A 122,098-nucleotide genomic window follows, 5' to 3' on the forward strand; every position below is an offset into this window, starting at 1 on the left:
GGCGGCTTAGTCATCAACATTGTGAAAATTGATATTTCCTCTACATTTTATTTGCACTTCTGTCGTTTGTGTCTCATTGAATCAATTGTCCACATAGTACTGTTGACATGTTGTTGTAGTGTTTGTATGCAGATAATACTACTAATATTACTAACAGGGGCTAACAAAACAATAAAGGGTTTCCTGAAGACGTCCATTTTGGTTTTCCAACTTGTACTGGTACGTCGACTTGAGTGTGATGTCATTCCCAACTCTGACTTCCGAGGTAAAGGGAACCCAGCATGATGTTAAGCTGCCCTAGAGGTCTGACCCCACTTTTGCCATATTAGATGATGTCATTATGTTAGTTTGACAGCATTGTGCTCATGCGATGACAATTTGTTCAGCAAGAAGCTGTGCACCATGACAGAAATGATCTGCTTCCCTTTACCTTTGTTAGGCAGTAGTTCCCTGTCAGGCTGGTTGTCACAGTATCTATTAACAAAGGTCAGGGGTCAAGAGAGTGAGGGAGTTGGCATCTACCATTGTTGCCTCCACCATGGACATCAGACATTCACAGAGGGCTCATAGTTTATGAGCAAGATTATTAATAAAAAAAGAATTTTGTGAAGCTTGTAGGGAATTTATGTCCTGATTTGTTGATACATAATACACCTACATTTCTTAATTGTCAATATGCCATTTGGTATCTTCTCATTACATCATACATAAAGACAAATGACATCACACCTGTTTAAGGAGCTGAAACTTAACATGCAATGTAAATTCACCATCTTGGAAATGTGTTGGGAGTATGAAAAGTTTATTAGTGAACAATAAAGAAAGTACATATATTTCTTCCACTGACACAATGCAATAACATAATATAAGTTACCAATCACCTCTTCCATCTCTGTCAGTTTATCTCATAACACCAGCTGCTCTTTGTAGTCTATATTCTCCTCCTCCAATCACTTTCTTCCTCTTTAGGCGCATTACCGCCACCTCCTGATTTATATAGGTAGTTCAACCTTTATTTGTCCAAATTCGGGTGTTATTCAGTGTAGTGTTATTTCTTACCATTCTTCCTAATTAAAAACATATATTTCCATTTCAATATATTCTCTTGTGTTCTGTTTCTGCTGATATTTTTAATACTAACTATTTTATAGGATTTGTTTAACATTTCTATTAAACCCTTCTGGATTTTGTAATATTAAAACATGGTATTATTATCTCCTAAATTCCAATTTTACAATGTTTCCCGTTTCTGATTCACTTGTTGTGTTCTCCATATGTATGTCTGCTCAACCTGCTGCAGTTTTAGTGTCCACTTCTGCCAGGTAATTTCCCCATAACTGCAGCGTGTCCTGGTTTCCAGATACACATGGTAACAGTCTCCATCTGTATTTACCCTGGCTAGTTATCAAAATATGCACTTAACAAAACTAAGAAGAGAAACACAGATTTTCCAGGTTGGGATGCACAGTATTTTGGGAACTATTACAACAGATCTGGATCTTAATAATTGCCTTCAATTCTTTTGCAGAGAAAAGACTGAGGAAAAATATCGGGTTAGAATTCTCAACAGTCAGACAGCACAGCAGGTTTGGTGAAAAAAATTTAAATATATTCTTCAGTTTGCACTTTTACTTGCAGCATCTTAATAAATAATAATAATCAAATAATCAGAGGAAACTGTCAGGAAGTCTACAAAGTCATTTGCATCTGATATAACAAAAGACACTTCTACTCTGTTATCAATCAAATATGAATTACATGACTTGACTTGACAGGACAACGTATGCAACATACATGTCCAAGAATTCCAGGGTAAAGAAACTGCTCATGCAACAGTAGAGAAGATTTAATACTTCAATAAACCAGAAAAACCGCAAGCGCTTCTAGCAATGACACTTCTACATTACATTACATTACGATCATTTGGCAGACGCTTTTATCCAAAGCGACTTACATTACATTACATTACCACCCTTCGCAGAGGGGGGAGCAATTGAGGGTTCCGTGCCTTGCTCAGGGGCACCTCGGCAGGGGCTTAAACCGGCGACCCTCCGGTTCCGAGGCGGAAGCAAGCACTACCCACTGAGCCACTGCCTCCTCCACTTCTACCACACAATGTTGAAGGAGAAAGAAAGTGACACAACTTGAACTTGAACTGATTAATGATTCATCAGCAGCAGTACACAGGCTAAAAGAGATGGAGGGGGAGTTCGAATAATCACCTCTGCTGAGTCATGCAAAAGTTGAAACAAATGAAGAACATTGCAGAGCCACAACTCCTCTGCCACCAACTGCCAGCCTGCGTTTCAGCTTGCAACTTTGGATAACGGGACCATTGCAGATGGACACCCGGAATCCAAGTGGCTGTGATGTGGATGAGATGATGATGACGCTTACTGATCAGAGTCGCCTGAGGGCCACAGAGCTGCAGGCAAAGAAGGTGCCACAGAAACAGACTAAACAGAAATCATGGATGAAGACGTTCTTCAGTTACTTGACAGCAGTATTTCCTATGTCCCTATTTATTTATATGTATTATAGTTTTCTATCTGTAGAGACTTGATGGTGTTGATATCTGGAATGTTGGAGACTTAACCTTCCCGCTATGTTGGGTTCTGGAAGTATTAGTTTGATGTCATCTCTTTAAAAACAGTTTGTTCTAAGTTGTACTGGAATTATGAGCAAATGTACTAACCTAAGGAGACTTTAAGGGGAAATGTTCCAATGGCTTTTCTGTGGCTCACTCTGCTCCCTTAGGGCCTTTTCACAAAAATGCAATATAGGAAATAACCACATGGTGTCAGTGTTGTCTGCTGTAGAGGAATCCTCTTGGCTTCTTATAGCTACAGAATGATTGTGGTGTGGGAAACAGTACCAACTTGGACCTCAGGAGTGGCGGTCAGAGGAGGTGAGGAGTCGTTTACAGGAATTCTGTGGCCTCTGTGTTCTGTGCAATCTCCAGATTATAAACAGGGACTTAAACTGGTCTCACTGTGCTCACTTTCAGTTCTGTTATCAGTGTGGACAGAGTTGGAACGAAAACAGAACTGAGAGAGAAGTTCCTCCTTACCTGACTTTCATAGCAGTAGTTCATAGTAGAAGAAGTACTGGTGGTAGTATTTTAGGATTATAGATGGTAGTAGTAGCAGTAGTGATAGAAGTAATGCAGAGGTATTTTATGTAATTAGGTAGAGGTAATACTTTGTTTACTATAGTTTATTCTATATATTGGACTCTATTAGAATAAAACTTGATATCAATTACACACACAATCCCACTCGTGAAAATGTCTTTCATTTTCTATTCCTTTTAATTTTTCCTCTACCTCTCAGAGAGAAATTGTATTCTTTTGCTTCACTAAATGTATCCAACAGCTTCCCTTTTCCTTTCATTCTTTTTTAGCTCAATCTTTCCTAACTTCTTGCTTTTCACTTCTCTTCCCCTTTCCTCCCCATTCCCTAACAACCACCACATTATTCCCCGCCCTATATACAGTGACTCTACACTAGATGTCAGTATCACCTTTGTAACACTCCAGTCTGGTCTTTGTCTAATCTACAACAAGTAAATTGGGAAAACATGGCAAAATGGCAAATTCTATGTGCTGACATTAATGTGTTCATTAGATTCTTGAATAGAAGCTCTGAGTTTACCTTAGAGGTCAGAGGGTGGAGGCGGCTATCAAGCGGCCGCCTCACGAGCAGGTAGGACAGAGGCAGAGGCATCATGGCCATCTCTGCTCATACAAAACATACAAAATCATTCATGATTTTGGTTAAACACGGCTCAGCATTGTGTCTGAATAATCATATACAGTGTCTGTAGTGGAAGAATGAAATTTTATTTAGTTTAAATCTTGACTTGGCCGCAAAAGCCTGCTAACCCTTCCAAAGTACGGTGAAGTAATAATTAGCAATGAAATTTCTTTTTAATGCATCTTGTAATTAGAAACTACATCTTTATTTATTCTCCAGTTTTTGGACTGGAAATACAGCTTTTGTGCTAGAACCTCAGCCAAATGATTAGGATGTTTGTTTATGTTAGAGGTAGAATAATTTTATCACAAAAAGATGGTAGAAATGGAACAACTGTGTTAGGATTAAGTCTTTGGATAAACCTGCCTGATCAACACATAAGCATCCATTAACTTGTTTAACTCCCCCCCCAAAAAAAATCAAACATAAACAATGACGAAATACATATAAAAATACATAAATATACAATATATTTCTTCAATTGCCGTTCAATTATTAAATGTAAGACTTTTGACTAGACTATCATTGTGACAGTCAGTTCAGGGCAATTGTTATTCTTGAAAATTGAAATAGAACTGAAAACCCTGATTTATTACGTAGTTTAACAAGTAATCAGCCAACACTGCAGCTTGAGTTGTGTGGGTGAACTGAAAGAACCTCCAGTTAAAAGTAAAACTTGCAATTCCTATTTTAAAAGCAGACTATTACTCAACACTGTGGCATAATGACTAGCTGATGTAAACAGGATTCAATATTTTAAAAACACATAGACTGTAATGCAATAATAACAACACAATATCAGCAGGAACTCATCACTTAGTAACACACATCCCTATGGTGATAATAAGGATATAACGACAGGCTATGTAATTATATTTTTTTGTAGAGGTTAGTTTTTGTTAGTTATGGGACATATTCTTTGAAAGCAACTAATGTTTGCACCAGCTTTTATCAAAATCTTATTAAATATTTATATATTATTTATTTATCTACTGCTTTTTGTGTGATGCTGTTTGAGTCTTTTCAGTTATGTCTTGCGCCGAGAAGTACTTTCAGTTACATTCGCTTGAGGCGCCGAATAAATAAAGCCGGCTTATTGATCAAGTGATTGATATGCATTTCTGTGTGTATGTGTGTGTTCGTGGGATCACACGCGTCGCTGTGGGCTCGCGAGTTCGACCGCGCGCTAGTTTCTGTGGCGGCAGGGTGGTGAGATAATCTGACGGTGAGTCGTCGTATCTGAAAGTAGTTCCGGGCACTTAACCCAAACTGGGGAGAGGCCCGGATGTTGGCTCGGCTACCAAGAGAAAGGCAAACGGGAGAAGGCGGAGAGAAGCCGAGGAGGGACGCCACGGCACCGCAGGCGTACCGGCGAAGATACGGCTGCTCTTTGCACAGGACGATAACGCCAAGAGCACGGGGGCACCCCTGGGGAACGACTCGCTGAAGAAGAGGAAGTGGAAGGAGGGAAAGGGGGCACTTGCTCAGAAACTACCGTGAGGATTAAAGAGACCCACCGTCACGGCAGCTTTTTACCCAGAGTAAGTGAGCTACACGGGCATGGAAGTTGAACTAAGGCCCACGAAATGGACGACTTTAACGGGGAAGTGAGCTTCACTGAAGTTGTGGGGATTGAGACCGGTGAACAGGCCCTGCCGCACAGCTTTCCTCTCGCCGTGGCGGGCGTGCGGGGACACGGTTTCGCAGAGAGAGCAGTGGTCGGTGTGAACGCGGCGGTGTGTTGTAACTCTCCCAAGTTGACAGCTCTTGCGTTAGCCCGCTAGCACCGCCGTGCAACCGGTGACAACTGACAGGGCAACTTTGACAGCTAGCTAGCCAGTTGTGGGAGCCAGCTAACTTTACCTGAACGGTGCCATTGCTTTAGACCAGACGTGTGCCCCCTTTCCCTCGGCGTTATGCGGGTTAGTGTGGCGTCTGTCTCAGCCACAACAGCTATGGTTAGCTAGCTCCGGTTGGTACGTGAGAGGTTGTGTGTGTGTGTGTCCTGCATGAACTATGTGTGCGTGTGTAAGCATAGTGTGATTTGGGCTTTCCTATGCTGCTCCGATGGTATTCAGTCTCTGCTACTCACAGCTGTTGGAATGTGTTTCCTCGTCTGTCAGTCGTTTGTTTGTCAGACAGATGAGATGATGCATTTCTAGCCCCAGAAAACGATCGCTCCTCTTAAAGTAAAACTAGTCGTCCCTCTGCATCGGAGGGCTGGGATTGATTGCGTGTCTCGATACTCAACAAGTGCATAGAATGTTTCAGCCGAATATGAAGCTGCTGAGTCTGAATTTGATCTCCGGGGGTATCGCGGTGTGTCTGTTTTTGTATTTTGCTATGCCTTTGCTATGCCTTCTATGAAGTGCCCCGAGATGGCAGAGACGCTGTTGCATGTGTGTGTGTTTTTTGTGTGTGTGTGGACTGTGTGCAAGCCAGCGAGTCTCATCAAAAGCACATTGATGATTTAATCGTACCACTTTAGATTAAACAGCTATTGCATGTATCTATAGCTGTTAACAAACCGGTTGCCTTATTGTAACCCGTCAGCAGTTTAATTGTGTCACTCGCCTTTTTAATTTCCTTGTTGTCAACAACTCCAGTCATGGTGGTGTAGAAGCCGAGCCGAATTCAGAGCTGATAAAGAACAAAAACCGATGTAATTTCTCTCATATATTCTGCATAAAGGTCTTGACGTTATGATTAAACCACCACAGTTCCATATTTAATAGAAAATCTATTCTCCCGTGAAGTTACAGTTGACTTTATGACCAAAAGAAAATATTTTGAATTCCCCTCCTGATCATTCCGTTCCCTGCTCGAGCTCATACTTTAACTAACCAAATGCCCATAGTGTTAGTCAGCACCCACAATCAAAGGTCAGACCTGGTTTGCTTCTTAATCACCCATCCTTTAAATAGCTGTCTGGATTGAGGCTACAGGATCTGTGCATGCAGCTGTAGAAGACGGATACTGTTGGCCTAATTTGAAAGTTTTGACGTTTCCCCGCCGGCAGATTTTCCAGCCAGGTTCAGAGGAGTTTAATCCAGCACGTTCTCCAGAAATGTATATGAACTGTTGTCGTACCCTTTCAATCCTATCCTATCCTTAATTCTACTGTCTTTGTTGAATCGTCTGAAAAACGGTGCTGGCGACGCTCATGTGAAATTGATGCTAATTGTTGTTTCACTGCAGAACCCCAACCTCCTAACTCTTTCCTTGTTCGATGTCATTCGACGAGCTTAATATTTGATATCGACAAGTTCTGTCAGCTACAACACTCAGCCAAATATGATGCAGAGTTTTGCCATGTACCGCCAAAGCAATATCTGCTGGATGGCGGTTGAAGAATAGATGTAGTGTTCAGTAGATGCATGCTTTTTGTAGATTGCATAGAATAGAGGTATCACCGCTTAGTTACACAATATCAAATGTGTTCATCAGAGCACTGCTAATGCATCCATCAGATACTGTTGGTTTGAAGAACAGTGTGGGTATTCTGTTCTGTTCTCCTTTCAAATTTGAAGATGCGGTCTTGGGTGCTCTCTTGCATCAAGTAGCTGCTGACACGCGCTGTAATATGTATTCTGTTCGTTTTGCTATTACATCCGAGATCACATTGAGCGTGGCTTTAAACAGCATCAAGGTGCCGATGAATGAAATAAACAGTTGTGAAGAAAGTATAAAGAAGATGGCACATCTGTTTGTCCTCATCCTACCAGTAACCATTTACAAGTGTGAATGAGAGGATGTGATACAGCTTCTCTTTAATGACGCCTTAGCCTGCAGTGGTCTTTGAAATGTCTAATGCCTAATGGTTTAGAAACACGACACTTACTTCTCCAAGGTGTTTTTGTGTTGTGTTCTTGTGCGTGGCTGGTGGCGCAAACATCTATCATGTCTGCAGAACACAAAGAATAGAATAAATACATATATTTCAACAAATACTGGCATTTTCTCATTGTGTCGGGGTTCTAATGTTCATCTTGGCATGGTAGCAGAGTGTAATTTCATAGACGAAATGGAATAATGACATGATATAAGTCTAATTTGGATAGGTGTCTAGGGTCAGTAACACGGCACAGTGTAGTGAATTCAGAGTCCCAGCCCCTCATTTGGAATTCAGCGTGTGGCCCTGTGCCGAGCCCCGTCTCACTGAGAGGCTTTTTAATTTCTCCCCTTGTTGAAGTGATTATTCAAATGGCTATCCGTGAGATGCAGTTATCAGACTCCTGGTGGTAGTTGAGCCTGTGGCAACACGAATGCCTATCACCATTACCACCAACTCCCAACCCCCACCCAGTTGGACAGCGCCCAACAGGTACCCTATGTAGCAGCCCCTATTAGACCGCCTCGGCTCATCCCTCCGGCTGCAAAGCTATTGTGTTATGCGACTCGCAGATGGTAGTTTATTCCCGAGTACACTGATGTATTTTTGGCATGTAGTGGTGATTCTGGTGCTTGAAGGCCACTATTTAGTATTTTTACGATGACTTATTTTTGGCTGGAGTCCAAAATGAGCTTGTTTCAATTCATCCGTGCGCTGGAATGTGAAGTCATTTTCGGCCGGAGTTTCTATTGTTTCATCACATCATCCATCATCTTGTCTTTCAGTGGCTTTTTCACCTTGGATGGTCAAATCACAGCGTCTTCCCTTTCTCTTCAAAATCATTTTTGCTCTGTGCGCACGGCAGGGCTGTCTTCTCGTGAGGCAAAATGACGGTTTGGTTAGAAACTTCTCCCCGCGCTCTGCTTAATCCAGTTGGAAGTTTGTTCTCGTGGAAGCCATGTTGGTGAGAAGAGACTGGCTCAGTCTTCATTTGCAATTCTGTGCATCACTAGAATGTTGATGAGCTATGAAGCTATTCATCTGCAGGAAATGCCTCCCTGATTCAAATTTGAATCTTGTTTGCAGTCGCATTGTGTGAGCCTGCTTCTCCATGTTAAAGAAGTCTCTTTATGTGGGAGATCAGAGGGGAATAATTGCACTTAAGTGAACCTCATTTAGTGCTGGCCAGAGCAATTACTGTAACTGCAGTTCGAGGCATTTTTGGGGGCCTGGAGCAGCTGTCATTGAATCTCTGTAGCTGACATATCAAATGGTGAATAGAATGACATTGGCAAGGCATCAGGGGAAATGACAGATCCTTGGATGGATTTTAATTAGTTTTTGCAGGTTTTGCCCAGCTCTGTTTTGAATCCAACTGAAAGTATAATTAAAAATGACAATTAGTAATTCATTATTTTAGTAATGATTGAAAATAAATTATTCTCAAGGTGCTGCAAGGTGAAAAAAAAAAAGCCAGCACTCTTTCTCCAGGCAAACCCCCCCTGGGTGTGAAGGAGATGTTTTATCATTAATGTTATTCAGGAGCCAAATTTTGAGTTTTGCTCAGCTGGGTGCTTTAATCTATTTTTGCTGTAAATTAATGAATTTTGAAAGAGCCCCTCGCTGGATATGGGTGGATGTGGGAATGCAGCAGCAGCAGCACTGGTTCAGTTTTCAAAACGAGCCTCCACTCACCGTCACTCCGACTTCTTCACAATCTGCCCTCCTTACGGGTCGGAGAGAGTGAATCTACGCGAGCACTACACTTTCATTTTTTATTCATCCAGCAATACACTGCTAGTTTTCCTCAGAGCCCCCATCTCACCTCCTCCTCCCAGTCTATTGCGAAGAAGTCTATCAATAACCCGAGTCCAATATGTTCCAATTCATATCCTAGGTTGGAATTGAATGAATCAGCGAGGAAAGCTTGTGATGTTTAATTCAACTAGTTTGTTGCCAATACTATCAGATTTGTGTTTACCCATTTCTTCCCCCAGCCTTGCTAATCAGGGCCCTTCTATCAACAATAGGCCTCACCTGCTCAAACTATGCCAATTTGCCAGAAGATTGATTGCGTAAAAGAGAATACAATGATAAAATCAACGTAAGAAGTACTGCTGTCTTGCCCGAGCAGCTCAAAAGTATTGTGCCTAATAGTGGCGTTGCAATGGTAATGTTTTGAGTGGCACCGGCGGGAAATAAAACCACGTCACCGTCAGACACCGTGTCGGAAGGAAAACAATGAGCTGTAAGGATCAATGTCTCGCCCCACCCAACTCCCACGCCTTGCCACACGCGGCCAGTCACTGCACGAAGTGGGCGTGACTGGCAGAGTTGGAGAGTTGCACGTTTTCTCAGACATGGACACCCCCAATTTTTTTAACTACTTCCCTACCAGTGTGTTAGATGGAACGTTCGCCATAAATTTAGAACTTGATGAAGACAAAAATGTGGCGGACGAGGGGAAACGGGAATTGTTGTCTCTTTATAGGAATAACACTAATAATTGGGTAATAAGTCCATTGTGATAATTCAGTTAGATTTGTATCTGTGCATTTAGTTCACAGCTATTTGTATTGGTACAGTATGAGCTCCAAGATCGGAAATGTTGTATCTTAGAGATAGCGTACATGTTGTGGTACTTGGGTAGTTGTAGCACAATTGCATCAAGTGTGGAGAGGAACTTGTGACCTACAAATTAACTCCAGTAAAAGGTAATTAAAGTGGCGCTTCATGACGGGTAGAACAAAACAGATTTCAAGCTAAATGCTACATACACAGTACACAGCTGTGTCGTTAGAGGAAGAGTAAGACTTGCCCTGTAGCTCTTCACTGCTTTAAGCAGTTTAATAATTGATCTTAATGTATGTTGTGTCCTTGAGTTTTGATAGCACCAATGTGTCCGTGAATTTCTCTTAAGCCTTTTTATTCTGTACAGTAAAGCAATTGATAGGCCTATAGGTTCTTTCACATTCTTTGGAGACCCGTGAGGTGTGTGTGGCACATCTCAAGTAACAGGAATGGAGAATTCTGCTATCTATTTTAAGCATAGTCTTTTTTAATCATTACAGTGGTTGTTGCAGCGAAGTGAAAGGCAGAGAGTGGCAGTGTAGAGTGAGGTACAACATTTTGACATAACACACCACTCTAAACAGAATGGCTTTGTATGTACTGTATCATCAGAAATTACTGAGCTGTTATCTTTAACAGATCTTACAAAGGGGGAGGGCAGCAACAGTTAATGTAGCAAATTCTCCTGAAAATGACATCTTAGGAACACAATTTTCCCAGATGTTTCTGTCAACTACCCACTGTGTACTATGGCATGTAAGACACAACCGTTTACAGTCGCTACCACAGCAGTGAGCAGAGAGTCTGCCGTAAACCAGATTGAATGTCTTAATCACAAGTATTCTGTGAGGCAGGTGCACGTTTACAAGCGTAGGTACAGTAAGCGCAAAAACAGGGAGATACTGTGTCTCTGGCACTTTTCTACAATTACCATCGTGAATGACAATGTGTCACAAACGTGCTGGCCCGAGGTGGCACCAACACCGTGCCAAAGAAAACCAACTTGTGACTTTGAATCACTGACTGAAGACGGTCACTGACACTCCTCTGCAGAATGCAGTTGCACATTTGCTGCACCGGTATTCCTCTAGAATTTTCTATGCATTGGTTTGTTTGCATTTCACAATCATCATCCCAGGTTGCACCGGCTTCAGATTCAATCACATACGAGGAGTGTCCTTAAAAGTTTTTCCTCTCAACATTTCACATTATTTCGCTGTGTAGTTCACTGACCAGGAGGAGTTCAAGTCATTAGGGGAGCGGTGATTTTAAAAGACCGCTGAGTAGCATGGGTAGATGCCGCTAGTTGGTATAATTAAAGGAAGTGTATGATGAAGGTTGCAATTACGTTGACCTACAGTACGTAGGTTTATGGCTTTATTTTGTTACAGTATGCAGAGTACTATATTTGTTTTACTGCACAGCAACAATAAAGAATTTGTGATGTGTGTAAATATCAACCCGCTGCAGAGTCAGATAGGAAAGTCAGGCAGGGTCAGGTTTAATTAAGGCCACTGTCCTAAGCCTGCTCAGTAAGGTTAAATAGATTAGCGGAGTCTGAGTATGTGCTTTATTGCCACATCACTCACGTCCATCCTATGCTGACAGTAAAGTGGCGGAGATTGATTGTTAACAATGAAATCAGAGGGGCAGCAACTATTTCAGCCTTGCATCGGGTGGTTAGACCTAATGTAACGTGTAGCCTCTCCAGTTGTTTTGACGTTGCAATTTTAGACAGTGATGAGGCGTGGGGCTCGTGATCGGTCGGTGCGATTGCCAAGGTTTGCAGATGCAGTGTTATTTGAAGAGAGGCGAGGGTTAGATCTGGCAGACCCGCTTTTGCAACGCCTCGGCGTCGTCTGCGTTGCTCAGCAAAATAACTCGTCAAAACCTTCTCTCTGTTGTCGGCATTGTCAGTTGCTCCGTGTGAAACCTGATGGATTAGTCTTAGACGTAGTACTTGGAGTCTCCATCTGTGATTCAGAAAACCCCTAATAGAAGCCAAGGATTCTCTCTGTGGAGTTGGAGGAAATGTTGATCTGTGTAGACCAGGAAACCCACACAAGTGATGCCTCTTTCTAGCTCCATCATTCTCACCCAATCTCTTTTTCTCACTCATGCCTTCATGCCCTCTGTCCGTTTTCTTAATTTTTGTTTCATTTTGTCCCCACTTCATTTTCTTCACCCTTTCTTCCCATATACTCTCTTGTGCTCCTCACTTAGCAAACAAGTCTGCAGAGAATTGTGAAGAATGCATCTTGTTACTCAGATGAGTCATACTTCCTCTGGCCTGCGTGCCTCTCCCTCAGGGTGGATGAATGAGAGGGCGGTGAGGTTAGCTGGAGGAGGGGCTGAATGGTTGAAGCAACGTGGTCTATGCCAGTGGCCCATAATGCAATTAAGGAAGTGTCTCTGTGTCGGCGATGGCACGCGAGCTTTACGCGCCCATGCGGTTTTCAGACTGTGGTCGTCCCCAGGTGACTTTTGTGACTGACGGGTTTGACCAGAGTGAAAATCTCGTGCTCGGCTCTGACACCACAAGTCAGCTATTCTGCCAAGGTACCATGGTCCTGGGAGGGAAGCCCGGGGCCTTGGCTCTGGAGACAAACAGGGCAATCTGCAATCTGAGAAATCACTCTCTGCCTTTCTGAAGGGATTGGGCATGGTGGTTGAATGAAAAGACTTTAAATGAGTTTGCATATGCAGTTGCTAACGTTCCTCGGGAGGCTTGACTAATATAATTTCTGGGTGTGTAAATTTATTAGACTTGCATAACATTTACTGTAAAGCATTCCACTCTTTTGGCTCTAATTCCCTAACCTTTGCAACCAATTTTGCTTTATATCATTTTGTATCGGAAATGTGTTCAGCGTTGTACTTAAACCTAATTATTGTTACAATACTGTCGAAAACAGAATACAATCAGTATACCATTATGCCCCTCTTAGCTCTGGCTCTGGATCTCCCATACCTGCTCTGCTTGGTCCCCTGCCAAAATCTATGACTCACAGGAGACTGAGTGACCTACTTTCTAAGTCTTCTCGGAGTGCCAAGAAGTTTTTTTTTTTTTATATTTGCAAGAGAATACAGTGGGTAAATATAAGTCAATTAAAATTCACTTAAACCCGTTTTTGGATTTTAGCACCAAAAGGCTGTGTCAGCAAGGCAACCACCTCTGAGGATTCCTTTTATTGTCTCGAGGAAAGGAGAGATGTAGTAAACAGCTGAGTTGATATCTCATTAGATGCAAAGTGAGTTTAAGGTCAAACTGACTCTGGTGGACTCAGTTTGACGTACAGCTCATGCAAGTCATAAATCATGTAGTACTTGCATGCTTTTTGTACTTCATATTGCCAGTGGTTTGAGATTAGTGTTTCTATGTATGGACAAAGCATTTGTCTACATAAATCAGTGGCGGGAGCTTTACCGCATAGCATTTCTTTTAGTAATGATAGGGTTTGGCTGTACGGTTGCGGTGAAGTTTGAACAGTTGCTCTTAAATATTGTGCGGATTAGGAGAGAAGATAAAAAGTTAGGGTTCATCAGCAGTCTCCCAAACACCCAGGCTGCAGTTTGCCTACCTCTCAAAAAGAAAACAAGATCAAAAGCCATGTGATCGGACTCAAATGGCTTGATGGTTTGAGCTGGTTTTTGATTGGAAAATGATTCCGCTTTGCAGCAGATGGAATTTCCACTTTAATCGCTAATTGCCTTTTTTTTTTTTTTTGGTCATGTTGTCTCTCATTGAAGCAGAACAAGCTGTGCAGTTGAATGCAGTTCCTTGGCTGCTCTTTTTCGTCTTACCAGGCATGACCGCTTTGATATGTCAGTTTTGTTTGAGTCTTGACATGATTGGCCCCGCTTGCTCCGACCTCCTGGAAACCCCCCAGCATGCCCGCCCCAGGGTGTGTGTTCAGTCATTTACTCAGCTTCCTCTAAAAGACTGAGCCATGCCTTCACTTCCCTTCTAGTTTCCCTCCTCTTATTAAGATGCAGAAGGCAGGGGAGCGTCTGTTCTGGTGTGTTCAGTGAGGGGTTAGGGAGGGACTTTGAGCATGGGGACTTTAATGGCTTAATGAACACTGTACAGCCCGGTCAGCCAACTTCTGAAAGGAGCTCCTACTGCTCAGATATCCGCCTTTACTGTGTCAGCCCAGTCACAGATAGTTAGAATGATGCACCAGCAAAAATGAGTATAATTGAAGAGGAACAACTTGTCATGTCTAATGTTGATTGCTGCATGGGTTCAAAGTCTAACAATGAGCCTCTGTTCTCTCACAGTTATTGTGATGTTGTAGAGTATACAGCCAAGTTCTGGACTTTGATAAACTCAACACCATTGCTGACTTCTTTTATGCATTCAGTTCCCTACGTTGCATAACCATGTGCTGTACATTTGGAACAATCTCAGTTTTTAATGCAGCCGGATCCAAGACTACTTAATTAAAAGTGATGAACACATTTTCTGTATAAATTCTGTTTTATTCCTGTCATTGGCTTAGTGTTTTCATGAGTCAGAGCAGAGTGAGGTTGGCGTCGCCTTCCTTTCCTGCTATGCAAAACCCACAACTGCAAGACCAGACTGTACACAGCGCAACATCTTTGTTTTTTTTGTTTTGGATTCTCATGAAGCACTACCGTGATTGACCTTCCCTCCTGATTTGAGTTGAGGTCAGTCGGGGTAGCACTTCTTTACCAATGTAAGGGCTTTGGTCAGCGGAGTACAATGCAGGTCAGGAGCGGGCACAGTACACACAGAGCCTTCCGCCTTTGCTCTTCTCTTACAGTGAGTCATGTTGCATGCCACATGATGTGCCACTTTCACCAAGTGAGTCATCCTGAACAAAAGCACCTCTTTGGAAGGGGACCAAGAACAAAACATTGGACTACTGTTTTGTCCCTTTTTTTGGCTTTGCTCCTTTTGACTATAGTCTGTGGCATTTATTCATAACTGACATACCATGTGTTCTGATGGTTCATTTTGTGGTGATGAGTTTTCTTCATTTGTGTCTATTTCCAATTGTAGAGCTGTTCACATTCTTCTAACTTCTAATGAAGTTGTACTCGACATGCTGGATGAGAACGGTGCACAATGCTGTCATCCACACAATTAGACAGATGCGTAGAGAAATTGAACCTTGCGCCATTGTGGATTTCATATTTCTGGTGGCGTCTCTCCTTCTCTCCGCTCTTCAAGGTCCAGGAGAAAGCTTCTGGACCTGTACTACACTCCGTACATAACCACAGTAATGCTTCAACTGTAGCATGACTCAGGCAGTAACATTTAATTTTTTTCCAACATCATGTTAACACCATAATTATAAGTGGCACAAACAGTATCAATGTCTACTTGTTCCAAATTACAGACCTAGATTATGCATTATATGATTGTAAATCTGTTTATTGAAGCTTGTAATGTTAAAAAGGGAGAATGCCGCCTCTGCATGCATTTCCTCATAGACTCTTCCTCATTCTCTGATTAAGCAGCATTTCATGTATATTTAGGATTTGGTGGAACTCTGTTGTAACATCCATACTCATCTTTTTACCCTAACCACTGTATAGTTAAGAGTGTACTGTGTATTTAAATGTAGTCAAGTATAAACTTAAACACACTACTTCTGATTCAGTTAGATTTATTGTTTTGCTAAAATGTCATGTTGCATATTCTGCTATGACACTCGGTGCAGAATTTTCATGTTATATCCGTGCTTATTTTTCTGGGTTTGGGGATAAAGCGATTCACATTATATTTGTAATTCTTGTCTTCCTCGTTTCAGAATTGGTTCACATTTTCAGAATAGAGATTTTTTCAATTTATGGTTACGATTGAAATTTTTTTTTAATAAATACTTTTAGCCACCACAACGGTACGGAGCTACAGGCCAGGAAAAGGGCTCCCTTTTTGAAAGACAGAGTCCAGGAAAGGCGTGTGTTGTTATCTGCTACCGCTGCTCGCGAGGCTAGCCCACACCAGAGAGGTAGTCTGTCACTACGACTGCCAAGCAAAACACTGTTCTGGCAGAGAAGAGTTTAATTCATTCAGCGCCTTCTTCACTAAAGGTGTTTGGATTCACTATGGATTTGATTGTCTCCTGGGAAAGAAGGAGGTTTACACTCTGTGCTGTCCGCAGGCTCTGCTTAGCTAATGTGGTTGTGTTTCTGAATAGTCTTATTCAGAAAATACGTAGATTTTGGAAATAGCGACAGGGGAAACGGACCACTTTTCAGCTTGTATACATTTGTGCTGCCGGCTTTGACTAATTTGTGTATGGGAAAAGCTTAATGTGACTAATCAGCTGTGCACAGTATGGGCAGTTGGGGCTAAGTGTAGCACAGCACAGCTCTCTAACTAGTGAACATGTTGAGCAGCTTGGAATCAGACTTGGCAAAATATACTACCACTGATAATAGCAGTACCTTTGAAATTAGATGTTGTGTAAACGTTCTTTATACATGTGTGATATATAATACACATTATCATATGAAATTATTTAATGCAGATGCAACAATATTCTTTATAATTAAGCAATTTCATGTTGAGGGTTCAGTGCTGCTACTTTTTGATATTTGTTCCAAAAGGATTGTATTTAAATTGTATTTAAGTTTATCGATGACTCAGGTCCTCTCATTATTATTAAGCTAATTATTTCCATATTGCGATAGACAACTACAGACTCAAGTAAATTCTTTATATCTTAGAATAACAGAGGAAACGGTGTCAAAATGATGAATGGGATTGTGTCCTCCTGAATCGGAATTGTATCGGAACACTCCCGAATATTCCCAGCCCTGCTATTGCATTATATGGTGACCATATAAAAGTGATACAGAATCGTCACGCAACCCCAGCTGGCTCACAGATTGTAACTTGTCAGGATAGGGAGAGACCAAGATATGCAAATAGTGTGAGGTGTGTGCTTCTCAGCGGCAATAGACAATCATTATCATGGTTGTATCAATTGTGTCGAGCTGGATGTCCGACCAGTGTAAGCTCGATTGGTTATGCACAGGGAACCAAGATAGAATTCTGTTTTTCAATTTATTCCCTGCATAGGGATATATTTAAACTGAATATTGTGGAGCGTAAATTCTTTCTGGGGGAGCATCTTTTTGTTTGTTTGTGTGTGCCTGTGTATGGCCCCTTTAAGAAGCCTGCATATGTTTGCTGGCTGTGTCTGGGGCCCAAAGTTAGGCTCTCTCTGTCAGATGAGTGAAGCTCTGCAGAGGCAGCCACTGGGAGTTCTGTTTCATCTCCTCTCATACTGCTCTGGAGCAGACATGCAAATCCGCTGTAATGAGCGCAGCCCGTGAGGTGGTGGTGGTGGGGCAGGAAGGGGTGGGGGTATGTTGGTGGGGGTGAACTCAGGAATTTAAAGTGGAGAGAGGCAAGGTGGAAGAAAAAGGTGAGACGCCGACAGCCGTGCCAGATAACGGTGCGGGAGACGTGAAGGGGTTTAGGAGAGAGTTATGTCAGGAGTGGAGGTGACAGGAAGTCTTGGCTCTCAAATCAAACATTCATTAGCCTGCTGTGGCTCCACTCTCTCTCCCTCACTGTTGAAACACTAAGCTGAAGATGCAAATGGTGCCGTGTTAATTAGCCTTATCTTTTACACCAGCAAGACATGGTGTGAAAAAAAAAACCCAGCACATCATCATCAGTGTTAGCAACTGTAATGAGGCTTTTGTATGGATTCAGATGAAAGTTTAGCATCTTAAAACACTTGTTATAATCCCTGGGTTCGCAAGTGCTTTTCCTGTTTAGTACACAGAGATAACATAATAAAAGAGCAGTGTTAAAAAAAAAAAGAATGATGATATCACGAGGTAAGAGGAATCACACCACTAGTAGGATAGAATTACGTTTAAAGGAGAATGTTCCAATTGGTTGATTCACAGTGGAAACAAGTGAATTGAATCTCACCACAATAGTTAAATACAAAAGCCTCATTAGGAGGATACATGGAGTGTTGGGGCCCTTTTTGGGTTGACTGACTGAAGAAGATGAAGATGCAGAAGGAATGTTTCCCCTGCCATCTGTGAAGTGCGTGATAAAACCCCATCAGTCTGTGCTGGGCTGTCCCATCGCCGTACAAATGTGATTTTATTCACTCATAAAGAATTAAATCCCCAATCAATATAGGAATGCACTTGCCTTTGTCTCCATCTAATAATATAAAGCACTCAAGACTTTGATGAGCTCTGCAAATCGATCGTAGGTTAACAGCCACTTCACATAAGCTGAGATGTACAATACGTCTTGGGGTCGTTAGCTCTATAGACCTATTCAGGAAACTCAGTAGGTTAATATCTGAGCGGCCGCCCGATGCTTTACTGTGCCACACATGGCTCATAACGTAGCGACAGACAGATTTGATAATAAACTGATCAGTGTTGCTGGGGAACTCTGATCCTGACACATTTAAGATGTTAACTCTCATTCAGCGACGTCACAGATAAGCCATTTCACAAGATGTCTGCAGCACGATGACCCATCAGTGTCGATAAGAGGCCAGAACCAAAGTATTAACGTCAGCCACCCATTCAGCTCCCTCGCCTTCCTCCTCTCTGAAAGGAGAGTTCCCCATGGGAATCTACACAGCCGTTTCACAACAGTTGTAGTCCTTCCCTCCTCTGTGTGTGTGTGTGTGTGTGTGTGTGTGTGTGTGTGTGTGTGTGTGTGTGTGTGTGTGTGTGTGTGTGTGTGTGTGTGTGTGTGTGTGTGTGTGTGTGTGTGTGTGTGTGTGTGTGTGTGTGTGTGTGTGTGTGTGTGTGTGTGTGTGTGTGTGTGTGTGTGTGTGTGTGTGTGTGTGTGTGTGTGTACATTGTTTTAAAATTAAATCAATGTAATCAAACCTTATGCTGTCTTGCGACTCCTATTTTTAAAAAAGCTACCGTACTTCATTGTCATTCTGTTTTGCACTCAGGGGAACCAGCCATTCACTCTTTTTGTTCCACTTTTGCATCTTTTATAACGATGTTCAGGGATCATTCCGGCATTGTTGCATGTTTTTTGCCCAATTACTGCGTTTGATTTTGAAAAGTCTGACAGGACTGATGGGAAGCACCAACATCCAGCTACTAATTAAATCCACATTACCTTATTCACAGTGTCAATGTTAGCGTATTGTTTGTCTTGGTTTGGCTCTGACAGGTGCTAAATATTTTTTTTAAAGCAATCGTTTAGGCAATGTGAAAGATAAAGTAAGCACTCTTTTTCTGTGGTGTTATTGGCTTTCGCACCAAGCAGTATTCTTTGAGGATGTTTTTTATTCCCTTTGAATATATAACAGTCAATGTTTTCCTCGCTACCTTGTGTGTTTTTGGCCGCTGAGAAAAGGAATCGGAACCAAAACTTAATTTCCAAAATCGAACCAAGCCTTGAAAGACACAGATGGAGGTGTAATCCATGGCCGTAGTCGGTGCTGGGTGTAGTTGGACATGTAGCTACAGTATCAAGAAATTAATCACGTTTTGCCTTATCTTAGTCATTCCATTGTTTTTGGATGTGCCACGTGTTATTTCCTAATTTTCGACCTGCCCAAATAATGCAATAAGGAAATCCATCATTTGCCTTGAGATACCTTTCAGAGTCCCTCTCTCTGTGTGGGTCTTAATGTTTTTGTAGGCCTAAAACCCTTTGACTGCTAAATCACGTTTCTGCTGTCATTATGGTAAATCCTCTGGTTTTGTGATGACCTGCTGTGGCTCTTGTAAGGCGAAAACCTCATCATGATGAATCCACTTTTGCCAGGAGGTATTTTGACAGCAAAGCTTAAACTAACAATGACTGGTGCCTCTACCTTCCCCCACCCACACCCGGATAAATAGCAACATTGTCTCCAGGAAACCAAATTAATTGAAATGATCTGGAACATAGTAGGAGGGGTGAAGAGAACAGGTATAGACACAGATAGCTGTCCATTACCAGCCTCAGTCCGATATTAAACTGCACTCCACTGTTCAACATCAACAGAAGAAAAAAGCTACCCCTCAAATTAGCATGGCAGTCATCTGGAGAATGCCCAAGGTATTTATTAGCTTGTATAAACACAGACGGTTCCTGGTGACGCAAGGCAACGCTGGTTTAACTCAACAGCTGATTGTAGGGCATTCAAACGGTGTTCTGTAACGTTACTCGGACTGTTTCTGTCTCACTTTTGCTCGCAGATTTGTGATGCATTTTGATAGCGAGTGAACGTGTAAATCTTAAGTCCCGATCACGGTTTGCATGTGAGTTAGCCGTAGCCTTGGCCTTTTTTGCAGAGTCACAGAGAAACTTGATAGACATTTTCCAAATTGTAGCCAAGAACTTTGAACTTCATGTGCGAACACAGCTTTAATCCCTTTAATTTGTTCTGTGCTGTGCTGTTGTGCAAGTTCACAGGTCTTGAATGCATTATCATTCAATGGAAAAGCATTGGTTTATGATGGGTGTCCGCCCATCAGCACTGTGCCCTGAAGACCTTGAACATGTATTGCTGCTATGTTGTGCATTTGCAAGACTTCGGAAAAAAAGCCTTAGAAGTTAAATGCACATTCCTGCATGTGTTTCTAAGTGCTTTTGTGAGTCTTACTCTTTTAAAGCTATGGCTGTGGGAGTTACATCCACCGTGCATGTTATTAGTGACCATTGGGTTTGTGTTATTATCTGCAAGTACAATAGTCCGTATGAAACACAGTGAACCAGTGAAATGGGACATCAGGAGTCAGAGAGAAGTTGCTTCAGCAGCTTAATGATGTGGCAGCATCCAGCTCTGCCAGGCAGTAAACTCTTAAATATGTTGCTAATTATTTCTGAGAGATTGAATATTGATTAAAAAGCAAAATGGTTTTTAATTATAACTCCAGCTCTAGGGCCATCCGAACTGAAGACAATTTGAGGCTTTGCGCAAGAGGAACATTCGACACATTCACCAACCTGGAGCCATTTTCTACTCTACTTGAATTTTCATTGACAGAATGCGTAAATGTAAGCGTTGTTGTTGTTGTTGTTGCTGCTGCACCACGCTCCTCTCACTACCGGCTACAGAGCCGCTAATGCTGATCCACTGTCTAAATTTGAAATTCATGACCTGATTCCTGCACCGTGCAGCAGTCGCAGAACGTGCATTGCCCACCCAGGTAATTCCTTTCAAACACGCTTGGGTAATTCCAACACGGCTTCTTCCAAACACATCTCTGTTGTACTTGAAAGCGAGGCTCAAGCAGGTACTTGTGAAAGCTTTGACACATACGTTTAACTCACAGTTTAGTTAGAGGACAATGCCGTGTTATCTGAATGAATTTGTATCTTTCTAATATTAGTAATATTCCCTCATTATTTTAATTATAGCCACATTGCTAATATTTCAACATCCTTTGGATTCGGGGCTCCGGCTACATTTTCTTCTCTCCATTTAACTGCTAAAGAGCTTAATTGTACTGCTTGGTGGCCCGAGCCTTTCTGGCAGGGTTGTTGCTATGAGCAATGGAGGAATGGCTTGTTGACAGACGCAAGCTCAACTTACATCGCTGCTTCCCTCAGTGCCTGGATCAGGATTTAATACTGGCCTTGGACAGGATCTGGGGAATGCAGATGAGGATAGGTACTCAAGATTGCCACCAAAACGCCTGCCCTGCCAGTGCCTTAAGTGGTCTATTTGTGATTCAGCTGCACGATCTTGCTTGGCTGCCAGGCTGGCATGCAGTCAAGCTCTCAGGGGGGGGTTGTGTTAACGTGGGCCCCTCAGGCCGTGGGACCAGGGTAATTGGGTTCGCATGGTCTGTGTCGGGGCGCTCCTGCCACTTCCAAAACAAAGGCTACCTCCCAGCCAAGCTGCGAGGAACAGAGAGACAAACCCCTCCTGATCACTGCTGTGATTCACTGGAAAGGCTTATTCAATTTCTGGAATGTTGTATGTGGTTTTTTCATATAGACCTGCAAATGAACCGAATGCCTCATGCGCAGATCCATCTCACGTGCGCGCACAGTCCACCCCGGCTGAGTGCGAAGATGGAAAAGGCTGCAGAGAATATGAAATATCTTCAAATGACATGATTACTACAGTACTGTGTCCAATAAGATTCCCGCTTTGGTTCGACTGTCTGCATTAAGGGGTCATAAAGGCTTTTGTTCACTCCAGGGCCTCCCAATGCAGCCTGGAGCGACGTGTCTGATCCACGGCCAACTCACAGACCCTCCACTACTTCCAGCCTCTGTCTCTGCCTGATGTGCCTCCCTCTCTGCAGCAGTTAGGGTCTTCTTTTCTTTGTCTTCTATTTTGAAGTCTTCCCTTTGTTTGGCACCAACTAATAATACCAAGGTGTCTCTCTGGCCTTTTTAAAGTTTAGTGGGTGTAAAGGAGCTCTTGTTTAGCTTTGCTTTGTTGACAACTCTGTCTTCTCTGCATTTAACTTCCCCACAGCCACTGTTGCTCTCCTGATTGATTGGCAGAATAATTATGGACTTGGTTTGTTCAACCATGGGCGAATTGGGATTGAGGGAGTAGGGGAACAGAGAGAGTATGTCGTGCTTTTGTTTTTTAAGAGCACAGCAGAAAGGTCTGCCTGCGTGCATCTTAAAACCCAAATGCAACACAACGTACCCCGCTAATAACATTGACACACACCGCATGCTCTCACACACTCGGTTAGCAGTGAGAAGGCCCCGGTTGGCACCCAGCTTTGCTTTAGGCTGCTATAAGCTGAACAATGTGCTCAGCCGTGTGAGCAGTGAAGCGATAATTGACACATCCTAAAAATGCAAGTAAGGACTGGGTTATTAATGCTTTCTTCCTGGGGGTGGTTTCAGCGGAACCATTAAGCCTTTAATTGAGAAGGAAGACTGACATTAAAAGCTGTTGCCTCGCCGTTGCTGTTACCTTCTTTTTGTTTTTTAATGAAGATGAGGCTTAGAGTCGTTCGCTGCACGATTATAGTGCTCACGTGCCGTCACAATACTCTGCCACGTAGCTATTTTAGTTTGTGGTATCTCAAAAATAACCCCTTAAGTCCTGTGCCTCCAGGGCTGGAAAAAATGAGGTGTCTCCTTTTGATTGAAGGGCAGGTGAGCAGAGTTCCCACCCTTCCCTGTTTATCCTCTTTGCAATCGCTAGGAAAAACAAGGGCTTCTCCCACGCTGGATATAAAGCTGTTGATATGGAAGGTATGACCTGGGTTTCGGTCGAGAGTAAAGATGCCAAAGGCTTGTTACCAGGTTACATCACTGTTGTTGTTGTGAGTCCATGTGCCAGATCTTCAGGCATAACAGAGGGGGCACGCTTAACGGTTCCCCTCCCTTTTCCAAGTCACCATCACACTACAGGGAGATTCTTGTTATAATACCCCCCCCCCCTTCCCCCCTCCCCCTTGCTCCGTCTCTCGCTCTGTCTCTCGCGCCGTCTCTCGCTCTGTCTCTCCCCGCCTTTGCAATGCACAACAACGCAATGCATCGTTTCATCACGTCTCCAGTCCTGAGGTAGAGAAAAAAACAAACATGACGGCGTAGCCATCGCAGGAATTAATGCTTATGTTTGTGTCTGTGCTGCCGAGCAGACGTATGATATTGGAGTGTTAACCGTGACACAAGCATGACTGCAGTTAAGGGGGATTAATTGCGGAAATTGCAGATAAGTGCAGGAGAGCACTGGTCTGGTACCTATCAACAGTCTGTGAGCTGAATAACCTCCAGCTTCTCTCTCACAGAGGAAATGACAGTAATGTACAGGTATTTATGGGGAAGTTGAGTAGGTGCTCTGTGTAGAAAGAATAAGGTCACTGTGGTGGGATATTTTATAATAACACAAGAAATGTCACAGTAGTTTTAGATGGTACAGTTATAATGAGAAATATAACGACATTGTCAGGGTTTTCTATTATGTAACTCACAAAAAAAAACAAATAAGGTTTGGGAAATTGATTTAACTGTCTTCGGTATGTATTGTATTCTTTTGGTTGGAGGATTTCAGATTGAATGATTTCAATCTGATTTCGATCAATGATAGATATTGGAAGACCTTTTAGTATAATGACGACACCAACTGGGACTTCATAATGAGGCACAGTCTCAATAAAAACAAATGTATTAGTTTCACAAAGGTACAAACTGTTTTAGCTTGAATTTGGCAGATGTTTCTCTCATAAATAGTAAAGCATGTTAGATGTGTTGCACATCAAACAAGCTGCGCCTTTTCATCAGCACTTTTTACAAATTGGATATCCATCTTCCTTAACTTCCCCTTGATAATTTTTAAGGCGGGTGAAATGCTCCCGTACTGATGATTTTAGGGTTTTTTTTCGGCGGATATGAGACATGGGTGTCAAAAACCTCTGTCATAGTTGTCAGGGCTAAACTGAAAGTAGGTTGTATCTGGGAGAATCTAAGGACATGAGGGGTGATGGGTAGGGCCGGGTCAAGGGGGGGAAATATCAGGGGGAAGATGTTATCGGAGGATAGCTAAGAAAAGGTGGAATTGCTCAAATGGTGCTTTGTTATATTTGAAATAAATGAAGATGCATCACTTGCAAATCTCACAGCCATGTTGTGAGCACTTGGCCATCCTGCTTTTGTTGCTGTTGTGAAACCTTTTTACAAACCGTTTGTGCACTATATACAGCCAGATTGAGGTCTGTGCGTTGGATGACCGTGGAACTGTCGGTGCTCCTCAATTTATCCTCTAGGAACCCAGTAGACAGCCTCCTGACTAGGGCGTGTCTTTCGTGGGTGATATTCTCACCAAGACGTCTATGGAGAGCGCTACGAACAGTTATGAACGCGGTCCAAAATAAAACCCAAGCGCCCAGAAAATAATTGCGGGTGTAAAATGGGAACTGGGGAGCTCAAAACTATGTTTAAGCACATCTAACATCTACAGTGTGCACAGAAAAGAGAACGCGCTCATAACTGCTTGTAGCGTTCTTCATAGAGGTCTTGGTCTTATTCCATCCATCTTTTTAGAATGTTTTTAGAATCTTGTTTTGTTTGGCTCGGGTGCTGCTCAGACCGTATGATGGGAGGGAAAACCCTGGTTGTATCACTGCGAACCAACGCAATATTGGTGCACCAGAGATTCACCATAGTGACTGGTGAAGACTGTCTGCTGTTTGATCAGGCGATCCTTCATAGAGTAGGCTTTCTTTTTCAGGCTTTGACACCTTTGTATAAGGTTAATGGAACAAGTTACACTCCACAGCGAGGCTTAAGCATCTTTTCACTCGAGAAGGAGTTTTATGGCTGAGAGTGCTAAAAGTACAAACTTTCAATGGAGGAGGAAAAACGTGTGTTGTCCTCAGTGGTTGCTATAGTGAAAAATACCCGTCTTCACTCGTGTTAACTCTTCGATACTCAGGCTAAGCCATGCTGGACCTTTGTAAAACACGAGCATCAGGGACTTGGGCCAAATCAGACACGTTGACTCATTCACTCCGACAACACGCATAGTTCTTTTCCCTAATACTGCTTAACACTGAAGTAAGCACTACCTCTAATTATGTCCTTTCTGCCATTGCTAGCGATTGTTTACACTGCTTCAACCCTGCGTTTGGTCCTGAACTCCATCAGCTAATATGGAATTCTTTTCTTAAACACGGTACAAGCTTATTTAATTAAATTTCTTGAACTTGCTTGTGATAATATATAGAATACATTTGTAGTAAATTGTAAAAGTGTAGATACTTTCTATTTAGGTCAAGTCATTTAAGTTTGACCAACATTTTCCTGTGGAAAACTGGTGTGTTTTCCTCTTCACTGTGACGATATCGTTTACATTAAATGCAGGAAATGGCTGAATCTACCTATAGTATACTAGCGACTTTCCTACTATATGCGTTTTTGCTTCAGTCAGTGGTTTCCTACAATGTCTTTTGCTGAAACCATTTATGCATTAAAGAATGGATGATTCGTCTAAACGTGGCAACCCATTCATTTCAGAGAAAGCTACTCACCCATCACATACTATGAACACACTCTCCCACTTCCTCATTTAGTTTCTGCCGCGTGTGGCTGTAACCTTTCTGCGCCTTTGCTCGACGCTGCAGCTGAATTCCTGCAATGCATGCAGTTGCATGCAAAGCAATACCGTAGACTAATTGTGGGACACAGCCATTGGTGACATTTAGATTATACTATCATTGGTTTAGATTTTTTGTCTTTGTTTTAAATGTCTTTTGCTATGGATCACTAATTTGAAAACTCTTTCTGGCTCACAGGCTATCATGTGAGGCTGGAATCTGGCCACTATGTTCGAGTAGCTGGGTTTGGCTTAAACCCAGGGAGGCAATGTATATTCATTATGGTGGCCAAATGTTGAAAAGATGGATTGAAAGAGTTGTGTGTCCTTCACTAATCACAGATTATTTTTTTTTAATAATTATTTTCAGTTTTCTAATATCAAAGGGAGGTACACCAGGATATGTCAGAAGTATGCTAATGTGTGTGTGGGTGTGTTTGTGTGATCTTTCTAACGGTAAAATTCAAGCAAGTTCAATAAGCACAAATACATCTTTATACTGTCATTGATAATGGAGGAGGTTGTTTTCCATCAAAGTGATAAAATATAAATTAAACTGTGCAGCAACTTACAGTTTACACAGTTGATACAGTATATGCAGTAACGGTTAATGTACTCTCCCTAATTGCAGATCGTGCAAAAATATGCCACCTCCGAATTAACATCATGTTGTGCGTGGGCGGAGGGAGCAATGCAGTAACGGCAGCCGTCATTGCAAGAAAAAAATGTGAGTCACCTCGCTTGACACAAAATAAACCATGACGCATAGATGCATTGCATTATGGTCTATTGATGGGACTGACATTGTTTCCTCTGCAGTGGAGTTTCACCCTTTTATTTCTTTGATAATGTGAAAATCAATGAGATGCCAATAAAGTTTGCGCATTCTCAGTCATGCATTTTTTTCAATGCGGAACAGAGGCTTGCTTGAACATCAACACAGGCAACAATGGTTGTCCTTTATAGTCTGCAAAGATCTGTATTCTGTCCAGCTCTGGTCATGTCAGACTGTTGATGAAGCACACATTTTGTCAGTAGCTCCAGTCTCCTTAGGTCATACAGTCCTGTCACCAATTAGTGTTTGCCTTATCAAAATGTGCTGGGGTTCTTATTCATTTTGCACTCACATTTGAAATGACTGCAAATCTGCGGTGCTAAGTATAGACATCAATTACGCAATAGTGAAAATAGAAAATTACACATTTTAATGACGCAGTTGCTCACTTGCGTCTGGTCTTTATTTGCGTATCATAATGAAATTGACATAACCTACTTGGATAATATGTTGAGTATTCCCTGTTTGTTACTCAGCTTGTTGCCTCATGGAGACTCCTTGAGTAAAAGGTCTGGCACATGTATCATAATCATGCTGCCAGTTTAATTGAGCCACTTAAGACTTGGTAGATTAGGAACACAAAACACAACCACTGATCTGCTGTCAGAGTTCTATTGGCAGCAGAAATGTCCTGTCAAGAACTTGTTGAAGTTAGATATTTGAAAAATGCTTTCAGTTTTTCCATTCAGAACTAAATCTACCATTAATCCCTGGAGCACAAAGAAAGTTTGAGTGTTGAATAGAGAATGAATTTGACTGTCCGTTTCTTACTCTCAGCCTTTGAAAATGCTCTCAGTGCTTCACTCCAAAAACAAATTAAAGTCAAGAGAGAAAGAAGATTTTTTGTTGAGGTGATGACAGTGAGGGAACCCCATTTTCCTCGAGCCAGCCAGATCAAAGCAGCTTCATTTGCATAGGATTTCAGTCTGCCCCTTTACCATAATAACCTGAACTCGATGACCCCTTCTATGCAGACACTGTTGCCCCTTATGCTCTCTGCCAAGGCTGACGCCAGAATCGTCGCGCTCTTGTAGCTTTCACACTCCTCCATACCGCTCTAGCTTCCTCAGCTTTTCTTCCCTCCCTTTTTGTCTCCTCAGTACTAATCTGCCTACCCCCAGACACGCTGGTGAAAATACTCAGACAGTCTTTGCCTGACGAGGCAGCAGGCTGGGGCTTGTCTCAGCTCTGAATGTCCCACAGCCTGGCAGTGTAATGAAGGCAGCAGGGGGGCTGCCTTACTGCCTGGCTGTGTTGCGCTTCATCATTCCTGCCACAGCCCAAGGTTCTCTAATTAAGACACTGACTTGGCCCTGCAGATCATGAAGCAGCTGGATCATTAGCATGGAGGGTCAAATGGCATTCGTCTCTGTGTTACGGGGTTGTGCGCCTTTCATCAGCCTCTGCTTCTGTCGGCTCACCTCTGTTAGCCACCAGAAAGCTCGGCTCGCTTTTTCCTGTCCCTTCCCATATTCATACCAAGCATGTGATGTCAGCTGAAATGTTGACACCGAGCTCATCAAGAGTTAACTTCCACATTCTCTGTAAACTAAAATGTACCTTTTGTAAAATGTAATTTGTATTTATCCTGTTTGCGTCTCTGGATAAGTATTTTGTAGCTTACAGTTATATCCTGTACCTGTACACAAGGGCGGATAAGATGGACAGAGCAGGACTGTAAATGTAACGGGGTGGGACGTCTTCAATGTGAAGTAGAACACACTGGCACACTAGATGTTATTCAAAATCAAATGTCTATTCATATATCTGAATAGGTTACCAATTATAATGCAAACCTACACTCATTAAAAGTCAGTGACTCACTTTTATTTCAGTTAGAGGGTGGAGTTTGGGTTTGTTTGTCTTCCCGGGGATGAGGAACTACCCTCCTCAGTGAGGTTGACTCACCCGATCACCGCCAGCCAGTCAGTTAATGTTTTGTTGTGAAAGATATTGGGGATAAGCTGAAAACACTCCTGCGAGTCTGGCTGAAGAGGTTAACCCCATGCTTTACATGTTTTCATCAACTCACTGACTTTTAAAGTAAAATGTGCAACTTGCATCAACATCAGCTATGTGCAGCATTAAAGAAAAGAAAGTAGATTTTTAAAAAAGTGTGTGCATTTGAAAAATATGTGATATTGAATAGTGCCTTTTAAACTTGAGTGTAAAGAAAAGAGATATATTTTAACAGGCCCTTAATGATCTCTTTAAACTATTTTACGCTTTGCCTTTCTCAGAATTCTTTTTATGTATATGAAAAACAGAATCATATATTAAAAACAGCATCATATATGGAAATATCAGCATCATAAGAGGAAAAGCGGCTATGGAAAATGAATGAATGAATATGAAAAACACCTTCATCGTCTGGCTCTGCTCATTTGCACTATTTGTTTGTGTATGTATGAAATGACTGCTAGTCTCCCCTACTGAGAGAGATCATTGGAAAGGGACACCCACACGCTGCGTCTGACCAACAGCTGCTAAAGCTGTTTAGTTTAGCATTTAGACATTTTTCACTATTTCTCCTGTACACACGACATGCCAGTGAATTCTGACATATGGGACATATATTTATCAGAATTTCCTTATTAGGTCATACAGATATGCATTTTTTCCAAAATTCACAATCCAATGCATCCATTCAAATTTAAACAATGATGTATCTTAATTTTAAACTTGGCAATAGGCAATGATTATTTTATTATTATTATTATTATTATTACAATATTTCCTGAAATGCTTCCTATTTCAACTACTTTAAACTAGATTTAACTATCTAATAATTTTTTCTAAAACGTTCAGAAATGTCTTTAATTTTTGTAAAAATATGAAATGATTTAAAAAAATTATAAATAACTTTGGTTTCATTGGACCTTTTAATTAAACAATTATTGAGAAATATTTGAGAAATAAGAAACAATATTTGTGTGCCATCTTTCCGTGCTTTCAAGACACACACACACGGGCACATTGTCTTTGTGTGCTTAGCTCAATAGCAGAATCCCACATTCTGCTGGAGTCCTTATTCATTTTTTGCCCCCCTCAGTCTCATCCCAGCACTGTGTTTTAATAGAGAGGCCCATGATCACCTATGATTGTAACTTTAGTCCTTCCTACTCTGGCAGCCTATTTTAAGACGGGGCAGGCAATGTGCCAATAGACGAGCTGTTGGGGGCAGTACACCGCTCAGCAAGGCAGACAGGCACAGGTCCGAGGACAGGACAGTTGGCAAGACGACACTGGCTGGCTTGTTTACGGCAGAGGCTCCATTTGGGGGAGGAAGGGAAAGAGGCAGGCGAGCTGGCAAAGCAGCGAGTGAAGGAGAGAGGGGGGGTTTACTAGCCTCAAGAGAGTCGGAATTCCTCCTGAGCCATTCCCCCATTTGGCTGGCAGTTGTGAAAACAATTCCCTTGCTTTTACTCTTTCTCTGTGCAGATCCCAGCTATGAGTCAGCTCTGTGAGCAGTGAGCGCTGGAGAAAGTGGTGGGTTTATGACCTTCTGCACAGCGAATATAGCTGCACCTTGTTGAGAGACTTTTTTGATGTTGCACAATCTCTTCGGAGAGGTGCCATTACTTTCCTTCACAGTTAGTTGCGTTGTTGCCAATAAATGTTTTGTGTTTAATCCGTTTAGCTCCTTCTTGTACCAAAGAGTAGCTGACTAATGAAAGCCTGTTTGTCTCATATCTCCTCAGAGTTGACCAAGAGAAGACTGCTGGGCTGATGTCTTGAACTGTGGGAACCCTGTCTTCATCCACAACTCGTCAGTCGCCTCTGTTATTCAACACCTGGTCGACTTTCCACCAGTCACCGAGTGACAACAACAATAACCGCAACCTCCACCTTTTCCCCATCCCCCCCCATCCGGCCTGTCGTCACCATGACGTCGGAGCTGGAGAGTAGTCTAACCTCCATGGATTGGCTTCCTCAGCTTACCATGCAGGCGGCCATCCGAAAGGCAGACTCCCAGAATGCCCATGGGCCAGGCATGGGCAAGAAGAGTACCCTACTAGACCCCAACACCACATTGGACCAGGAGGAGGTGCAGCAGCACAAGGATGGCAAACCGCCCTACAGCTACGCCAGCCTGATCACCTTTGCCATCAACAGCTCGCCAAAGAAGAAGATGACACTGAGTGAGATCTACCAGTGGATCTGTGATAACTTCCCATACTACAGGGAGGCGGGCAGTGGCTGGAAGGTGAGAAAAAGAGAGTTGAGCTGCAGACATGATCATAAAATGTAATGAATAATGAATGGCATTCTGCTACTACTTCTACTTTTTGTCTTCATTAGGGATTTTAGAGTTTTCGTCAGTCCTTTTAGAAAGCAATGTAGTTTCTCCTTCTCCAATAGCAAGTACGTCTCAAATATCAGTTTGTTTTACTCTTTTATTCTGACGTGAGGCTCGATGTAAGATCTTGTTCGACCTTGTTTGTAGACGAGAACAGAGATTGATATTCTTTGACTTAAACAGGCGTTTCCTGGGCATTGTCTTATACCGCTCGAGATGCCGTTGGTAATCAACGTTGTCACTTCTGGAAAAGATTAGAAAGTGTGAGTGTGCCAAATCACAATAAGTGCCTTACTTCTCCAAATGAAAAATGGTGCAGCCCTGAGAGAACCATATGAAGTGTAAAACCCTGGATTAATATTCAGAGAAGTGGCCCCTATCTGTGCGAACACAGACTAAATAGCCCATTCATGGGTGGTATTATTCATTGCAGATGCCTTGATAGTAGAAGGCCATTATGCAGAAGGAGAGAGTCGGTGCTGTGTCATCATCTCAAGGAGCCCATGATATACTGAGATGAAGCAATGCTGATTGCCTTTTTAAAGGGCCCAGATGGAAATTGATATTAGAATGAGTTTTCCAATCAGTCAACGTTTATTGGGAATAGAATCTTAGGCACTGCTTTATTGCAGTCAGACAAGATGTATGAAGCCCATTTCCTGGGGCGACCATATCTGGCATGTGTTCAGACTGTATGAAGCGGTGTGTGTGTGTGTCTGTGTCTGTGTGTGTTCTGAGTGTGTGTGTGTTTGTGTCTGTATTATTATAAATGGATTGATTTTAGATTTTGTGGCACAGCCATTTGGAAGGAAATTAATTGTTTTATTTTGCCACCTTTGTCTCTCCCGCTCTCGTTTTCTTTTGTCATTCTGTATTTAGTTGTTGGCAAGATATCCAACAACTAAATATTGCTACTTAGCTATGCGTCTTCCAATACGGCTTTCTTCTCTCAGTAATGGCATTAGCCTTGTATTTTGTGCCACCATTCTTTTATGCAAGGTATTTTCTTTCTCTTGACTATTGCGGTTGCCGCATATAGCAGTGGTAATAACACAGATAACATTTCTAGCACAGCGTTCAGAGCCAAGCTACCAGTCATTTAAAACTGACGGGGGTTGAAGTGGACTCGGTGAACTATTGTACACATTCCCAGACTTTATTGCTCGGAAGTATGAGGGTGTGACGGAGGAGCTAAATGAAATAACTGCAGATAAGACGCAACATTTGGTCAACACTTTTATCTAAAGTCGTGTTAATGCTTAATGTACGTTTGAATACAGCTTAGAGTTACACTGTTAAGTAGGAACCAAACCAGTCCAGCTTCCAGGTAGAACCTTGCTCCAGCCACTGAACTACAGCACCACTCTATACTCCAGAAAGGACAACCTATTACAAATTCACCAAAGCTTTGGCTTGATGTCGTTATACTTTGTTCTTTTGTTGTCAAAAAAGGACTTCATCATGAGTTGGATATTTCAGGCGCTGATGAAAATACTAGCTATGTTATTACTGGCTTAACTATTGTTTTAGAGGCCTGCACATGTTAAATGTCTTTGAATAGTTGGAAAAGCCACAAATTGTTCCATTGTTTTAAATTTTACTAACACAAATAATAAAATGACAGGATTTAGGGTAGGTAATAGGGGGAAAGGATTTAGGGTAGGCAATACGGGGAAATGATAACACTACGTCTTCCACCACTTTGATGATGGATATTTAACTATATTTCTGGCCCCCTTAAACAATTGAATCTTTGGCTTTAATTTAATATTGATGTAATGACTTGGATCCTCAAACCAAAAAATATACAGTATATTTTAGGCTTAACAACAGTCATTGATTAGCCCCCCCCCCCCCCCAAAGAAAACAGTGAACGGCAATAATAATTTCAATCTTTAGCCTATTCAGGGTCATTATTCCAGTTGACAATGGGCACTAATAACCTGAAGAATCACTGTCCATGTTACCTAGCCAACCTCAAGTGATCCTCACCCTTCCAGTAACAACACAGCAGGGTTCAGCACTTAAGCTCCACAGTTGAATGTTCATCATGAACCCAGACTTTATCCATTTATACGCCTCCAGACGGCCGTAAGCCTTGAAAGAATCCCCGGAGAATGATGAGAGAAAGTTTATCAAGTAATTATGGATTCTGGAGGTCCAGAACAGTTTCCTTTTTCACCCATTTCAATCACTTTAAAAACCACCCCAGGCACATTATAGTGGTCAGTGATATTTAACCTATTGATTCTTGTTTCTGTGTACCATTCAATGCCCCTCCTAGTGAGGAATGCAGTGACCTGAAGCAGCTTTTAAGTCAGTACAGGCTCCATCCATTTTCAGTCACTGCTGTGAGCGAGCCGCACACAATGTCACATCGGCCAAACCTAGACAGGAGTCATTTGCAAAAATTAAACAATTTGGCTGTGACTTCTCTGACACTTAAATCAATACATTTTTGGCACATTTTCGAACTATACATATGTACCCCACTATATTACTGAGAGCTAAACAGTCATTTGGCTGAGTTTAGTTTGAGATTAAGTGATTTGGGCAAATTGTCAACACTGGCAGTAAACATCCATTTAAAAAGATGATCTCATCAATATTTCACTAGAGTCACTGTATAATATAATGATGTATTGTTTAGGTACAACACAATTTTATGATACAAGTAGGATAGATGGTTTGTCTTTGGTTCGAGGAATAATGAACTACAGAGAATTACAGTGTCGAGTGAAACTGACATTGAAGTGGTGATGACGTAGTGCAAGTACTTTCAAATTTAGTAATGCTTGCCTAGATCAACAGATTGTGACCAAAATGTGGGCTGCAACCTTAGAAAAAAAACCCCTCACATTAAAAAGTGTCAAAAACCACATCAGTCTGACCAGGCTGCCGTGTAGCACAGGAAACGCTGAAGAAGTGGTTTGAAGATGCGTTCATAGCTTCAACCTGCGTCACCATTTTTTTTTCTTCTTCTCAGTTCTTACTAATATGGGGTTTTCCTTGCCTTTGTGTTTTCTTAGAATCAAAACAAATGAAATGGTGTACGCTTTAAATCTTTTCATTGGATAAGACATTAGATTGAATTCCAATAATGCTGATTCCATGCCCAGAGCCTTTGAATGGGCTCCAGTAACCTTAGATTTGTTGGTAATGTTTTTGTGCTCCCAGTATTTTCACAACCCATCACACATGATATTTCCACAAAAACCTCTGCTAAAGCCTGGGAAATGTTTTTTTCTCTCGCAATTGTCAAGCGGTCAACATGAGCTTGCACAGTTGTGGATTGTGTGTTGAAGATCGTTAGACATGCATATGCGTCTGCGGTGTGTTCACATAATTTCAATATGTGCAACCGTACGCACACGGGAGTAAGAATCGCCCTCGCGTTGTGACTAGTCCTGTGACGCGAATCCACTCATAGCGCGTGTGTGTCTGTATGAGCAGTTGGAACCGAGCGTGCCTGGGTGGGGTGAATGTAGGTCGTATGTAGTCATCGCGCCTCTGTTCCCCTGGAGATGTCAGTCACAAGAATTTGGGACTCAACGCACGCATGTGTCTGCTCTGTATGATAATGCAAGCTCCGGCGGCGAGGCGAGCCGAGACAGAGATACTCCAGGCACCGGCGGCTCATCTAATTATTCCAGGGTACCTACATTATCCTGTGCTTTTAAGAAATCCCAGTAAGTGGTGTCAGTAAAAACAGATGATTCATCGAGGTCAAAAAATGTGAACGCCACCTTCAAGAGTGCAGAATGCGTGCCTTGGACCTCTGAGCAAGCAATTAGATGGTGCTCTCTTAACAACCTCCCCAGATCTCTGAAGCACTTTGATTCAGATTTGGCAGATTTGTCTCAATATGCAGTTTTGCGGACCTGTACGGTTAAGTAGTCCATAGAGCAGTGGTGTCCTTCTGTTCTCTGTTTGGCATTTTGACACTCAGCCAAATTATCTGAGGGTATTTCATCTTCCAAATACTAGGTTTTGTTACCACGTCTTTCCAAAAATGCCACACAGACGAGGCTAATGTACAGTTACCTTTGCTCGTCTTGTCTCTCTTACTTTCTGTCTCTAATTCATATCGGCTGCCCAGTCCCTTCCATTTAAGTCAAAGCCCTTTCAGGCAACGCAAGCTACCCTAGATGACTCTCCTGAGGATGAAAGGTACATGGACGGTTACCTCTTTTTCCTCAAGGTGAAAAAGAAACATCTTTTCTGCCTGTCACGAGCACTTAGCAGAGATGAGACCTCTAAAGCTATCAGGACTTTTTTGCGGTGGACTTTGACACCGACCAGCGGGTTATCGAGTAATTGTCGCAAATCACACGTAACCCGAAAGATTTTTGATTTTGAGAATGCTCACTGATTCCTATTTGCGTGTCTTGGCTCTGCAATTCAGCATTCTTTCAGTTTCGCTACAACAGCTTGTGGGTTATTGGTTGCAGAAGTGCTTTACATATGTAGAGTAGAGAGTAAGTAGAGAGACGGCATGGAGGGGGTATTCCCTTACCTCCACCAACTTGCGTGGTGGACAGAAAAGTTTCTTCTTATTGGTCACCGTAACCGTAGCTTTCTTAGTTACGTATATGCAAACGTGGGCCCACTATCAAGTTTTGTTTCATGAAATCTGTTTGAATATCTTGACATAACTGCTTCAAGTTAATAAAGTAGTAAGTTGTTTCCCCAAAAGTGAGACTACAGGTTTAAACTTCTTGACCGTACGTATTGATGTTTGACCTCTGCTTCCGCGAACAGGAATTTTAGACGACATGCAAAGTTTCCAGGCGATCGACATTAGGCCTCATCCACGATTATGAACCTCCCTATTAAACACAGATATAAGAGGATTACTGATCACCTGTATCGAATCGTAATTTGTGCACTGTGGTTTTTAAATATGTGTTTACAAAACAGGTTTATAATCCTGCAGTGAATGTTGGTCTGATCTGATAAGCTCCCACGAAGATGTGGGCTGTGGCAGATGTGAGCGCTCCCGGGTGGTGACAGTGAAAATGATGTCGGCTCAGCTCAGCCAGAGTCAGAGCTGCAAAGTGCACCATTTTATTATTTTCTATAGGGTTGGTCAAGCATTCAGTTGAGAGACTAAACACAGACACATTCATGCTCCAATGTTGACCCTCCTTGCACATTTCAAACCTTCTCTCAGCTCCTCGTAGGCTGACTTCAGGCAAAGTGTGTAAATTCCCTTCTGCATTGCTTCCAGGTGAAGAATGCCAAAGAAAATCTAGAGCAATTCTCAACCAGTTTAAAAATGCTTGAAATGTTTGCTCTTGAACTTTAACTGTTTAGGAGATTGTTGCCACTGGCATGGTTTTATTTTTTCCCCCCCTTTTCCACACCTGAGTACAGAAGGGAAAATTAACAGGGGGAAAAAAGTGGGCTGCTGTTGCCTCTGAATCTCCCCCTGCATTTTCACTGAGATCCATAGCTGCCACATGATCTTGTTAACAGGGAAGTGTAGCTTTGGTCTGTAAATCATCCAGTGTGTAGAGATGGGGCACAGAGCTTCCTACTGCAGGGGCCCTGGACCTCGCTTTGATCTCATTATAAAATGCAAATACACAGTACCCTAAACAGATCAAAGGTTCAACTTCCCATTGGATTGGAGGTTTAATAATAGCAGCCTGGAGCAGTTTTCTATTTTTTAAGCAGCGATTTGGGTAGCTACTGGTCCTCCAGGACATTATTTACGCTGGAGATAATGTTCCTGCCTTTTACTAGTGACTGGTCACAGCCCAGAAAATCTCAGCTCCTGTTGCTTATTTAAATATGATCGGTCAGGTATGAGCATTTGTGCTGCTGCCCTATCTCCCACTGCAAGCTTAGGTTTACAGGGCCTGGAATCTGAAAGTGTAAAATTGCTTCGTTGCTAGTCCGTCTGATACCTTCATCTACTTTCCTCCCCTGTATCATCATTACGCTGTAAAGCGAGCGTTTAAATTTTAAACGCTTTGCTGATACTGAAGTTTTCAGCAACACAGATACATATATAAAGAGACACTCGGCTCCTCTTGTAACCTCTTCCAAGTTCAGAACTTTCTCCTCTGATGTCAGCCCAGTGTGAGGTGAACCTTGGTTGAGATGTGATTTGGTGCATTACCGACAGAACGTGATACTGCAGTATTGGTAGCATTTTGTCTTCCTTGTTAATTGTAGAGACCACAACAGTGTCTGTGTGCTGGCCCTGTGCTGACTGTGTCAGGTGGTGGGAGGGGTAGTGATTCACTCGGCAGCCAGTTTGATCCTGCTGTGAGGCGGGTTCTTGTGTCAGGAAGCTCCAGCCTGGCCACCCGCCCACCAGCCTCACCTTGCACCCGCCTACTGGCACCCCACCACTCACGCTCTGCCCCTTAGAGTGGGCGAGAGGAGGCTTGCGGCCTTGGCACGGATACATTTTGGCAGGAACCGGTGTCCCCACACTCTGCTGAGTGAAGTGCTGACTGCAGTGGAGAACATAAAAGGCCTCGGGGCTTTGCTGCTGCCTCTTGTGGCCTGCAGGCTTGTGTGGAGATATTGTCTCCAATTTTAAGAGAAGCTGCTCTCTTTAACATTCATGGCCACGGCATCATAGTTCATCCTGTTTCCCTATGGGTTGTGTTATTATTTTTAATGGTCAGTAACCCTTAACAGCTCCCTCCCATTTGCTGTCTCGGTCACCAACTGAGATGTGACAGCTCACTGTAAAAGCTGTTGGCATTTTAATCAGTCGATTCAGTCTTCTTTCTCCGCTATGCTAATGAGATCTGCTGAAGTCAATACGTGACACATTGGGCTGAGACACGCCACTTGTCCTGGCACATTTCGCCTCCTCTGAAGATGAAATTACAACACAGACCATCCTGGACAAGAATGGCTTTTTGAAGCGGAGTGTGCACACATGCCTTATCATCATCATCAGCATATCAGTCATAGCTTCCGGCCTCGAAAGCATTTGATCAGTTACTCTTCAAGCATGTGTTTCATTTAGTAGTTAGTTTTGAAAAATGAGAGGATGCTGGGTATGACGCAGTTTACACAACGGGTGTGGAATAGCTGGGAGTTGTTTTATTGTTAGTGTCGCCCTGTGTCTGATCTGGAAGGGGGGGTGGATACGAGCATCTCCATATAGGTGGAGACGGCATTGTTTAGTAAGACGTTTATGAGCAGGGAATGGTTGGGGTCTGGATTTCTTTCAGTTTTCCACAACTGTCCAAGTATGTAGTGAGTGTGGTCATCACCCTCAGGAGGCCCCACGCTCATATCCAAGTCTTTACATGCAGAAGCACGCAGGCAAGAGAATCACCTTTGTGTCACAGCGATGAGTTTAAGTGCATCTGAAGTACTTTAAAAAAAAACTAAGCCTCGTAACCGGAGAAATCATTAGCCCTCAGATATTTCTAAGCGGAAGATGACTTATCACAGGGAGCTGCTCACACGTTTAGTCACCGTCCTATGGCTAGAAAGATTTAAGATTAAAGTAACACTTTGCTTTCACTGTGTTTTAACTCGGTTTTGTCATCCTCGTCCGTAGATGCGGTTTAATCTGGTATCGGTAAGGAGGATATGAGTGAAATGTTTCCACAGTGTCGTAGAAATTGCGGGAAATTCAATTGTGACAAGCGGTGTGATTGTCCCATTTCATATATACACCGTCTGCGCTCGCCTGTGGGGTGAGGTGCCCCGACGAAGAGGGGGAGACGAGGGTGTATGCCGATGAACTCCGCACGCTTAAAATAGAGCACAGTCCTCGGAATCTTGTCTTTAACACCGAATCGGCCCTGTTAAATTCGGTTAAGATGGCTAAGACTGCTGCTGCAGAAACGCTGCCACTCGCTCTGTTTCATATTGCAACCAACACATTCAACTCAAATTGGACTGTGATTTCTTGTTTTTTTTCTTCTTCTTCTTCTTCCTCTTGCCCCTTTTTTAAGTAATTAATAATATTCATAATTAAGGTACCCCTGCTCTCCCTGAAGAACCAGTTTCCTCCTGTGAAGCTTGCAGCTAATTTATCTGCCAGCATTGTAGCATTTCCCTTTTTTGAAAATGAAAGAGAAAAAGGCTAGAGGACTAATTAGCAGTAGCTGGGAAAAAAAAAATCTTTTAAGAAGAGTGGAGCAACCTGAGACTCCCGACATGGCCGCATGTTTGTAGGCTGCCTGTGGAAATAGATGCACTGAGTATCCTGTTAAGGTAAATGGGAGCTACAGTAGGTCAAGCCAGTCTAGTCTCAAGTCATTCACATTTTATAGGAATTTAAAAAGGAGGAGAGAGCCCATATTGATTGGCATGTTGAGGATGTAATCATTCTGCTATTAGTTCTGCTCCGTGTTGTTCTTTCATCTTTGTTTTAATCCACCATCTCTCCACTCTGATAACTATTTAACCTCTTTCACCTTTCGTGTCGCTTTGCCACAGCTAATTGCTCGGCGTCACTCTGCCGTGGTTTGAAAGGAAAGCAGTGCAGCCACGTGTCTTCATGTGACTCTGCCACTGCCGGCCCGCTAAATGGCGCTTATTGATAAAGATGTCACCGCGGCTGAGGAAATGTAGGAAAAGGGGGTTTCATCATTCGGCCCCGTCGGGGAAGCAGGATGGCCGTCTCCTCTGTGATATTTGATCATCCTGCCCGGTACGTCTCCTCAGTGGGGTCAGTGTCTGCGAGAGGAGGACAGTGACACAGCTGTGGCAGCCGAGCGGAACCAGTGATGGATGATATGCCAGAGCGGGCCATGCGGCCTTCCCATACGCTTATATTGACGGGCGGCGCTCTCGCATCGCACATTCGGCATCAGCGGGGCTAATCGCAGGTCGCGGCGGCCACAGATGCGACATGTGAATAGCGCTCCTGTAATTGCTCATTTGTCAATGTCACATTCTCAAAGTGCGGCTCTGTGCAGTCACGTTATTGGATCAAACTTGCTCTCTAACGGACAAACCTCAAAAAGAAAGCGGCGGAATGAAATCTCTGCGGGGGTTTTGTGCAAGCACGACTTTGATGCAGATCTTGGTTACAGGCAAGGTCCTCAGGATTACACCACTGCTAGTGTTGATTGACGGTATACATTTGAAGTTGCCTAGAGACACTTCTAACCAATATTCCTATGGATAAGATTATGGCGCTGATACCAAAAACTACATTTCACTGTAGTACAAAAAGCATCTGCTAGTAGAATGTAAATTGTGCTTTGTGAGTGTGTGTGTGTGTGTTCATGTGTGTGCTCATTCTGATTGCAATTCTAGCCCTGGCTGTAAGCCCTACAGCCGCTGCTCCACCAGCCGCAAGGCCACAGCCTCTCCTCACCACTTAATTGCATCTGAATTAATCCATTAATGCGGCTGTGTTGTGGGATGAAGGGGTGTAAGGAGGTGTCTGGCCTCTTTTGACCACTGCAATGTATTATTTATGGGTCAGCAAGTCTGGCAGCTCTGCATTAACTTGGCTAATGGACTGTAGGGTGGTCTGTGATTCTCTTTCAGAGGGAAATCAAATCTAATGCATATTACAGGAGAAAGGAGCTCTTCTTAGGCTACAGTCAGTCTGCGAGCCGTAGCCCTCAAACCCGATCCATTGCTCATATCTGATTTGTTTTGTCAGGCTGTTCACATTGATCTTTGAATGAAGCCTGCATGCGATATCAGTCTGAACAGATCACACTCCTGAAGGTACGCGCCTGAGTAAAAGAATAACCGTACTTCACTTACTACATGCTTGCCCAGACAACAACGCCGTCGTATTTGACAGCATCATGGGTGCTCTGGAGCAGCTCCAGTGGCGGACAGCTAGGATTGTCACCGAGGAGATCATCTTGTGTCTAGTTCATCACACATAGGGCACGTGGTACGGCCCCGGCCACTTCTTCTGCTAGACTTTCTTTGTATTTTGTTTTGATTGCAGCCACGTTCTCCTGTAGCCGCGTTTATTCATTTAACAAATCAAACACATGCCGGTCCCTTCAAGTTATGCTGGGGTGGATTCATCGCTCTAAATACTTATTACATCTCTAACTTCATTGTTCCTCCACTGGAATGCTTTTTTAACCGCTGTCCTCCTTTTTTTTTTTTGCCAGTGCGAAACGACGACAAATGTCAAGTCACAACGATGTAATGCATTGCTTCTTTGTGGATTTGGTTTGTGCAGACGAGGTAATTCAGGGAAGCACACGGTTGCCTTGTGTCTGTTGTGTTTACATGCATCCCTCTGAATTGTTTTGTCTTTCTGCAATACTCGATGAGCTACACATCCAGTAATGAGAGCATAACTGATAAAAAGAGACACGGTTAACACTGCTAGGTTTATTTTCTGGAGAATATACGGAGAATATACTTAACTAGGTTTCTACTGCTGTTTATCATACATATGCACCAAAAAGGCCATGGCCAGGAAATGAGATTCTGTGGTTGTAGTGTAGCAGCTTCAACAGAAAGGATATCATTCTTTCATTCATTCAGAGTTGAATCCATATCAAACAAAATGACATCCAGAAAAGTATGAATGGGTTTCCCAGAACTGAAGAACGGGCTGTTAGACAAATACTGAGCTGAAGAACTGTGCCCTCCAGTGATTGAGCCAGTCGGTGCTAATGCCTGTAGCATCATATAGCGCTAACCAGATTTCTTATATAACATTTGCTTTTTAATACACTTAAAAACTGTGCTAGCCTTTTATTCCAAAATGTGGTAGGGGGCAGGAGCAAATCGGATTACTGACCAACTGTATGAAATCACAGGTTTTATTTTAATCAGATTATTGTAGTCCGTATAAATGTGTTCTCCGATTTCCCGCCTTAATCTGATTAGAACCCAAAACCTGGATTGCATGTAAACATGGTAATTGACATGAAATAAAAGGCAGAGTTTGTGATCTTATCAAGTGTGATGAGATCTGTTCAGATTAATACAGAAGGGTTTTTTTCTCTCTCTCTCTCCCCTTCTGTAGCCTTCAGGCCTTTTACATTATCAGCCTTGGAAGTGAATGTACTAAACGTACGAGTTTGTGTGAGCAGAACGCTAATGAATAAGAAAATGAATCGTGTTATAGATGTGATAATCCCCCACCGAACATCCAGAATCCAGTCTCGTTGCCTTGTTGAGGGATATTGAGTCTCTGCTTCTTGGGAGTCGACTCCACAACGCCGGCCAAGTCAAGCACGGCTGTGGTGAGATCGGACCCAATTGCAAAAAAAACCCAAGCGATGCTGAGTCATGATAGACATGTTGCTTCCTTCACTGTGACAAGGGATTTGAAGTCGGATTACTTTCTCCTGCTTGAATGTATGCATTTCTGTGTGTGGAAGTAATATAGTGGTATAAAGCTGTAGTCATTATTGTTGTTTTACAGTAAAAGGAATATTCCAGTGCCAAGATGTCAGGATCAGGAGTACAGCTTTTGTTTATGTGCACGCAGATGGTAACACGCATATGGAGCAGGAACATAAGTGCTGTAATGTTTGTGTAGACATTAAATCGAAAATAAAAGGTCAAAACTGCTCATTTTCCCCTCCGACTGATCAAATATGTTTTCAGTCAGATGTGTTCTGTCTTGAATTGAATTTTACAGTTTCAGTCTTTGGATCCTTCGACTTGCTACTCAAGCCAACAAAGCAAAAAAAGATGGACATTTGAATACAGCAGGAAAGGCTTACCGTGCCGTTTGTTAATTTGTCTCACGCTTAAGTGGCCAGTTGGCACTACCCCGTCACCATTAGACACCGCCGTCAGTTCTTCATTGTTAGTGGGCACTGTAGTCGGCAGGCTGCTGTGAGCCATTGTCAGAGGGTAGCATCAGAGGCTCTTCTTCTGGCTGATAATTAAGTGGCGTACTGACAAACAGCTTTCATCAGATCCCTCATGTGGAACTGAGAGCATGCGAAGGCTTTCAGGGAGGATAAACTGGAGGACGTCACTTTGCCTCCTATCTTTCATGGCCTTGTGCTGCCTCTGCAGTGCAGGAGAGAGGGAGAGGAGAAAGTGCCCTGTGTAGCGCTGTAGGAAAGTGCTTGTCCGCGTCACTCAGAGGACCAGACTCTATATACAGCAATGTGCAAGGCAACTCTCTTTGCCTGTATTGTCATATTTACTGGCGCAGGTTCCATTGTTTGCCTCATGTGGCCACACCTATACAATGTGATATACCTTTGAATTATAGCCTAATCTAGTGCGTTCTATTGGGCCAGATTACTGCTATCATCTGTCACTCAGTCTTGTGTTTCCTCTAAATTCCTCTAGATTTATTACCAGTGATAACAGCCGTATCAAAGGTCCGAGATATTCCAAACTAATTCACACAATGGAATCGGTCGGTGAGATGTCTGTTTTGTAGCACACTAATTTAATCTTTTCTGTGGGCTGTAGCTGTCTCTCTCTCTCTCTCTCTCTCTCTCTCTCTCTCTCTCTCTCTCTCTCTCTCTCTCTCTCTCTCTCTCTCTCTCTCTCTTCCTTCTCTGGACTGTACAGTTGTGTAGCGAGTAGAGCAACACCAGAGGTTGGTCGAAAAGCCCTTTGACTGCGTGCAGTTAAGACTCTGGCTGGGAGCGAGAGAGCGACGGAGTGGTAGATGAGTGAATATCTGCAAAAAGGGAAAGAGAGACAAAGAAAGGTAGCTCTCTAAAGGCCTGTGATCAAACAGGCTTCGTATGAGAGGCTAAGGGCTTTATACTGTGACCTGCCATTCACTGATGCATTAAGTGATTCCCCCCCCCCCCCCCCTCCCCATAGCCTTTCAAATCTGCCGCCCCCCAATTTATAACAGGAATTTTTCAACATGCCATTGAGTCGACGGCTGTAACCTCAAACGTACCGAAGAAAATAATGCAGAAGGTTTCTTTTTTTTCTCTTAGACTTTTCTGCAGATCTTTTCCAAGGTTGGTCTCAGAGCAACAATGCAGGTGTAGAGGGGAATGTGGGTGCATCTGCGTGTGAGTTCAGAACATTTATATTGGAGCTTTTTGGTTTCTAACCTCACTGCTTCCATTGAAAAGGGAAGTTCCTCGGTGCAGTATTCATAAACTTCTTATATGCCACGAGAGAACTGTTGGGTTTTGTGTTGGCTCAGCTTTTTTGTCTGAGCCGTATTCTATAGGATGCAGTATTCTTGGATGGCCCTCAGCAAAACGACTTTACACATCGGAGAAGTTGGATTGCTATATTTACTGTGTTGCTGTATAGGATTTGGAACGGCAACGGGGAAAGGGAAGAGTTAACGGGTACCTGATAACAGCTAATGTGTTGTGGGCCCATTTCCCATACGGCCTATTGAAGTCGTCAGGAATAGTGCAGCGGTGTAATAGACATCTGTTGGCTCTGATGCAACTGGTCCAAAAATAAATGGCTCCCCTTGCACATCTGTCTGTCTGGAGTGCCTGCCATGTGCTGATGAGGCATATTCTTAACGAGTAACCTCCTCTACCCAATCTCTTAAAATCTCCTCCTGTTTAGAGGTAGGAAGCTTCGTCTCTGCAACAGAAATGGAAGCAAAGACGCTGCTGCAAACCACGGAGCTGGTTGTCAATTTTATTTAATTTTTTGTTGTTGCCATCTTTGTTTTTTTTCCTTCTCTTGATAACATGCTGTTCTCCCGCCTTAACATGTAAACGCTTATCAAGCTAATTTCTTTATGCGCGTATTACCTTTATTGTATGAGCTCACCAGTGAAAAATGGCTTTAATTTAACCAAATGGTCACTGCTGCGGGAAAAAATACAATTTCCCCATAGTGTCATCTCCTTTTGCAGAAGTGGCTCTTGAGTTTTAATTACTGTAATACCTCAAAACGCAACACTGGATGACCTTGTTCTAAATAGGAAGAGTTTGGCTTTGTTCATTTCTCTTTTGTCTGCGCATCACTGACAAAGTTTGGTTATTATATTTCTATGAAAGATTCCACGTTGGCAGACAAAGCAGACTATTCATGTTGTTTAAACTATACGCAACTGAGTAAAGATCAGAGAGCCGAGCATGCCAACACATTACTATGAGATGCAGAGGGAGACGTGTCTTCTTCTGCCTTTTTTTTTTTTTTTTTTTTTTAAATCAAGGTACGATTGACTTTTACTGTTTTTTAATGTGTCGTCATATCTGAGTTTGAAGTAAGGGAGTGCTGAGGTGAGTTGGTCACTTTAGACAGAGCAAAATAGCTCCATTTTATTTTATTGATGTAGTTATTGTCTTTTCAATACTGGCCAATATCATAATCAATTGCTGGTATTCATCAGTGGTATGACAAAAATGGGAATTGGCAGGTTTGTGTGCAGAATTGTCTGTGTCACCCACACCCGTCAGCCAAGGGTATATAAAAGCTCACGGAAACCTATTTCACAGTTTCCACTCTTACATTTGTCCTCCATGGAAGCTCTTTAAAGGCTCCTTTTTCCAAAAATTTGGCGGTATACATTTTGTGAATACTTGTGCTTAAATGGGCTGACAGTGGTTTGAAATGCTTGTAAAGTGAATTACCAATGTCCTGGCACTCCCATATCACTCAATGGAATTTGCAATGCAGCCGGTCATGCAGCTAACGGGATTAGATCATCTGGTGATGTCACCTGGACAACACCTTTTTGTACCTGTATTCGTGTGGGCGTTTGCGTGTGTGCGCGTGTGCGTGCGTATGTGTGTGCGTGTGCATGCGTGTTTGTGTGTGCAACATGCGTTTTTTAAAAAGAGGTGCCGGAGTGAATACTGTGGCATCCCACACGCCTTCCCACACCCACTACAAATAGACAGTGAAGGTGATACATTCCATGGCTTTGGTACAGATCCTTGAGGCTGAGGAGTGTGTTCTGTGTTGGTGGGCATGTCACAGGGTCCGTATGAAATAACAAGGCCTAAAAATACAGTCATCTATCTGTGTGTTCTCCCTCCTGATTCATTTCCACTTTCCTTTGTTGCGGGCCTGCTTACTGCACTCCGCTTTTTTTTCTCCTTACACCTTTCTACGTATGATTACTGTTTCTTTCATTCCGTTTGTCTTCCTGGCTTTGAGTCCACCAGAAATTAAGACACATGGAGGGAAGATGGGAGGAAAGTCTGTCTTGCTTACAATCTGCCGTTGGTCTTTCACACACTCACTCTGATATGTTCTCTCCCCTCATTCATTCATTCATTCATTCATTCATTCATTCATTCATTCAAGTGATAGCTGTTTAGGGGTTTTGACCAAAATGGTCACTGCACTGGGCCAACTCTTGTAGGCCTCCATTAGTCAGACTCCCTGACAGGCCAATTAGAGGCTGAGGTTGCTATCATGCTTACACCAATGTTTACTTCAATCCTTTTGGTTTGTCTCTCTCCTCTCTTCTGCACAGACACGACATACAAAATATGCTATGGCAACAGGGGCCTGCAGGAGTGTTTTTACACAGCAACACCCTGTGTTACAGTCTCTTTTGAATGATTTATCTTTCATTCATAATTGTCTTTTCTGTGATCAAGGCAGAAGAAGGAAGTAATACACTCGGCATTCATGTGCTCGCACTGGGTTCCACCATTCACCAAATAAGGATGACTCGTTGCATAAATGACATGAGAGGAAGTAGACCAGATGAGGAAATGCGTACAGAGATGGCTTACTCTGATTATAAAACAATATACTTCAGCTAACTGAATTACAATTCATAATCTAGGTCTGGTAGTAGGGGTAAGATTTATGATGATTTCTATATGACTTTGGTGTTTCACGTTATGAAAAAACAAATCCATTAATCTCCTGAAACTGAGAATGATCAAAAATGTTGGTTTGGGCCGGTCTCTGTGAATTGCCACAATGTCACTTAAACAGTGCCTTACCCGTCTTTAACTGTGATATGGACAAGTATCTGCTTGAAATGTTTGACATTTTAGTAGCTCCTGTTTAGGAGGTTGTTGTGATGTTTAGTTGCTAGGTCCTACTGTTCACCACTGCCTCTTTTCCCACACATTACTCCTTTGAACAGAAAAGCTGAAAATCCAGCAGCATTGACGTTTCATATGGAGTTTTATCTAAACACTCTAAGAGGACCTCAAGGTGATCCCAGGCTTTCACTTCACTTTGGGACTGTTTCAAGTACAACATACAACTCTTTGTTAATCGTGAGAGGTTTTCAGTAAGTGTGTGACACCCGCACACATGCCTTTTTCAGGCACAAAGTTGTTTGAAGATGCTCTGAATGTGGGAAGGCCAGAATCCTTTGGGCGCTTCAATTTATTCATGTCGGATCTCAGTGTGACCCTTCCTCTCCCTTGGTCCCTGGTGTTCATCCCCATGTCATAACTTGTATATGTGTGTGTGTGTGTGTATTTGTGGCTGTCCCAGCATGTAGAGTTAATTCCCTAGGGTCCCTGAATGTGTGCGGAGGGTGCCGTCTCCCCAGCTGTGAGGAGCAGGGCTCTGACATGGCCTGTCCCTTTAGCTCACTCTGAATGTTTGACATGCTGAACGCAGAGGTCAGCCTGACCTACTTTCCCCTGGCGGCCCTTCTGATGAGCTGCAACACTCCTCAGCGTGGGGAGGTGGGGGGGTGGGGGGGGCAGTGAGGGCGGAGCTGCTCATGCCTCCACTGTTGTCCTGGTGTGTTAAATCACTGCCATTTGTTAGGAGACGTGCGCGTGTGGTTGTGTGCGTGCGTGCGTGCGTGCGTGCGTGCGTGCGTGCGTGCGTGCGTGCGTGCGTGCGTGCGTGCGTGCGTGCGTGCGTGCGTGCGTGTGTGTGTGTGTAGGTGGCATCCCACATACACAGACATGTACTCGCACATAAGTGAGTGCTGAGGCTGGATTTGAAGTGAGCTCAGTGGGGGTTGCAGGTAGATGCTGGGCAGCACTTGGGCAGGACCCCTGCAGTGAGCTCTGTCTGACTCACTTTGTATATCACCGTTCACACCTCCCGACCTCTTCCACCCACATCACTTCCATCTGTAGTGTAGATCCACTTACAGCCTAATATCATTTATAATCCTACAGTCTTCAAGCATATTTACACAGGTTTAAGACCCATTCAAATGGGATTAATATTCCAGGGGGTGGCCGGTAATAAATAATTTGTCCTGCTCCTTTGTAAGCTCATTGTTCCTGATGGCATTTCAGCCGTTTTCAAATTCCAGATGGTGTGTTTGTTTATGGGTGAGGATATTCTGCTTGACAAATGTCAGGGAGGTGATGGTATTAAATATGTGCTGCACATGTAAAATCGGTTATAGTTGGGCAGATTGGCCAAGACGTGATGTTGTGCATTCTTACTCTCCTAAATGACTTCAGATTCTTACCTTTATTGCATCGGTTTCCAGATATCAACGTATTTGGAACTGGGAGGGGAGCAAAAACCATTCTTTGTCTACCAGCATCAGAATTCAACCTGCGCTAAGCCTATGACATTCTGCTCAACTTCAGCTCATAGGGTAATTAATATGTGCAGGGGACTAAAATGCCACACATTAATTGCAGGATTAAAACAACTGATCAGTGTGTGTGTGTGTGTGTGTGTGTGTGTGTGTGTGGTATATCACCAGCTCTCCCCAAAAGAAATAGATCCTGTCAGATAGTGGAGCCACTGCTGAGTTACAGACGTACAAAATACGAAATGGCTCAAAGCTGCAGTTTATATCATTAATTTGTAAATGTATTTCTCTCTTGTTCAGCAAATTTGTTATAATAAATACAGCAGCTATCATCGTGCTTCCTTTCACCTGTTCTGCTGCCGTTGATGTTGTGACCTCCCCTTTGTTCTTGTTCATTTCTCCTTGTCATCCATGAATGATCCTCATCCTGTTACTTTAACACAGGCAGTGTATTCCTGACTCACCTCAGATTGTGTCAGACACAGGCTCTGTCAGGCAGAGTGGAGAGCATGCACAAAGAGTTCATTAAAAAGTAAACTTCTAATGTAGCAGCAAGCGTGGGCTTGCTTGACTGTATCAATGATTTAGGTCCAGCAAAAGGCCCTTAATGGATACACTCACCAAGTTCTGCTTCTTCTGGCTATGGTAGACGCACACAAATGCATTCTCACAAGCATGTGCTCGCGCGTGCACGCACACACACACACACACACACACACACACACACACACACACACACACACACACACACACACACACACACACACACACACACACACACACACACTGAACATGGTTTTATTCATGTTTAAAGGCTATGTGGCATTGTACAGCTTACATCACACAGCCTCCCCATCAGACCCTCCCCTGTTGGTCATGTGGCAGGTTTTGTCATTGTACAGGCTCACTAAGTTAAGAGTCTTGTATCTGTTTTCCACCATCAACTATGCATGGTCATGATTTGTATTCAAATTGTTTTATTCAGTCGCTCTAATGTCTCACTGTGTAGAGGAGAGTGGCTGACAGGAAGAGGCTCACTCCTGGAATCGTGCTATCACTTCAGCTTGTGCAAGGAGCCATGCTGGGCTTTGGCCAAGGATGGGCGCATACATGTGCCACAGGGGGCTGCCACTATGCAGTATTTCCAAGTACATTCCTCTGCCTTGAACTTTGTAGTCTATCACAGCACCCTAGTGCCTTACTACCAATATTGTGCTTGTCGACTAGTTTCAGTGTTAATTTGTCAAGTTTATGTGACTTTTGAGATGATTCTTCAGATTACCTCCTCCATCCTAGGAAGAACATAAAACACTGATACTGAATTGCGGCTGCCATGTGTCTCCTGTGTGCGTTACTTTCCCCACTCCACCTTTCTGTGTCTCTACATTTCATGCGTTGTGCATTCGTAGCACCGCTGTTGGTCAGGGTTCTCCAACCCAGTCCTACATGGCCCCCAATCCTGCTATGTAATAAATGCTTTCTTTTGTACTCTGTGCTCTAATCTAAATGAGCAGGGTACAAAAATACTTACTGCCATGTACTAACTGGAAATGGCAAAAATAAATCTAAAACAGACCAATTACAGTACACGTAAGGGCATTATATACTGCTCTTAACTTTTACAAAGTTGACAACACTATTAACCATTTAGTAAAAAAGCCATTATAATTACTATTTAGTGCACATTTGGGACACAGCTCTGCTATCCCAGATTCCTGAGAACAACTTGGAATGCCAGGTGAAAGCAATTAATTGCATGGCAGGGTAGGAAAGCTGCTGGATCTGAGCCGATGTAGGACGGGGTTGGAAACCCCAAACGTAGATGTAGCACGGCTGTGCAGGACCTTCCAATGTTTGAGTGTAGCTAGAATTCTTAGAAAACTGGAGTGTAAAGCCCTGATTGAATATCTGAAGTCAAACTGTATTCAGCCTTCAGCATTATTAAATCAGAGCTTCAGACGTGTCCAAGAAATCATACAGGTCTGATCTCTTTTGTTCTAAATAAAATCTTGGCATTTTCTACTAAGATGACTAACCGTTTATTCCAAATGATAACTGAATTGTTGGTATCAGATATTCCAGTATGCTGTTAATGGTTAGAGCAGTGGTTCCCAAACATTTTCTTTCGCGCCCCCCTTATATAAATCAGAAGTTTTTCGCACCCCCCCCATACGTCTGTGGGTTCTGCGTGTTGTTGTGATTGTCTCTAAACAAGGTGAATATTGTTGATGCTTTGTTTTCAGGTGCCTGTACAGGCACATTTATAAGATTCCATGATTTTCTGCTTGGGAAAGGAGTTTAAATAACATATTCCTGTGCCATATTACAATAAGGTAGTAGAACGGCCTGTCATTTTGTAATGTTTATGATTTTGGTGTTTCTGTTAGCACCATTAAACTGTATTGTGCCCATGGATTCAGTTTGATCTGGCCAGGTCCTCTGGTATTAAGACAATATTTCCTCCCAGCTCGAATACAGAATCACCTTGACAATTATGCCGCATTTCAGCATTCCCTGCTTTTTATTTTTCGATTGGAAAACAGTGCAAAGACTTTTGCCAGCTCCCATTGGCATTTCAGAGTTCAGAGTTTTTTTCTGCGAGATTGACAGCATTACAGCAAGGCTGTCATTATCGTCCCTCCTGAGGCATAATTGCCTATAGTGTTGAACAAGCAGCCTCCATTTTATGTGCTTTGGGGGTTCTCTCTCTCTCTCGCGCTCTCTGTCTCGCTGTCTCTCTCTCTTGCTCTCTCTCTGTCTCTCCCTCTGTCTCTGTCACACATACTCACACCCCTGCTCGCTGTTTATCTCCCACATCCATCACACTCATCAGAGAATACAGCTTTGCTTTTTAGCGTGACCCTCTGTCAATACCACTCCATAAAGTGGAGTGAAGAAACGTGTGTCCGACGGCTCCTCTAGGCCTCCAGTTGGCCTGCACCAAGCCGGTTGTGAGGGCCTTGTCGTGGCTGGTTAACCCAGACTAGGAGCATTACTCTCCAACCCTTGTGGCTACTTCAACCCACCGTGCCTCCGTGATCAGGCAGCTGGATGAACCTCACTCTCTGCCCGTGTGGAGTGGCTTGAAACACTCTAATGAGTTAACTTCCAGATTGATCTACATAATTTATTTCCTGTCCCCTCAGGAGCTCGCTGAAGCATTAATTAATATCAGACTGTAGTATCAGCAACCATCCCAGTGTGGGAGTCTTGCTGGCTCCTATATTTGGAACCCATGGTACGCGATATGTTGTGCAAGTAAAATGCAGCTTTTTGGACACTGATGAAAGATGTTGCTTTCTGAATTTCTGCAGAGTCTCAAATCCGGACACAGTTGTAGGTAACAAGCGAACGTGCAGCAGTGAGCTATTGAATCAAGATGACGGAGACGACAGACTGTGACTAAAGCTAAATGATATGTACACAGCATCAGGTCACCTTCCATTGTTATTGCTGTCTCTGTAGCTGCTGGCGCTGATGCTGTGAGCACTTGAGTACAACCAATTGTTTCTCTATTCAGTGTATTAATGTGTTCACACTCACCTCACCACATCTTTGTCTCCGTTTTTCCCTCCCTCCCTTCCTCTCTCCACAGAACTCAATACGGCACAATCTGTCTTTGAACAAATGTTTTCTCAAAGTGCCTCGCTCCAAAGATGACCCAGGGAAGGTGAGTGTGTTGCATTTCATTTCAACATAAATTGTATTATGAATACAGCAATCACATTGGATAGTTAGGAAAGAGTAGCAATAGGACATTGTGTTTAGTTAGTAATGTTTGCCCACAGGTTTGCACTCATGCATTCTGTGGTAGATAAATGTTAGCTTTGAATAGCTGCCCGGCTCTGGCAGTCTGGAAATGCACGGCATGCTAGTCATTTGTTATGTTTTTTTAAAATATAAGAAGAGGCTGGTTTTTGCTTACAAAGCTTAGTAATGATGGAGCTATAACAGGGCAAAATGGAATATGCCATATCCAACATCTTGCGATCCTAAAGTATTTAGTCAAGGGTGGGGTGAACTTCCTCATAGAAAATAGACTTGTGTTACCCTCATCCTTTGTTTCCCTCTCTAAAAGGAAGGATAGACCAACATGCTAATTTGACATTTTAATCTTGATAAGACCACCTACAGTTTTCCCCCTGATTTACTTAACGATCTCTAGTGACGTCGACCTGATGAGTAGAATTCCATGATCCATTTTGTGGGTTTGTGTATTTAATAGAGTAGTTATGAGCCTATATTTAGCATGACAGTGTGTGTGTATAGGTCTAACCATACGCCGCCTAACCCAGATTTCATCCCAGCACTGTCAGATAGGCTACATATGCTTCGGGAATCGCACAAATAATTGCATACACGTGCACGCATACACCGGCACACGCATGAAGAGCTGCGCGTAGCTGTGTAGAGGATGGGGACTGAATGCTAATTTCATGTTTTGCTGTAATCCTCTGATATTGACACTCTTGGGAGCTGCTCCACTAAATACAAAATAATCTGTTGCTGTATGGATCCCATTCCAAATGCATGGCCAACATGCTCACATCCTTAATGTTTAATTTGGAATTTTCCTCACTCCCTTCCCCCCTGAAGACAACTTCAAAGAGGAGCTAGCCGCTCTTGATATGTTGCATCAATATTGTAATGTGGCAGGAATATGAGAGCTGCTGGTTGGGTGAGATAGGAGAGGCATGTCACGAGCTCTCTCTCTCTTCCTCTTACCGAGATGGTGTAAAAGATGACAGTTAGTTTTGTACATACACACACTCTGTTTACCTCTGAGGTAAAAAAAAAAAAAAAAAAAAACTAAAATGCAGCCAGTGATGCCTACCATTAATCATGTTTTAATTGGTGCTATGTTTTGGCCGTAGGTTACCAGGATGGACGGTGTACTTGTAATGTTTGTCCTTATTATATTTACTCACAAAACACGGAACTTCCTGACAAAAGTGAAGTTGTATAGGAAAATGAGCGGTGTTATTTATGGTAAGAGGGCAGAGTACATCTGTTATCAGGATCTGCTTTAAATAATCTTTACAGCAGCCTTTTGTTTTATGACAACAGAGAGTATTGTGGTTTGCTCTGTTTCTTCCCTGCCTGGACACACTTCACTTGGCATGGCCACAGTATAATGCAGTATATTTGTGAATAATTTAAAGACTCTATATGTATATGTCTCTGGGGGTGGGTGTAGGAGATTGCAGAAACTTCCCTCCCAACGGGGTCAACTTAGCATTTCTTCCCCCTAATTAAAACAAATGTCACCCAGCTCCGACCTGTATGCGTGTGTGTGTATATCGTTTAACCCCCGCGTCTGCACACTGAGGTGGATTTTTTTTTTTAATCAACTGTGAAGCAACCACATCCTTTACACATCCTTGATCGGCAAAATCTGTGGTAAAGAACAAGTATAATGATGTTTCACTCTATTTTACTCCAGCCGCCATCATTATGAGATATCTCTTCATCTTCAGTTGATTGTGCTGTGAATTATTCTCGTCTCTGAGGACGGTGTTAATTGACCCCAAAGCTGTGCACATATTACAAGTTTTCTTTGCCCCCTGAAGAATATAGGCCAACAAAGAAATTCTTTTTAACAATCGCAGCTCTGTTCTATCCGGGCTGTTAAGGAAATTGTCATATTAAACAAGAACAGGCTTTTGTGTATGCGGTTGTTGTTGTGTAGATACTTGAGACGCAGCTTGTTGTATGACCTCTCCTGCTCAGAGAATTTTATATGGAAATATCAATTTTTCTGTCTGCTAAGAAAGTAATTTTAAAGGTCCTGATCTCACTTTCTCCTGACAATTGAGATTTTATCAGGGGTCATGTGAAATATTAAAAAAATCAAATTCACATCGTGTTTAGCCTCAGGGTAAAAAATCTCATTTTTAACAACTGTAAGCTGTGTTGCTGTTGGCTTTGAGGAGGAACGGCATTGAAAAATAAATTAAATGGGGCCCGAATATACAGAGATAAATAATGCAGTCTGGGTGTGGAATTGCTCGCTGAGCCAGCCCCAGCTGTTCTCTCCTTGATTAGCCCCGTTCAGACCTAAGAAGAAAGCAACACAGCAGGGCTAGTGCTGCCTACATTTGTGGGCTGAGGCTGAGGAGCCTTCATCCTTGGCAACAGCACACTGCCTCAGCACCTGAGGCTGAGGAAGTACAGCTTCAGGAAAGGCTTAGCATTTCACCACCACCACCACCTGCCCTCAGCAGCCTCTCATTGAGGAGCAGCCGCAGAGGAGGAAAAGCCAAGCCATCCTCACTGACGGAGCCCACCCACTCACTGTACACACTTTCAACTCGCAGCTCTCAACTCACAGGCTTCAGTTGAGAGGATAGACTGCATTAACATTAGCCGGAGAGCAGTTGAGGCCTCTAACGTCTGATTTAGTTGCATTAAAACAGTTCATTACAGGTAGGAGACCTCTCGGTCCGGTGCTCTGCATCTCAGGGATATCACATATTTCCCCTCTGGAGTCATTATAGCAACACACACCTCTCTTTTTCTCTGCAGGGCTCCTACTGGGCCATCGACACAAACCCAAAGGAGGACGCCTTGCCTACGAGGCCGAAGAAGAGGCCGCGGTCTGGAGAACGGGTTAGTCTAACGAGAGACTCTTCCCGACACATTTCTCTGCATACGCTGTCTCTGCTGTTCTTCCGCCTCACTTCTAGTCTGCTATTTTTTTCACTCACTCTTTTAATTTTTTACCCCATGCATACACATGCTCAGTAAGAGTTCATATCCACACTTAATGTTACTGCGTCTCCATGCTGCTCCACTGGCCTGTCATGAAGTGGGCTCCTTATTAATAAACTATGCCCCAGGCAGCCATTACATACATTGCATTCTGCACTCATTTTTTAACAAACATCAATTAATGCAGAGCTATGCACGGCGGTTATTCTGAGTGGGAGCTTTTGTCTTTAATTATGGATGAGCCTCATCCAGTGTTACGTACAGCTGTGCAGGTTTAGCGAGCTGCTTAGATTGACCTCTCCCTGGGGCATCCCAACACAGCGGGGCTGTTGTCTCCTTCTTTCCTACAATGTGGCTGACCAGAGGCTAAGAGACAGACAGCATTCTGTTACACTGGCTAGGCAGACTGGCGAATGCATACTTAGACAAAGCATCGCCTCTACCACACATAAATGTTGTTATACTAGCCCACCAATGTCAAAATTCTGTCGCATTTGTTCACCAATCTGTTCCTGTTTTTTAGGTAAGAGATTTTATAAACAATAGGTGGGAGAAAAGCATATGTCACACTGCTAACAATTGTAACTGCAGCTGTTGATGCAGTCTATTAATTTGGAACACGGAAAAAGGAAAACACATCAAGTAATAAACAGTCTGGAGTACTGAGCTCTGTGTATTCTATAGGACCGTGCAAAGATGCTGTCTGCCTCAAGACATGCCATAAGACACTGGAAGGGAGAGTTTGTTAAATCTCTTTTTTATTTATTATTAATTAAAAATGGCATTATTGGCAGTCAATCCTCTTACAGTAAGCGGTAGTTTTAGCTCTTTTTATCTCTCCCATCTGTGTGTGTGATGCAATGTGATGCGTGTGGGTGTGTGTATATATACATACATATATACACACCACAGTTAAGATGTGACCTAAATAAAGATGTTACTCTGAAAGACACAGATATGTCACAAAGGAGCATGTAATTGTAAAAAATCCCAACCAAAACCTCATCCACTTCCCTCCAAACCCACAGTGGGACCTCTTGTCCTTGATAATTTGATAATGGTGAACATTTTTTTTTTTTTTGTCTGCTTCGACTCCCCACCCCCAACCCCCACAGGCTTCTACGCCGTACAGCCTGGAGACCGAGTCTTTGGGGATGGAGTGTATGATCTCTGGAAGTGCCTCTCCAACGCTGGCAATCAACACTGTGACTAACAAGGTACTACAGCCAGCCATCCAGCCTCCAGCTCCAACATACACCTGGCTACACAACTGCACCCTGACCCCACCCACTTCTCCAACCACCTACAGCACATCCCCATAGAGAGACGAGCACTCTAGTGGAAGGGAGATACACACACACACACACACACACACAGACACTCACACACGCACACACACACACACACACACAAAGGCACACACACACCTGCATACATATACACACACAAAAACCAGCACAAGCACATATGCCTAAAGCTTCTCTGCAATGCAACCCACACCAAAAAACATAACTACTGTAGCTGCACTGCAGCACCTTTTTCTTCTCCAACAGCAGGCAGTGGGCTTTTGTTATATTCACTATAGCAATACGATGCTTCCACAGATACTTTTGAAACCTGATAGACCTTACACAGTTCTGTGCACACTTGCAATAGGATACTACACACACTCCATGGGGTTTTTCTATTCACACCTGTATTGGAGGTTGACGCCCGGAATCGTGTTGCTTGTTTCTCTTCAGTGCTGTGACCACATTACACTGTCACACTACAGTTGACCACCCCTGCTGTTAGTTCTGTCTGCTCGCAGTAGCTTTGTTTAAAGTGCAAAAGCTTGGAAATACTTTGCCGACGAAAGCTACAGGCATTGCTAGTTGTTAGTTATGAGTGTGCTGCTCACTCGGAAATTTAAATAGGTTTTTTAACCTTAAGCCCTCATCCTCTGGGCCCAGTGGGGGCCGCTCTCAGGAGTACCTTTAGAAAGCCTGCAAGAGTTGCTTATTGGTTTGCTGCGAGCATTACAACAAATATGGTTTGATGTGAACAAAGTTGTTCACAGGGAACATTAGATTGTCTGAGGAGAGCTCTGTTTTAACCTATGTGCACATGTATGTAGTGTGTACTGCAGTGTACAGCTCCCACTCTATGCATAATATATAGAGCTGTGTCCATATCTTTAAAAAGGGATGACAAATATAAAGACCAAAGCTTGTGGAGAGCAGACCATTTTTCCTCCCTGATAGGTACAAAGAATTCTCACCGTAGAATCAGTCTCCGCCAGCAGGGAATGCATAATTAAACCCTAATGTAAAGAGCTGATACTGGAGAGCCTGGACTCCTGCCGTCAGATAACTCAGGAGAGGAACAAAATGAAATCGTTAAATACGGGAAAAAAATAAATAAATGAAGCTGCGTGTGTGATTCTCAGATGTGATGAAGGGAAGTGTGGATTTATCTCATTTGTAAGTGAACTGTGAAAAAAAGCTGTTGCTGTGGCAAAGTGAACAGAAGTGGAATAGCAACAGATCTTCGCCCTGACTCCTCAGAGAGAGCTTGTTTCTCACTGTATTACACTGTAAACATACGACAGGCCACGCCTCTTTCGGAGCAACGTGCCAAGCCACAGGAATTCCCTCACTCCGTTTTTCTCTCTCCCAGTCTTCCTCCCCTATTCCCGCCTTTTACGATAGACCAATGGGAGACACTGGCAGGGGGACCAGCAGGAATCTTTAAAAAAAAAGAATTCTGCTCTCTCCTGTTGGACATTCCTTACAAGATTGTCCTACCTCCCTCCCTCCATTTCTCTTCTGCCTTTCTCACATAGACTCGCATTCTTTCACTTCTTTCCCCCTGAAAGTTGTTTTACTGAGGCAGCCCCCAACGCTGGTGTGAATATGATGAAACTCTGGCACTGAAGTGTGATGATGAAGGGAAAAGGGGGATTGTTAGAAGTATGTTTGCCGAAGACTAGTCTGGACGTTTTTCCCTCTCTTGTACCCCTTCCCTTTCTTTCTCCCGTCTGTCTGCTCGGTCCTTTAAGAAGGGATTCTGCTGAACACTGGCTGACTTTATTGGAGACACCTGGGCCAATCTAGCTTTGATTTCATAATCCATGTCTCATGCTCCAGATTAGGGCGCCATGTAAAAGACACCTCAGGCTTTTTACTTAATTCACTTCTAAGAATAGAACTCTGACTCGCCGCCTGTTAGCCACCACTGCACACAGTATTTACTGTCGAGCTGATCCTGCCTGTATGAGCACGCTCGCCCTGCTCTGTGTGTTCTGGTGCATGTGTGTGCATTTCTGTCTGACCTACCTTTGTGCACATCTGTAGCTGTAGAAGTAGGTGCACAGGTCATGTGTTTATACTTGCTTCTACATATGAGGGTGAGTTAAAACTGGGTGTTCATCTGTGACTGTGAGCGCTTGAGTGGGCGTCTCTATCCAGGGGACTCTGGGGCCGGCGTGAACCACAGAGCACTGAGGTTTTGAAATCATCACACTACGGGTGAGAAGAATAAAAATAGATTGTGCTGAGAGGCCGTTTTATGACTTCATTACACATAACATTTATATTTCTTTTGTGCGCTGTTTTTGATTAGCATTGCAGGGCTGATTTTTCAGGCATTCTCAAGTTCTCAGTTTTAGCTGTTGAAGTTCCCCTTTATCCTAATGAACACTGGAGCCAAGCGCACACAGAGTGGTACGCCAGAGTTGCCTAATGAGCTTCTCGTAGTACTCAGCATTCTCCCTCAGTCATACCCCTCTCCCTCTCTCTCGCACTGTGTTGCCTAGATTTAGCATTTGTGTTGTTGGCTTTTTGAAGCACAACATTTCTATCTCACTCTTCCAGAACAGGAGCCAAGCTCCTTATTAGAAGCTCAATATGAAGGGACCCTCTCACTCCGCTTGTGTGCATCCTAGTTCTGAGCCAGCCTTTTAGTCGGGTGACCAATCGGTCAGTCGGGGGCTGCCTGGCTCTCCGTGCCTCTGCAGTAGCTGTAGATTAACGGAAAAACAAGAGGCTTCAGTCTGTTGCTCCAGCTACTGAGGCTGGGTGCCGGACAGGGCCGAGCCATTCTGCCTGCCTGAAGGCTTCTGCCACTGCTGCCTCATTGTGCTGAACACAGAGCCCACTCTGTTCCACTCACAGTGATGAGCAGCAGCCACCATGCTGTTGCACTCATGGATAGACACACACACACACACACACACACACACACACACACACACACACACACACACACACACACACACACACACACACTAATCTAAGAATGTAAGGACTGCTTCCACCACAACACTGTCAGTGCATTACTGCCATTCCTCTCTCACAATTCAAACTCCACACTTGGTTGGGCTATTCTCTGTGGGTATCATTATATTCATTATCTCTATTGCTTTTCTTACTCCCGTTTTAATTGCCTGACACTGCACTTTATTGGGGAGGGTGGGACATCCAAACCTTGTTAGATGATAATTAAGATTGTCGTCCTGAAGTGGCTGGACTAGTTTCAGTGTTGTATTGAAAGGTCAATGTCTCAGTTGCATTGAAATCCTTTGTTGGATGTCCCAAATGGATTTGCGCGTGCTGAGCAGATGTGGCTGACATCGCCAGTAGTGTGACCTTTCTCCACTGTCTCCACACTCCTCGCCACATCAGCTAGAACCCCTTGGTGGGCGTTCAGCAGCGCCGTGTCTCGCACATACTCACTGAAGTGAAAACAAGCTACACCACTATTATGACAAGTCAATGCATGCAGTGAACATATATGCACACGTGTAAAACTTTCCAAACCAAATGACATCGTTCAACAATAGACCAACGTTACCTTCCCTACCAATTATCCCAGAAGAATGCTGACGTGCCCTGATATCAACATGATAAAGATCAGTGGTGACACAATGGACAGATGGTATGTGCGTTCTCAGTGATCAACGTATTTGTTGTGTGTGTTTCAGGTGGCGTTGTACAACACAGACCAGGAAGGGAGTGATAGTCCAAGAAGCAGCCTTAACAACAGCCTGTCTGATCAGAGTTTGGCCTCGGTCAATCTCAATAGTGTGGGCAGTGTACACAGCTACACACCGGTAAGACCAAGTAACATTCCACACTGTTCATAACTCTACAGCCATGAGGTTTCTAGCAGCTCGTCTGCTGTTTTCCCCAGCCTGTACCAGAGGATTATGCAAAGATGCTGCTAGGTTTCATTAATCAACATCATTAAATTTCCCCACCACCTAATTCCTAAAAACAGACTTGCATACATAAAGGCATTTATGGACAGTTTCTACCATTCATAAGAAAATATGAAGACAAAGGAAATGTTTTTAATTGACATTGAATCCACATTTTGCTCGCTGTAGGGGAGCCATAATCACTAAATGGCTGAAAATGAAACACCAGTAGGCTTAGATACTATGATAGTGCACCGTATCCCATATTTCATCTGACCGGGAAGCCTCAGGGGGCTCTGTTCAGAGAATCCACCCATAGACGGCAGCAGATCAGGGTTCAGTGCAGACATGAATTGAAGTAAAACATCAGGAAGGGGGTTAAGGGAAACAGAGAAAGATGTGCACGCTTCTGGAAGCCAGACAGAGAGAAGCGTTTCCTCTGATGTCCTCCCACCAGAGATGCCCCCTCTTTGGTGTGGTCCTCCTGCATTCTATAGTGCTGGCTGCTCCAGGCGCTGGGCATCGATCAGCTCTGTCTGATGGATGCGCTCTCTCCAACAGCTCAAGCACCAGCTCACAGTAAACACTCTGGCTTTATTATCACCTCTTCACTCGCCGAAGCCAGACTGCGAGCCGCGCTCTTCGACAGCCTGCCCACATCTTGCGCTGCGAAGATGTTGTGATCAAATATTGGCCGTGACCTCTCTTGTAAATGCTAGCCCACAGGTCAGGTCCTCCTTTGTAAAATAGCGATGGTTTCGAACGCTGCCCCTGCTGTGATGAATCTCGGAGACGACCTCATTGCCTGAGGGAACAGTGCTTGCTCTTGCACCCAGGGGCAGTGAATAACATTGACTACCTCCACAAATACATGGATAAAATGGATGCTTATTTGTGCGAGGCTTTGGTATTGATTTTGTTTTAAATACATTTTGCTTGGCCACCCGGGTATTGGCTTTGTGTCCGTTTGAGTTGCTCTCTTAATGTTGTGTGAGCCAAGGCGCTAAGCACTGACCCAGATTGTTGAGGATTGCTAATTATTCCTTACATGTTGTTGTATGACGGACGCCTCTTTAGACTCAAAGAGCCTTGAACATTATCCCCTCAGGAACACCGATTTTAATCAGCTCGTTGTCTTAAATATCCCATAGATTTTGTGTCTCTTTGTCTTGCCCACGACTAGACGGCTATGCCAAGTATATCTGGCAGGCAGTGAACATTTACTTGTACGGTTGGACCTCATGTACGATCTAATTCTATAGAAAATAATGTGTATATTACAGCTGTAGCTCTACAGCCTGGGTTTTCCACAAAGTTATGCACCAATTTTACAATTAGATGCAATTCCATGTCGCATTTATACTTTTGTCCATTTCCTGTGCTTGATTTAAATCTCCTTCTCTGGTCTGTCTCAGGTGACTACTCATCCAGAGCCTGTGTCTCAGTCTATGAGCCTCCAGCAGCCCCCCCAGTCCCAGTACAGCATGCCAGAGAGGGACAAGCAGCTCCTGTTCTCCGACTTTGAAGATCTCAGTGCCTCCTTCCGCAGCCTTTACAAGTCTGTTTTTGAACAGTCCTTCAGCCAACAAGGTGAGTGGCCTCACCGGGGCATCAAGTTAGAAGCTAATGGAGAGCTTAAGCTTCATTTATCAAGGGAGCACACTGGAGCCGGATGATTCTCTGAATAATTCTTCCTGATGCGGGTTCGGTCTTAACAACTGGGGCTGCAGTGTCTTTGCGTGCTAATTGGGTTTGCTTAGAAAATGAGCCGATGTTCAACAGGCTGATGAGACCACAGTGCAAATGTATTGTAGTATTTTCATTGTCTGTTGCCGGAGCTGTGTGGAAAATACATTTTTATCCAAAAGCACAGTCTCAGCAGTCACATCTTCAGTATTTGAATACTGTCTTAATTATGATTTGATCAGACCGGATGAATAACTCTTTTGCTTTATATTCCGTTGCACCAAAGCTTGTGTTTAATCAGAGGAGTGGTCGAGGTTCATTTGTCATTAGGACGGTGAATTTGTATGATAAAATGCACAAAGCCAAATAGAACCCAGCTGTACAAAAGCTTGCAAGTCCCCGTAGGTTAAAACACATATTTGCTTGTAATGTGATTGGCTGAAACAAAACAAAGGGCACTTGACTCGCAGGTTATGAGCAAAGTAGAGTCAGCTTTCTGTGAATAACCTACTTTCACAGATGAAATGCATTTCATTCTAATGTTTTCAAAGAGTCGCTCTCCTTTAATCTATCATCTATGTTTCATTAGTTGAAAGTTGTTACCTTTTTTTTATTCACATAAAAGTGAAATCTCTTAGTCAGACAAGCTCCAGCAATTAAAAAGCGTAAATAATCAAGCTAGAGGATTTCACACTCTGCCGCTGTAGACAGTGAGCTAATTCACTGGCTTTGATAATAGGTAATGAGCTCACATTATTATTCTGCTGCTGCGTTAATTGCTTTCTGTATTTCCCTGGTTGGACAATGGGCTTTCCACGCCGATAAGAGATGCACCTTTGTCACCGTCGCACTGAGTGTTATGTGCCGATTGTGGAGGTGCAGGGCTGGAGTCAGCTCTAAAAGCACTCCAGTGAAATAGGTTTACTGTGCCAAAGCTGTGAAGGGCACAGACTCTTAAGACCCCTCCCCTCCACTCAGATGATTGCAGTTGGGTGTGCAGATGTTCACGCTTCAGTCATGTCTGTTAAGAAGCAGTGTGGCACCGCAGTGGATTTGTCCGGCTGTATAGTTCATAGCTGGAGAGAAGAGGCGGTGACAGCTTGGGCTGGTGAACCTCAGAGACACAACTGATGCTGAGTCATTCCTTGAACTACAACAAAATGGCAGCTGGCCCGTCTCCAGCGCAGAGCTACTGGAGACCCAAATCCCATTGCGCCCAAGATGTTAAATGAAATGCACTTGTGTAGCTCGTTTTACATGCAAAGACGATTCCTCCTTTTTTGCATTATACAAATTCAGTTCTGTCTGAAACCATGTGCCTGACATTTGCTATGAGCCCAGAGCTACCGGTTGCTCATTACCTGTTTTGTGTTTGTGTGTTGTTTCCCAGCTCTTATGGGCATACCATCAGATTCCTCCCAGCAGACCCACACCTCCTGCTCCTATCAGCACTCCCCCAGTGGCACCATTAGCACTCAGAACAGCTTGTCAAACAACCAACCCAATAACCACCCTAACAGCCACTCAGGCAGCAGTGGCCAGGTGCCCCTGTCCCATCCGACCCAAGCCCACCCCGGCCACGGCTCGCCCCACACGCAGCACCTCTCGCAGCACGGCGGCCCCCACACTCCGCACAACCAACACAGCCAACACGCCCAGCACAGCCAACACAGTCAGCCGCAGCACCAACAGCACTCACAGCACCCACACGCTGCGCACTCGCAGCACCCCCAGCACGGGCAGCACCCGTCGCAGCACCCGTCCCACGGCCAGCACCCGCAGCAGCATACGCCACACCCCTCCCAGCACACGCAGCACAGTCAGCATCCTTCTCAACACGGACAGCAGCATCAGAGCCTCTCCCACCAGCCCCATCCTACCCAGCAACAGATGGCCTGCAACACGGGTGAGACCTTCTCTTCCTTTGAACCGGCGTCCCCGTATCGTCCTCTCTGTCATCCTGTCTCACACACAGACACACCAACCAGGGCGAAGAATATCATACGGATCGAGGTTCACCGTCGCTGCTCATTTGCCGTGAATCAAACACTGAGCGCTCGTTTTTGGATGCGGAACAGTGAACCATCATCTGATTTATTATCTCTTATCTGTAGTGAGAACAAAGCAGTGCTGCATCCAGTGACTTAAAGCTGTGGAGCACAACAGCATTTACAGAGGCAACTGGCTCCTCCCAGTGGCCACAACACAATACAGGCCTCACACCTCCTTTGCTATGTGTTACCTTTCCGTTCACGTGCCGCAAAAATTGTCTGCACAATGAAATCTTAAACCTCTTTGCATAGCGCACAGTAAATAGCAATTATAGTCGCAGTTATTACGCAATTGTCAATATAAATAAATGATTAGAGCTGAATCTGTATCGGTCACTGAAGCACATCTGTGTGTTAGAATCCAAATTTCATATCCCTCTCACCTCTTCTATTTTTCGATGTCACCAATAGTTTGCTGTGTGTGTGTTGGCAGGTTTACTCTCTGACTGGTACCCAAATCTGGATGCACTGAAAGAAAGCTGCCGTATCGCTAGCAGCTATAACTGGGCTGATGTCGACCTTTCACCTTTTCAAGGTGTGTTTTAGACGATATAAGTAAACAAGATTGCATTTCTGAAACCCAATTATAATGACAATATTCATTTATGTGTGTGTGTGTGTGATTAGGATTTTCCAGTTTCCTCTGAAAGGCCTAATGTCTACTCGCAGACTGTACGAGCCAAACCAATAAACATTTAGAGCTGGGAGCAGATAATGCTGTACTGCTCCTGCTTTTGATTGAGCGCTGAAGTGTTGACACTGTACAGTTGATTAAGAGTTTAATTAAACTGAGCTCTTCAATTAAATAACACCGCCTTCAAGTTTAATTACCAAAACGTCGAGCTCAGCAGGTCAGTTTATCCAATTACAGTGTAGAATTGCAAGGTAGGGTGTTTTTTAAATATCACCCATTGAAGGTTACTGACATAATGAGTCTGCATGACAACAAAAGTTTTCTGCTTCTTGTGTGTAAATTAGTCTCGGATTTGCTAAATTTATGTCATTTGGACAGTCAGTGAAGATGCAAACACATTTGATACACACTGATAATGTCACCGGCTTTATAACACTGTATCTGTTATCTGTGTGTGTGTGTGTGTGTGTGTGTGTGTCTCTGTGCGTGTGTCTCTGTGCGTGTGTGTATTCTCTTTCTCAAGGACTGAGAGAGAGTATGAGACAAGCAGAGTTGAACAACTGGTCCCTAGAACCCACCCAGATCGCCGACCTGTGCTCATCCATTAACCAGTTCTTTGCCCGCACTGGTGTGATCCAGCCACAGGGGGCAGTGCAGGCTTCTGTTTGCCATGGCTCCATGCACCCCAGCAAACCCAGCCAGCACCTCAACACGGGTACGTTCTATAATAACCAGTCTGTGTGGGCAACTCTCGTTTTGAAGTGATCAACTTCTGGACTGATTACAAGAGTCGGTAGAAGTTGATTTCAAGAATACTTTGACATGCTATTGTTATGGTCTTAAATAGTCCATATCCATGTCTGTGCGATTAAAGGTATGAAGAAACCAACATCAGATATCTATGTAGGCTGTAGTAGCCAACATTTTATTGAAGATATCAAGGATGTTTTGTTCCCAGTTAGTAGTTAATAGTGTTTTGGTGCATATCAGGATCCAGGTGCTGATTCAGGAATGTTGTTAACATAGTGTACCACACACACACATACCATGTTTTGGTGCACAGTCATATCCAGTTACAGATTAAGAACTTTCTCTACTGTTAAAACACTACATTTAAAGCACTGATCGACCTTGGCAGAGGTATGGGCTCCCCGGGGTGTGAGCAGAATGACTCCATATAACCACAAGTATAAAGACTTATATAGAAATTCTCCCTTCTGCTTAGCCACAAGGTTTCTCCTGCCTGCTCCTGCACCTTAGTGTGTGTGTGAGGTTGTTTTGTACACACTGAGCACAAACACATTGTTTAATTTATTTATCTCTTGCTGTTCCTTGTTTTTCAAATGGTGAACATGTAGTTGCGCATTACTTTGTACCATCTGTGCTACAAGGTGAAATGTAGCAGCTCACATTTCTTGTTGCACATATCCTATTATTCAAAGACGAAAAGTGCAATAATTACTGCTTTGCTAAAGCCACAGGTGACAATATGTTTTCATACATTACATGAGCAGTATGCAGATTTCTCCAAACTGCATTGTTTGGTTTAATTGAGGATGAGTTCCAAGCTGTGGTCTGATTCTCTTGTTAGGAAATCTCTATATGGACTCCAGACAGAGCATCTCCATGATGGGTCCTCCAGGATATCCCCACATGCCCCCCATGAACAGCGCAGGACCCACCATGACAGGTGACAGGAAGTCACAGGCAGAAGCCTGATTAAAATCATCACACACAGCCATTTGACACATTCTATGTGAACGCTCTTTAGAAATGTGTTTACAAGAGTTCTGAGTCTTCCTCTGCTCTCCACTCTCCAGGACACCATGCACAGATGAACCAGCAGCACATGATACCTACCAGAAACTTCCAGATGCATCGCATGCCAGCCGACGACATCCAGGATGACTTTGACTGGGACTCCATTGTCTAGCCCAAGGCCTCCCTCTTAAGAGAAAAGGGAGGGAGGAGAGGAGGATCAGGGGAGGCGGATGCCGGAGGAAGCCAGGCTGAGCTGCATGGCCGCAGGAAGAGGAGGCCACTGTGGGTGGGATGCACAGGAACGTTTGACAGTTTTTGGAAAACAAAGAGACAGACGTCATAGGCTGACATTTTTACAAAGCAAAGTGCAGTAGAAAATGATACTTTGAAGACAATCATATTTAGTGGGACATGTTTAAAGCGACGGCTTACATACTTGTCTAGAGACGAGTAGAACACATTCAACCACACATTTACACCACGTGCTCCTCCAGTCCTCAGCCAGCCCTCTCTCTCCCCCAGCCAGCAGCCTTCCAAAGTCGACCCCGCCCCCCTTCCTCCCCCCTCCCCCGCTCTGTAACCGTTATGTGATTTGAGCGACTTGTTCAGCTTGTAATCCTTGTCGTGTTGACATCGGCCTCAGCTGCCTCTTGGATGACTTTGTCTCTCTTTCTAAAAAAGAAAAAAAAAATATTTTTGTTATTTTTTGTTTTTAGGAAACAAAGGCCGCCTCTGTGAGTAATGTGATGGTGCTCGTTGGTCACGTTTGGCTGTGGCCGCATTGTTGGTAAGGTTAGGTTTACAATAATGAGGTTTATGAACAGGGTGTCACAATGTTTAATCCAGATTGATACAAAAAAAAGGAATCAGGAGAGGGAGGGATCGCAAAACACGTCCGTCTTTTGCGATCCGTTATCCGATCAGTCGACCCGTGGTTCAGACTAGTTGATGGGAGTACAGCAACTTTACCGGCAGTATTTTTCTTCTTCGTTCTCTTTCTCGAGCACTTCAAGATGAGTTCACGCGAGTGTGAGTAAGATGGCGAACGCAGGGAAATCACACTTTTTTTTCTCCTCTATTTTATTTTATTTTTTTACTCATTCAACCAAAGTAATCTGACGTTAATGTTCTGTCTGTGTATCGTGGAGGTCGTTGATGTTCACATCAGTTCACATCTTAGGGCAACGCTAATGGAAATGATTATTCATTCTTTAGAAAGCTAGACTATTGATCATTAAACAAGCCATCAATCATAGAAAAAAACAAAACAAAGACTCATAAGCCAGTTTTTGCTTCAGTGTGTGGGGTTGTGTTGTGATACTGGAGTCATTTCATAACACATCTGCAGTGGTACCATTGAAACCATGAAGAGAGGTGTTTAAACAGCTAACCAACATTGATTAAGCTCGCTTTATTAGTGATCAATAGAATGCATCAGATTTTTGAATCTTTCCTTTTCAAAGAGAGAAACCATGCATGAGTTAATCCCTTTCATTGGTTTGTAAATTGAATTTCATCCAATTGAATGAACATCATTGCTTTTCTCCACATACTGTAGATCAAGATGAGGTGTCAGTGCTATATGCTCAGTGTTTGTTCTGTCACTTTTGACATTTAAATTATGGAATCTGTTTTTGTGTGTTCTTTTTGTTTTTTACTCCCCGTCGTTTTGTTGTGATAGTTACAGAACTTATGATTTTGCTATTATACAATCATAACAGAATGAGAAATGTGACTCATTTTACAGTACGTACAGTGTGTGTCTCTGTGTTGCTTGGACATATGGTGTGTGTGTGTGTGTGTGTGTGTGTCTGTCTGTGTGTGTGTGTGTGCGTGCATGTGTGTGTGTGTGCGCGTGGGTGTGTGTGTTTTGGTTTTATTGTAATTTTAGGGCTATGATTGATTGCTGCAATCATCTCTATCCTATCTATGAGCACAAAAGCAGATGCACACACAGTGGTGGTGGCAATTGGAGACGTGTTTTTGTGGGAAGGGTTTCTCAAGCACAGAACAGGGAGATGCGCGGTTCTGGAAACTTGTCCTCTGTGTCCTGTAACAAGTGGCTCCTCAATCAGACAGGCGCTGAACCTTAGAGACACTATGTCCAAGCCCTTTGCACACTTCCACTTTTGTTGATCTTAACCATTGTTGCGTTGCAAAGCACCTCCTGGATGGAGAATCTCATGCACATATTCACTTGTAACTGTCATGTGCGGCTAGCCTCTCTGCCCTCTAGTGGTCACTAACAGGCAGGACAGTGTTTCCGGCATTCTCTCTGCAGCTGAGGCGCTTTGCATCAGACACTGCACTGTTCTGTGTCCTTGTTTAAGATCATTGAGCTTGATAGCGTCTCCAGTAGTAGCTGTATGTTTCATTTCAATATTTGGATGACAATCACAGATTTTTTTTTTATATCTTTGTTATTCTGAGAAAAAGGCACTTTCAAGTCTCTTGAGATTGATCACGTTTATCAGATATTTTAGAACCATACTTTTAAACACAGTTTATTTGGAACTCGAACCAATCCATTTTATACAGTCGTAGGTGTTCTGTTTTATTGCTAAGAGCTGCACTGTGCAGATGAAGTCACTGCCATCCATATACATATGTCCCTGCCAATCATACCTGTTCGTCCACTCCTTTCTTCCTGCTGTACATTGTGTATCAAATGTCGTCTGTGTGTGGAAGATTGCCTTGCCTGTGGATATCAACTGTGAGTTTTCGTTGAACTGCCAGACTTTGGTAATTAGATCTCAGATAGACACAATACTTAGTCAGTTGAGTGACCCAGATCATTTGAGATCATCTTAAGTGAGACTTTGATGAGGTGAGTTCGGGCCAAAGGACTGCAAGTGAAGGCAACAGCGAACCAGAGAATCAATGCAGATTTAGATAAGATGCAGAACATGTGGACCTACAAGTGCGAGCCTATTTAAGAGTCCTTAGTTAGTGTAACGGTTCGGTGTGTTCCAATTCTTCCAGGTGAAGACTGTGAACATTCAGGTGAAAGCACCCAAGCACATTAACCCCGCGGAGGGAGACAAAAGAGGGAGATGTGAGCAAATGGACGTGGCTAAAAGGGAAAAAAAAAAAGTGAAGACAATGACTGGATCACAATCACAGTTTATAATTATTTTCCATGTCTGTATGTGTGTATTTGTGTGCGTTTGCTTGTGTGAGATGAAATTCCTTTTCCTTTTTCCTTTTTTTTTTTTTTTTTTTGTTCTTTTAAAAATAAAAAATAAAAAAATGCAATTATGTTTTTAAATACCGCTGGACATGTACCTGCCAGAGAGATTACCACACAATTATTGGACAAAAAGAAAATGAAAGAAAAAAAGCCTTGTTACAATTATGGGAGAGAACTGCCAATGAGTACTGCTGATTGGGGCCTATTTTATTCAGTGCTGGTGTGTTGTTGTGCTTCTTGTACATATATGTCTTTTCAATCATCCTTTTTTCCTCTTGGGGGGTGAGGTATCAAGGCAGGGGGGCGGGCGGGCGGGGGAGGGGTGTTATTCATGGGAAGGGAAAAGAGGGGAAAGAATATTTTGTTATTGTCCAATCAGAGGGTGACAGTATGTATATATCTATATTGTATATATGTGATGAAAATACGTTGGCTTTTTGTGTGACACTACCTTTTACCTGTACTATGGTTCTACATTCAGTGTTTCAGTGTTGATAATATATATTTGGTTTGTGTTTTTGTTTTTTTTTGTTTGTTTTTTTGATTTTGTCTTTGTCATTTCTTGTTTTTTATTTTTTTTTGTTTTTTCTTCTATTTGTCCTTTTTGGTTATTGCACGGTTTATTACTTTTGTTGTCCAATGAGGTGACACAGCTACTCTTTGTATTGGTTTAGTGCTGTAAAATAACTCAAGTGTTATTAGAATTGTCGATACCACCGCCCACCCCACCCCCTTCCCCAATATGCATGAATGGCACTTAAAGAAATAAAATATGGTAACTTCACTGTGGAATAATGTGCTGTTTGTGAGGCTTTGTCCGCTCTTACCCACATCTGCAGCAACTGTAGCGTCTAACAGGATAGTGGGCAGTCGGTGTAGCATTTAAGGACCTCAACACCCAACTCTACAAACCTATAGTGCCTTGATCAAGGGCAAAGGCAGGAGCAATGACTTCAAATGCATGTTTTCTGTTGTTTGAGGGGGGAATCCATGCAAACTGGGCCAGTGAGGCAGCAGTGTTAACCACCATCATGCTGCACAACACCAATGGATTGTCATGTGATACATCTTTGCACAATGAGGTGAATTCCCTTTGAAATGTTTAAATCGAAATCACAAAATTACAGAGATGTAATTTCCAATTTACAGTCAAAAGGTCAATGTCTTATTGATGTCATCAAACAAGGTGGTGCCATTGAAATTACAACAATGATGTCACAGTTACAACCATGTCACATGTCAATCATAATCTTATGAATTACTAATCTAGTTCATCTTTGGCTCTTGCGTTCTGGCCCTTAATTCTCGAGGCAAGAGGACTAAATTCCAAATCTCAACATCAAGAGCCCTAAATTTGACGTAAACCTGTTGTTTGACACGTGCATTCATTCCTCATCTTCTGCTTTGGTGGAAGGAAGATTTTCTGTAACTTGTCTTGAGTTATACTTCAAAGGATTATCCGCTTCATTGTCACCAGACAATACTTTCAAGATTTATGTTCCCTTTTCCTCAGCCTCTGGGAAAATACGTCTTTTAAATAAAGTAAATGAACTGTCTCACTTTAGCCCAGTTTAGCCGCCGGGATTATCACTGGAAAATACACTCTCTTCTTGCTTTAACTGCCTCAGTGAAGTTTTTTGGATGATGTCATGAAACTGGCAAAGTTACAACTCCTTCATATTTATACATTAGAAAATCATACATTTCACAATAATCTGAACTTTATTAATTACTAATCATCTATTAGCTTTGGCTCTTACATAATAATTTTGATCAGTAAAAATGTTGATGTTTGTGTTTCACAAAATGCTCCTAAGTGCAACAATAGCACATTGGTGTATGTATTGCTTTAACACAATGAGTGGAGCATATTGTGTAACTTCATAACAATGACAAATTACATTTAATACAGGTGATTTTTCATTTTCATTTCCATTTTTATTTATTTACTTATAACTGCTCTGCTTTGTAATAACTTATACACTGTACACAGTACTCCTTGCTCACAGTACTGTCCTCTTCATACACTCCCAGCATTTCCAGCCAGCCTGCACATTGGCTTGCCATGTGGTGTCCGTGTCCCCCAGTGACGCCTCAGAACCCCAGCCTCCTCACTTGACGCCTGACGGCTGTTGCAGCCCTGCAGGCAGGCGCACACTCACAGAGGAGCTGCTGGACAGGAGGAGGAGACGCTGCTTTGAGTCTTGATGAGAGGACGCTGGCAGGACGCACCATGTCCAAGGCTTCTTGTCTGCTTGTTGTGACCCTGGTCCTGAGTGTCCAGCTGAGCTCATCAGCACCCATATGTAAGCTGTATTTTCTCTGTGTTTTCATGTGGTGATACATATTTTACATTGATATTTGAAACCTGGAGGCTTGACATTTTAAAGGCATTTAAATGTAAAACCTTTTTGCAGCCTGGGTGGTTTTCTATGTTTTCTCACAACTAACTCAGCAAGGTTCCTAGAACTGCTTTAAGTCAAAATGGACATAATTCAGAAATAGTAAACTAACTTGTGACTCAAGCAGAATACAAATTTAGAAAACATTGCTTGAAGGATCTTCAAATACTGAATGCTTACATTCACATCCCAGTTCTTCTGTAAATAATCAATTTGATTAAACTCCATGTCCTAAAGGCTTGGCTGTTATTACGTCATAGCTGCATTACACAGCCATTAGACGCCGGCTCCTATAGTCTCCCTCCCTACATGTCAGACATATGAACTAAACTTGGATCACCCTCCCACACACTTGTGACCGCTGAGTCATTGGAGATCTCCAAGTTTAACATAGTGTTCGCTGCCTTGAACACATTAAAGGAGTCAGAGCGTTACTGTCCTTTGTTTAACCCTGCGTTGTTTACGACTCTTGACTGTCTTAGCTTTCAAAACCAAACTAATTAGACTCTGAAGGACGCGGCAGATCTAAGGAATAATTCTGATAACTGCATAAATGTGAGGTAGCAAGTTACTGAGAGTAACAACCTTGTACTTCAGCTTGTGAAGTGTTTGGTGTGTCTAAGGATCAATGTGTTCTTACAGCAGACAGACGAGTGCAAGTTGTTACTGAAGAAACAGATGAAGGGGATTCTGTCAAAGCAAATCCAGACCTCGGCCCATTATTATTGGAGGAATTACAACCAGGAGAATCCCAGGAGATTCCCATTTCAGTGAGTGCAGAGACAGCCAGTGATGCTGAAGAAGACATTCCAATTGTTCACATTGTTCAGGAGCCACCGCCGGCTTCCTTGGAAAATCCTGGCAGTGAAGAGGTAGCTGAGGAATCTGCTCCTGAGGAACATGGAGCAGTTAATCCAAAAGAAGCTTCAGAAAAGCAAACTGCACCAAAAGCAGCCGCCACTAGATGCAAGTGTCGGGCTGTAGCGAAAGTGAAAACTGTCCCAGTAGTTGCAGCAGCGGATGATTCTCCAGAGCAGCAAGATCTGGAGGATCCAGGTTTGGAAGAGTCGATCCCTGTAGAAGCTTCAGAAGACCAAGCCCCAGAAAATGCAGAAGTAGCAGCAGTTACTCCAGAGGAACCTGTCCTTGTCCCAGATGAAAACGACGAGGAGGAAGCTGTTGAGGAAGATGAATCTGTTGTTGGCCTCCCTCCACAGCTGGAGATAGAAGAAGAAACTGCAACCCAAACAGAAGCGGAACAGGAAGAAGAATCGATGGTCGTCCTCCCCGCAGAGCTTCAGACAGAAGAAGAAGACGCTGTAGACCAAACAGAACAGGTAGAACAATCGATTGTCCTCCCTGAAGAGCTTGAGACAGAAGAAGAAGAGACTGAAGACCGAACAGAAGCAGAACAGGAAGAAGAATCGATTGTCCTCCTCCCTACAGAGCTTGAGACAGAAGAGGAAGAAGCTGTAGACCAAACAGAAGCGGAACAGGAAGAAGAAACGATTGTCCTCCCTCAAGAGCTTGAGGCAGAAGAAGAAGAAACTGAAGACCTAACTGAAGCAGAACAGGAAGAAGAATCGATTGTCCTTCTCCCTGCAGAGCTTGAGACAGAAGAGGAAGACGCTGCAGACCAGACGGAACGGTACCAGGAAGAAGAATCGATTGTCCTTCTCACCGCAGAGCTTGAGACAGAAGAAGAAGAAGAAGCTGTAGACCAAACAGAAGTGGAACAGGAAGAAGAATGGATTGTCCTCCCTGAAGAGCTTGAGACAGAAGAAGGAGAAGAAGCTGTAGACCAAACAGAAGTGGAACAGGAAGAAGAATCGATTGTCCTCCCTGAAGAGCTTGAGACAGAAGAAGGAGAAGAAGCTGTAGACCAAACAGAAGTGGAACAGGAAGAAGAATCGATTGTCCTCCCTGAAGACCTTGAGACAGAAGAAAAAGAAGCTGTAGACCAAACAGAAGCGGAACAGGAAGAAGAATCGATTGTCCTCCCTGAAGAGCTTGAGGCAGAAGAAGAAGAAACTGAAGACCTAACTGAAGCAGAACAGGAAGAACAATTGGTTGTCCTTCTCCCTGCAGAGCTTGAGACAGAAGAGGAAGACGCTGCAGACCAGACGGAACGGTACCAGGAAGAAGAATCGATTGTCCTCCTCACCACAGAGCTTGAGACAGAAGAAGAAGAAGAAGCTGTAGACCAAACAGAAGTGGAACAGGAAGAAGAATCGATTGTCCTCCCTGAAGAGCTTGAGACAGAAGAAGAAGAAGCTGTAGACCAAACAGAAGTGGAACAGGAAGAAGAATCGATTGTCCTCCCCAAAGAGTTTGAGACAGAAGAAGAAGAAGAAGCTGTAGACCAAACAGAAGCAGAACAGGAAGAACAATCGATTGTCCTCCCTGAAGAGCTTGAGACAAAAAAAGAAGAAACTGTAGACCTTACAGGCGCAGAACAGGAAGAAGAATCTGTTGTCCTCCTCCCTGCAGAGCTTGAGACAGAAGAGGAAGACGCTGCAGAGCAAACAGAAGCAGAACAGGAAGAAGAATTGATTGTCCTCGTCCCTGCAGTGCTTGAGACAGAAGAGGACACTGCAGAGCAAACAGAAACAGAACAGGAAGAAGAATCCATTGTCCTCCTCCCCTCAGAGCTTGAGACAGAAGAAGATGCTGTAGACCATACAGAAGCTGAACAGGAAGAAGAATCAATTGTTCTCATCCCTGAAGACCTTGAGACAAAAGAAGAAGACGCTGTAGACCAAACAGAAGCAGAACAAGAAGTAGAATCGATTGTCCTTCTCCCTGAAGAGCTTGAGACAGAAGAGAAAGATCAAGTAGGGGCTGTAGAAGAAACAGAAGAAGGAGAGTCTCCCTCTGAAGAAGCTGCTGTTATAGTTGCAATGGAATCTGCTGAAGAGGAGTCTGATCTGAGCGAAGATGTCACAGAAGAACCAACTCCCATTATTCTGTGCTCCTGTGATTTTGAAGAGGAAACCACAGAGGAAGATGCAGAAGAAACGACAGAGTTGCCCGTCCCAGTGGACCCTGAGGGGACTCCAGGAGAAGAACCTTCTGCATACACAGAACCTCTTCCTCTTTCACCAGATGAAGAGGATGCTGTTGGAAGTACAGAAGACAATCCTGTCCAGTCAGAGTCTGGGCCAGAGGATGCAGCCCCGGGCGAGGAGACAGCTTTGGAACCGAAGGAAGAGATTCTGGTAGATGCAACAGAGGTCCTTACCGAAGTCGCGGTTGATCCTGAGCCGGTTCCTGTCCTGGTCGTCATGGATACAAAGGCAGCAGCTGTGGTGGAACGCATTCATGGCTCCAGAGTCAAAGCACGCAAAGACATTTTTAAAACTGTGGCCTTGTTAGTAGCAGAAAAAGAAGATGAACCTGTGGGTAAGAACTCCAACTTGATTGATTTGTTTAGAGCTCCACTGTAGCCAATAACAGACAAATAACAATAATAGTTTTGGTTTAGATATCATAGCACTCACAAGATGTTTCTTCTTCTAGTGCCAGTGAACAGAGGAGCAGTGCTCGGTGCAGCTTTATTCACGCTGGTGTCTATCCTCACAATCGGATTCGTTGTGATGACTGTGGCCAAGAAAATGCGCTGAGTACAAGTGAGTACAGCAGAACCGAACCAAACCTGCACCTGAACGCATCTTTTGGTTCATTATCAAACAGACGACACAGCTTTCCAATCTCTGTATTTGTCATCTATAGTCCCCATTGATAACAGATGCACATGTTATCAATACTTTTGGCCATGTATTTAGAGCTCTGCTTATTCTTCAACATATATTGTTGCATAGAAGAAGAGCACAGTACTGACGTTTGTTGAAGCTGCGGTTAATCTGCATTTTGCACGTGTTCCTGTTTCAGCACAGTGAAGCAAAGATGGCAGAGCACATAGAGAAGCACCTTTACGGAGAAACGGAGGCGCTGAGGTGGAAGAAACTCACTTCAGCCTGATGACAGTTTGAGCTTCCAGACAGAGAATCTTTCCTAAACTTCCACTGCGGCAGAGGAAACTTAACCAAACACATGATTGACTTTAGAGAGCAGTGTGTGTGTGTGTGTGCGTGGGTTAGCGGTGTGTGTGACAACATACAGTCCACTCTGCTCTGCATGAAACTGTGATCCTGGCGATACAAAGTAGTTTGAATGATCAATGTTGACATGTGAGGACAGACATTTAAAATGTGCGCTTAACATGCAACGTGTATTGTATGTATGCACGTACACACACACACACACACACACACACACACACACACACACACACACACACACACACACACACACGTCCTCCATGCTATGTTAAGGAGCTGCTCTGTAACAGAGCCAAGCGGGGCCTATCGGTTTTCCTGCTCTGTAAAGCAGCGTGAAAAGGAAAACTCTCCTATCCATCACACGCTGGCACGCTGCAGTGCAGACTATATGTTCATGTCTCATACTGCACACGGTCAATATTTTTAGGACAGCGTGCACACTGAGGGGACACGGTGTTCCCATCTGAACGCACCAACTGCTTTCTGTTGCAAAACATCATCCAGTAATGCAGCACAAGTACAAAGTAAAGCGCTGCAGCTGTGCTATAGCTCTTCACTGCAAAGCATCAAATACAGTTAACTGGTGAATTAGTTTATAGCATTTATTTATTATTATTACTTATTCTGCTTTTTTCTCGAATATAGTATATAGCTTTTTCTCACACATGTAGGTGCTGTAGAGTGTGTGCAGCCTGCATGCCATGTTGAATACACTGAATAGAGCATTATTATTGAATTGTATTATGTATAATATATTTCTGCTATTTAAGTTGTTTTAATTTGTGTTTCAATGTGAACCTAAAGACTTTAAAAGGTACAAATAATTGATGTTCACTTTTTATGCTTATAAAGCACAAGAGCCAAACTGTTTAATGTGTTCCCTCATTGATTCCAGTCTGATTTAGATTTGATTCTGACTTTTTCTAGATGAAATCTCACTGCTGGAGTTCAAAATGTTCTTGTCGATGTTAAAGGGAACCTGGTACCGACTGGGTTAAGAACCGTCCTCGGTGGATGGACTTCCTCATATGGGAGGCCGGTCGTTAGTGCTGTCATAAAGCAGGAGCGCCCGTGACAGCTGATAGAGATTGTTAAGGCCATCGGGGACGAGCAGGGGTGGAGAAATGGCTCGGGTGGGGGTGGAGGCCTGTGAAACGGGAGAAAGGACTCAGCACATCTGTTTGAGTGATGCTTTAAGCAGCAGAATGTGAGAAATTAGGAAAACAGATGCAGACTTGCTGCAGCTGGCCACTCGGAACTGGAGATTAAAAAAAAGTCTAAATCCATATAAAAGTAGGTGACAGATTGAAATGTAAACCCTGGTTGTGTGTCCTCGGCATTGGATGACAGAGCTGCACAGTGAGGTCCTGCCCACTTTGGATCTGTGGCATGCAGCCACGTCTCATGAAACTGTTACACCGCAGGCACATCCTTTCATAATGATTAACAGGAAGATCAGTGTTTACTTTAGTTTCAGGGAGGTTTATGAAAGCAAACATTACTAAAATAGATACAGTCATATTTGAACACTTGCTGCTGTGCTCTGTTTACATGGCCTTGTTTGGATTTCAGACAAGGTGAGGAACTGATGTTAGACTTCATCTTTGGATTATTCTACTGGATTTATTACACTTGCATAGAAAGTGTCTCATTTCTTGTAATTGTCTGTTCTGTGTGTTTATTTTCATAACACACACCGCTCCTATTACACCCCTGCCTCTCCCAGAAGGGGATCCCCACTTTATATGTCCTCAAGAGAGGTTTTGTCCCCTTTTAAGTCTTTGTTCGGCTTTCCCTGGATCATGAACTGTTGGTGACGAGTGCCTGAAAAACTTTTGGAATTTAGTTTGACACTAAATACAGAAACGTGATACTTTGTAAATGTCTTAACAATATAACAATAACTATGTTTTGTCCATCCCCATTCCCATAATGACATAAAGACAGAACCTTTCATTATAAGGTGATCCAACACTAACTGACCCTTAGTGCCTCTCTGACAGTGTCCCAGTTTAGATCACATATCACGAAGCAGCTCACAACAACAAAAACTGTTTTGACAGTCGCATAAAATGGCAGAATTAATGAGGTTTGTGCAGCAGGCCTCTTCTAATTAAGCATTGCAGAACAAGCAGGGCTGCGGCTCCATCTTGTTGCTGACGGTAGTAGAGCGACCTCTAGTGGCCGCAGACACAATTGTAACAGTGAAGATGGAAGACTTTCTTTGTTGTTTCACATCATTTGCACAATGCTGGAATTAAATTTAGATTATATACTTGGTACATCTTAATGCTGTTTGTCCATGTTAATTTGGGAACTTTCATTATAAAAGGAGCTTTACACTGTAGTTTACTATTTGGGAGCATCTACAGAGAGACTGAGTGGGTCAAGCAGGTTTGATTGTCTGTCTGTCCGTCTGCAAGATTTCTCCAAAATATTAACAGATTTTCATGAAAAGACAGAGAATCTTTTCCAATCTTCCACTGCGGCAGTTTGGTTGCCAGGTTGAGCAATGCTCCACAGAAGAACCCACACAGTTTTAGTGGTGATTACATCCGACATTTGTTTTACTTGTTTTATTCTTTCTTTTGTGAGATTGTTTTGAAGAGATCTTTAAATTAGGTAGAATTAAGCACACAAAGCCTGAAGTGGCTTTGCAATAGATGGGAATGGGTGCAGATTTGGATGAGGTTCTGGATCTGGTGGACTTAATTTATGTCCCCAAGTCCAACTGCAGCAGGAGGGGGTGGGGGACAAAAGCTGAGCCTGGGAAAATAGATGCAGACACACACACACACACACACACAGAAGTGAATCTAGGGGCCTTATTAGTTTCACGTTTGAGGATCTTAGACATAAACACATAAACACCCTTTGTTGCAGTCTGACTCCACTTTGTCCCGTAGCGTGCGTGTGTGTTTGTGTATTCGGGGCTGACAGGGATGCTTGCCTGCTTTCGTCTCCCAACTACACAAACCCATGCACACACACCATCCCAACCACTTACTGGAGACTCCAAGCCTCCATCCGCCATTTTCAGCCCAGTGAGAGCAGGTAAAAGCCCCCTCAGTTCCCCGGTGAAATCCTGCAGGTAAGAGCACGTATGAGCCGCGGAAAGTGAGAACCACCTCCGGCAGGCAGCGGGGACATCCGGGGGAGAAACCGGCTCCAGGCACCTCACACGCCGGGAAGAAACGAGCGGACGAGTCGCCCTACAACGGTAACAATAAAGCTCATCCTCCAGGCGCTCCATCTTTCCTCTGCTCTCTTCATTTTCTCTCTGGACAAGTTTTACTATGAAGAAAAAGCTTTTAAATCCAGATGTTTACGCACATACTTCACGCCTGAGCTCCGTTTTGTTATAAATTTATGGATGAGATCAGAGGGGGGGATATAAGAAAGCCTGAGCTCAACTCCCAGCATCAGTGGGGTTGAACAAAACACACAAATCAAAGTTATCACCGAAATGAAGTATGTATTAAAAGTTTATGCGGTTAATTTACACGCATAGGCGCATATTTCCCACTTAAACGAGCTGCAAAGCACTAGGTTAATTGTCCTAATGATGATAATAATGATAGCGAGGCTTTAACATGTTATATTCTGTCCATATGAGGTAAAAGTAACTGCTGTATAATAGAATATGTGGTGTTTTTGATGAATTCAGAGTCAGTAGCTCAGTATGCTTCATCAACCAGGGTTTAAAAGTAAAAGTGTGTAGAGGAAATGTGATGGAAATGTCTCAGTAATCCGGATTTACACGAACACAAACCTCACAAATATCTGCCTCTGCATTTTGGAGTCATTACAGACCCACACGTTGCTTCAAGTCTGCTTTGTCTCTCATCTACTGTATTTTAAATGCATACAAAAGGCTTTTTTGAACTCAACAGGTGAAAACAAGCTGGGAGCACACGGGAATTCACTGTGAAATGTACTTCAATGACACTGATGGATAAGAAAATACAGCATGCGTCTTGCAAAGTGTCAAAACAACAATAACAACCATACTGTTGATGCAGAATGTTTCACGCATGTCTGGATGTTCACGTCTATCACTTTCCAGGTGTTGCAGGTCACGGCCATTAGTGGTAGGACGGTGGAAACACTGGATGAAATTCCATCCCATGTATCAAAAGGGGCACCGGCTTGTTTGAGTCTGGGAACTTCGGCTGCAAATCCAAACCGCATTGGTGAGTGAATGAAGTTAAACAAACAGGTCATCTAAACACAGATTAGTTTCAGTGTTTCTGCAATGACTTTTGAATGAATTATCCCAAACCCTGGTGACTACATGCAGATGAACACACTTTATTTATTGGAATCACAACTTTATTCTGTACAGTGAAATCTAATATCATTGCAATAAATCCCTTTGTGGAAATGTTTATTGTTTGTCGGCACTTTGGCAGACGGGTCACGATTCAATGCTGCGGTCAATTATAGGCTGCAGCTGGTTTTGGATGTGTATTGAATCGCATTGTACTGGGATACAGAATTGTCACCATAGTGCCGTCCAATAACAAGACGAGCGCAAAATACAGGGCCGGAATTTACCAAAGACATGTCACTGAAAGAAGAATGGCAGAAGGGGGGTGTGGTATTGGATTGTACTGTCTAATAATGAGACAATTCCTATATATTGTCCCAAGTGATTGATGTATTATCTCCCTTTTGTACTCTCAGGTGTCTGGGCCACTCAGGTCATCCCTAAAGGCAAGAGGTTTGGCCCGTTTGTTGGAGGAAAGAAGAAGCGTTCCCAGGTGACCAGTAATGTTTACATGTGGGAGGTATGTTACAAGCTCGTCTAAAGGCTTATTTCCCTTTAACACTTCAGCTTTTTTGTGAGGCTGTTGCACTTTGAAAAGGAGCCCAGCTTTTATCGCTACTCTCCCAACAGGCCCGCTGTTTAAGAGCAAGTGTTATTTAGTCAGGGAATTTGTTGCAGTTATTAAAGCAATACAATAAACTAGCAGAAACTTAAAGAACATCGAGGGCGCACTGCTGTTTTAGGGGAAATGAAAAGGCTTTGTTATGATATTGGGATGACAAATGCTATTGATTCGATTTCAGCTCCCATTACTGCAGTTGCGGTCCACTGGGTGCCTCATTTCTGTTTTCTTCTCTCAGCAAGAACATTAACATTTTCATACAAAGCCATCTTTGTGACAATGACCCATAGGTTTATTTCCCAGCATGGGGCTGGATGTGTGTTGACGCCACCGATCCCATGAAGGGCAACTGGCTGCGCTATGTGAACTGGGAACGCTCAAGTGACGAGCAGAATCTTTTCCCTTTAGAGATCAACAAAGCCATTTACTACAAAGTTTTACACGTAAGTACAAAAGTATCTACTTGTGATCTGTGGCACAGTTTAGAGATCCTCTGGATTCCCAAGACCCTCTGGAGGACCATGTTTAAGAGGTTCCTCCCAAAATTAGACTTTTTCTTTATTATCCACCATGCAGTATATGTTTTTGTCAGTTAGTTTGGTCAGTCAATTGAGCATGTGAATATTTTTACTGTTCAGACAAAATTAGATGTATGACAATGTGACCTTGGGCACTGGTGACTTGTAATGACCATTTGCCATACACCAAATGGTTGATTCAATTTAAAAAAAACCCTCAATAGATCGATCATCAATCAGAACTTCTGTACTTGCAGGACAAATTAGCAATCTGTACATAAACAGTGTTTATAGTTAATGAAAGTAATTTTCATGTTGAATGAGTATGCAGGTAATCAATGATCATCTTAGAGCAAACCACCATAACAAAGTACAGTAAATGAGTTTCAGAAAATGAATAATTGAACAGTTTGATATGACTGGATGTGTTATATATTACATCACTGAACTATGTAGGTAGTATAACTGCTTAAGTAAGTCTGAATGGAAGCAAACCCCTTCTGAAACCTTCCAAAATGCAGGAAAGGCGAGAGTAAAAAACGACTTGCGGTTCCACAATGGCACACAGTATAGGTGTGTGTTCTGTTTGTTCCTACTTTGCCTTCCCGGAAATGTGTCCCTGGGCAGATAATGAGGACTTTCTGGAGTGAAAAGAAAAGGTAACAGTGTCAAAGCCTCCAACCCCCCCTCGGATGCGCGGTGTCCCAAATTTCCCCGTGTGCCTCTCAGCAAGGCGGCCTGTGATTGGCGGCCGGCCTCCCCTGTCTGTGTTTGCAGCCTATCGGGCCCGGAGAGGAGCTGCTGGTGTGGTACAGTGTGGAAGACAACCCGGAGATAACAGCTGCACTGGAGGAAGAAAGAGCCAGCAGCCTGAGCCGGAGGAATTCACCCAGAGCCAAGCGAGGTGAGGCCTGCCTGCCTGTCTGCCTGCCTGCCTAGCAGCGACACACTCCCGCTTTACCGTAGCCTCTCCTGTCTGTGGCGTTCACGGACACATTTCTGTGTGCGGTTGAAGTTGCTGCTCAGGAGCTAGCAGGCTAAGTGAGGAAGGAAGGCTAGGCGGCTAACGTTACCAGGCTTCGGCGATGTGTGGGGCTTTTATCTACTTCCATAACCGACGCAAAAGCCGACGCCGATCGCACATTTTGTCGTAAATACCGGTCGAAACACCCAACTGGTCGCTGTAACGGGACGCGTAGCTACCGAACGAGCGCCCGAGTAACTTTTCGCCAGCTTTTTCTCCTCCGGTGGCTCCTGACGTTGTCGAGGATGTGACCTTCCTTGATTCCCATCCATCGGCAAGCCTCTCACTTGATGATGGCCTAGCAGGTTAGCCGAATCAGCCAGCTTACTCTCCGCCACGGCCGCGTAGAGCAAGCGGATCCGCGTCCTAACGACTTATAGCGGGTGTATAATATCACATAGAGCGTATCTAACAATACCCAGCGCTGCGTTTGGGTCAAGAAGAACCAGTTCAGCCAGTTGTCAGACTTGGTTCGCGTGTTAGCACCAGGCTAACAGCTAACTGGGCGCACGTACATCTCGTACAGAAGCAGATGGCAAACAGTCGGGAGCGAATTATTCTGCAAACAGCCCTCGTATATGTGGATTAAAGACAGTTATCGCATTGTAAGTCATTTGACCACTGTAGCTCGTAGCTCCCGGGCTGATATTGTTCACATTTGATGCTCTTTGTAAGTGCAGCACAACAAAAAAACAACCATAGCAGCGCAGTTGAACTTTTCCCTCTTAGTAGCTTTTTTCTTTTGCCCAAAATGAACATTTTACTTGCTAAAAATAATGCTCCAGAATGTCAAATGATAGTGTCTGTTCTCAGTACGTAATCCAATTAATTTGTCACTCTTTAATCTACTTCTAAGCATGGTAATGAGTATGAACTTTGGACATTGTTTTCTCAAAAGACAATTCGATCATGTGGGTGATCAAATGCCGGAACACGACGAAGAGGACAAATTGATATTAAATATACATATGTAGTGTTGTGTCATCTGATCTAATCTGCTGCGATCTGTTTTTGCTTCACCTATTTTAAGTAGCTATCTTTTACGCAGTCAAATCTCTGGCATGGGGTCAAGGGCCAGACTAACCATTACACTATAGAGCAAAGGAAATCAGCAGAAACCCTGGAATAGTACAAGGGCGGCATATCTCTGAGTGACAATTCTGTCCTGCAAGTGTGTATTATTTCATGACGTCTTGCACCGAACCTAGAAAAACAGATCCATCAATTCAGTCCCTAAAACTCTTCTGTGTAGTTATGCTTTAAGTTTAACTGGTTGTAAAATGGCCTTTCTTTGTCTTGACATTTGGTCAGGAGAGCTCCTCTGTAACCCTAAAGGCAGTAGCCTCTAGTAGTGCATTCATCTCTCCATACTGCATTGCAGTGGTGTTTGGCAGGCCTCTACTGAACTGCAAAATAAATCCTGCTGAATGTTGCCTACTTATCTAACTTGCTGCATTAAACATCCAACATGTGCACAATCTCACTGAGGCATGCCCACTTTAATGTTTACACAGTGAGTATTCCATTCAAATGAATAATGGCAATAATCATTAGAGCTCTTAAATGCTTGTGCAGTTAAAAGTCCCCACAAAACGTCTGGGTAATTGTGTTGCTGCTGTAGCTTTAGTAGGTTGCCTCTCTTGTCAGATGACCGACCTTCAGCATGTGTTGGTTGTGTGGTATGAATCCAGTTTTGTAGGCCGGGTCAGATGACCTTGTTGACACACTGTTGATGATGAGGTGCCAGGCTCTTGACTCAGCCCGGGCTTAAAACGCAGAACAGCGTGATGTTAAAGGTAGAGAGGTGATTAACAAAGACATGCTGGTTACTTGTATCTCTTTTTTAATAGTTAGACATGCAAGCAGAGACTATTAAGTTTCTGTTCTGCAATAAGCTACGGCGTGACCATTTGAATTTCAAAGCAGGGTCATGTAAATGTTCACGGTACCTGGACAAACCATGGAATTCTATGAACTGGTATATGCAAAGAGATCAAGACATAGTTACTGTATTTTTTTTTCTTGTATTTAAAGTGGTTTTTCAGAATTGTACGCATGAGCTCATTCATTCAACTCATTTCCCTTCAGGCAAAACAATATGATACCAGAGCACAGTTCAGCCAAAAACGTTAAGGGAGTCAGGGGCTGACATTTCAAACATTCTTACGACAAGGAAAGAGTAGATGGGTCAAAGGAAATACTCTCTACATGCTGCAAATAGGAATACATGTCAAATGATTTCAGTTGTAAAACAGATATTACTACTTACAGATGATATATTTCCTCTTGTATTCTTCAGACTCGCTGAAAGTTTAAATGAAAGTTGGATGTAAAAAGTTAAGTCTGTTCCGTTGGTCCCTCATGAAGATATGAAATGTTTATGCAGTATTTGTGGCAAAGGTCAGAAATGGGAAGTGTCGAGGCGTATGACACTAAATATACCCTCACCTTGCTGCTTTAAACTGTGTTTGTTCTTGGGCCTAACGCGGTGCTGTGTGTGTGTGTGTGTGTGTGTGTGTGTGTGTGTGTGTGTGTGTGTGTGTGTCTTTCTGCAGCGAGGAGAAAGCTACTGGAGAGAGCTAGACGAGCTGGTTTGGGTGGATTCAAGAACTCAAGTGAAACTAAGACTATCATCAAAGAGATGTGGGATGGGGAGGAAGGTATGTAGACTCATTATAGGTAATCAATCATCAATCAATTATCTTTTCATTTTACTTGATACATATGTGTGTGTGTTTGTTTATGTCAGTTAGCTTGTTGCCTTTGTATTTGGAAACATGAAAGGGTTTTAAAATGCCTCATTTTGAAATGCTTTCAGGTCCTAAGGAGGAGGATGAGAGGCCGTCGTCCCTGGGGCCTTCACAGGAGCAGGAAAGTACCGAGCATAGAGATGTGCAGGACATGTCCATGGGAATGAGTGACAGGGGGAATGGGGAGGAGGAAGAAGACGATGAGGAGGAGGGAGATGCAGATGATTTGGAGGATCCAGACGCAGTAAAGCAGTTGGTCCCCATCCACATAGCTCAGCAGTCATCTGTGGCTGAGTCCATGCAAAGTGAGCCCCCTGGTCCGTCTCCAACCTGTGGTGATGCTGATGAAGAGAGCCACAAGAATCAGCAGGTCAAGTTAGACTCTTCCTCAATTACAGGACAAGAACCAGATGTTGACCCTGATCCTGATTTTGACCTCGACCCGGACCCTGACGGTGACCTTGAGGGTGACCCTCATGGAGAATCCTATCCCTGCCAGCACTGTGAGCGACACTTTTCAACCAGACAGGGTCTGGAACGCCACATACACATTCATGCCGTCACTACCCAGAATACACAAGTATTCAAGTGTAGGTACTGTAATAAATCATTTGGCTCACAAGTGGGGCGGCGGCGGCACGAGCGAAGGCACGAGAGTTTGTCAAGGAAAAGGCCCGGATCCCTCGCCGGAACTTCTAGTCTGCTCAGCTCCGTGGTGCATTCTGATGGTTTAAGCCCCGACTGCACCAGCCCGAACAGTCACTACATAGCCATATCCCAGTTTAGTGGGGGACCTCTGCACAACTCTGAGATGCAGAGAAAGGAGATGGGGCCCCACGCTGACCGCCCTTTTATAATGGATGAGAACGGGGAGTCGAAGGAACTTCATCCTTGCAAGTACTGTAACAAAGCATTTGGCACGCACACCAACATGCGCCGACATCAACGCAGAATACACGAACGACACCTGCTTCCAAAAGGCGTCCGGAGGAAAGGCATGCTGCTACAAGAGGCGGCGGTGCAGAAACAGCAGCAGCCCGGGGAGTCCCCCAGCACCAGCCCCCCACCCGTCTACGTGCCCAGTGCAGACACAGAAGACGAGGTAGACAGGGACGATTATGTTGTGGACATATCCAAAAACATCTCTGAGAATTTGAGTTTCTACATAGATGGTAAGATCCTGTCAACTAGTTCAGTGAGCACCTGTGAGGTGATCGAGGTGGACTCCAGTTCCGCTGCTCTGTTCGGTCTCGACACTGTCATTATTAGCCCCAATCAGATCAGTCAGACTCTCAAAGTGGAGGGCAGAACCAGTTCCACCAAGCAGCTGCTCTCCAGTCAAATAGGCCAGCCATCATCCAAAAGGAGAACATCTACTCCTCCTCTCATTCCTAGCCTTAAATTGGAGACAGAAGCAGGATCTTCAGCCACCTCTTCATCATCTTCATCTTTTACGTCCTCGTCTAACTTGTTAGTGGGAGGCCTGTTGCAACAAGCCGCAGATCCATCAGCTTTCCAAAGGGAGAAAACTGTCTATCTCTCACCCAAGCTCAAACAGCTCCTTCAGACACAGGACATTCAGAAGTCGCCCATTGCTGTGATCACAGAAAGCCATAGACTGGCCTCCTCTCTCTCAGCCCTCCCCCTGCAAGGTCCGGGCAGGTTTAAGAGAAGGACAGGCTCTCCCCCCTCTTCCCCGCAGCTCAGTCCCGAGCAAAAAATGGAGAGCTGCAAATCGGAGCCAGGGAACTATTACGCCCTTAAGGTACCAAAGGTGGAAAGCCACAGCACGTCCCCCGCTGGAAGCCCGCTGGACAAGGATGATGCGGACAGCCTCAGCCCCTCTGGAAACAACATGTGCAGCCAACTTTCCTCTGGTAGTGGAGGAAATTCATGTAATCAGCAGCCCCTTGACCTGTCTAACTCTGTCAGCAGAAGAAGTGACAGCTTCAATTTGGTGCTCGGGGATGGAGCTCTCGACTTGAGCATGCATCGCAAGAGTATACTCGAGACCGAATCAAAGGGGAGTCCGACTCCGCAGCCACTCACCAAGAAGAGGAAACCCAACACGAGCATGCTTGAAAAGGTGCTGATGAACGAGTATGTTGGTCTGACCTCGTCAGGAGAAGAGGGGCCCTCACCCAGTCTGAATTGCCTTCAGTCTCGCTCTCCAAATGTTGGATTAGAGTCTGCCCAGCCCTCTCCGCCCTCGTTGACTCCCGTCACTTTGAACCCGTCCTCGCCCTGTACTTCAAGCATGACGTCCTCCACACCTCCTCCCCCTGTACTGCCTACCATCCCCTCTCCACCAGCGATGCCTAGCTCACCTCTTTCTCAACCTTACGACTGCTCTCCGCAGAGACCTCTCCCCGTCCTCTCTCCCAAAATGTCTCCAAATTCAGTCGGATCCAAACCCCTGTTAGATTCAGAGGAAGAAAGTGAAGATGAAGAAGAGGATCATATCCCTGAGCCTGTGAGTTCTCCGGTGAGTTCTCCTGGGTCCCCAGTTGAAGATCCCCTGAAAAGTACATCATTACAAAGCCATTCGGAGTCTATAGATCCGCCTACGTTAGAGGCTGATGCTCCTCTCAATGCAACTTGCAACAGTGTGCTAAATGGAAAAATAAACCAAGACATTGATTCAGAAACAGAGAAACCTCTGTGCTCCGATTTAGCAGTCGTCTCGTCCCAGCAGGAATCCTCCTCTTCCCCATCTCCTCCCCCCAAATCACCCCTCACTGATCCATCCCCATCACTGGATTCAGAGCCCCTCACTAAAGTTGTGATAAAGAAAGAGCCTCAGCACTACACAGTTGACTCGGTCATGAATGATGCACCAGAAGCTGGTGTCGACTCTTCACCGCAGCCGGCCGCTCCTGAGAAAGCACCTGAGAAACCCTCTGAGGTAGAGGAGGTCGATTCCACATACTGCAAGACTTTCGTGTGCAACGTGTGCGAAGAGCCGTTCAACTCCATCAAAGAGCTCAGCGGACACATCGCAGAGCACGCAGCAGACTGGCCCTTTAAGTGTGAGTTCTGCGTGCAGCTGTTCGGAGACGCTCCGGCCCTGTTAGCTCACCGGACGTCTCTGCACGGGGTGGGCAGCATCTTCGTCTGCTCCGTTTGCTCCAAGGAGTTTGCATTTCTGTGTAACCTGGAGCAGCACCAGAAGGATCTGCATCCCAACGAGACGTGCGCACACACGACTGTAGAGAGCGGAAAGCTTCGGCCGCAGAACTACACCGACCCATCCAGAGCCAAAGAGGAGAGCTGCCCCTCCACACCAGCACCAGAGACGGCTGATGAAGCCGCTCCACTCACCACTGATGGAGCTAAAGAGGAGACTGATGTGAATGGTAATGCAGAGGATGCTGGTGGTGATGGTGGAGAAGATGGTGACGATGATGATGATGATGGGCCTGAGGACCCCACTGAGGAGCTGTACACTACAATAAAGATCATGGCCTCAGAGGGAAGTAAGCCTAAAGGCCCGGATGTCCGCCTCGGCCTCAATCAACACTACCCCAGTTACAAACCGCCCCCCTTCCCCTACCACAGCCGCTCTCACGCCGGCTCTGTCGCCTCGGCAACCAACTTCACCACCCACAACATACCGCAAACCTTCACCACCGCCATCCGCTGCACTAAGTGCGGCAACAGCTTTGACAACATGCCCGAGCTGCACCAGCACATCCTGGCCTGTGCCAACGCTAGCGACAAGAAGCGTTACACTCCCAAGAAAAACCCCATCCCGCTCAAGCAGATAGTCAAGTGTCCCAACGGAGCTCTGTCGCCGTCGGCAGCTAGCTCGGGCCAGAGCGCTTTCCGTAGAATGGGTCAACCAAAGAGACTGAATTTTAACCAGGAGCCCTCTGGTAAAACAAAAATGAGTGCCCTCAGTAAGAAGAGAAACCAACTGTTGCAGAAGGCCATTTCACAGAAAAATAAAACCGCCACGTCTGCAAAGAAGCCCGCCGTGAAGGTGGAGGAAGAGCAGGAGCAGAACATCTGCCCCCACTGCAGCCGGGAGTTCACCTACCCCGCCAGTCTTTGTAAACACATTGCACTTAGCTGTCCCTTGAGGCCCGCTCTGAAAAAGGGCAAGAAGGGCCTGGTAGAGGTGAAAAAAGAGACCATAGATAAAAACATGAACCTTAGGAGAAAAGCGTCAGACTGTGAAATGCAGCCGGTAGAGCCAGAATCTAAACCTCTGGGAAAGACCCGAGCACGGAGCTCTGGTGCTGCAGCAGAACCCGAAACCACGCAGGCAGGCAAAGGCAAAGCCGGCGCAGCGCTAGGCCGCTACAAGAGGCAGGCGTCGTTCCCGGCAGCCGTTCCTGCCAGCAAAAAGACTAAAAGGGGCCAAATTCAGTCTCTACCTCCTGCCCCAGCGTCCTCAGAGGCGTCCAGTGAAACTGCCCCGCCGCGGCCTGCTGCCAGAATGCAGCGCGCCGGCAAGGAAGCGATGCCCAAGAAGCTAGCAGAAGCCAAATCACCACCACCGCCACCACAGCAGAAGAAAGACGAGCGCTTCTCCCTCCGGTCGAGGGAGCGAGCAGGCGGGCCGGTCACCAGAAGCTTGCAGATAGCCAACACAGGTCCTTCCACAGAGGCGAGGACTGAGGAGCCGCCAACCCAAGAGCCAAAGGAGACTCAGGTACGATAGATTCTCCTAAGGTGTGAATGCAATGTTGGTTACTTATTAGTTTGTGCTGAATGAAATAAAGCTAAATGATGACTAGAGTTGCGTGTGAAAGGACACTTTGTGTAAAGAACGTCACACCATTCACCCTTTGTACAGTTTGATGTTTAATACGCAGCCTGTAACTTCTCCTTGTCTCGTCTTCCACAGGACGTGCCGACGAAGTGAGCCATGTGGACATTGTTGAGGTATTTGTGGTAAAACGTCGCTCACCTCAGGACTAATCGCGGCACTGACAGCACTGAGGTCGACGTTTGTGGCCGGCTTATCCACGCCAACCAAGCGGCCGTCCGTTTATCTCGGCGGCCCTCGCTGGGTTAACGGAGGGGAACTCTCTTCATCTTCAGAACTGAGCCTCGATACTTTTTTAGCCAGCCTTGCAAAAAAAGAGAAAAAAAAAACACAAAAAAAGGAACAGAAAGTGTAAATGACAATGATTGAATAATATATACACTATGTGTCATTACTTGACCCAAAACAGTAACATTAGGGCTCCGTTACATTGGAAAGCTGATATACTGCAAATGGCAATCATGTATCAGTTTGTGACGCGTGTTCAGGCTTTGTTGTTTTTTCGTTCCACATTTCCTCCCCCCCCCCCCCCCGTTTAGTTGTTTTTAGATATTTTTGGATCTTGAGTTTGTTAATGCATGTGCTGTGTAGAGCAATAGTAGATGAAGCCAATTTCCATGTCTAAACGGGCACCGAACTTTAGTTTCTACATTAATTTGCAAAATGAAATGTATGTTTGATTTAAAAAAATTCTGTAGTCATATTGTACAATATATTTTATTGGAATATTTTTGTTTGGGAAACAAAAATGAAATTGGCAGTGCTTTACTGCAAACATTGGTCCTCAGGAACACTGTATATGTGTGATGAATCTGTGTATGGGTGTGTTTGGATGCGTGGCCTAACAGCTATTCCTTTGGTCTCAATCTCAAGTATATTTTTTACTTGCTTTCTCATATTGTTTTTTTTTTTTGTCTGACAGAGCAGGTAGTTCCACTTGTAAAATATGGGAACTGTACTCCTTTAAAAAAAACAAAGATTTAGGGGAACATTCTGCCACAAATGTCCTTCCTCCTTGTTAACGTTTTGGATTCAGCATCTCTCCAAATGAGCTTCTGACGCCGCTCATACTGTAGCCCAGTGTTCTTACAGCACTTTAAAACAAATGAACTGCCAAAATTCTAACTGTATCAGTAATGAAATGTATTCAGGTCTGTCGCACACTGCAGACGCTGATAATTTGCACCAACTGGCAAATTATTAATCTTTAAAAGAAAAAGAAAACTGCTTTTACCGCCTGAGCCTCAATCCGTTGTTGCGATGAAGCTGAAAGAGACATGCCAACCAACTTTGTATGATGCCTGACAATTATGAATCAAATAGAATGAAACACAGAATGCAGCCTGTTTGGTTTTTTAAGAAGTGGGGAAAAAGAAGTTGTTTGACTCGTCATGTTTGTTCCAGGAGCCGTGTGGCAGTCGTGTCATTGAAAGGTTTATTTTCCAGTGTGTTTGAAAATGACAAAAAATGTCATTACGTCCCTCCAGATAAAGATTTTACCTTTTAATTTATAGGCTCTCTAGATCTCACTGCAATCTTCACTCTTGATCAAGTCCATTCACCGCTGAGAGAGCAGACTCAAACGCCTGTAGCATGGGGAATGAAACTGAACAATATGATTTGAAACTAATTTATATTTCCATGGGAAATAATGTTTTGCCTTTCAGCATCAATATTATGTATTTAAGGATGAACAAAGACGAAAAAAAAAATCCCGAAAGACCTCAAGTAAAATGTTGCTGTAATTGACATAATAAAAAGTTTTTTCAATTTGCATAAATCTCTTGCTTGGTTCCCAGTTATACCCCGGTGCTGCAGTGTGATGTGTCAAAATGACTATTGTGCTTTATAGTACATTTAACATTCATTGTATTTCTGTAGGGCTCTGGTTTATAGGGCTCATGAAAGCCAAGGCTGAGTCTGATTCTCAGCAGGGAGCCCATTTTATTCCTCTCATTGTTAATAGAGCTACATGACCCCGAATCAGTGAGTCGTTCTCTGCTGCAACATTTGCTGATTGCCTTGTGCACTTATTGCACGAGGACCATTCATTTTTCTTTCCAGTTTATTTGGGTGTAATAGAAGGTGATACTACTTTTTTTTCTTTTTTTTTTAAAATAGATTTTAAATGGATAAGTGTGTGGGACTCTACAGGTCAGCGAGCTGCTGGGGGTCACGGTCAGGCAGCCTGGTTGCTGCAGGGAGAGCCGGGTTTATTTTGGTAGCAGTACACTTGTCAGTTTGATATGCGAGTCATGCTGTACCATAGATTCTTCCATCTCCTTAACTCAATCTTACGGCTTCACGCGCACAAGTTAGAAGAAAAGTTAAAAGTTGCCTCCAGTGTTTCGTGAGGCTTTATATAATTCAAAGCATCAGTTTTGCTTGAATTATTCACAAAGTCAGGGAATCTGAAAACCATAATTTAAGGGAATGGATGTATGTATATGGAAAACCGCCCACAACACTCCTCATTGACTGAACACCCATTATAAGGTGGAGACGCATCTATGGTGGATGTGTAAGATCCACTTTAGCCACTGGTTAGTCAAGTCAGGCTGCTGTACTTTCTGCAGAATCGCCATGACATCACCCCACAAACCGCTGGAGACACTGGAGAGGCTACATTGACCTCAGAGGACCATGGTGACAGTGAAGACTTAGATAGAGGAAGATGACTAAGAACCTCCAGCGGCACATCGTCTCCATCCTCGTCCATATCCGGGGTCTTGCTCAGGAGGCGGACCTGTGGCTTTGGATACCTTAAAGAACAATGTAAGGGCTCTGATTCACACACATTCATTAAGAACACCAAATGATATGTTGATGCTCTCCCTGGTTGCACGTATCCGCTCACCTTCGATGCTGCTCTACCTTTGATACTGCTCTACCTTGGTTTATTGATACAATGAAGGAGGATGTGTGTGTTCCATGTGTTACTCCACCCTGTGAATCAGCACAGCAGAGACTGGAGGCTCCTATCATAACTGTCTTTGTATATTTCATGGTCACTTTACAGTTAATGCTGCGTGTTGCCAGGCCAGTCATATTAAAGCAATTTCTCACAGTAAATTGCTCAAATAAACAAATTTGACATATTTGTGTAACATTGTGCTGCTGTCTATTATGATACTTTGATGTTTAGACCTGGATACATGGAAATGTGTCAATGTTGGAATGCTTTTGTTGATGTCTCACCATTCATACATTTCATTTCAGGCCCCATCTGGAGTGTGTGTGTGTCTGCTGAGATTACTTTTGTCTGGAGCCCATCAGTCACCCTGGCGAGCCTCAATGGGCCATCAAACACACCCAACACACAGCAGCAGGTAATGGCAACGACCTCCTGCAGTGGAGACAAAGTCACCAAAGAAGTAAAATGTCTACTGGACGAGCAATCAGAATGGCATGTCATGTGTTATCATGGTGATGGATGTGGTGAGAGATGAGGTAATGTAATCATTACATTGAATTTTATCCACCAAATGGGATTCTCTTTATTCAGTGGGATTGAGAGACGTGTTTATTTGCCCCAGATGCCACAACGGTATAGTTTATGGGTGGTTGTAGTTTATGGGTGTTCAGCTGTGTGTGTGTGAGTGAGTGTGAGTGAGTGTGTGTGTGAGTGTGTGTGAGGGGTGGGCTTTCAGAGGAGTGCTGCGCCATACTCTGGCTGTCACGGTGAAATATGACTGCACTCTCTCTTGATTGCCGTGTATGGCGCTTCAGCCCTATTCATAAAAATGCAATTCCATGCAGCTCTATGCCTCGGCTGACGAAATAAAGTACAACACACCAGAGGGGCCAGATTTAAGACGCGGAGGAGCTCAACTAGGCTCCTTTTACTGGGCAGGAACGCAGCTACCATACAAACACTGAGGGTTAGGACAAGATGAGGAATGCCAAACCTACAGCAGGGACGGACTTGGACTTGTAATATTATATAACCCTTGAGATCTGTAATATGATGGTATGTTGTGGTTGGCTGCACTTTAGGAGGATATTAACGTTTTGCTTCAGTCATTAAACGATGCTCAGACTTTTAACTCGACATTTATTCGTCCCTTAAAAATTCCTTGTGAATAGAGCACACATGTTGACAGATGATGCAACGTCTGAAATGTACACATATCTGCTTCTCTTTGTGGTAGAATGCAAGGAACTACAGAACGGTTCCTCAGGAGTAGTTCCCCATCTTTTCCACCTTATCGCTGCCAGATTGGATTTGTGAGTATTTTTGTTGAATTTCCCTCCAGTTGTTTTTATTCACAGTCGGTGTGTGTGTTTGTCTGTTTGAGTCAAATTAAACGCTTTGTCATTTTTTGGCATATTTACACAACATTCAGGCAAACGGATGAAAAAATACAGAATTTATGTTTCATCACCTCCTGAGTTAAGACCACAAACAAAAAGACATAATGCAACAAATTCCCCCAAAACAAAACAAAACAAGAACTTTATGACTAATTTATTGCATTTTAGTCATTTAATCTGAATATAAACATTACAATATTCAAGCTATGAACCCCAGAGGTTTCTCATGGTGTAGTTCCTGCCTTCATATGCTGAATAATTTGGAACTTAACCAAACCAAAACTTTTCTCAGTTAATTGCTTTTACACTCTAAATCCTATTACATAACATGAACTAACGACCCCCCCCCCCCAACCCCTCCCCCCCACTCCCCCAGATGATTTCTAGTCTCTTCACAATAACAATAAGTTCTGTCAAGCAGCTACATTAAAGTCTAAAATAAAGGCACAGTGTTATTTTCCTGATGTTGCAGCCAAAGATCAGATGGAATGTGTGAGGCGCACTGAGCTCTACGCTGGTGTGTGTTTCTGTGAGAGATCTCAGTCAGTGTGAGCAGGAAGCCTCTCACACATGACAATAATAATAAAAAAAGGTTTCCCAGCTTTAGTTCCTCTTCAAAGAGAATGACATTAAAGATGATGAAGGTGCACAGCCGATTTATTCTGTTGGGCTTCAGCCTCAGCGACTTTAAAGGAACTCCTGAGTCTTCTCATTACCTCCACACGGGAGGTTCTGTTTCCTTCTGTTTGTTTGTCAGATGGATTTCTCTAAAAGGAAATAGCTGCTCGGAGGAAGAGTTCTATTTTGAGGCGGCTCCAGATTATTATGACACCTTTATCATTATTTTTATCATCACATCGTGGAGGAGTTGTTCCTTTCGTGCTGTACAAACAGGAAGTGATGTGAGGATGCCAGACCTGGGATCAGCGTCCCCCCCGGCCCCCCTGTGTGATCCACGCGGCTCCGTGACAATGGGCTTCCTGACGACATTTCCCCACTCAGGAGGAAATCGCCTGTTAAATGTGGGAAGCAGAGTTACATACAAGTTCAGAGAGGTGTGAGGAAGACCTGCAGTCCTCTTCATTTCCTCTATTTAATGTGATACAAATTAGAGGCCCACGGTTAAAATAGATCATGAGTCAAATCTGACACTTTTCAACTTCTTTATTACTCTCAATTCACACACAAATGTTACTTCTGAACACACAGGGATACCTTCTTAACGTATGGCGTGATGAGTTAAGGATGATTGTGGGTTCTCTACGTTTATAAGATTAAAAGCATTTGACTATTCTCCCCCTCCTGGTCTTACCTCTGAATGGGATCGTTGTAATGGTGATCCTAAGGGAGCGTAACAGTGTGTTTGCGACATGTGCTCTCTTCTTTCCTGCACTGTTCCCATGTATGTTTCTGCGTTTCCTGTGGTGTTTTGCTCCTTTTCCACCTATGCCTCTAAATCACAGTGCAGAGCTGCTGCACTGCGTAGCGATGTGCACTGAAGAGTTATGTTTTCGTGGAGTATGAGCTAATTTTTACTTTATACTCAGCAGTTTTCTTTACAAATCCTTTTCAAGAGGAAGGCGGTGGAAGGCAGCAGCTGTAGCAGCCCTACTTTCCACTCCGGGGGGAAGATGAAGTACCGGAGTTTGCTGGAATCTGTTTCCCAGCAGAGGCCTGGGCTTGGAGATGGATCGGGGGATTTGCATAGGGCGGGGTGGAGAGAGCAGGGATGAAGGAGAGAGAGAGAGAGCAGGGATGAGAGAGAGAGAGAGAGAGAGAGAGAGAGAGAGAGAGAGAGAGATGTTACTGCTGAGGCTCAGCAAATGAGGGCTGTAGAGAGGGGAGGAGGGAGAGGATGAAGACGGAGGGAAAAGGGTGCATATTTTTTTATCAGAGCAGTTATGTCCTGAGCTCAGAGGACAGACTGCTGTTTGCTCACATACGAAGGAAAAGGGAAGAGGAGGAGGAGGAGGAGTGACTTTTACCTGCTTTACGCACCACATGCTTCCCTCGTCCTTTCTCTCCTCCTCATCCTCAGCCTGACTGGAGCCACAGAGGACTGTCAGCGTGGTGCAGATCAGAGCGCTGGCAGAACAACTGTGCCCTCCAGCTGTGCTACCTGCTCCACCAGCCTGTACCACACACACACGCACAGCAAAACGCTCCCACAAACGCACATCCTGGGAACTTTCTCTCTCTCTCTCTCTCTCTCTCTCTCTCTCTCTCGTGCACACACTCGCATGCTGACGAGCAGGCAGGCGGGCGGGTGAGCGGGCACACCCCCTCCCATTATCTGTGCGGCGAGCAGCGTCGCTCACATTGGTGTGAGCTTTAAGAGGCTGGATTTGGCTCAGCAGCAGCAGCAGCGGCAGCAGAGAGCAACATCACAGGAGATCACACACACACACACACACACACACCAGCTTCTGACTCAAGGTAAGCTCCCCTCTCTCTCTCTCTCTCTCTCTCTCTCTCTCTCTCTCTCTTTTCCTTGATGCGGTGCAGTGTTGCTGACCTTCTCCCTCACATCTCCCTCTCTCCTCCTCTCCCTCCCATCGTGCCCCGGTGGGACAGACGGCCATGGAGGACGCCCTCACCTGCAGCCACGCCACCTTCTCCCAGGTGTTTGGACGTCAGGGGCAGCTCATGCAAGCCAGTGAGTAGCCACAGCCCCTCTCATCAGTCTTTAGCCTGCTTTACGTGTCCCACATGTCAGAGTAACTGATGTCCACACTCAGCGTTTCTGTGTGATCCCATCAGTCCTATTGCTGTTTTAATTGAGCCTGAGCTTAGAGGCATCAAGCTCCAGTTTCAGCGCTCTGTTTCACTCGTGTGCATGTGTCAAACAGGAAGAATGAACTCTTGTAAGGTTTTTTGGATGATGGTGATGTTGCCATACTTTAGATGCGTTGCTACAGCAGCAGTGTGTGTGTGGGGAGGGTTGTATAGCTCAGCGGTGTGTGTTGGAGGTAAATCAGTCAGGCTCTGTCTGTCAGGGGGTCTTGGACTAATTCAATTATTGAAAACTGGATCTGTAATGATTTTCTGTTGCTGCAACATTGTGAGCAACCTTGAGACGCTGCAAACATACACACACACACTCCGGTGATGTGTTATGGTGTCAGGGATATACTGAATGTTTCCACCGGGATCAGAGGGAGAGGAGGGGAGACTGACGTGCCTCCAGAATGCCTGTGTCAGCTGCCTCCTCCTCCTCCTCCTTCATCTGGCCTGCTATCTCTCCTCATGGACTCATGCTGGGAGAACTTATTCAGTGCATCTCCAATAAACGCAAAGTGATTGTGCACAGAGTGGTATAGAGTAATGAGAGGAGCCCGGGGCGGATAAGGAGCCATTAAACTCAGATTCTATACGCTGATTCTCTTAGTTTCTTCTCAGCCGAGTTCTTCGTCGCATCTGTCTAATAACGACAACGTGTCAGTGTGTTCTCCTCGAGCTGGGAAACTCGTTTTTTTGGAGACACACATGTTCCCTAATGAACTGCATTGCACAACGCCGCTGGAACCCGTTGGGAATTTCTTGATCCCATTTGTTTGAGTTTTTGAGAAGGTAAACAAGGAAATCGATCCGGTGCAGTGGATATGTTGTCTTTGCTTCACCCCCTCTTTGCATAAATAATGCACTTTGTTCCATGTTTGTATCCGCGGGCTGAGTGCAGCGCTGATAAGAGTGTGTTACAGTAACAGGATGGCATGGCCCCTGATACACACTCTGCAAGCTTCTTTGATAAATGAGCCGTGGAGTTCTGCTGATGCACATTGACGGCTCTGACCATTCAGCTTTCAATTCTACTCAACGATGTGGAATATATGGACTATTTGCACAGGCGTGTATAAAAGGTATCAATATGACACACTTATACACTTACACACACACACACACACACACACACACACACACACACACGCTGCATTTACACATACACAAGCCGCGTTTTTGGAGGGCAAATCAAGCGAAGGCGTAACAATGACAGGGAGTGGCAGCGCTCAAGTCTCACATTGCGTCACATCCAACTGACAGCTGAGAGCCTCTAGCCATGATGTACGCCTTCAAAATAAAGGCGTGGTAGACTATCAGTGTGACAAAAACAGGGACAAAGTAGAATTATTAGAGATGTAAAATACTGTGCAGGTGAACGTTAGGTTTAGTTATAAAACCTTAAACATCAGGAGGGACATCAGACATCAGAGCGAGCCGGCCTAGGTCAGCAGCACAGCAGGATACCAAGTAAATCTTCTTTTATCTGGTAAAAAGTTTCATCTTTGAGGATTTAAGAGCACTTTTTGGAAATGTGACATTTGATGATTAAAAACTGGAATTTTGAATTCTGCTTCTAAGTTCCTATTTCAGTCTAAGTCTCATTATTTCCCCAATCAAATTCTGCGTCTTCCTAAATCCCGACATAAGCCCGACACAGACAATTTCCCTCTTAACACACGTGACTAAATACCTAAACATACTGCACTGCTCCTGTTTCATTCCCAGCCTGCACACACACAAACACACACACACACACACACACACACACACACACACACACACACACACACTCACACACACACACACACACACACACACACACACACACACACACACACACACACATACACACATACACAGACCGCAGCAGTGTGTCAGTTTGTTTTATGTTTCCTGTATTTACGTCTTGTGTTGACTGCAGATGCACGTTGTGGCTCATGTAAATTCCCTTTGATTGAGCCGTAATAAACTGGTTAGATGTCAGAGTGAATTCAGCAGCGGGAGGAGCAAATCTGACAGATATGAGAATCACTGCTCCACTCCAGCTGCTGGTGTGTGCTGAGGTGCGGAGCTCTCAAATGGAGTTTTATGCTAAATGGGCTTTATTAGTTTGTTTTCAGAGACAGAAACGTATTGGCGTGGGAGGACGAGGATGAGGAGCAGGAGAAGCAACAAAGCTGCAGAGGAAATGCAGTGAGATTGCTGGAGTTTATCACAGTATTTCTATTTCTATTTACTAATACTTACATGAACAACACATGACACAAAGCTATAATTAGACAATGAGACAGTCCTTTTTTTCTTTTTGTCCTTTTAACATCATCATCATTTACAGCATCTTGACTGTCGACTTATTTATTTTCTTTTATCCTTGCCGGATTTTTCCTCACTTCTATTCGTTAAAACGTTTCTCCCCGACCCCTAATTGTGTCCGTTGCCCCCTGACATCACAGCATCTCCGTCCCCTTCCTGCTCCGCTGGACCAAAAGTGATGAGGGAACACCGACCCCAAGCGTGGACAAATGCTGCGGACAGCGCTGTCCACACTGACCTATAACTCTACCTCTAGTATCTTCCTCCTCCTCTTCCTCCTGCTCCTGGTTTCTCCACTAACAGAGGTCAAGGTTCTGGCTCCAGGCCAACAGTCTCATCCCCATTAGATTCCTGGGCGGCCCGCCATCAAAGATAACAGTAATACAGTTCAAACAGTGAGAGTGCTTCTGTGATGGAGTCGTTCATCCCAGAACAGCTAATAGAATTCGAGCCAGACTCAATTAACATTCCTCCTTCCTGTTCCAATCGGATGTATTGAGTATGTAAATAATAAGTGAGGTCGCGGCTGAATTGGTTTAATAATCAGAAATGCTCTAGTAGTTTGCTTTAAATGTCCTGCATGGTGTTTTATATGGACTGCTTATTGATCTCCCTCTCTGGACTAATCCACATATTGGATTGGCAAATCCCAGTGGGGCGGACGAGAGGCAGACTGGGAGTAAACTGTTTGCCTGTGTGTCCATATTTATTGTAGTTTGATGGTGAATTTGCTGAACGACGCGGCGGTGAAGCAACTCCTTGGTATTATATGGTATTGATGTGTATGATTACACACTTGTAGCTGTGTGTGCTGTGCGACCCCGCGGCCCCTCATGGGAGGAGGAGGGATGCAGCTTTCCACCCGGAGGAAGATCAATAATCCCATTGACCGGCTGCTTTAGTTCTGCGTCTCCTCCCTGACTGGCAGGAGCAGAGTTACTGAACTGGAAGGTGTTAGTCAAAGCCTGACGAGGGACGAGGCAGGTGTGTGTGTGTGTGTGTGTGTGTGTGTGTGTGTGTGTGTGTGTGTGTGTGTGTTAAATGTTTCGCTTTATTGTGTGAAAGTGAAGCAGTTTGACCTCGAGGGCTTTTTACATCCTCGTTGTCTCCAAAGCCGTTTTGTTTCCTCAGCATGCCAGCCAACCTGATGAGTTTCGTGGCAACTCACCGTTTGGAGGTTTATTCTCACACACACACACACACACACACACAAAGCGCTTTGCTCTTTCTGAAGCACTTCACACTTTACCGCATTGTTTCTGAGGATTGCAGTAATTTCTCACACTGAGCTTTTGTGCCTCCTCTCACTCTCTCTCTTTAAATCTCTCTCTCTCTCTCTCTCTCTCTCTCTCTCTCTCTCTCTCTCTCTCTCTCTCTCTCTCTCTCTCACACACACACACACAGGCGCACACTTATAGAAATGACAGCTTATGAAAAACTGAGGTTATTGCAAAATTTTAAGGAGCTGAACACTGAATGCTCAGCGAACACATCCCCTGGATTTAATAGTTGCTCATCTCCGGCACTTTAAAGCGGCTATGAATACACACAGATACACACACACACACACACACACTCACACACACACAGACACACACAAACACACACACTAGCTGCCAGCAGAGCGTTAAAGGTTTGAACAGCAGCTTTCCCACACAGGCTAATCCCACCATGATTACATTCATACACCTGAGTGTAATTAGGTGCATTGACTCCACTCTAAGCTTTATCTTCATGTACCTGCAACCTACTGGAGTATTAGTTTGTATCATTTCATATTTGGACCACATTGACTGGATTTACTGGCTGCATTTAGTCATTTCTTTGCATAGAATCCACACAGATGTGGAATTTACTTTTGGATTTTGCTCATGTTTGCTTCCAAAAGCGGATGTGTACTTGTAATATTAAACTTTTAGATTAATATTCCTAGTTTTCCCCCTCTCTGAGACAGATAAAGGACAAAACACGAGCAGCTGTCTCCGTCCCCACCTTGGTTTGTGCGTCATTGAACCCTTTGCCTGAATATCTGCTGACTCCACATATCTGCCTGCTGGCCTCTTTTCCTCCTCCCCAGCTGTAAACCTCCTTTGTTACACCGCAATCCTTCCCCAAATTCACTCCCCGTTCTTCTCCAGGGTCCTCTGCGGAGGCGAGGGAGGGAGAGGCGGGGCGGGAGGTGAAGTCAAAGTCGAAATAACACCTACAGCGACAAATCGTCAGAGGGAACGTATAGAGAACACAACAATGTCTGAGCCCCTTGTTGTACAGAGCTTGATAGAAACGCCATCTATTCCATTCAACATCCCACTTCTGCTCTCTCATTGTTCAGATCCGACTCTTAGGAGAATCCCACATTCTCCCAGTCTGTATAAATTTGCATCAGTAGTTAGCGCCGGAGCTCCTGCCGTGATGAAATACAGTCTCGGCTTCTCTTTAACATTCCGGGCACACACACTGAGCACGGATCACGGCGACAGTGCAACGGTGGGTAGATCTATGTTACAACAAGAGAGCAGATGGAGTCAGCTGGATTCTTCAAAACGACTTGTTTGCTCCTTTAAAATGACAGCAAATCCATTTACAGCTAAGAACGCGGTACACAAATAATCAATATACTGTAGCTAAGCTTTGGCTGTGATTGTACGTTTCTCACAGAGGGAAGTACATCTGGAAGGCCAGGAGGATCTGAAGTTGTACGCGGAGATGTCAGGAGTTAAATCTAACTAATTAGATCCCTCGAGCACCGAATGAACCAGAAGCTTCAACAAGACGAGCAGCCAACGTCTCTGCGTCGAGAGAATGTCTTACAAGCTCACGAGAAGGTTTTGAAATGATAATATATGTGCGTGGGTGTGTGTTCGCGGTCCCTGGCGTGCAGCTGGAGATGACGAACGGTCACCGTGTCAACCTGGTGGATGAGTGCCGTCTTTGTAAGCACGCCGATCGCTCTCATGTCCTCGTTTGTCTCCTTCATCACAGCAGAAGGAGAGACGCAGGTTCGCTTGTCACCTCCACTTTCCTGTAAGGATTTGAAAACATTTATGTCCCCGAGAGTCGAATATTAAACATTCTTGTAAAGCGCTTTGTGAACGCTTTGTGAAAGTGTGTGTCTGAATGTCTCCTCCCAGTCAGAGGACACGCATGGCACCTCTGGCTCTCACCCATGATGCATTGCAGCTTCCACCTCTCTGCCTTTGCTTTGTTTGTCCTTCGAGTCACCTGAACTATTTCCCAGGGTGGCGACTGCACACACACACACACACACACACACACACACACACACACACACACACACACACACACACACACACACACACACACACACACACACACAAACTGGATGTACTGTATGCGTTACATCCTTACACACAGAAACACAGGGACGATCATGATGGAGACATTGGACTATAGACTTGAGTTTGTGGATGCCAGTTGACCAGATGGTGGCGCTGTAAGCACCCACAACTTTGATGTTTTGGCCCATAACCTTTGAACCCCAATTTGATTTCTATCAGAACTAGATTTAGCAATTGTCACATAATTTTATACCGAGAAAGTCTGGACCAAGCTGAACAAAAAGTTCTATCTCTGCATTTTGATGTTCGTCACCGTTTCAATGTAATTGTTTGCCAAATGTAAGTGGGCGGGGCTTATTCTTCGAAAAGTTCTTCATCTCATCAATGAATTAGACTGTAATCAAGCCTGGGTGGACATGTGCAGTTATTACTAATACAAAAATAAGGAACATCAACATTGACCTGAGGGTGGCGCTCTTACACCAACAGTTACACTTGGATGGAATGGAATGTAGAACGATAATGGATCCAATCCCTCGAACTGTACGAGAGCAGATGTTGGAAGTTTGGTCTTTTACTCCCATTTGTCTCATTTCAAACTCTCGATACACTTTCAACACACACGCACGCACGCACACGCACACACACACGCACACACACACGCACGCACACACACACACACACACACACACACACACACACACACACACAGAGTATTGGAGTCAGACATGTTAGTTTCTACGATGTATTCATGCTGTTTTATTTCTCCACCTACACACACATGACTCACAGCTGAATGCAACAGGGTTACGACTTTCTTGGTAAAAGTTGTTTTGCGTGTTTAGGGTAATTATCTGAGGTACCGGCAGGCGGGACTAAATGTGTGTGTAGTAATTGTACACACACTCGTTCTGTGCAGCTTAATTGAGCTGTAATAATGGAGTTATCATGTCAGCTACGTTATGTTAACCATCCTTTCATCTGGGAATAGATATGAACCATTCACGCTCCTGACCTTTGACCTTTTGTACAAGCAGGCATATTCTTGCGCTTCATGCTGTTTCACACGCACACACACATATATGACACCTGCTATCAGTGAGAGCAGCTCCCTATGTATAATTAATGACAGTGACACTGCTCTGAACCATTTTATCAGGTGATGAAGAGGAGGCAGAGGATGCCTCAGGCAGATTATCACACCACCATGAAGGCTTTTTAATCTTCAGATAAAGCATCGGCTCCCTGTGACATTTAGCTCTCTAAACGCTGTTACTCAAAGGAGGATCTGCACTCTTCTCTTGTACTTTTAACTACATGGCACACTGATCAAAGTTATTACCTCTGCCAACGTGTTTGTTTACCTTGGTTTGTGTATCTGTGTGTGTGTGAGTGTGTGTGTGTGTGTGTGGTGTGTGTGTGTGTTTGCCAGATAAACTGACAGGTGCTCTCGGAGTGATGATGTCATTGTTGACTCTTTGAAAAGCTAAGAAATCATGTTACTATGTATCAGGTTCACAAGTTATCAGTTTCACCTCTGCACCTGTTAGTTGATAGGATTTTAGTTTATTTATTGTTCTTTAATCTGTAAATCTGTGTGTAGAGTGATTGTCAGGTAGGAGCTACAGTTTGTTGATCTTGTTAGAGCTGGTTCCCTTATAGGGCTTCAAATATGCAGCTATGGCATCGTGTAGTTGAATTTGTGCTGATTCAGTAAAGTACAAAGTTTTATTGTATCGTCAATACCATTTCCGCCATTATCAAAATATCAATTTTCATTAAAATCTCAACAATAATAAAGCTTGAGATCATCCAAGTTACTGTGCGGAGGTCCAGGAGTCAGATCGTAGGAGTCAGATGTGAACAGAAATGCATATTTTAGGTGTGAAGGCAAGTTAGAGCGAAACCTTCAGCTCTTTCATTTGCTTTCCTTTGTTAGATCTGTATGAATGATAAGTTCTGAGCCCCACGTAGAGCGATCACAATCATGCGGTATTGCAGTTATCTACAGAACAGAATCCAGCTTCAGTAATACACATCTTTCAATGACATCATTGCCTGAGGCACGATAGGTTCCACATTAAGCCTTTTTGGAAAGAGGTGAAATTACAACCACACACTCACCCACAGTAATTTGTGCCTCTGGTATGACTCACAGGTGTGTGTGTGTGTGTGTGTGTGTGTGTGTGTGTGTGTGTGTGTGTGTGTGTGTGTGTGTGTGTGTGTGTGTGTGTGTGTGTGTGTGTGTGTGTGTGCGCGCGCAGGTGTGTGGTTGTGTGTTTGTGTGTGTGTGTGTGTGTGTGTGTGTGGCTGTGTGTGTGTGTGTGTGGATTTGGCCCTTATGCTGGGAGTTAGAATCACTCAGGAAGAAATGCAAAAACAAACACAGAAAATCACTTAAACACTTACAATGACTTTCAGAGAAACATTACAGCATTTGCCTATTTTCTTATGTGTCACGCTCGTAATTCATGAAACAGCCCTCACACACTCACTCTGGCTTTGTTGATGTCCCACAGAGATGGAAAATGACTTTGCCTTAAAGTCATAAATCTGTCTTGTCTCTGGAGATAAATTAAATTTGCTGTCAAAACTACAACATCAGCTGTCGGGATTAAACATCCATTTAAATTAATCACACAGAGGAATTCTCTATCATGAATTACACTTCAATTGATTTTACCTATAAAAGAAAATGTGTGAAAAGAGATATTGTTGTTTTAGATGTTTGGCGGGTTGAAAATGTTTGTTTATATGTGTGTGTGTGTGTGTGTGAGTGTGTGAGTGTGGATGCAGCATTTATCAAAGTAACCAGGTGGTGGCAATGTTGCTGTGGGCAAAAAGTGAAACCCCAGCATGTGGCTGAGCTGCACATCTCTTTCTTCTTCATGGCCATAAATGCACGACATATAGAACGTTTAGAAGATTCCAGAGGTTTGAGGCTATCTCATTTGCATATGATGATTACGACAATTTGTTATAAGTAGTATCGTATGTTGGCTGTTGCTGTGTCTCTCTTTGTTAAGAAGAGGAAGAGAAGGAAGAAGAAGAAGAAGAAAAAGTCATTTTCTCAGCAAATCTGTGACTTGGACAACAAGGCAGTTCATGGGAAAATGAGTTAAAAAAAGGAGGAAAGTTTCAAAACTGTACTGACACAGAGCCGTGACCTCTGACCCTGGAGATGAAGGCGCCGCCCTGTTGTTGTTGTTGTTGTACATTTGAAGACGGTTTCCTCCAGGCTGCACTTTAGACTTTATTGCCATAATCAGCTGAAAAACAAAAGAAGCTGTTTGAAGGCAGTTTCATTATTCAGTTAAGCCGTCAACCTGCCAACTTAAAGCTACACGTTCATTCAAAGGCTCCTGCATTAAGAAAGCTTGAGGGGAATGTTGCAGAATGTAATAAATGAAGTCAGGCCAGGTTTACTCATGCAGCCGTCACACACACACACACACACACACATACACATACACACACACACAGGCGCCTCGAAAGCTGCACGGATGAAATGAAAGGAGGAAAAAATGAGGAACCTTGTGCTCTAATTATGCTGGATTCTGTGTTTCAATTACTATATGCTGAGTGGGAGGTGCTGATAAGGAGCGGATTTATTCAAACAAACAAATAAATAAATATAAATCCAGCACATGCTATTTATACATGTGGCAGAAGCATGATAGCTATGCATGAAATGTACTCGGTTCATGTGAAAGGAGAGTCTAGCTGTTTTGTCTTTATTGGAGCGCTCGTTAGTTTTTGATATGTGAGGATCGGTAATTGAAATGTTAAGAAAACGTAACATCTTAAACCAAAAGTCTGTTTTTTAGCCGAGACGTCTTGCTGTCTTTATCCAGAGCACGTTTGCTGGGTTATTGTCAAATAAAGTTTCAACTCTTCCACAGATTATAGATGACAGGTTGACTTGTGACCAATCTAATAAGCCAATTTGATGACATCATTGAAAGAAAATATATAAAGTATCCAGAATCATCTAGTATATGTTTTATATCTGGCTGTCAGACTCCTGATGTCGGAGCTTTCGTGCGATCATAAAAACAGAAAAACAGATGCTGATAGTAAGCAACTGTTTCATGTTCATCACTGGCTGCCAGTGTTTTGCTGCAATCAATCAATTGTAATATTCCTCTCTGGAATGTGTTTAATTGTGTTCATTTGTGTGCCTGGACGCTGCTCTGCCATCTAATCAAAACATGGAATTTGACTCTAAACAAGGCAAAACATGCCAGTTGCATTGTGGGAACTTTGTAAATGGGTTTGTGATGGAGGACGAAAGGATGAGCAGAGTGGGACGCCTGGCTTCCTGCCTGCCATCCCTCCAGTCTGCCTGATTGTTTTTGGGGGCAGATTCTGTGATTCCTCAGCGCTCCGGTTTTGGGGAGCAAGGCGACAGTGGGAAAGCAGAAACCCATTCAGTGTGTTTCCCATAGAGCTCCATCTCCTAAATCTACTGTCAGAGTGATGAACACCATGGTCCCATATTCCCAGCTTTGTCTAATAAATGCAGACAAAGCTCCACACACAAAGGCCTCCATCTGCTCTGCATCAGAAATGAGTGGACACTAGCCAGAGGGAAAGATCAAATGCCTTCTCAGGAAGTGTGGATTCATGACATCAGAGCGCCATGTTGTCTGTGTGTGTGTGTGTGTGTGTGTGTGTGTGTGTGTGTGTGTGTGTGTGTGTGTGTGTGTGTGTGTGTGTGCGTGCGCACTTATGAAACATGGATGGGGGCATAAAATGCTCTATTGACGATACACAGCAGGCTTGTGCTGCAGCAAACACTTGTAAAATAAATGCGTTTTTTCCTGACAGCTCTACAAAAGCCCAGCAATCTTCTATCCTGACGCGAGACGTGTTCCTTTGAGCAAATGTTTCCAATTGCTCCGGCGGGGGAATTGCACCACACAGACAATCGGGTGCTGAATTGGACCCTGGTGGTTGATAGTGATGCAGAACAATGAGACAAACAAGAAAATCACAGGCTGCCACGGACGCTGTCACACACAAAAGGACTCGGTAATTTCTGTGCAAAGCAGAACTTTCGGAAGCTATAATTGATCTGTCCAAATGTGTGTGTTCCAGCAAACTCGCAATTTACGCTGGGATGGCTTCTATTTTCCTACTCTTCCATCCTGTCAGTAGACTGTTATGGCCTTCTTATCCATCATCTGATTTCTCTCAGGGCTCTTTCAGATGCTCACCTTTGCTCCGACTGAGAGCTCTGAGCAGGAAGCAGCAACTTTCTCGGATCCTCCTCAAATGCTCCCCAGCGTCCCTCCCTCCTTCCCTCCATCCTTCTCTCCTCGCCATCCCTTGTGTGCTCTGGGATGATGGCGTGTGAAGTCCTTGGATCTTCCTCAGATTGCTTTTTGCAGAAGCTATAACTCGCTGAGAGTCATTTTAGTATTTTTCACAACTTCCTGGCAGCATTGAAATTTTTAATAATTACATCGTTCAAGGATATTTTGTTCTGAGATGTTGCATAGTGCTGTTTTTTGTCCCTCCACACATTAGAGTCTCTTTTCCTGCAGACTGTACAGGCTGACAGAACATTAACACGCCTCATTAGAGTGCATTGTTGATGTTGTTTTGCTGCTGTGGGTGGCCACAAAGACTGTAATGAGCTGTCCACATCCCACAGTCACCACAATACCGGGACACCTGTGTGTGGGAGTTTGATTTACAAGACAAAAAAATTACAATAACACTCTGATTCCAATGATTGCACATGTTAAATGTGACGTTTAAGTACAGACGTGATGCAGTTACCGAGCCAAACCTGTCGCTCGCCGCAGTGTTATATTCCTCCATTTAAGCCTGAGCTATAAAACACAGATAGGGACGATCTCTGCAAGTGTTCATTAAAGTAAAGTGCTTTTCTTCTACCAAAATCAGTGCTTTTTCCCCCCCTCTGCATTCCTCTGGTGAAATTCCTCTCTGATGTGTTATTAAAACGCTCGAGTTCACAAACGGTCAGCGCAGCCTCAGCGACGCTTCTGCATACTTACTGCAGCCATTGTATTCGTCCAGCCATGTGAGAACTGGCTGTGACATTTCCTCACTTATATTATAATAAACTCCCAGCATGAATCATACACACACAAGCACACACACTCACACACATCATCATCTCAGTATGCACGCTCTGCTTCTGCTCTGACCAGAACAGTATTAAATGTTCACCTTCAGAAATGCTGATTAGTGATCTCACCTGCTGACGGCTCCTTTATGACAGCGATCGTATAACCTGGCGGCCATTTGCATCCCATTTTTTACGTCTGTGAACGTGTGCTGTGACATTTTGTAGCATGTGTATATGTGTGATCCTTCAAAAGAGGGAATCCATTACTTTTATACCCCACGTTTGCTTTGTGTGTGTGTTTCTTTTCCTTTACTCGCAACCTAAAACACTTAAATTACAAAGCTGATTTCAACATTTGTTCCACTTGTCCTGTGTGTGTGTGTGTGTGTTTGTGACACAATGCATGCAAATAAGACTGAACCTGGTGCAGAGAGTAGGTGTGTGTGTGTGTGTGTGTGTCTGTGTGTGTGTGTTTGTCGTCCCAGTTTGACGGCGCGTCATTTTCCGCAACGCTGTTCTATTACCCACGCCTGCTGTCTTGGAGGCGGAGGTACACCTTGTTAATATTGAATGTGGAATTAGAATCTGATCGTCAAACCGCCGCCATAAACCTTTTATTCACCCTGCATTGATCTGACGCACGCTGCCCGGCCTGCAGGGCGACGGCGTGCTCGTAAACATGCCTCTTTTCGCTGTGCGGCTGCACTTCAATAGAAGGCTGCCAGGCGACGCCATAAATCTCTGATCATTGTGCTGAAAAGTCGACCTTGGCCGCCCTCAGTGCCTCTGTCACACTCTCCTGAACTGACCTCTTAGCAGGTGTGTGTGTCTGTGTGTGTGTGTGATTGATGATCCTGTTATATATTTGTCTTCGTAGCTTATTAAAGAGGGTGAAAAGGGGATTTGATGGTTGAAACATTCACAACATTCTACAATGGAAAATACCTTTGATTTGGTTCATAATCAGATCTCAGAACTATTGAAACTTCATATTGAAAGAGAGAGAGAGGTTTATTCTGTGTGGTTGCCCTACATGTCACCACCCACAGGCTGCAAACCTACAGGCAAATGCAACCTCTGGGCAAACTCAATGTAACAAAGAGGCTTTTAAGAACTCCATGCTGCAGTGATTGAAACAGATCACTGCCTCGCTCCACAAAACCATTGATTATTGTAAAGAATTTGTCCTAATGGTGCCAAACGGGTCTCACTGTGAGAGGGACAGCAGAGGAAGCAGCCTGTCTGTGGTCACAGGTGGGAATAGAGATCAGCTCTCTGAGATCACAGAGTCTGACTCACTAAACTCCCGCTGAGACTCAAAACAATGAGGCTCCATTTGGCAGCTAGGGCAGATTAACAGATCATCTTTATTTATTCATTGTATTTGTGAATGCTTCGTGTGTGTGTGTGTGTGTGTCTGTTCAGTGTGATGGTTCACTGATCCGGCTTCCTGTTTTCCAGCCGTCCAGTCGCTGAACAGCCTGAACGACCAGATTGTGCAGTTCATGGTGAGCCGACCGTGCAGCCTGGCCGACGAGGACGAGGCCTACATGCCCGGAGAGAGAGACACCTTGAGGAAGTCCATGACCCTGATGAGACGCCTGCTCGTGGATGCTCAGGTAGGTCAAAAGGTCACGAATCACTGAATGCAATCGGCCACCTTGTTGAGGGTGAAACCTTTGACCACTTTAGCACTGCGACAGATTTCAACTTTGGAGGTCGAAGCACTGAAGGGGTCAACTCACACACACACACAGACACGCACAAGGCTGCAGTTATAAAGTGTGTTTGCGTCACAAAAACACACTGCAAAATCAATACCTTCCCTCTCTTCCCTTTACTTCCTGTGAGCTGATATGTCATCCGTTACATTTTTCGTGGCCTTATTTATATTCCGCGCTCGTCTGGGTGAACGCAGGAGGGAACGTGACACTGTGATGTATTCGGGTCGTCCATTGGCAACCATCTCTGACTGGGATGATGGATACGCAGCCCCGCCGCCCTCCGTCGCTCTCCCGGAGATATTTCTTCAGACGCGACGCGGCGTCATTGATTAACGGGGAGGTAATTTGGCGAAAAGGCCATCGCTTTCGCCTCAACTCAGCAGTATGCAAGCCGGAGTGAAAGATTGTTCGCCCGCAGTCAAGTTTCTCTGCTGCTGGGGAATACGGAGGTGATGGATGAAGCCTCGGTCATGGATGGAGTGCAGATTAGCGCCGCGAGAAGTTGTAGTTGTAAGAAAAAAAAAAAAAAAAAGTTTACCAGTGGCTCGATGTTAACTGAGGCGTTCAGGCAACGATCAGCGTGACGGATATCTCAGGCCTGTTGTCCTCGTTTGTGTCTGGCGGCGCAACCACGGGGGGGGGGGGGGACGACGCTGTTATGTGATTGACAGTTACCGCGGTGATATGTTTTTTTTGGTGGCAGCGGCAGGAATTGAAAGGATTTCTCAGTCCGACTACAGATAATCGGATCCTATTTCATTGTTCTCAGAGTCTCTGGGGTCAAAGCCAAAGAGTCGCTCCCATCTCACGTAGAGGAAGTTCTACTTTGCATTCACGGGAAAAACAGAGCTGCTGCTTTCAGACGGAATATGAAATAACGCCCACACACACACACACACACACACACACACACCCACACACACACACACACCTTCTCCTTCCTCTGCTCTGTCTTGATGTAGTTCTGCCAGTGTTTCCGTGCTTCTTCATCTTCTTCTACTGCTGGATTGGAAGAGTAAAGAACATCCCGGTCTATATTTATAGCTTCCTATTCCTGAATTCCTTTGAAGTCATTATTGACATCAAGTGGTCCAGTTTTGAAGAATCGCCGGATGAATTCGCCATTAATATTTCAAGCCCAGGACCAGTAAAGAGGCAGAAAATTAATTTACGGCAGATTTGAATAGTTTCTCTTTGAATGCAGTCCCAGAATTGATTGCCTCTTTTGTCATTTGCACAGATGAATTATTTATGTCCCCGGTTGCTGTGCTGGGGGTGACTAATCAAATGCATTTCAGTAGGTGCGGAAGCTGCGAACTGATGTAGTGGAACGTTGCACTGCATTTGCCACGTGGGTGGAAGAGTCAGCGGGGGGTTTTTACGACCGAGGCCGGAAAGACGCTCACCTGATATCCAAACACTCCGTTCGTCTTCTTACAGCTTGGAGCAAACAACCGTCGGTGCAGGTCGGCAACCTCAAACCTCAAACAAAGTCTGATTGCGGCCCTAAACGGGAGAATTGGTTCTGCGGTTTTACCTATTTGCATGAACCCGTGAAGAGATGGATCAGGTTCAGCATGTATGAATTGGAATGGAACCGAAAGGCAGAAATCCTGGCTGAGAGCAGCAGAGCGGCCGGCTGCCAGTGTAGTCATTCCATTCACAGTGTTGGCACATCCACCTACATTCATTGTTGACCGCTAACGAAACGGAAGCAACATAATGAGCCCAGAGCAGCAAAGATGGAGGCGCCGGTTTAATGACGCAATGATATCTGTCACGTAATGAAGCAATAAACTATTGGAGACGGAGACACGGTGGAGGTTGTATAATCAGGGGAGAACTCAGTGAATCAGTCTGTGATTCATAATGTTTCTGCTTCTGTCTGCAAGAAAAACAACAACTTATCGTTAATGAACGCTTTTGTTTCGCATCTCTTTTGGGAATTTCCGCCTTTCTTTCCCTCTCTGCCGTATCTGGAGATGATGTAACCATAATCCTTTGCATCTATTTTCATATTACTTCCTCTGGTGGTGTCGGGAGGCTGAAGTGGGCTGCACTTCAAAGAGCTGCGCTTGCTCTTTTTCAAGCACTGCAGTCCTCCTCTCGCTAAATCCCTGCATTGCAACCCACTCTGTGACACCGGGAGGCTGGAGGAAGACAGACAGACAGGAGCGGGAACGCTGGAATTCCATATTACTGCAGAGGATGCCTGTAGATTTAGATTCCCTGATGTGCCGTGACACACACATACATCACTGACACTGCTGTTAATGCAGACTCACACATTTCCTCCTCTCCCTCGGCCTCTTTATGGGAACACGACATCGTCTCTCATCCAATCAAACTGTGAGGGAACGAGCTGCCGGGCATAAAGAGGCGGACAGCTGCTCCTCAAAAACAACTGATTTATTTGACAAACAAAGGACAATTAATGTTTAACAAAAGTTCTGAGCCCATAAGAGAACTAAACAGAACGTAAACATACATAAACTACACACACCTGGGGTTTATATGCACACACACACACACACACACACACACACACACACAGGGACAGGGACACACACGTCTCCCCATGATGATGATGTTAACGCCTCCGTCAGATGAAATGCGTCCTGGACATCTTCATCGTCCCTCAGACCTCCGTGTTGATGTGTTTTAGGACATGTGAGTCTAGCATGTTTGCAGGACATGTTACTATGGTAACCCGTGCCACTGTCACAAAGCTGATGCGGTTCACCACGCGCATCTTTCTGCAGATCAAAGGTGCTCACCTCAATTTCACAAGGAGTTTGGGTGATATGAAGAGGCCCCTCTCTCCGTCAATCTCCTCTTTGAGTGACAGATGCTGTTTGTCCTCTCTGGAAGACTTTTGTTTGTGTCTGGCTGATTGTCTCGCTCATGCAGAGGGTGTCAGGACGGAGACGTGTGACGGACGCGCCCTCCACCTGTCCAACATGACAATAGGAAAAGGTCTTGCAGTGAATATTTTAACCCCGCCGCTGAAGACGGAGGCGCAACCAAATCTGGCGGTTTGTTTCTGAGCGTTTAGCCTTTTAGCTTCCGTGTGACTCTGCTCCAAAAAAAATTGCCTCCACAGCACTGAGACCTGAATAATTCATGAGGAAAAATTAAGCAGTGCGCACGCGGCAGACAGGAGTGGGCACATAAATGGGATACTGAGAGACATTTCTATGGCTTCTCTTTCCCCCAAACTCCCATTTTTCAATTTTCTCTTGTCAGCTTAAGCGGCTGCACAGTTACTCGCCGTCTTCCGTGCCATCTTGTTTACTTTGAACATCTTAATCAAAGGGGGAATTTCTGCTGAGACGAGTGGAGCTCCGAATCAAAGATGGATCCTTGTTATCAAAGCTGCGGTGCCTTTTTGACCCCAGATGAGCTTTAAACGCTCCCTACGCCTCCCCAGCTTGAGGGGAAACTAAATGACTCTCCCCTCTATCTGATCCACAACCCCCCCTGCCTAAGGCAATCGCTCTGAGGAGTCGGGGCCGGGCTGGAACCAAGCCCAGAACCAAGCTGCACACTTCCTCAAGGCAGAAGAAGAAGAAACATGCACCTGAACAAAGGATTCTGTCTCAGCCTCGGTTCCTCCAGGGTGTTTTATCGAGTAAACATCAGACAATGTGATGTGATACAGGAGGGGACACAATAACTCTGTGAAAAAGGGAATCAATCCATGGATTCAAACGCTGCGACAACGGTGTCTGAGATTAGAAGAGATGAAGTTACTGTATTAAGTTAGATTCAGGAGCAGCCACACCTCCAATCACTCACCTCCCTCTCACCTAATCTGTACAAAACCCCCAAAATCACACCATCCTCTCATTCCTTCAGTCCATTTCACTCTTGCATCATATTAACGGTAACAGTTGAGATATTTATTCTTGTAAATCCTTGTCTCTTAATTAGAAACTATTCTTATAACATCCAGGAGTTTGAGACAGAGTATGTTACATAATCACATATCAGCTTTAGTACATTGTTATTATTTCTTCTTTGCTATTTGGTTGATAAAAACACACAGATCACAGAGTAACTATGATGTCACGTCAACAGTTTTTCTATTGTAAATTGAGGAGTTTTCTGTTCCATTATGGCATTAGGGAGTAAGACTTTGCTTGCAGATGATTACCAATGCAGATGTTACCACTATCTCTCGCTTTACATCTGTATAGAATCCACGCATGACACCGGCGTGTGTTTTCATGGAGTGAGAACAACACTGAATCATATAAAGCGCTACGCTGAAGCAACCTGAGGCAACTCCTCCACACTGATGTATAATTCAGCCTTTAATCCTTAAATCTGTGGAGACTCTTCCTCATATGTGCTTCATGTGTTTATCCTGCACGCTGTATGTGTGTGTATGTGTGTGTTTCATGCTTCACTCTGCAGTAATCCCACTGATTTGCACTCAATTTACTCATTTTATTGCTGTCAGTTTCTGCAGACTGGTGCCAGAACATGTTAAATGCATGAAGAAGCTAAAAAAGCACAAAGATGAACAGAAGAAGCTTATTGGAAGTTTAAAATGCAGGAAATGGGATGAGATCTGTTCTACATCTGCGCTAATTCTGAAAACCCAATTGAAGTGTTTTCCAATAAGCCTATTATTAAAATGAGCGCAGTTGTTTTGATTGTGCTGTGTTGTGCCTTCTCGTGTAATGAATCATGTTGTTAATGTGCTATTTCCTTCCTCATCAATATTCATGAGGCTGATTACCTTCTAAAGCGCTCTCTTGACTCCTAACCTGCATCCTCTCCTGTTCTGCAACATACATGAATGTGCCAGTGTGTGTGTGTGTGACGTGTTCAGCTCTGCTTGGGTGCTCCACTTATCGTTGCTTGGCCCCGCTTCATCGAGTGTGTTTTCCTTGGGATCTCGTGGGAGAACATATCAGCGTACACGCATCACGGATTGCCTAAGACCACTTCCGCAACCAGATAACAGAATCTTATCATTTTTCCCTGGAGAGCTATTCTGCTCTGTTATACATCTTTCTGATGTTTTTTTGGTGGGTGGGTGAGCAGATGGCGTTCTAATGAACTTCATAACATACTTTAATGTGATGCTTGTCCTCTTACACTCTGATACAAATTGCCAGGCAAGTACAGGAGAAAATAGCAGTAAACGTGATTCCACAGAGACAAGGTGAGGCTCAGTATTTGTGTTTTTGTAACATTAATCACCCTAGAGAGTCACATTTGAGCTCTATATTCCTTTAACTCAGCATATAAGCACATATTCCAATTTTTTCTTCAATGGTAAGTCATATTTGTCCATTAAAGTCTTATTAGAATATTTCTGTATGCGACTCAGGAAGTGAAATTCAGCTTGTTTACCATGTAAGATTCAACTAATGACTGCTTTGAAAATGTGGCCCCAGTGGAACACTTTGAGTGCTTTTGCTCTAAATGCCCATCTACCCTACGGTTTCATTCATTTGCCTTAAACAAATTCTTTCAAATCGAAATTACAGTCGATTTATGAAAATGAGCGTGCATATCCGTCATTATAGCATGAAAAGCTTTACATTTAGTGAAGTATGTGGTATCTTGTGATGCATTTGCTCTACAACGTAATGCTTTTGCAGTAATGCTTCAGGTTGGAACATTAATCATAGAATAGATTACAGGAGGAAGTGGTGATGTATTATAAATATTGAGCCTAACAGGGAAAATAGGAACATTAATTCGGCAAATATCCTTCAAGTTTCTTGCTCTGCTCCTGTTGCTCCTTTTATATTTTATGTTGAATCGGCCAGTTGAACCCATCTTCAGGGTGAGGAACAGAAACAGCAGACGGACTGACCATGCAAAAGAAAGCCGTCAAGGCAGTTTACTTATAAAGCGCTTTAATCCAAAGTGTTTCACGGTGACATCACATCCACCCACTCACACACCGATGAAACAGTGTCATAGCAGGAAGGAGCCGAGTAGACGACTGTCGTTGCCGTACACGACTACTCCACCATCCTGAGCTCTGTGTGTGTGTGTGCGCGCGTGCGTGCGTGCGTGCGTGCGTGCGTGCGTGCGTGCGTGCGTGCGTGCGTGCGTGCGTGCGTGCGTGCGTGCGTGCGTGCGTGCGTGCGTGCGTGCGTGCGTGCGTGCGTGCGTGCGTGTGTGTGTGTGTGCCAGTGTAAGAGCTCCCCGCTGTACACTCAAGCCTCTCCACCTCATCTGCGGTTTATGTTGGGCCATGGTTCGTCTCTTCAGGGATAAGCAGAATGACCATTAAGTTTTCAGGCCGGTTGTAATGAAAGGTGGTCTTTAGGTCTTGAAGGATTGCAGTCTGCTCCGCTCCAACATGTCCGTGATCGTCGGTAAACAAGCTTTGTCTGATTGTTTGTGGGTTTTAGGCCTCGCTCATCAACAAACTCGCTCCTCGTCCCGCGTCCTTCTCTGCTTCCCTCCCTCCCTCCCTCCCTCCACACTTCATCTGATTGTGTGTTTGGCTGCCACTGTTAGTCTCCTTTTTCTTCTCTTCCCTGACAGAAACACGGCCACATTCGCCCAAACGAAAGTGCGCATTCAAAGCACTCAACGTCTCATAACGTGCACACACCGTTAAGAAGGAGAGACACTCTTAGTCACCAAGGACAGAGTGAGCAGGGTGCGAGAGTCTGGGTTCATTTATCCACCAGGGCTCCAATGTTTCCGTGGAAACTAGGTTGCCCGCATGCCAAAACCTTTAGAAACAAAAAGGACAATAAGAAAGGATCCTCGTATTAACTCCCTATTATAATCCTTCACTTGAGCTCGACAAGTTCTGGATTGAGAGAAACTCAGTTAAGATGCAGATTAATGTCACTGCAGCGCCCACAGGATTCGGCTTTTAAACTGTGTTTCAACCACACGCGTTTACAGCTGAAATAAGCCGGAGCCATTAAATAAAAGACATTATACAAAAGTAGCTCATCAATGCAGTTTGTCTCTCTGAACGCATTTGCATAACCACTTTGCCCTTTCATACCAAAGTATGTAGAACAGTCATATTCTCTAACTGCGCTCATATCAAACGACAAGTCTGCAGGCAGGAAAGTGAAGCTGCTCTCCTTCCATTATAGTCAGAAGGGGACAAATGTGCCATATTGCCCTAATTAAAATAATCAAAGTCCTGCTGTCAGGTTGGCACTGTGGTGCTTCTATAGCACTTAATTGCTTTTACATTTTGCTTTTATGGCAGCCTTGTGTTTTGCTACTATAAGGGCTATATGCCAGTGTAGGTGTGTGTGTGTGTGTGTGTGTGTGTGTGTGTGTGTGTGTGTGTGTGTGTGTGTGTGTGTGTGTGTGTGTGTGTGTGTGTGTGTGTGTGTGTGTGTGTGTGTGTGAGAGAGAGAGAGAGAGAGAGAGTTTACAGTACATGCCATGTTATCCATACACTGCAGTGTCTCAGGTCTGGCGTGCTGAGAGACTTTCTGCTGGTCTGGCCATCAGTGTTTCTTTTACTGACTCTCTGCTGCACGCTTGAATGTCTTTCAATTTATTTCCACTGATAACTCGGCTTCCTCGCGGAGATAAATGTTGAAATATAATAAATGACTCTGCAACCTAACATGTTTTGGCTCTGGCTGCGTCTCGCTCTCGCACACACTTTGCCCTTCTACTTCTCAGTCTTATTTATCTTTCCGCTCCCCTTGTTGCTCGTTTTTCAGCGTGTTCCAACAAGTTTCATATCTTGTAGTTTTCGCTTTAGCCAACTGAACTTTCTTGTACACAGAAACTTGTATTTGAATTCTATTGTAAGGCCGTTCATGTATCTTCAAAAAGGAGAATTACACACAAGTCTTGCAAACTTCCCAATTTCAGTATAACATGCTTGTAGGCATGAGGTTTGATTAGTTTCTTGAATTAATAACTTTAGGATATGACTGCAAATACTTCAAAATGGACAAAGAGGCATGCAGCTGGCGTGTGAAGCTGCCATCATTGTCTCCAGAGGTTCTGATGTTCACATGTGCTATCTAATGCGGTTGATGATGATGAATGAAGTCTCCTAATCAATCAGCTCTGCAGATGTGCCTTTGGACATGATCGGGATTAAGCTGTTGATCAATACACGAGAGCTCATCAGCTTTCAGTCAGATATGGATTTATCTGGTCAAACCCGTCAACAGTACTAAAGCGACCGATACTGCAGACCTGCGGCAGCACCGGCCATCTTCAAATGAGTGAGAAAATCATGTTTGCTCTCACAGAAATAATGTTTTGCAAATGGCCCGCTAGTCATTTCCTTTACTCTACACAATCCACTAGCTTTGATAATTAAAATGTTCTTCTTCTTTTTCTTAATTTTGTTACCTACAAGCTTCCACCTGAACTCGCACTGCAAAACACAGACGAGAGCAGTTTCCTTTCTTCTCCATCTGAAACGTCCCTGTAGCCGCAGTTTACCTGAACCTGCTCTCAGCTGCACGCCACAGCTTAGCCTGACTTGCATGCATTTCCATGATCTTATCTCGGTCTGATGATCTAATGATCTCAGTCTAATATTGGACCTTTGCTGTGCATGTAAGCGTAGCTGATGATTACATCGTCGCTTGGACTCGTTCAAATGAGGCTTTAATTATGTGAATGATTTTAACTTTGTCTGCTATCTTTGTCATCTCCCCTGTGAGCTGCAGAGGAGTGTGAATAACAATGACAGAGGGGAGGAACTCACTTAGACAACAGCACGATAGCTCAGAGTTACAGTTTGACGCTTCGCCTCCAGCACGCCGCCTGTTCTAATGACGCTGCCTCCATGTGTGATCCATGCTCTCCGTGTCATCACAGATTAATGCCGCGCTCGACTCCAGCTGTCTACAATGTCCCCTCTGAAGACAAACCTATGAAGCTATCACGGTGTGTGTTTGTGTATGTGTGTGTGTGTGTGTGTGTAAGTGTAGACAAACACACTGAGGCCTACATGGGAGTCCTGGGAGCTGTTATCAGAGCGGGTAATGACGGGAAATGGCCAGCAGGGAGCAGACACGAGGCAAGATGCGTAGAAAGGAAGAGTTTTTGAAATTGGACATATATTTAGAGTATTATTATTCATCAGATCTCCATTTCTCATCCTGCGAGGTCTCCTGGAACTTTGTGATAACCTCCTCCTCCTCCTCCTCTTCCCGCAAGTCCACTTTCCCCCTCTATTCCCCCCAGAGCCCAGCAGACGTGGCTTTCTCTTGATACTCATCAAGGCCTCTGGCACCGCATTTCATCTGAGGCAGCGTCTGCTGTTATCTCCAAACTAGAGAGGCTGTCAAAGTGTTTATTATTACCAGACTATCAGAGATGGAGGAGTGATGTGGCAGCAAGTCGATGGAGTGGAACATAGGGAGTAGTGAGGGTGACAGCAGATAATAGCTGCTTTGTCCCACGTCTAATCTCATCCAGCAGAGGCCATCTTCAGGGACAGAAGACTACCCTTGGCCAGCCTCGATGCAGGAGCCTCACACGGATGCGTCGGTCCTGGATCGTTCCTTTGGAGCACTGAGAACATTTCTCAGACACTTGCCTCTAATAAAATTGTTTTGGGGAAGTAGTAGTTGGGGATTCTATTGGTTTCACTGATGTCAGGCATCTGTGAAGTGACAAAAACAGAAAACACACTGTGTAACATCCAAGATCGATCAGTGTGAGTCCGTAGCATCACACTCTGTGCTGCCACTGATGGCCTGAGTTGAATGGAGGCCGGATACACGGACTGAAAATGACTTTTCTGGTGCAAAGTGTGAAAATTTCTGGAGGATCCAGTCCAGCACTGCCATATGTAGCGTGACAGGCTTCCCGTTAGTGCGTCAGACCTCAAGCTGCTGGGAGATTCTACAGTTTGCACTTTTGCATCCTGATAGCAGCCTGCTGAAGGTTTGAACGATTCGATAAGGAAAGATAACAGAGTCGTGCATGCGTTGCTGCCAGTAGCTTTTGGAATGTAGACAAGCTTAAAAAGACGAGGTATGAAATGTCCTCCTGTCTCAGATGTCACAACCAAATACTTGTTGCACTCAATTTCTTTGACGAGGAGAGAAACGAGACAGACAGACAGACACAGAGTGAAAGCCAAACCACAGACAAAGCGTGAGAGTTGAGTTTCCGCTCCCAAACATTCACTGTTTCCTCCATCAATGCCCCTCTGTCCCAACACGCCACCGCTTGGAGCAGCCGGATGGACGGAAGAAGGGAAAAGTCCTGTCACTGACACGGATGTAAATACCCCTTTTTCTCCTCCGACTGTCAGATCCACGTTCAATAAATCTGTATTCATCCGTGAAAATTCAAAGCAGTGAACTTTGTATGTGACAGATCTCTTTCTTTCTTTCTTTCTTTCTTTCTTTCTTTCTTTCTTTCTTCCTCTTGCAGCTGCTGTCAAGTAATGGACACGTGCAGTCACATTGCTCAATTCCTATTAAGATTCCATTTTGCTTATATAATAAATAGAAGATTTAATGCCACGTTGGCAAATTTACAAATATACAAACGCTTCAATGAGAAACTATTATATTAAATCCCATTAAGAAAAGCCAATTTTATCTTAAGTGTCTACTTTTTAACTTGTGGCGGCACAGAAACGGCTTGTTTTGTAACGCTGATAAGAGCCTCTTACCCAAGCTTTTCAACAACTCTGCCTTTTATCTGGTGTTCCTTCGTTTCCCACAGGCGCACACACACTCACACACACACATCACAGGTATAAAAGCTAGATCTAAATGTGCTGCCAATTAACCTGCCACCAAACAAAGGAGTCAACATCATGATAAACAGTACAGTGAGGCAGCTTCTAGTTTCAACCTGAAATGTCCCCCTGCTGTTTTGTCTCTTTCCCTGCTACACTTTGACAGGTTCAGAAATTCACATTTGCCTGATGTGAGCGGCTGAGACATACTGTTCTTCATGAAGTGACTGCCTGAAATGAACAGTCATTATATCAACAGCTTGATGTACAAAAGCTCCTCCGAGAGATGATTCCTCTGATTTGTCGCCGGTCTGTGCCAAGCAAAGAAAACCCATAATCCTTGACTGAGGATTGAGCACCAAAACATTCAATTTCAGATCCTCTAATCTGATTCTAAAGTAGGACCGTATATACATCAAGACATTCTATTATCCCCAAACAGTTCAAATGTTCCCTCTTAGAAGCTACAGGCCTTTTCTGAGAGCATAGTGAAGATGAACATTCGGCTGAAAAGATACGCCTCGCGTCTTAGCTGCTAATGCAAACACACACGCTGCATAGTCACAGTTAGCGCTCCGACTGGAATAAAGCCTGTCTGTCTGCTATTTTAGCTTTTTTAGTACAAACGTATTGCCTCGGCCATTCATCTAACTGCTA

General features: G+C 44.0%; 3 protein-coding genes across 5 annotated transcripts; all 3 read left to right on the forward strand.

Moving 5' to 3' along the window:
- The first annotated feature begins 5,041 nt into the window (after positions 1-5,041).
- On the forward strand, positions 5,042-69,886 carry foxj3 (forkhead box J3). 3 transcript variants are annotated; one of them, XM_076141166.1, is made up of 13 exons: positions 5,042-5,296; positions 26,779-26,874; positions 30,684-31,189; positions 52,192-52,266; positions 55,122-55,205; positions 56,423-56,524; positions 60,271-60,399; positions 61,902-62,076; positions 63,563-64,078; positions 64,657-64,758; positions 65,381-65,572; positions 66,449-66,547; positions 66,678-69,886. In XM_076141166.1, exons 3-13 carry the CDS (start codon positions 30,869-30,871, stop codon positions 66,788-66,790), a joined length of 1,908 nt encoding a protein of 635 aa, XP_075997281.1. In that variant the 5' UTR covers positions 5,042-5,296; positions 26,779-26,874; positions 30,684-30,868; the 3' UTR covers positions 66,791-69,886. The 3 variants fall into 3 exon arrangements, with proteins under 3 accessions (XP_075997281.1, XP_075997280.1, XP_075997282.1); XM_076141165.1 differs by lacking the exon at positions 26,779-26,874; XM_076141167.1 differs by lacking the exons at positions 26,779-26,874; positions 64,657-64,758.
- Positions 69,887-73,174: 3,288 nt separating this feature from the next.
- On the forward strand, positions 73,175-76,841 carry LOC142991293 (uncharacterized). Its single transcript, XM_076141360.1, has 4 exons — positions 73,175-73,199; positions 73,816-75,612; positions 75,730-75,839; positions 76,107-76,841. Exons 1-3 carry the CDS (start codon positions 73,175-73,177, stop codon positions 75,831-75,833), a joined length of 1,926 nt encoding a protein of 641 aa, XP_075997475.1. The 3' UTR covers positions 75,834-75,839; positions 76,107-76,841.
- A 4,058-nt stretch (positions 76,842-80,899) lies between these two features.
- Positions 80,900-91,646, forward strand: prdm2b (PR domain containing 2, with ZNF domain b). The gene is made up of 6 exons (XM_076141041.1): positions 80,900-81,061; positions 81,454-81,606; positions 82,459-82,585; positions 85,261-85,365; positions 85,524-90,112; positions 90,308-91,646. Exons 1-6 carry the CDS (start codon positions 80,930-80,932, stop codon positions 90,323-90,325), a joined length of 5,124 nt encoding a protein of 1,707 aa, XP_075997156.1. The 5' UTR covers positions 80,900-80,929; the 3' UTR covers positions 90,326-91,646.
- Positions 91,647-122,098: the final 30,452 nt, after the last annotated feature.

Source organism: Genypterus blacodes, unplaced genomic scaffold, assembly GCF_046128005.1.
Source record: "Genypterus blacodes isolate CSIRO-AG114 ecotype Tasmania unplaced genomic scaffold, CSIRO-AGI_Gbla_v1 ptg000017l_1, whole genome shotgun sequence".
Classification (NCBI taxonomy): Eukaryota; Metazoa; Chordata; class Actinopteri; order Ophidiiformes; family Ophidiidae; genus Genypterus; species Genypterus blacodes.

Bases quoted from the DNA above. Each gene is read 5' to 3' on its own strand.
- prdm2b (XM_076141041.1), top strand. From the start codon at position 80,930: ATGTATTATCTCCCTTTTGTACTCTCAGGTGTCTGGGCCACTCAGGTC. The intron at 81,062-81,453 runs GTATGTTACAAG...AATGACCCATAG, and splicing joins GTAATGTTTACATGTGGGAG to GTTTATTTCCCAGCATGGGG. The intron at 82,586-85,260 runs GTGAGGCCTGCC...GTCTTTCTGCAG, and splicing joins TTCACCCAGAGCCAAGCGAG to CGAGGAGAAAGCTACTGGAG.
- LOC142991293 (XM_076141360.1), top strand. From the start codon at position 73,175: ATGCAAGTGTCGGGCTGTAGCGAAA. The intron at 73,200-73,815 runs GTGAAAACTGTC...TTCTCCCTGCAG, and splicing joins AGTGTCGGGCTGTAGCGAAA to AGCTTGAGACAGAAGAGGAA. The intron at 75,613-75,729 runs GTAAGAACTCCA...TTCTTCTTCTAG, and splicing joins AAAAGAAGATGAACCTGTGG to TGCCAGTGAACAGAGGAGCA.
- foxj3 (XM_076141166.1), top strand. From the start codon at position 30,869: ATGACGTCGGAGCTGGAGAGTAGTCTAACCTCCATGGATTGGCTTCCT. The intron at 52,267-55,121 runs GTGAGTGTGTTG...TTTTCTCTGCAG, and splicing joins CCAAAGATGACCCAGGGAAG to GGCTCCTACTGGGCCATCGA. The intron at 62,077-63,562 runs GTGAGTGGCCTC...GTTGTTTCCCAG, and splicing joins ACAGTCCTTCAGCCAACAAG to CTCTTATGGGCATACCATCA.